The 144,179-nt window shown below is 41.1% G+C and overlaps 2 protein-coding genes across 5 annotated transcripts in view; one reads left to right on the top strand and one right to left on the bottom strand.

Moving 5' to 3' along the window:
* Positions 1-16,608, bottom strand: part of nubpl (nucleotide binding protein like) — an 18,101-nt gene extending 1,493 nt beyond the window's left edge. Inside the window, exons 1-12 of one of the 3 annotated variants that reach the window (XM_023352785.1) lie at positions 16,431-16,608; positions 7,130-7,289; positions 6,660-6,694; positions 6,394-6,484; positions 6,268-6,307; positions 6,033-6,123; positions 5,861-5,954; positions 5,502-5,567; positions 4,937-5,022; positions 4,735-4,855; positions 4,457-4,539; positions 1-3,645 (exon numbers count right to left, since the gene is read on the bottom strand). The exon at positions 1-3,645 is cut by the window's left edge and continues 1,493 nt beyond it. In XM_023352785.1, the coding sequence (XP_023208553.1) occupies positions 3,583-3,645; positions 4,457-4,539; positions 4,735-4,855; positions 4,937-5,022; positions 5,502-5,567; positions 5,861-5,954; positions 6,033-6,123; positions 6,268-6,307; positions 6,394-6,484; positions 6,660-6,694; positions 7,130-7,286 (927 nt within the window). In that variant the 5' untranslated portion in view covers positions 7,287-7,289; positions 16,431-16,608 and the 3' untranslated portion in view covers positions 1-3,582. The remainder of the gene's footprint in view (positions 3,646-4,456; positions 4,540-4,734; positions 4,856-4,936; positions 5,023-5,501; positions 5,568-5,860; positions 5,955-6,032; positions 6,124-6,267; positions 6,308-6,393; positions 6,485-6,659; positions 6,695-7,129; positions 7,290-16,430) is intronic. The other 2 variants (XM_023352784.1, XM_005815087.3) reach the window with 2 other exon arrangements.
* Positions 16,609-32,695: 16,087 nt separating this feature from the next.
* On the top strand, positions 32,696-134,286 carry arhgap5 (Rho GTPase activating protein 5). 2 transcript variants are annotated; one of them, XM_023353254.1, is made up of 7 exons: positions 32,696-32,980; positions 53,205-57,125; positions 61,431-61,584; positions 89,903-89,980; positions 123,647-123,778; positions 128,447-128,552; positions 131,352-134,286. In XM_023353254.1, the coding sequence occupies exons 2-7, from the start codon at positions 53,415-53,417 to the stop codon at positions 131,668-131,670; spliced, it is 4,500 nt and encodes a 1,499-aa protein (XP_023209022.1). In that variant the 5' UTR covers positions 32,696-32,980; positions 53,205-53,414; the 3' UTR covers positions 131,671-134,286. The 2 variants fall into 2 exon arrangements, 1 of the variants encoding a protein (XP_023209022.1); XR_002754524.1 differs by lacking the exons at positions 89,903-89,980; positions 123,647-123,778; positions 128,447-128,552; positions 131,352-134,286 and adding an exon at positions 60,949-61,048 and having other exon boundaries at positions 61,431-61,522.
* The last annotated feature ends 9,893 nt before the right edge of the window (positions 134,287-144,179 follow it).

Here is a 144,179-nt window from a genome sequence, read left to right as displayed (position 1 = left end):
CTCATCCAAATCTCGGGAAATAATTACTCCTAGGTATTTTAGCTTTTTGGCATCCCACTTAAGTCCATAGGTTTTTCTTATAGATTTACTAGGGGAATAGTTAATTGTCAGAACTTGTGTTCTTGTGATGTTTAGACTATACCCTGACAGTTGACCGAACTCAGTTAGTGCTGACATAACTTTGGGGAGCGTTGTACTTGGTTTTTGGAGGTATGTGATTATATCATCTGCAAAAAGGCCAATTTTGTGTTCTATATTTGCAAAACTGACACCTTTTATCCCATCATCCTCTCTAATGGCCTGTGCCAAGGGTTCAATGAATATTGCAAAAAATATTGCAATATCCCTGGCGGGTTCCTCTGTGTAATTGGAAGCTATTTGTAAGGTGCCCATTGATTTTTACCCTGGCCCGTGGTTCATCATAAAGTGACTTCAAACAACTAATAAACTGATTATTAAAGCCCAGACGCTCTAGTACCTTATATAAAAAAGTCCAGTTGACCCGATCAATGGCTTTTTCTGCATCAAGGCTAACTAATGCGACGCTGAGGCCCTGCTTTTTGGCTTGATCTAATATATGTAATGTTCGTCTTATGCTGTCCTGAGTTTGTCGGCCTTTGATGAATCCCATCTGGTCTTCGTGTATTAGGTCTAACAAGTAATACTCCAATCTCCGAGAAATTATTGATGTAAAGATTTTATAATCGACATTCAGAATTGAGATTGGGCGATATGATTCGCAGTATTGAACATTTTTTCCTTCTTTAGGGAGGACAGATATTATAGCCTCTCTCCAAGATGGTGGGATCTCAGCTCTGTTCAATGTCTAGTTCAAAGACTCAAGCAGGATAGGGGATAGCTCCTCCCTGAACATCTTGTACAATTCATTTGGAAACCCATCACTACCTGGGCACTTATTACTTTTCAAATGTCCAATAACCGTATCTAATTCTTTCTGGGTAATGGGAGCAGATAGAGCTTCGTTTTGGATTAATCCAAGCGAAGGTAGGTCCAAAGCTGCCAAATAATTGTCAATAGCAGTTATGTTAATTGGTTCTGGGGTAGAGTATAATGTTTTAAAATAATTTTCAAAGGTCTTATGTATTTTATCCATGTCATAGGTTAAGTTACCAGTTGAGGATTCTCTAATTTTGGTAATCGAATGCTTCAATTGGTGTTTACGAAGTTGCCTAGCTAAGATTCATAAAATGTTTGTTTGGAGAATCGTATTTTTTCCTTAAGTTCTTTGAGTATCATATCATTTATATTGTTTTTAGTTTCTGTTATTTGTTCTGAAAATTCTCCATTGTTAGTCATTTGCTGTTTTAATTCTAATTCCCTCAATGTTTTTTCCAAATCACCGTATTTTAATCTTTTTATTTTTTTAAGATAAGCAGTTCTAGAAATTAGTCTCCCTCTCATTACTAACCTTGACCGTGTCCCAGACTAAGGTGGGATTTACCTGCCCATTATTATTGTCTTTTACACATTTCGTTATTTCTTTTCTAATCTCCTTTGTTTCATTATTAAGGATACCTATATTTAAGCACCATAATGTTGTTTTAGCCCTATTAGACAAACTGATGGACAAATAGATAATGTTGTGGTCTGAAATATCAGATGTTCCAATTAAGCATTCCTTCACTTTGGATCTATCAATGGTGTTCATCAGAAACAGATTGATCCTGGAGTGGACCCTGTGTGTAGGAGAGTAGTGAGTAAATTCTCTTTCTTTATTATGAAGATCCCTCCAGACACCAAACAAGCCCATCTCCCTGATCAGGATATTTAAATCTTTTGACCTACCAGTTTTTTGTTTCTTATAGCTTGTTGTATCTAGAGCATAATTAAGGATTGTGTTCCAATCTCCAGCGCAAACAAGAACTCCTTCACTAAATGAGATAATGGTGTCAAAGAACGTTTTTAAGAAAGTCCTGTCGCTCTCTGGCGGTACATATATATTAACAATCGTGACCACAACATTATCAATTCTCCCCTTTATAATAACAAATCTGCCCTCTTTGTCGCCCTTCTCAGATATCAATTCAAAGTTCAGTGAGTTAGAAATTAGGGTGACTACCCCCCTCTTTCTACTATTTCTACAAGAGCTATAAAACATGTTTGAGTAACCAAATGACTTCAACTTATCAAGTTCTTATTTAGACATATGTGTCTCTTGCAAAAGAGCGATTTGTATCCCATCTTTTTTCAATTTAGCTAAGACCCTTTGTCTTTTTACTGGACTACTCAATCCATTTACATTTAAGGAAGCGATTTTTAAATTATATGACATTAATATACAAAGAAAATTACCTTGACTGATTTGGCCCCTGAATCCTGAACACAAACAGTAATAAAACAAAACAATATCAAACTGACTTCCAAGATGAGAAGAAGCTCCCTCTTCTCACTCTTGACCCCGTTGGCAAGTCGAGGGCTAAACCTCTCAAACTGAGAGGGCCCGAAAAGGACAGTAGAAGCGCCTTTAGGAAAAAACACGTCCATCCAATTAGTCCAACGTAGAAAAAAAAACAGTGTCCTCTCCCACGAAATAGTAAATCAGAGCCCAGTCAAAATAATGTTGTGTTATGTCATGTTGTTCAGCCTATTTTCACTCGGAAATGCTCTGCTGGAAGTTCTGCAGCTTACTCTTCGCTCTCAGTGCCGCCGCAGCACCGCTGTTATTTGCCGGCTGCCAGCCCAGTAGCTCCTGAAGACTCGACTCCGCTCTGGAACCACTGTCAGCTGCCGCCGGTTCCTCCACCTGGATCCCGCGTTTCTTCAGCTCATTGTAGGCTTCCCGAGCGCTGGAATATCTGCGGGTTTTTGATTCCCAGCGGATCCTTATGTTGGTAAACGGTGTTTGAAAGCTGATGGGTAGAAAGAAGATATTAAGAATTCTAGCACCATTGTGAAATCGGTCCCTGCAGTGTGTGACCTCAGCAGTGTGTCTGTGTGACCTGAGGGCGGCAGCTCAAACACCCGCTGTCCCTCAGAATGCTGTGAGCCCTCTAGAAACAAGAGCAGCTAATAATCTTCTGGGTGGTGCTGTGACCTTCCCTAGTGGCGTCCTGTGTGCGATAGTGCAGATAGTGTATCATCCAGATATGCCGGAAGGCAGCAGATGGTCAGCAGCTCTCACCACAGGTCAGAAAGTGGAGACATTACTGTGCCTTCTTCACTCTCACCGTGCTGATAGAGCTCCTTTTGGGGTCTGCATCCTTGTGGACACCTGGAAATTTAAAGTTTCCCTCTTAAAGATTCCCCCCAATCCACACATCTTGTGATGATGGTAATGTGTTGTAGGTCAGACTTTCCCCTTGTGAAGGTAGCAATAATCTCGTTTTCTTCAATGATGTTGTTAATGATCAAATTATCAGCACACCACACCACCAGCCTGGTGAAAGCATATTCACCTAAATAAAGTTTTAAGATTTTATTAAATTATTTATTGACAGTTTTACAGGTTCAGATTTTTCAACATGACAGAGGTCTATGAAAGCACAAAAATGGTGAAAGGAACAAACAAAAAGACAGAGTGAAAGAAAAATCAAAGAAACAAAGAGAGAAAGAAGTTTTTAGTCATCTGGTATGTTCCTCTAGGCTCTGGATCACAGCAGATGCCAACTTCCTGTAAGCCTCAGCCTGGATGTACAAAAACAAAACAGAAGAAAACTTTAACACAGATAACAGAAGTTCCTCAAACTAAAATGAAAAACTATTAGCAGATAATATTTGAACAACTGTCTGTTCATAAACAATATGTTTATGAACAGACCTACACCTTCATTTTTCTAATATTTGACAATGTGGATTTTTATATAAAAGCAACATGAAAAAAGGTAGTAAAATAAGTATAGTATATAAGTAAGTAATAAGTAAAAACTATGTCCTGCTGTGTTTTAGAACCTGTACAGTGATATGAAATCTCTTTATGCTGCCATCACGTTTTGAAAGTTACACAGAAGCTGGCAGCCTCATTCAGAAGCTGTCTTGGTGCATGTAGTTTTATTATTTTACTCGAACAAAACTCAGCTTGTCGCTAAACATATTTCTGAAGAGCTTTCTAGTTCTGCCCAGTAGTAGAAGGCAAAGTGAGAGTTTGATAAACAGAAAAATCTTCTGACTTTGATAGGAAAGACTAGTATAACTTTAGTACAGTAATATTAGTAAACTGGTCACTAAGTGGTAGAGTAGTACACACACTTTGAATCAGTGTGAAATTTCTACAAATATTCAACACTTAGAAGACCATGATGGGCATTAATGTATACAATAATGGTTGGTTTAAATTATTGAGAAAGACCCACAGTGTGCCATTAAAGGTCAGCAAAAAACTATGCAGTTTCTATAGATGAAGGATTTTACCAGACTGCTACATTATTTTGGAGGAAATTTCATGGTATTATTGAAACTAACTGAAGCAATCATATAAAAAATAGAATAATGTAGAAACCTCTGGGCTGTCAGGAGAAGATATGACTATGGGTTGTCCTTTGTCCGACGTCTCTCTGATGTTTAGGTGAAGAGGGACGTCACCTGATAGAAAAAAACGGAGTTCTGGTTCTAAGACTTGGTGAGAACCATAAAATTGCTTTATGGCAGAAAACAGAGAAATTTTACAACAAATCCACAAGCTTTACATGAAATCAAAAATATTTTCCAGAGAAAACCAAAAGTCACACCATCATGATCTGGCTATCAGGTTTTAAATGATGCTCTTGACTGTCTCACCCAAAAACTTGACACTGATCGTCTCAGCAAGTTGCTTTGCCCCGTTGGATCCAAAGATGTGGGTATGATGATGACAGTTGGGACACTGGAAGACGCTCATGTTCTGAACCAGACCCAGAACCTGTAGGCAGAAAACCTGCTGTCATCCAGAGCTCAGACATTACCAACAGATTCTCTGTTTCTGCCCTGATAGAAAGATTACCGGCACATTAAGTTTTCTAAACATCTCAGCTCCTCTGCGAGCGTCCAGCAGAGCAACATCTTGTGGTGTTGAAACGATGACTGCCCCTTCACAATGCACACAAACACACTGACAGGTTAAAAAAATGACCATACAGAGAGTCTTTTTAGGGTGTGTTTTCACATCTGATAGTCAGGTAGACTCGGTTTGATTGGGGACCAAAATTTAAACATTTGTTACATTTTCAACTGCAGAGGTTCGCATTCACATTGCACTGTCAAACGATCCAAACTAAGTGAAAAACCTGTTCCCCCCATCGCCTGTGGCGTATATATATATATATATATATATATATATATATATATATATATATATATATATATATATATATATATATATATATATATATATATATATATGAGACAAATGAAATATGTCATCCTATTTGATAATTGCATATTCAGACAAACGAGGCAATTTAGTTTTTGTCATTTATTAAAGATTTAAAAATTGTAGCAGCTACAATGTGCCACAGCAAAGGGGAAATAAACTGATAAACAAGTGTAAACAACTTTAAGCCATTTACATTCAGCTTTTTTCGCTCTCTGTGACGGCACGCAGATCCATTGCCATAACAACCTACGCTGTGAACCTGCAAGGCAGAGAGTAATATATTGACCAGAATTCCCTGCACTGTAATTAGCTTCCTGCGTTTGGAGCGGTCTCCAGTCCAGTTGCATTCACACTGCCTTCTAACCACAACAGAGTTCACTTCAGCCAAACTGAGACCGAACATTTTAGGCGGATCAGAGTTAGCTTTTTTAGTCTGTTTTGGTATTTAAATTTGCATTCACTCTCCCCAAACGAAGTTTCTACAAACAAATTAGTCTGATTAAAGCGAACAAAACAGGGCTAGTGTGAATACAACCTTAAAGGAGAACTGACCTGCAATGGGAATGTTCTGAGTGATGGACAGCTGGACGTCTCCCGTCCCGGGAGGCATGTCTACCACCAAGTAGTCCAGAGAGCCCCATTCTACCTAAAAATGCAAATAGGCAATATCAACATTAATGGGCGACAGAATGGGGAAATAATAAATATTCTATCTAACTTTTACCTGTCTGAGCAAGCGCTCTATTGCAGACATTACCATCAGCCCCCTCCAAACTACCGGGGATGCGTCCTGCACCAGGAAGCCCATTGACATACTGACAGAACAGAGAAGTTACGTTAGAGAACATGTGAACACACCCACACATGGTTCATGTATATGTTCACCCACACAGGTGACCCATAATTCTGCTTTTTTTTAATTTAACCATGACTATTTTTAAAAGAAAAAAACAACTCACCATGGGACACCATAGTTGATAAGAGGAATCATTCGATTATCTAAAAAGAAGGTGAAAAAAGCTCAGCTTCATGTACAGAACAGAACATCTAAGTCATTATCAACAAGGCTTAGCTAAACAACAGACCATCGTTGAGCTCTGGGTTTCCTTTCAAGTTCATCAGTTTGGGAACGGAGGGCCCATAGATGTCAGCATCCAACAGACCAACTGACTTAGACTGAGAGAGAAAGATCAGCTCCATTAACCTGACCGTAGGCATAGCGTGATCCAGAGTCAGAAATTTTATTTGATTAATTTTTTTTATCAAATCCACATTTCTGATTCTGTTATACCCTTGTCTGTAACACAGTTTCATTTTAAATAAATAAAAAAAGACATGATTGATAACTTACCTTGTCAATGGCCATTAATCCAAGAGCCAAGTTCACTGCAAATACACAAACACACTAGAACTGAGTTTTATCATATTCTTCAAAAGGTTATATCTTAAAACCTTTTGTTTTAAGAAAAGGTAAAATATTTACAATAATAAGATGAAATATATTGTTTAAAACTATGTTTCCATAGTTCAAAATATGAATCTGTGGTTGAATGAATTCAGTTTGTTTAATCTGAAACAGATTAAACAAATTTAATCTGTTTCAGATCAAATTTCTTTAATTTAATCTGAAACATTAACAAAAACAAATTCAATGTTTCATCTACACTAAAAAGTGTTTCTACAATTTTTAGATGTAGAAACACCCCCCCGCCCCACACACACACACACTCCTGCTTTTACTGGGAATAATCAACAAGGTGCCAGTTAATCATTGACAAAAAAGTAAGTGTTACATTTTTCTGCACAGCAAGTCAGCAGTACCTGCTGTTGTGGACTTGCCCACGCCGCCTTTCCCCGAAGCAACAACAATCACCTGTTTGACGTCTCTGATGGGCTTCTGCTTAGGAAGACCTCTGGCCATTTGCTGCTTCTGCCTATCCTGCAGACCTTTTTTGTTCATCGACCCATTTGACTGCATCCCCTGAACCAGAACCAAACATAGAGAAACAGCATTTAGTTTCTATGCACCTCAAAGTAATTTCCAGAAAACCGCAAAACACCTGAAACACTGAGTTTCTTTAAATCAAAGCTAAGAACCCACATGTTCAGAGTCGCATTTGATTAGTGGAACATTTATCAACATACTTGATGTGAACTTGCTTGATGATGGCATTTGAGAAAATGTAATATTTATTGATGTTACATAATTGGTTGCTATATTGCTATATATGATGTAAAGCACTTTGAACTGCTTTGGTGCTGAATTGTGATATACATATAAACTTGATGTGACCAGCAGGGGGAGATCTTTTTAAGATATGTACAAGATGCACCAGAACACAGACTGAATAGTAAACAATATTTTATTAACAATTTCCTTAAAACATTTCTCTTTTTAAAAACATGGCTTGAGGCCTACTACTCGGTCCCTGGAAAGAAAAGGTGTAGGATGAGGACAACTCTTAATTATTCCAAAAAACAAAAACATGCAATGCAAAAGAAAGCAAAGTAGTAAATCAAACCAAAAAAAAAGCAAAAAAATTAGTAATTTTAATAATGCACAAAGATGAAATGTAAAAGAAAAACACTTCAAGCAATGGAACAAATTGCTGTTGTCCGGTTTTAGAGTCCTTTCAACGGGGCTAGAGGAATCATGCCCCGTCCACGAGCCTGCCCAAGCAGCAACAGGTTTAGTCGAGAGCGGCCCAAACAAACACTAGCAAGACAAGACAGCAGAGCATCCAAAGCGTTGCAGCTCCAAAACAATCATGCGCCCAGGAGTGGAAACACAGCCCACCCAGGGAAGGAACAGATCAGCAAGCAAGGACTATATGGAAGCCACACGCCACAACAACCTCCAGCCGCAGCCGCCAATGCCAGCAGAGCAACGGATCTCAGATGAGCCACTCAGGCAGCCAGCATGTACCAGGGGAAACAAAGACACACACACCTTGCAGAGCCCTGCTCGACTATAAAGCCATCTGCCCCGCCCACCGATCACAAATCTGCTTCTGGCTGCGCCTTGTGCGCAGAGTGGGGAGGGTAGAACACCATAACACCACATTGACATAATGTCCATAACATGTAAGGTAGAAAGCAAAATTGATGGACATTTTTTTTGCTTGTATAATATTTCTACCTAAACCTGGAAAATTACAATTCCAAGATCTCATATGTGACAGAAAGATTCTGGACTGGATTAAGTAACAATACAAGACCCAACATACAACATACCTTTCCAAAAAATATGAATATCATAGATAAAATTATTTAATTCCCATAATTCCATTCAAAAGGTTAAACTTTCATAGGTTCCACATTCAGGGCCCACAGGTGAAACAATTTCAAATGTTTATTTTTACATAATTTGGGCATAAAGCCCACAAAAAGGACTTTTTTAAATAAGTTTTTTGTATTTAAGTAAATATTTGTATTTAGAGTTTAATATTTTTGATTTTCATTTTTGGGTGTTTAGTTTTAGCCAAATTAGTTGTACTGTTATTTGTTAGTAATGGTATTCTGTTTAGTTACACCTATTGTGTCTGAATTTGTCTGATCAGCCAGTTTATATACCTGTTTGTCATTCCTTTGTTAGGTCAGTTATGTTTGTTTGCATTTTTTGTTCATAAAACAGTTCAGTTTTGTTTCTTTGACCTCTTTTATGAGCTCAGATGATCTTTTTATCATTTATAAATCTTTGGGTTAAAATAAAAAAAAACGATCCATCCATCCATCCATCCATCCATTTTCTTCCGCTTTATCCGGGGTCGGGTCACAGGGGTAGCAGCCTTTCCCCAGCCACTTGTTCCAGCTCCTCCGGGGGAATCCCAAGGCGTTCCCAGGCCAGCCGAGAGACATAGTCCCTCCATCGTGTCCTGGTTCTTCCCCAAGGCCTCCTCCCGGTGGGACGTGCCCAGAACTCCTCACCAGGGAGGCATCCTGACCAGATGCCCGAGTCACCTCAGCTGGCTCCACTCAACGTGAAGGAGCGCAGCTCTACTCTGAGTTCCTCCCAGATGACTGAGCTTCTCACCCTATCTCTAAGGGAGAGCCCAGACACCCTACGGAAAAAACCCATTTCGGCCGCTTGTATCCGCAACCTCGTTCTTTCGGTCATGACCCAAAGTTCATGACCATAGATGAGGGTGGGAACATAGATCGACCGGTAAATCGAGAGCTTCGCTTTGTGACTCCACTGAGTCACAAAGCGGGCAAAAAACGCTCTGTGCCAATCAGCCGATTGGCGCAGCATCTGCAGTGAAGCGGGCGCTGTACCCGCTTCACTGCGGTCTGTCGTGGTAAAGAGAGTGCTGAGTCACAAAGCGAAGCTCTCGATTTACCGGTCGATCTATGTTCCCACCCTCATCTATGGTCATGAACTTTGGGTCATGACCGAAAGAACGAGGTTGCGAATGAGGGAAAAAGGTTGCGAATGAGGGAAAAAGGGAGTGGGAGATTGACAGGCTTGTCAATCTCCCACTCCCTTTTTCCCTCATTCGTGACCAAGGTCCCGAGATATTTAAACTCCTCCACTTGAGGCAGGACACCCCCCCAGACCTGGAGAAGGCACTCTACCTTTTTCCGGATCCAGACCTTGGCCTCGGATTTGGAGGCACTGATTCTCATCTCGGCTGCTTCACACTTGGCTGCGAACCGCTTTGAGAGCTGCAGATCACGACCTGATGAAGCCAATTGGACCACATCATCCGCAAAAAGCAGAGATGCGATCCTAAGGCCACCAAAACGAATCCCCTCAACACCTTGTCTGCGCCTAGAAATTCGAAAGTAATGAACAGAATCGGTGACAAAGGGCAGCCCTGGCGGAATCCAACTCTCACCAGAAACAGGCCCGACTTACTGCCAGCAATGCGGACCAGAACACTGGTCATACAGGGACCTGACCGCCCGTAACAAAGGGCCCAGTACCCCACACGCAGAGAAACCCCACAGGACTCCCCGAGGGACACGGTCGAACGTCTTCTCCAAGTCCACAAAACACATGTAGACCGGTTGGACCGAACTCCCACGCACCCTCCAGGATCCATCATACTTCAGATACACTTAAGTAATGGCTCACCCAGGGACGCCTGCAGAATATTATTGGAGGGTACGCACAACACTATCACTGCACCTGATGCACAAGAGCACAAAAACATCTGCATCGCGCATCATGTGCGTGTTGCAAAAAACCACCACAAACCTAAACCACACAGATATAGCCCACATATGTGTAATGCGCATGCCCACATATGCGTAATGCGCATGCCCACATATGCGTAATGCGCATGGCTAGGCCTGTCATGATAACAAATTTTGCGGAGTGATTAATTGTCTCAAAATTATTGCGATAAATGATAATATTGTTTGAAGACCTTTTTACACTGATTTAATGGAATAATAATGCATGCGATTTCCTGCCAAAGATAGACTTTATTTTCAAAAGAACACTTAACACTGGTAAACAAAATAAACAAAACAACCAAAAACAAAAAGGATTCTCAGTCTCCATTAATAAAAAATGTACTTGAATAAAAACTAAACAACATAAAGCCAAAGTGGAAATAAATACTGCATTCAACCAAAAGACTGCAGATTATGAAGTCTGTATATTATGTTGCCCTTCAGTAATAATTAGATTTAAATAGAGAAAATGGGCACATCCGACTACCTGATGCAATAGTTCACACTATACGGTTTTTTGCCCCTATTTTTCCCCTTACGACAATCTTAGAACATTGGGCGTTCTCTAAGATTGTCGCTTACGATTTTATAACAGATCAACCTGCAGTTCGTGGTGTGTTATCGTCGCGGCCGATCCGATCTAAATCAGGGATTTTCCCCGACTGGGAGCGTTAAAGCAGCCTGTTGAATGTGACAGGTAGCCAATGTGGATTCCCATCCATGCTTTCTGAGGAGAAATTACAGAGGGGAATCCCAAATTGCTGACACAGCGCAACCCGAAGTCCAGCGGACATTGGAGATGATATGTGGAAACAACATTAATGTTTATTCAACATTTCAACATCAAGAATATAGAAATGACAAGGGGAGGAGTTGGAGCGAAATTGCTACCCTGTAACTTTTCAGCTGTTCTTCGTTAACATGACATAAATAGGTTATAATGATTTTCATTCAGTCAGGACTGACACTGGCCACATGCATTGCAGGTAGATTCTAATAAAGTACTGATTAATACCTGGTTTTAAAATTAGTTAACTGGAATTGTAGTCATTATTTTGTGCCCATTGTTGGACACCAGGATCGAACCGTTATATCTAGGATTTCTGTCGGCTAATGTGTTGTCTCTCAGGTTTTGAAAAAGGGCCGACAATCAGCTCTAAGATCGTGTAGTGTGCGCTGGGCTTTACACTAATGAAATGAGGAAGGGAGGGTCAGTGGAGAGCACCGGAGTTGAGTCTTTTTTCATTAAGTGTCAACAGAAAGAGAAAAAGGCCGGAAGAGAGATAAAGCCGATAATTAAAATGAGGTTGATAGTTTTAATTTATCGTACATTAATTGATTTATCTTTTATCGCGACAGGCCTATGTATGGCCCACTAAAATAGTGGACCGTTTCTTTTAAATTATGCTACATAATAAAGGCATGAAAGCAAAGCCTACCCGTCTGATTGGAGGATGGAGAGTCCCATGTTCAGGTGGTATGTCTGAGACATCCAGATGAGGAGAAAGTGAATGCTGGAATAATTTCTACTCTTTTGGCAAACGTTTCAACTAGATTTAACTGTTTAACCCACAGTTTTATGGTGTGTTCATACCAAATGCGTTTTGAGCGTCAGGCACGTTTTGAGCCGTTTGGAGCGCTTTAAGTTCTTTTTATTTTATTTGATATTTTTTAAGTTTTTTTTTTTTACCCCTCCAGGGGCTCTATTGTGGGCTCTAGTGTCCCTTATATGAAAAGGGGAAAGAGAGGGGGGGAAGACATGCAGCAAATATCGCTGGGTCCGGGAGTCGAACCCGCGACGGCCGCGTTGAGGACTCAAGGTCTCCAAACATGGGTCGCGCTAACCCCTACACCACCACGGCACGCCCCAACACCCCAAGTTCTATACTTTCTGAAGGATAGTCAACACCTGTCATGTTCCGTGTTTTTCTGTGTGTTTATTTTGAGTTTCCTGTGTCTCTGAGTCTCTGTGTTGTCCTGTCTCCCTTTGATTAGTTCCCAGGTGTGTCTCGTTTCTGTGATTACCCTCTGTGTATTTAATGCCACCTGTGTGTCTGCATCTTTGTTAGGAGAGGAGCTGGAACTGGTGGCAGCGACGGCCCCGGAGACTCAGGAGCGGGGCTGGAACGCTTTCTCTGGACGTACTTGTCATACAGTGCAAAAACTAACTCCAGCACTACAGAGTCTCTCTTAAACCGTTCTACAGAAGCACCATAGAGAGCATTCTGACCAGCTGCCTCTCTGAGTGGTGTGGAGGCTGTAGCGCCTCCGACTGGAAGAACGTGAGGAGAGTGGTGCGGACAGCAGAGAGGATCATCGGGGCCCCCCTTCCCTCCATTCAGGACATTTCATCCCAGCGCTGCGTGTCCCGAGCCCGAAATATCGTCAGTGACCCCTCACACCCCCACCATGGACTGTTCTCCCTGCTGCCCTCTGGAAAGAGGTTCCGCAGCATCCGGTGCAGGTCCACCAGGTTCCGAAACAGCTTTTTCCCACTTGCCATCAGACTGCTGAACTCTTAACTGGACTGCACTCAAAAACTGGTCTCCACTTCATACCTTGCACATATACAGAGCTAAGTAACTTCTATTTTACTGTCAGTCCTGCACTTTATATTTTATATTTGTATTCATATTTTATACTGTATTTTATTTTATTCTGGAGTAACCTCACAACATTGGAACCTCAAAACATTGTCCTGAGCCGTATGCAACAAAATTTCGTTCTGTATACACCTTGTGCATGCAAAATGACAATAAAGTCAGTCTAAGTCTAAGTCTTGTCGGGTCCTCATCTCATTTGGTGTCTTGTCTGATGTTGTGTCAGTCCATTAGTTTCTCCTTGTCGTTACCTGTGAAGAGCCCTGGTTTCCGCTCTGCAGTGCTGCCTTGGTTGTTGGACTACATTTCTGGATCAGTTCTGTCATTAAATATTCTTTATTTCACTTACCTGGATCTCCTGGCGTCTACCTCACCACCTCACACCACTGCATTTCATGACAACATCACCTTGATGCAGTCTCTCTTAAACTCTAAAAGTGAGATCTCCTATCTTTTTCTGTCTTTGGAGTTCCTGACAGGAATTAAGAGCAACTAGAAAGAGGTCTGAACTTATATAGCGCTTTATCATGTTAACGGACTCCAAAGCACTTTACACTACAGTAATTCACTCATTCACACACATCGTCACACACTGATGGTGGAAAGCTACAGGGCACACTGAGAGAGGTGAGGCTGCCATGAACCGGAGCCACCGGACCAAGAGTGACCCATAAAACAACAAGTACATCTATTTTCTGGATCCTGGTAAAAATTGTAACAATTACTTCATAAACTACTTTCAAAGTTTATTCTGCACCCAAGCCAATGCTTACTTCTTCAGGGAGGACTCAGTTATTTTTGTCACCAACATCCAAACTGGCTAACTGCAGTGGACTGATGTCCTGAAAGATTTCCCTATGAAACGAATCAAAATACACTGTGAGCAGAAAAGCTAAAAATTCAACTCACACAACTGCAACATTACCTGTAAATTATGTCAAAACTGCAACATGACATAGCTGTCATATCATGAATGTATGTATAAAATCAGAAATGAAACAATGCTCATTAGTAGGAGATAATTACCATCATCAATTCTGCCAAATTGTTCACAAGGAATGGCATCATTGGCACATCAGTCTGGTATATGTTCAGGAAGGTGCTGAAGGTTCTGATGACAGACATGTAGAAGTGAAGTTTTGCCATAATTTTAGGCATTAGTGCCTAAAATCAATGATGCCTAGAACTAGTATAGGAACAAGAGTGCCTTGAAGTGACTGTGCCACTTCAAGGGTGTCAAAAGACAAGGTTTCTGGATATGGTAGCCTATTGGTCCTGACTGCATCCAAGTACATGGTCACTGAAGGGCATATCTCTAAGGCCCTTTCCACAGCTGGTAGGTTCTTAAGCTACCAGTGGCCACAGAATGGCAGTGGAAATTGTGTGATTTTGGTAAGAACTGTGAAATCTTCCCTTCTTGCAGGTGTATTATGGAAGAGTGTGTGCATGGCTCTCAGAACCTTGTCCAGTTGCCACATAACAAAGACGCCTTTGCAAGGATTATGCAAGGTGTGAAGGCCACAGCTTCCTACCACAACCAGATGTTGAGCGCACCCCCATACTGCTCTGCTTGTTCTTGCTGCAGTAGGTCCAGGAGTTTCTGATTAATGTTTGGGCCGTCCATGGAAACAGGCAACAGCTTACACCTATCCAGATCCTTGATATTGCTACAACCTCTTGAGAATAAACAATGAAACACATGAAATATCTAAAAATATTCAATTATGCTGGATTAATCCAGTAAACGCATAGCAAACTGCCATAAAACATCTGCATAATAGATGAAAGGCTGACACAGAAAATGTGTCAATAGCAATATCAATTGACGAGCCAAAATATAATAATAATAATAATGAATTTGTAACATTTTCATTTACAAAAAGTACAGTCATTTACAAACCGTTGACAAAAGTATCCTATCTATGTTGCTAAATTATAATATAGCTACAATGTGTAGCTACGAGGCATTGCAGCCACCTACAATTTAGAAACATCTGCAGTGCGCATAGGTTTCAACCGGTTAATCTAGCCACCAGTTAATCCATCACACTGGGCCTCAGCTCCAAGTCTCTGAGGATTTTTTCATCATCATGCTAATCTTCAGCTCCCTCTACAGATTCAAGTCTTTCCTCAAGCTAGGAGACTCAAAAACTTTCCAATTACTTCCAGTCAAAAGAAACAAATTGGTCAAATTAAAACATGACTTTAAATTTAAATCTGCCTCAAGTTATGAATAATTAGCATGACGTATGCGTTATACTCATACCAAATAGAGTATGGTTTAAAAAAAAACACACACACACACACAATAAGAAGGTGGAAACTGATTACCTAAAATCACAAAGTGACTTCAGCATTTAGTTTTAGTCTTTTATAATCACCACTACCACTGTGGCGTAAGTGATAATCCAACATTTAAACAAATAAAAGCGAGACATACATACAGACATTAACCAAATAAAAGTCTGTGTTGGAGTTCATTCATTTTTGTCTCTATGCTCCCCCAGGTCCGTTAGCCAGTTTCAGGACCAGAACCCCTGAGTATAAATTACCTTGAGAAGTAATGAGATAATGCTGGGCCACACTTGGCTCACCTTGTGGATGGAACCAAGTGAGGCAAGAATTGTAGCACAAGTTCAGCTTTTTATTCTTCTCTGCAATCTGTACTCTCCCTTAAGGTGAAGAGTTGTCTAATCACTTTCAGTCTGTTTACATATGACTGGCGATGTTATGGATTAACTGGTGGCTAAATTAACTGGTTGAAACCTATGCGCACCGCAGATGTTTCGAAATTGTCGGTCGGTGACTGTGTCGACGCCTGTTGAAAAATGTTACTTCTGTGACAAAACCATTTGCAAAACTTTACGATAAATCCCATTTGACGCATATATGTTTAATGTTGCATTTTAAAATTATGTTTCAAAACAAGTTTCTAGAGAGCAGCATTCAGTGGGCTTCGAAAACACCGCATTGGAGCAAAACCATATCAATGAGTAACACGACAATATCATTCACATTCAGGTTGACCACAATAAATTAATTTCAACTCATGAATAGCCGCAATGTAAACCTAAACCACACATAAACATGGTTATGAACGCTGCAGCGTATGTAGTGTAAGCAGTTAAAAGAGGCTAAAAGACATAGAGGAAAAGAAAGAATCTACAACAGCCTGTAAATGTTCCAGTCATATTAAAGAGGTGGTGGATTTTATGTCCAATTATTCTCCGAGTTTTCCATGTTATTTTTTTTTTTTTTTTGCCCTCTCCACATCTATTCAGCCAACGATGCTAATATAAGAAACCGTAAGCTAACCTTCCAGCAGAACCACAGACACAAACCTGACCTGGAATCTTCTCAGCTGCACACAGCAACCTGCTCCGTGTTTTATCTCGGTCCCGTTTCGAAATACTGAAGCTTTACTGCCTGATATCCTCAGTAAATGGGACAGTCTGGAGAATGTGAACACAATCATGTTTAGCTCCGAAAGCTTTCTGCGCATCAGGTTTGCGCATAGTTCCCATGTTCAGCATTTCTTTTTCTTTTTTTTAAAAAAAATCTTTATCAGTAATCGTCAAAACATCGACAACATCGACAGAAAGAAAAGAAAGAACTGTGCCGGGGAAGAGAGAGGGGGTTTATAACCAACACATTTTTTTTACAAGATATTAAATTTGTGTAATAAACTTACAATTTTCATGGCTTTTGGATTATTAGATGAGATGATGGTACCAAATTAAATCTTTTGAATAAAGGTCTGTTTTTGCTGAACTTGCATTTGTGTATAAAGAACCTAGCAACAAAAAGTAATATAAGTAAATAATGACGCAGATGACAAAAAAGGAGTCACAGTTCTTTTTGTCAAAAGCAGTAAAGCCAAGAATAACAATTTCATTACAGAGAAGAGTTTGTGGGGAAATAGAAAGTATAAAGCTCATGATATCATCCCAGACTTTTTTGGTATAGTCACAGCTCCAAAAACAAATGAGTCATGTCTTCAGTTTGTGGCATAGAAAGAGCATAACATATCAAAGGTTTTTCTTAAATCTACACACACACTGTTTATTAGGGTAGCATCTGTGGACACATTTATAAGTCACTTCTTTAACTATATTAGTGGGGGGGATTATAAGGTTGAGACCAAACCTTCTTTCAGTAGGGTAATAGGAACTGGCTTTTGATTGATAATGCCTTTCATAATCATAACAAGGCTAGAGAGAATGGCATCAAGGGCAACTGCAAATTCCTTAGCAGTAGTTGGAAACTTAAAATGAGATTCACTGTAACTGAACAATGAACATTGATTATTAAATAGCTGTCTGACATACATTACATTTTTTTCTAGGTGTCAATGTAAAGCGACTTATTCTTGTATAGAATATCTTTATTATGCCAGATCATGTATTTGTGAGGAGAATAGTTGTGCTTATAGATGAGTAAAAAGATAGCAAACATTGTTTGTGGAATGTGGGCAATTTGACTGGGATTTTTTCAGGATTAAAGTTACAGAGTAAAAGAAAATCAAGTTCACCACATTGAGATAATATAAAAAGAGGATATAAAATTAGGAATGAAATTCCCACATGCGGTGGGACATGACATGACAGGTATTGTTTAATCCATCTGACTTTTAGAGCATTATTTAAGGTAGAAAAGTCCAGGAAATCATTTGGATTCATGATAACAGACTTTTTAATGTAATGGATTTTGTGCTTCAAAAGAAAATTGAATAATAACTTGTCAACCCTTTTACATGTGCTGCTGAATACAAACAAAGGAGAGGCCAAATAAACCAAACTACAGAGGCCTTCTGCCTTAGACATCAGTGTCCTTCCCCTCAGAGTTAAATCTCTGTGCAGCCAGAGGTTTAATTATTTTTCTGGTTTTGTTAACAGCAAGAGATAAGTTTTCAACACATCTACTTTTATGATTTTTGATGAAGGTAATTCCTAAATATACGACACTTTGCTTACCTTCTGCCAACCATCTTTTTCTAGACCTAATGAAGGTCCTCTCTGCTCTAACTTTAACTCTAACATTGACTCTTGGTTATTAAATAGCTGTCTTACATACATTTTATATATTTTTTCCAGGTGTCAATGTAGAGTGACTTATTCTTGTCACTCTATATGACAAGAATATAGTCATTCTTGTCTACAATCTTAGATGCTCTTACATCTAAGATGTTCATTATCTTAGATCAGTGGTTCCCAAAGATTTTCTGGGCCCCCTATGGATTACAATAAAATCCCCCCCCCCAAAAATACAATTAAATTAACTGGGCACATACATCGTTCATCCAGACATAAACCTACACTACAAACCATCTTTACAGTGGAAACACTTTTGTGTAACTGTTTTAAAAAAGAAAAAAATTTCATTCATCCATACCGCTTCCCGCCCTCCTTTCCCCCTGCAATGGCACGCCCCCCCCCCCCCCCTCTCCAGGCCCCCTAGGGCGCCCCACACTTTGGGAAACATTGTCTTAGATGAACATTTCATCAAAGATGTTCAGTAATTCTGAAAAATATTTTCTCTCTTCATTTGACATTTGATCCACTGATTTCAGGGAAAGAGTGGTTAAGTTATAAATTATGGAATCTTCAGTTAGTCTTTTTTTCTCTAGATATATTCTTACCACATTTTCCCATTTCAAACTTCAGAAGTTCTCAGTTCAACCCCAAAACATTCTCACTATCAGCTTTGGAGCAGTATCTAGTTATCAAAGATTCAAAGGTGTGGATAATATAATTCTATTTTAAAAGTGAGTTGTTCAGTTTCCAAAATGTGAATCTCTATTAACTGCTTGATTGAAAGTTTAACTTGATGTTTCTGGCACAGTGATCTCGAAGAGAAGTTTATATTTATGATAAATGGTCAGACACCAGCCAGTAATCAATGTGAGCTTGGTATGATCGTTGCTTATTATGCCAGGTGTATATTCTTTTTGAGGGGAGTCCTTTCCCCATATATCTACTAGACTAAAGCATTCTATAAAAGCATTTAAAATCTATTAGTATTATTAGAGTAGCGTGGTGGCCATCTATCAAATGCAATGCCAGGAGTAACATTGAAGTGCCCTCCTATTAGCATCCAGATATGTACTTAACCAGGGTATTAGACGATTTTCTAAATGGCAAAAAATATATATATTTTTTTATTTTTGGTCTTTCTAAATTCTCCCAAGGTGTGAGTGTGTGTGTGCATGGTTGTTTGTCGCTGTGTCGCCCTGCGACAGACTGGCAACCTGTCCAGGGTGAACCCCGCCTCTCGCCCGAAACGTTAGCTGGAGATAGGCACCAGCACCCTTCCCAAGCCCACTCGAGACAAGGGTGTAAGAAAATGGATGGATGGTTTACTGGATTGGACATCAGGTGACTTATCGCCACACATGCGCTATTGCTATGCATTGAGTCAGAATATTGGTGCCCAGAAAAATGACCTCACCATGCAAAAAGTCTGAAAAAGGCAACCAACTCACCAACACTCTGACAGATCAGTAGAGCAGGTGTTTAAATGGGCTAATCAACAATGGATGTGTTCAGAGAATCATTAATGATCACAATATATACATCAAGCCTGAAAACATAACAATGTAACGGGCTGAATGTTCTGCTTTGTGGTTTTTACTTTTTTATGTGGGAAATATTTTTGTGGCTGTCTCATCTGTCTTGTTTAGCTCATCTGCCATGATGACATTTTTTCAGAGCTTTATATCTCTGGATACACAGCTATTTTCTTATTTTCTTGACTTATGGGGGTGTTCATCTTAGTTATCAACTAAATAAGCCTACAGTGTTAATTTGTTTATAAATAAGACTGTAGTTATCAACTGTTGAGGAATTATTTTCCTCTGCCTAAATGTGAGTAGGCATAATACCCAGCACACAGTGTTGAACAACTCTACTTTGGAGGATTTAAGGCACAACCTAAAACAATCAGAAAATCATTTTTTGTACTACTTTTCCAAACAAACGGAATTACTGTAATGATTATATATTTGATAATTGTTAAATATTTAGAAATAACTTACAGTGTCTTCTAGTGATCCAGAATGCAGCAGCTCGGCTTCTTACAGGCACCCAGAAGAGTGACCATATAAGGTCAATATTGGCCTCCTTCATATCGAATAGATTTTAAGATTATTTTAACAACTTATAAAGTTTTAAATGGGTTAGCCCCTCCTTATCTTCAGGATTTTTTGAAACTTCATTCTGTGTCCAGGGGCCTCATGTACAGTATAAAGCGTGCGTACGCACATAAAATGTCCGCGCCATATTTTACGCACAATTCAGCATGTATAAAAATGAACTTTGCGTCAAAGTTTGCATAAATATACACACTTTTTCCCTGGCGTGAAAATGTGTGGCAGCTATGCAAACTTTTTTTGTGAATAATATCAAACTACAAAGCGTCAAAACTCACCTAACCCTCTATAGTATGACTTTATTTTTTGGGGGAAAAAATATTTTCCTGCATTCTTTGGAAGCTTGCTGGGTTAGGTAATTAGGTAATTATGTCCCTAATTACATATCAATTATCAACCTGACACCTCCCGGAACCAGATTTGGATTTGTTGCCTCAGGGCAACATTGTGCTACCAGGGGTCTAGAACACCAAGGTTTTCTACAGTGATTATGAGAAGTGAAATACAAATCGAACAAAAACTAAATTCATAAAAGAAAACTTGTTTTTGACAAAAATATGTTTGGTTTTAGCAGATGTTGCTTCAGTCTTTTCCTGCCTTGGAATAGGGCCATTTGTTCATTGATGACCAGTTTATCACCCTTTGGGACTTAAGTTAGTTTTGAGGATAAACAAACAATGAAATAATGGTTGTACCGTAGATCCTCATGGTTTCATCGGAAAAGACCGCAACTTATGAACCATGCACCTTTTGTCCATGAAATAATCTTGCATCCATCTCCTATTGCTGTTAGTTATTAATAAAGTTAAAAAATTGGCTTTGTAATTATTTTGTAATCAACTGCATATCAACGCACTACAATAATATTGTCTGAACAAAAGGGCCCCAACTGCGCAATGTTGCCCTGAGGCAACAAACAAAAAAACACAGTTTTAGCACATAAATTAAATATTAAAAAAAATGTCTTGAAATGATCTACAATGCTTCTTTACATTCTCACAGACATGAAAATATTTTTAGTTAGAGTTACCCAAAATTTAAACATGAAAAAAAGTGATCTAGAACTTACAAGTAGGAGGCAAGGTGTAGCATGCAACTCTCCTTCATAAAAAGGACGTTGCTCCTCTTCCAAGTTAAAGGTCACATGAACATCAATACCACTTTTATTTGGAGAAAAATATGTCTGGTGGTACTTTAAATCACCCTCCCCCCCCCCCTAAAAAAAATAAATAAATAAATAAATAAAGGAGCAACGTGAGGTACAGATATGTGGTTTGTTGAAGAACATTAATAGATGAACTATGACTGTGACTCAGTGGGTAGCATAGTCACCTGGAAACGGCAGATTGCAGGTTCAATTCCAGTTTCCTCCTGTCACATGTCCACATGCCCCTGGGCAAGGCTCTTAACCCCAAGTTGCCTACCAATCTGTGTGTTGGTGTGTGAGTGAATGTGTATGGAAGTAAATATGTGCCATCAGAATTTGAATAAAAAATGCCTCTGAAATTTGAATGTTGTATATTAGTGCTTACTTTTTCAGTGTTAAAATAAATTCAGAATATATTTTTAACATGAAAAAATTTCAGTGTCATTATTTGCACATGAAAAAAATTTCAGTGTCATTATTTGTACATGGTTGCAATTTTCATGTTTTAAAAAAATTCACATTCCTATTTCAAAGTGATCAAATTTTCAATACACATATTTTTCACAGTTTAAATTTTCAGTGTTAAAAAATTCAGCATATAAAAAAATTCAACTTTTCAAAATTCAAATGCAATATTTTCAGTGTCCTCCAATTCAACTTGCTCAAATTCGCTGTCTCAAATTCAACGTCTAAAAATTCGCTGTAAAAGTGGCGAGGTTACTTCAGGTCACAGACATTAGCAATGGATGTCAGATTCCAGGACCCAGCTAATCACGTGACACAACCGTCATATTGAAGAAATACCAGCATCACCCAGGCTGGCGACCATGGAGGTGAACGCAAACCCAACGGTGAGTTTAATGCTTTCATATTTCTGTAGTATATTTTATTTTGCGCATGAAGTTTGATACATTATCTTAAAGCTTGATTTAAAACACGGCTTTTTTTTTCATGTGCAAATAATGACACTGAAATTTTTTCATGTTAAAAATATATTCTGAATTTATTTTAACACTGAAAAAGTAAGCACTAATATACAACATTCAAATTTCAGAGGCATTTTTTATTCAAATTCTGATGGCACATATTTACTTCCATAATGTGGCTATAGTGTAAATGCTTGGTCAGAAAAACTGGGAAAGTCCAGTCATTTACCATTAACAGATAGAAGAAGACAACTTGCCCAGGCTGCTATAACATCACAGGACCAGCACAGAGACACAGAAAACAAACCTCCATGCTGAACAACAGCATGTTAAAATGATAATCATTTGAAGGATTTGTCAATAACAATCTAAATCTTATTACAGCTATAGCTTTTTCCAAAAGCAGTAACATTCTGTATCTAGCAAACACACATAAAATATATGATGTGTGTATTTGCTACAATCAACAAATACTGTACAGTTTTAACATTCATTTCCCTTTTAGTCTCCTAAAATGAAATATTGAAGCAAACTAAAAAGATACATTCTCTTTCAAACCACGTGCAATTGATGCTGTTTATTTGGGTGCAAATTAAGAAAAGACAGATGTGTATGGAACAAAATCAGAACGAACAAATATTATTTGTCACTGTAAGAAAAAACAACTTAAACTATGCAGTGCCTTGCAAACGTATTCGGCCCCCTTGAACTTTTCAACCTTTTGCTGCTTTTCAGGCTTCACTCATCCATCCATTTTCTGTACGCCCTTGTCCCTAGTGGGGTCGGGAGGTGCTGGTGCCTATCTCCAGCTAACGTTCCAGGCGAGAGGTGGGGTCATCCTGGACAGATCGCCAGTCTGTCAAAGGGCAACACAGAAACAGGACAAACAACCATGCACACTCACACTCACACCTAGGGAGAATTTAGAAAGACCAAAAATAAAAAAATTTTTACTTGACAGTCATGCTTTTGGACCGTGGGAGGAAGCCGGAGAACCCAGAGAAAACCCACACATGCACAGGGATCTAAAAAATGTTATTATTTTGTGAAGAATCAACAAGAAGTGGGACACAATTTTGAGGTGGAATGAAATTTATTGGATATTTTAAACTTTTTTTAACAAATAAAAACCTGTGAAGTGGGGTGTGCAATATTATTCAGCTCCTTTACTTTCAGTGCAGCAAACTCACTCCAGAAGTTCAGTGAGGATCTCTGAATGATCCAGTGTTGTCCTAAATGACTGAGGAGGATAATTAGAACCCACCTGTGTATAATCAAGTCCTGTATAAATGCAGCTGCTCTGTGATCGTCTCAGGTTGTGTTTAAAGCGCAGAGAGCATCATGAAGACCAAGGAGGTGATTAGGATCCAAGAACCAGGCTCTTGAGCTGGCGGGTTGGGCCAGACTCCCGTGAAGGACGGAGCGTGGTTCGGTCACGAGAAGCTAAGAAGTGGAAGAGCGGTTTAGAGGCATAATCTGGACTGTGAGTGAACTAAGATGGCTAGTAGTAGTGGAGGGTGCTCAGAGGATGAAGGAATGGAAACAAGTTGGTCGGTGGTAGAAAATAAGAAAGGTGGAGGAGGAAAAGATAAGGGCAAGAAAGGGATAAATACAGGAAAAAGATCTCTTGAAGATGAGGAGGAAAACGTCGAGACACGAAAGAAAGTAATGATGGAGGAGTTCAAGGTAATTTTGAAGTTCAGAGCTGGGCAGGATTTGACAGGAGTGAGTCCAATCACTCTATCTATTGGTTTAAAGAAAGTAATTGGAGATGTGGAATTAGCTAAAGTGTTAAGAGATGGAAGCCTGTTGATTATCTGTAAAAATGCTGAAGAAAAGAACAAAGCGTTAAAAATACAGTCGATTTGTAAAAGAGAAATAACGGAGAGGAAAATAATGGGAGAAGAGAGAGGAATAAAAGGGGTAATATCAGGAATTCCATTAGGAGAAAACTTGGATGAGTTAAAAAAAATCATAAAAGGAGGAGAAGATAAAAATATCAGACGACTGCAGGCTTTTAGAAATGGAGAAAGAGTGGATAGCACTTCTGTGCTATTAGAGTTTAAAGGAAAAGAAAAACCAGATAAAATAATGATTGGTTACTTGAGTTTCAGTGTTAGGAATTATATTCCTCCACCGATGAGATGCTACAAGTGTCAGAGATATGGACATACAGCAAAAATATGTAATGGGAAGCAAAGATGTGGTAGGTGTGGAGGAGAACATTCTTATGGGGAATGTGGAGAGAAGCCGATAAGATGTTGCAACTGTGGAGGAGATCATACTGCAGCATATGCAGGGTGTATGGTGAGAAAAGAAGCAGCAGAAATTCAAAAACTAAAAACAGAGAAGAGAATGTCATATGCAGAAGCAGTAAAGGAGGTGAAAAGTGCAGGGGTAAGTCAAAGAGCTAAATTAGAAAAGAAGACGATAGGTAAAGATCAAAATACTGTCACGCTAGAAAAACTGATCCCGTTCTTAGCCTACATTATAAATTGTTCAGAACAAACGAGGACTAAAACTGAAAAAATTAAAATCATAGTGAAAGCAGCAGTAAGATTCTTTAATGTTACAGACTTATCATGGGAAAGAATTCAGGATGAACTCAGACAAGGAGAGGGATCAGGTGAAAATGAAGCAAATCAAATAGTCATATAATTTTAATATTACAATGGAATGCTAGAAGTCTAATTGCTAATGGTCAAGAGTTTAAAGGTTTTATTAATAGATTAAAGGAGAAACCAGATGTAATTTGTATTCAAGAAACTTGGTTAAAACAAACATTACAGTTTAGTATTAGTGGGTATTCAACTATAAGAAGAGACAGAGGAAATGGAAATGGAGGAGGATGTGCTATATGTATAAAAGAAAAGATAAAATTTATTAAGATTCAATTGGACACGGAATTAGAGATTAATGGAATTAAAGTGTGGACAAAAAATGGAAGTATAGAAATTATAAATTATTATAATCCTTGTAAGAAAATGGATAAAGCAAAGTTAGAAAATATAATTAAACACAGGGGAGAGAAACTAATATGGTGTGGGGATTTTAATGCACACAGCACTTTATGGGGTGAGAAAGATGATTATAATGGGGGAATTTTAGAAGGAATAATTGAGGAAAAAGAATTGGTAGTATTAAATAATGGGGAAGGAACTCGGTTGGATGTGATTAGTGGTAAGGAATCTGCCATTGATCTCACTCTAGTATCACAAGGTATGGCAGATAGTTGTAAATGGAAAATAAATAAAAATAGTACAATAGGCAGTGATCATTATCCAATATTTATTGAAGTTGAGTTAGATATGGAAAAAGAACAGGTAAATACTCAAGGAAGATGGAGGTTTAAAGACGCTGATTGGAGGAAATATAAAGATATGAGTAAGAATAGATTGATAAATATAGATATAAATAAATCAATAAACGAATTAAATTTAGAAGTTAGTAAGAGTATTATTGAAGTAGCAAAAGAAGCAATCCCAAAAGGTAAAGGGATTAAAAAGAAAAGAATAGTCCCCTGGTGGAATATAGAATGTACAATGGCAATTAAAGCAAGGAATAAGGCTTTTAAAACACTTTAAAAAGATGTTAGTTTCCAAAACCTAATTAGTTATAAGAGGAAACAAGCAGAAGTCAGGAGGAAGATAAGAAATGCGAAAAAGTTTTATTGGAGTAAATATTGTGAATCATTAGGAAAAACTACAGCATTAGATAGAGTATGGAATACAATTAAGAAAATGTCAGGAATGTCAAAGGAATATAATTTGTCAATACTGAAAAATAATGGAAATATGATTATAGAAGATAAAGATAAGGTAGAATTATTAGTAAAAGTTTTAGCTAAAGTGCATAGTAATGAAAATCTTAGTAAAGAAGAGAAAGAAGGAAGAGAATTAACGATGAGAAAATATAATGAAAGGATAAATGAGGAAATGGTTGATAATGATACTATAAATATGAAGTTTTCAATGACAGAATTAAAAAAAGCATTAAAGAATACAAAAAATTCAACACCAGGGGAGGACCAAATAAATTATGTTATGCTTAAAAACTTGAATGAAAGGAGTAAATTAGTTTTACTAAAACTATATAATAAAATATGGGAAGAAGGAACTTTTCCAGATAAGTGGAAAGAATCAATTATTATTCCTATATGTAAACCAGGTAAGGATCCTCAGTTAACTGAAAGTTACAGGCCAATAGCGTTAACATCTTGTGTCGGAAAAGTAATGGAGAAAATGGTGAATAATAGATTAATTTACTTCTTAGAATCGAGAGAAAAAATAAAATATCAATATGGCTTCAGGAAAGGAAGAAGTACAACAGATCCTATGGTACAGCTTGAACATGAAATCAGAAAAGCACAGGTGAATAAAGAGGTTTTAATGGCAGTGTTCTTGGATATTGAGAAGGCATATGACATGTTATGGAAGGAAGGTTTACTGATTAAAATTAGACAAATAGGGCTAAGAGGTAAAATTTATAATTGGATTAAAGATTTTTTAACTGATAGAAATATAAGAGTTAAAATAGGAAATGAAGTAAGTTCAAAATATTTAACTGAAAATGGCACTCCTCAAGGTAGTATTATAAGTCCAATGTTATTTATAATAATGATTAATGATATTTTTAGTAAAATCGAAGGTAAGTTTGGAATGACTTTATTTGCGGATGATGGTCTTATTTGGAAACGGGGAAGAAATATAAAATTTATAAATGATAAAATGCAAGAAGCGTTAGGTAATGTCAAGAAAACTGGCATAGGGTGTGAGATCTTTCCGGGTGCATGCAGAAAAGGTGCATAGAGGCCTGAGAGAAAATAAGTAATCTTGTAGTTTGATTAAAAGCTAATTAAATTGAATATGAAGGAATAGTAAAATGAATACAAGTAATCACATAATAACCTTCTGAAATGTATTATCTGAAATGTGATCTGTAATGATTTCTGTAATGAATTAACTGTGGAAAGATTATGGTTGATGAATTATAATAAGTAAGAGATGTGATTGATTGTTAACTAAGGATCAAACTTGTGATAATGTGAAGTTGTAATCATTTGAAATTAATTCAAACAGGTTTAACAACAGATTTAATGTGTTTAATGAGCTATGATACATAATAGTGGGTTATAGAAAAGGAGAGGAATACAGCACAGTCCTGAAACAGGAAATGTCGCAAGCAGTTCTGAACAGATGGTCAGAGCGCACAGGATGGTTGGAGTGTTGAGTTTGGCTGAAGCAACGGAGAAAGGGGAAGTACGGGACTTTCCACTATGGTCAGCAGAAATAGGTTGGGCAATGTGGGGGCTTTTTCATGATACATAGCAGATGTGAAGCAAGTCACGTAGACCAAATTTCCCCATACACACACATGGGGGAGAGATGCATAAAAAGGGGCTGAAAAGAGGAACCAGCCGTTCCCAGTCCGACGGCGCAGAAGGAGAGACAACTTGCTGAAGCAGATTGAGCCACGGACCGCACTTCAGAACCACGGGAGAGCTCGGACTTCACACCGCCAAGAAAGGACTGGGTTCCATCGCCCCATCCCTGGTTCTTCATTCGATCGTCGGTCTCGTCTCAGCCCAGCAATTACAAACTCTGCAACAAGACTTGGAGGAAGGACAAAGCTCCCTCAGGGATGAGGAACGGGGTTTTGCCAAAGGATTCGGACCCGTTCTGCTTTGTTTCTTTTCTAAAGAGGGTTTTTTCCACACAAGGCAAAGACCTCAACCAAGGATGCTAGAAATTCCTGTTGCCAAAGATCCACCATCGTCTGGGTATGAGTTGAATCTGCTCATTGAAATTCCATTTCAGAACTTGCGACTTTAGTCAGGGAAAAGAGGACAGGGTAGTATGATTGTACATGTAAATTTTATTACACTGTTTTTGAATTATTTACGATTGATTATTGATTTGTATGTCGCATATCCCTGCTTAAGCTTGCTTAATAAATTTATACTATAAAATTCTAAAGAGGTTGTGGACATTGGAATTAATAGAGTCATTTAATCTTCGTTCAGTTCTTTTAATTAAGGTAAAACTAATGTACATGATTCCAGTAAATAGGAGGCTTCATAATTTCCTTTGGTGAGAATAAATAATGACCCTGGGACTTACATCTAAGTCACTAAACATAATCTAGCCGGTTCCAAGTGCAAGTTATGATTTAGAAAGTGGGCTACCGTTAACAGAAGTGGTTATTGGAATTATGCAGCTGTGAGGGCTACTCAGCTGATTGTTTCTTAACTGTAAAGGGTCATAACTTCTGGATTGGAGGTAGTTAGAGCTAGACGAATCACTTTCGCCACCAGTTTAAATAGATTATCTCTTATAGAGTACTTTTAGGGTAATACCCAGGTCTCAGAGATTTTCCGGACCTGTTAGACAGAGAACTGGTCAGTAGGCAGCCCTGGGTAGCAGTGAGGAGTGGGCGGGGCTGACTATTGCAGGATAACCTTCAGTAAAGTAGAAGATTGGGCGCTAGAATGGGGATTTCGAATTTCAAGTTCAAAATCTAAATTTGTTAACTTTACTAATAGGAAGGTAGGCACTAATATAAAATTAAAAATGTATGATAAAGAAGTAGAAAGGGTAGATAAATTCAAATATTTAGGTTTATGGTTTGATAAAAAGCTTACATGGAAAATACATATTAGTAAAATAATAATATAGAGAAGTAAAAAAATATTAAATATCATGAGGTGTTTAAGAGGTAAAGAATGGGGAGCAGGTAGGAAAACTTTGAAGATATTATATATTGGACTTATTAGATCGGTAAAAGATTATGGATGTGTGGTATATAATTCTGCCTCAAGTAACTTATTAAAAGAAATAGATAAAATACAATATCAAGCGTTAAGAATTTGCTGTGGGGCAATGAAGACAACACCAGTGTCAGCACTACAGGTAGAAATGGGGGAAATGCCATTGGAGTTAAGAAGGAAACAATTAGGAGTAGGGTTTTGGGCAAACGTAAAAGGGCATAAAAAAAGTTATCCTATAAATAATATATTACAACCATGCCAAGAAAGTGTTAAGAATGTAAATGTAAATAGTTTTGGATGGATAATAAATAAAGAAATAAAGGAAATAGGATTAAATCAATGTTTAATTAGCCCGGTAGTGGATTTTTCATGTAATCCGCCTTGGATACAAAAAGAGATGAAAGTTGATTTAACATTGTTGGAGGAAGGAAGACAAACAGTAGAAGGAGAGGTGGAAAGATACATAAGAAGGGTATATGGAGAATACCTACAAATATACACAGATGCATCAAAAATGGTAAATGATAGAGTAGGGATAGCATTTATAATTCCAGATTTAAACATCATGGAAAATAAAAGATTAACGGATAGTTTGAATGTATACACAGGAGAGTTACTGGCTATTTCAATGGCGTTAAAATGGAGTGAAGAATTAAGTGAAAAGAAAGTGTTAATTTGTTCTGATTCGAGTAGTGCATTAAAAAGTATTATGGAACAAGAGTCGGAAGCAAGACAAGACATTCTGATAGATATAAATAAATAAATCAATACATAAAATGGGAATAAATGGATCTACTGTTAAATTTATTTGGATTCCAGCTCATACCGGAATAGTTGGAAATGAATTAGCAGATACATTTGCAAAGAGTGCGAGTAAGAGAAATGAAATTGAATTGGAAGTTAAGTATAGTAAAAATGAGATAAGGAGTATAAGTAAAATATATTACAAGAAGAAGTGGCAGGAACAATGGGAGGGTGAAAAGAAGGCAAGGTTTTATTATAGTATTCAAAAAAAAGTGGGGGAGTGTAGAAAGGAAAATAGGAATAAACAAGAGGAAGATATTATATCTAGGTTAAGATTTGGACATGTAGGGTTAAATAGTACTTTGAAAATAATAAATAAACATAGTACGGGGTTATGTAATTTTTGTGGAAAGTTGGAAACAGTTATACATATTTTTATGGAATGTAATAAATATAATCTAGAAAGAGAGGAATTAGTAGAAGAGTTAAATAGGAATAAAGTTAAATTAAATATTAGAGATCTGCTACAAAAATCATCTGGAGATGTGGTTTTTAATTCCGTGTTTAGGTTTCTTAGAAAAACAGGTCTAATAGGGAGATTATAGGGATTAGACATCTGGTTCATACTCCAGTCCAGAAGGTGGCGGTAATGCACCTGAAAGTTGTTTGCCAACCGCCATAAAACAAAAAGAAGAAGAAGAAGACCAAGGAACACACCATGCAGCTCTGATACTGTTGTGGAGAAGCTTAAAGTCAGATTGGATTACAAAAAGATTTCCCAAGATTTAAACATCACAAGGAGCACTGAGCAAGCGATCATATTGAAATGGAAGGAGTATCAGACCACTGCAAATCCACCAAGACCTGGCCGTCCCTCTAAACTTTCATCTGGAACAAGGAGAAGAAAGATCAGAAATGCAGCCCATGATCACTCTGGATCTACAGAGATCTACAGCTGTGGTACACTGCACAAATCTAGCCTTTATGGAAGAGCTGCAAGAAGAAAGACATTTCTCAAAGATATCCATAAAAAGTCTCATTTAAAGTTTGCCACAAGCCACCTGGGAGACGCACCAAACATGGAAGAAGGAGCTCTGGTCAGATGAAACCAAAATCAAACATTTTGGCCACAATGCAAAACGATATGTTTGGCGTAAAAGCAACACAGCTCACCACCCTGAACACACCATCCCCACTGTCAAACATGGTGGTGGCAGCATCATGGTTTGGGCCTGCTTTTCTTCAGCAGGGACAGGGAAGCTGGTTAAAATTGATGGGAAGATAAATGGAGCCGAATACAGAACCATTCTGGAAGAAAACCTGTTGGAGTCTGCAAAAGACCTGAGACTGGGATGGAGATTTATCTTCCAACATAAAACAAAATCTACAATGAAATGGTTCACAAATAAATGTATTCAGGTGTTAGAATGGCCAAGTCAAAGTCCAGACCAGAATCCAATAGAGAATCTGTGGAAAGAGCTGAAAACTGCTGTTCACAAGCGCTCTTCATCCAACCTCACTGAGCTCCAGCTGGTTTGCAATGAAGAATGGGTCCCACTTGTTGTTGTTTTCTTCATAAAATAATACAAATTTTAGATCTTTATGTTTGAAGCCTGAAAAGCAGAAACAGGTTTAAAAGTTCAAGGGGGCCAAATATTTTCGCAAGGCACTGTATGGTAGAAATCATAATCATATCTAAATGTGCTCAATATTGAGCTGCATGGCAAATGTTGTGAAGACTTATGTAAATATGATTCCTCGATTTCCTATTTTTAATAAAAAAAAATGTTTTCACACATTTCCATCATGTGGTATTCATGTGTCAATTTTTAAGGAGAAAGATTAATTTAAAAAAAATTTCAATTTGGCTGAAACATAAAATATGGGAAAATAAAATTATGTGTTGTGCATACTTTCCTGATGCACTGTCCATCCACAGTAGTGTCTCCAATTAACTCAAGTCAGAAGTTTCCAAAGCCATGACATGATCATTTTGGCTCTCCTCATTGCTTAAAGAAATGGTTAACATTCTGTATGTGAACTTCTGATTGTGAAGTTCACATACAGAATGATATACATTCATTAATAGATGAATATCTGATATATTCTTTCTATCAATATTGGAGCATTTAGCAAATGGAAATCATTTTGGTGGTTGACCAACTGACCTAAAACAGGAGATGGTCTGATTTCATTTCAAACGAGGGATGAACTGATTGCAGTTTTCTGGCTGACCACTATCTTTAAAAAGACCTGCCAATTTGGGTTTTGGCCAACATTTTTTTTGTCTTAATATTTGCTTAAATATAGGGACAAAGATGTTATGTTTGCAACAGTGAATGGATTACTTTTAAGTGTACATGTGCAGGCATGACCTGGTGGGCAGATCTATCAGTCAGTCCTCTCACAATAGAGGAATAGGAAATAGTGGATGATTTCCAGACCTTCATTGAGGAAGATAAGATCAGTGGTTAAGATCAGTTTCTCATGTAAGTATCCACCGATTGTTGCTTTCCCCAAATTAAGGAAATCAGGCCTGATTTAGCTGTACACTCCTACTCCTATTTTTTTTGTCGTACAAGTTTCATTAAATCATAAATAACCCACTCTATAATGAGGAGTTTTACGCTATGAAGTTCCAATTGGGTCCAGTAAAACTAAGTTATGCGGTCTACTTTTATCACTGATAATTTGACTCACGAACACAGTTTGTTGTATTTGCATGCAGGTGAAAAAGCCTTTACATAAATTACGTACAATCTGAATATGAGGAGGGAGAGGGACAGGTGTGGGTGAACCGGGATGGAAAGGGATGGGCTGATATACGTAGACATACAGGGCGGGGGAGCAGGGAGCAGGGAGCGAGTGTGTGTCGCCATTGCCGCTTGGCAGTGCTGTTGGGAGAGAAGGAGGAAGTCCGCAAAGCCAGCTTTCAGTTTTCAGTGGATACCAGCCTAACATGGACAAGAGTAAAATGTGGACTTGTCGGTTGTAATGACCTAACAGTATTACGCCTCCAATCAAACCTGACTTTGGAGTTTTTTCCGGAGAACCCGACTGCCGACAGAAGAAGGGATATATATTTTTTTTTACCTTCGAATGTGGATATGCTTCCTTCTGTTTTCCGTGGTATATGGATCTAGGAGCCACCATGTTATTAGGTGGGTAGGGGAATGTATCTGAGCCGACTTTATGAGCTCACCCAGCACTCTCATTTAAGGACGAAAGGTACCCGCACGACTGTAACTTAGAGTGTTCAAGTAAACCAGTGCCAGAACCCGACCTGGTCCGGTAAACTAGCCTAGTTGTGTATTTTACTCGAGCAGTCTCCGTCCGGGTTGGTGCTAACGCTAGCTGTTAGCTAACTCACTCTGCTTAGGCTAACAGTGTTTAGCTAACGTTTTCAAAGGGGATTAGAGGTGTGTATCTTTCCTCTCTCCTAATTTTTTTTAGGGCGAGATCGATATTTTACGACTGTGGCGCAAAGCTGCGGGTGTGACTATTGAAGGGAGCCCTGTCGCATTATTCTAATTCAGTCTTTTAGTTCCACTTTAATTCCAAAGGAATCCTCTCTAACCTGTTTATTCCTGCTCTGACACTTCTTTCCTCCGGTAAAATTATTGTCATTAAACCCACACATTTATCGTCTTTGTTGCTGTTTAGAAATGTTTCAGATTGTCTATCAAGACAATCTGAAACATTTCTAAAGAAAGCTTATACACTAATAAAATGATGAGTTTAACAGACAAATTATACAATTCTAAATTAGTTATTGACTTTGTGTACAAGTTGCAGGGATGGTCTTTAGATGGTCCACATCTATCAAAAGATTTAAAGTAAACATCTTTTTCCTTATTTTGTCATGAGTGGAGTATATTCACACACGACCTATCTCTCACTAATGAGAAGTTATGATCAAAAAACTGAACTGAAAACAAAACACAGGGTTTTGTTGCGGTAGTGAAAGGTAGTCAATCTAATGAGCTCAAATTAAGGCCAGTAAAAGGTAGTAAGAATGCAGGCCAGTAACTAAAGGTAGTAAAAGGTAGTAAATTTTTCATCATCCCTTCAAAATATATTTAATTTTCCATTGATGCTCACTTATTGTTTTAAGTTCGTTTTACTAAAATCTGTATAAAAAATTCTAACTACTGTACTGGCAGCTGTCACTGACTCCAAGCTGCTGTGCGCATGCCTAACGTGTTGAGACTAACTAGTCATTTTGCGCTTCGCCGTGGGAAAATAAGTTTTCACAACTTTAGCTTGATGATCCGAGATTCAAAGACTAGGAATGACCGAAAGTATACAGGAAAAAATCTAAATTTCACCTGGAACGACATGACGTCTTGTTGACATCACTTCCGCCAGCAGATGTCGCTGGCCTTACTATCATAGCTGGCTATCACTATCAGCGTTCTAAAAAATCTCATTCTTATTTTCCAGCTAAACTCTCTCCAGTTTAGACTACTCAGGCATGTATGCCATTTACCCCAAGTCTCTTCCCACTCTGTATCCTCTACCACCACGTTTAGTTCCAGTTCCCATTTATTCTTGACGTCTAGAGTTGTTTCGTTTTGGTCGATTCGTAATCTCTGGTATAGAGCTGAGATAATCCTTTGAAGATCTTTTTGGTTCTCCACCACATCAATCCAGTATTGTTCAAAATGTGTCAGTTTCTCTTTTAATTTGTCTATTTCTTTGTGTTTTTGAAGGTAGTGTCTAATCTGAAAGAATCTGAAAAGATCCGTGTTAGCGATGTTATATTCATTTTGTAGTTGCGAGAAGGCTTTTAATGTTGTTCCTGTAAATAGTTGGTTTATTGTTATTAAACCTTTGTCTGCCCATTCACCAAATCCCCCATCAAGTTTGTTAGGTTTAAAGTCGACTATGCCATTTATTCTAGCTGCTCGTGATAGGGAGAGTGGTAGCTTTAATTTCCTCCGAACTTTATCCCACACTTTCAAAGTAAACACCACCCACTCATTTTGGATCTTAAGTTTTCACCATCAGTTTCTACTTAAAAAAGGTAAGTCTGTTATTGAGATGCTCCCTACTACCGAACCCTGTTCCAGCTGTACCCATTTTGTATTGTTAAAAAAAGGTAATTTAATGCAAGCTTTGGACAAAACGTTTGGCTCTTTCCTCTTTAATCTTCCGAGTCCTCGGCGAGTGGTGGCGTGCTGCTAAAACGAAACAACAACAAAGCGTGTTGACGTCACAGATCACAGAGTTTAATCCCACACAAAGCAATCGACAACAAAGCTGCAGAGGAACAGAGATATGCATTTTTCTCATAAAAATAAAGACAGACAAGGGGAAGACAAACAAACACGAAACAAAGACAAAAAAGGCAAAAAATAACGGCCGCTGTCTCTCTCTCTCTCGGCGTGCTAAAGTGTACGCAATCTTATACCAAATAGGTGTTTCCCTATTTAATTTATGCAGCCAAGGCGTTCCGTTCTTTGACCTATTGGAAACTCCCTCAGCACTCAGAGAAACTTGGAAACTCCCCTCATTTATGGCAAAGGTGTCTGGTTTTTGTCTAAGCAAAAGGGCGGACCACTTCGTGCTCATCTCTGTCTGATACGGGCAGATCCCGCCAAACGTCTCTTCCCCCATCGGAATGTAAATTTTATTGCTCTGTGTGTGGGGGACGCAAAGGGCCCTGCTTGTCTGATGCCTGCTTATTCAGCTCCTTACCGCATCTCAGACGAAACCTGTTCCAAATAAGAGTATTGAATATAACTGTTACACATGTCGTAAGATTAACTGTATTAAGCACTAAAATTAATCATTTTTCCTTAACAGTATCCAAATCCAACCTAATCCATGTAACAAAAGTGCCTTTAGCTGTGCCGCCCAATAATAACTTTCAAGATGTGGAAGAGCCAGGCCTCCCACATTCTTTGAAGAACACATGATCTTAAGTCTCACTCTTGGTCGTTTGTTTTGCCAAATTAATCTTGATATAAGTCTGTCCAACAACTTGAAGGTGGCGTTGGGAACCATGACCGGAAGGGAATTAAAGAGGAAAAGAAGCCGTGGTAGCACATTCATCCTAATCGTTTCCACCTTGCCAACTAAAGATAATGGGAGAATCTGCCATCTTTCCAAATCTTTTTTGATTTGAGATATAAGTGTGTTGTAATTAGCGTTGTATAACTGGGAAAAATTATTGGTCAGAATGACTCCTAAGTATTTAAGGCCCGCTATTGGCCATTTAAATTTCTTTCTCCAGGTGTTCTGGCCATTGTCCTGACATCATCATTGCTTCCGATTTAATTTCATTGACTTTATAGCCTGAGATGTGACCAAATGTGTGTAAGCATTTCATAAGGGGGGGTATTGTACTTGACGGGTTTTTTATGTATAGGAGGATGTCATCTGCAAATAAAGAAATATTATGTTCTATACCTCCCTTATCTATTATTCCTTCTATGTTTTTGTTCGTTCTAATCAGTTCTGCTAACGGCTCAATACATATGGCGAAAAGAATAGGTGAGACCGGGCTTCTCTGCCTCACCCCCCTTTTTATGTTGAAGAATTCAGAGCAGTGGCTGTTTACCCAGACCTTCGAGATTGGATTTTGGTTAAGGATCGCAATCCATCTTATGAAAGTGTTGTTAAATCCCATCTTCTTCAATGTGTAATTTAGATAATCCCAGTCCACCCTATCAAATGCTTTCTCCGCATCTAATGCAAGGAGCATTGAAGGTTGGTTGTCTTTCTTAGCAATTGACTGTATATTTAGCACTCTTCTAATGTTGTTCGATCCTTGTCGTGTAGTTATAAATCCAGTTTGATCAGGTTTTATTATTTTCTTTAAGTCCCTTTCATCCTATTTGCTAAAATTGAGCCAAGAATTTTTAGATCGTTCCCTAAAAGACTTATGGGACGGTAGGAGGCACATTCTTTAGGGTTTTTCCCCTCTTTATGCATTACCATTATTATCGCTTCTGACCAGCTTTTTGGAGGATCATTTTCTTTTAAAGCGTAGCTGTATACAGGTCCTTCTCAAAATATTAGCATATTGTGATAAAGTTCATTATTTTCCATAATGTAATGATAAAAATTGAACATTCATATATTTTAGATTCATTGCACACTACCTGAAATATTTCAGGTCTTTTATTGTCTTAATACAGATGAATTTGGCATACAGCTCATGAAAACCCAAAATTCCTATCTCACAAACTTAGCATATCATGAAAAGGGTCTCTAAACGAGCTATGAACCTAATCATCTGAAACAACGAATTAACTCTAAACACCTGCAAAAGATTCCTGAGGCCTTTAAAACTCCCAGCCTGGTTCATCACTCAAAACCCCAATCATGGGTAAGACTGCCAACCTGACTGCTGTCCAGAAGGCCATCATTGACACCCTCAAGCAAGAGGGTAATGACACAGAAAGATATTTCTGAACAAATAGGCTGTTCCCAGAGTGCTGTATCAAGGCACCTCAGTGGCACCTCAGTGGGAAGTCTGTGGGAAGGAAAAAGTGTGGCAGAAAACACTGCACAATGAGAAGAGGTGACCGGACACTGAGGAAGATTGTGGAGAAGGGCCGATTCCAGACCTTGGAGGACCTGCGGAAGCAGTGGGCTGAGTCTGGAGTAGAAACATCCAGAGCCACCGTGCACAGGCGTGTGCAGGAACTGGGCTACAGGTGCCGCATTCCCCAGGTCAAGCCACTTTTGAACCAGAAACAGCGGCAGAGACGCCTGACCTGGGCTACAGAGAAGCAGCACTGAACTGTTGCTCAGTGGTCCAAAGTACTTTTTCGGATGAAAGCAAATTTTGCATGTCATTCGGAAATCAAGGTGCCAGAGTCTGGAGGAAGACTGGGGAGAAGGAAATGCCAAAATGCCAGAAGTCCAGTGTCAAGTACCCACAGTCAGTGATGGTCTGGGGTGCCATGTCAGCTGCTGGTGTTGGTCCACTGTGTTTTATCAAGGGCAGGGTCAATGCAGCTAGCTATCAGGAGATTTTGGAGCACTTCATGCTTTAGCTTTATGGAGATGAAGATTTCATTTTTCAGCACGACCTGGCACCTGCCCACAGTGCCAAAACCACTGGTTTACTGACCATGGTATCACTGTACTGAATTGGCCTGCCAACTCTCCTGACCTGAATCCCATAGAGAATCTGTGGGATATTGTGAAGAGAAAGTTGAGAGGCGCAAGACCCAACACTCTGGCTGAGCTAAAGGCCGCTATCGAAGCATCCTGGGCCTCCATAACGCCTCAGCAGTGCCACAGGCTGATTGCCTCCATACCACGCCGCATTCAAGCAGTCATTTCTGCAAAAGGATTCCCAACCAAGTATTGGGTGCATAACTGTACATAATTATTTGAAGGTTGACTTTTTTTGTATTAAAAACACTTTTCTTTTATTGGATGAAATATGCTAATTTTGTGAGATAGGAATTTTGGGTTTTCATGAACTGTATGCCAAAATCATCCGTATTAAGACAATAAAAGACCTGAAATATTTCAGTTAGTGTGCAATGAATCTAAAATATATGAATGTTCAATTTTTATCATTACATTATGGAAAATAATGAACTTTATCACAATATGCTAATATTTTGAGAAGGACCTGTACTACACATAATTTAGGGGTAAGTTCTTTTATGAATACTTTATAGCAGTGGTCCCCAACCTTTTTAGTCGCGCGGACCGGTCAGCCCTTCGCTATTTTGCTGCGGACCGGGCAGGGGTGTGGGAGGGGGGGTAATGGTGCGCGCAGCACTCCGATGTTGACGCAATTTTGATGTGCAAGACGTAGCCGGTTTCGGATTTTCAAAATAAAAGATCCGGAAGTAGTTCTTTATTTCTTGCGCGGCCCGGTACCAATTAGTGATGTGTCGGTCGCGAACGATCCGGCTCTAAGAGCCGGCTCTTTGAAGTGAACGATTGGAACCGGCTCCACAATGGGAGCCGTTTTAGGATCCTATTTGGGAGCCGGGTTTTTTTCTACAGTATATCGCTGTCTCTCCGCTTCCCTGTCGTTGTGCTTGTGCTCTGCAAGTGCCAGAGCCAATAGTTTTTCCCCACATCGTTTTTTTTTTGTCCTGCGGTGCCTCGCTGTCTCTCCGCCCCCTTCTCCCTCTCCTTGCGCGTTTTGCTCTTCTGCCAGTGCTAGAGCGGAGAGTTTTTTTTCCCTTGGTCGGTCCACTGCCCTCATGTCAAGCGTGTGCTCCACACATCTGACCAATCACACATAGTTTCAATAATAATGTGGCGGGAAAACACTGAAAAAAAAGTTTATCTCCACTTTTTTTGTGGAAACGACAGACAATTGGCCAAGCTGTATAGCGTTCGTCAGCAGGTGTTTATGTACAGACACTCACTCAGCGGTCAAGAAGCACGACAGAAAGAAGGGGAGTCAGTGTGAGAACTGAATAGGTGAAAATAAATGAGTGACAGAAAACGGAGCACGATTTGGACTCATTTTAATGCTACATCAAGCTCCAGGGCAGAGTGCAGACTCTGCAAAGTCAGCATTTCCTATTGTGCAGGCTCGACAAACAACCTGCACAGGCACAAGCGGACATCACACGCATCGGTATTGCTATAGCATTGTTATGCGGCATTTTTACTCATCATAAGTGCTTAACAATGTCAATAATGAAACAAAATATTATAAAATTAGGTTTAAGCTATTAATTAATTAATAATGTCAAAAATATATATGGGGAGCCGTTTGGGAGCCGAAAGAGCCGGCTCTCCACAGTAAGAAGAGCCATTAGAGCCGCATCTCGAAAAGGAGCCGAAAATCCCATCACTAGTACCAATTGGTCCAGGTGGTTGGGGACCACTGCTTTATAGAACTCTCCACTTAGACCATCTGTCCCTGGAGTTTTGTTTTTTGTATCATTTAATTACTTCCTCAACCTCAGTATCCGTAATTGGCTTATTCAGATCACCCTGTTCTTGTGTTAATTTCGGTAAATTAAGCGTTTTAAAGAGGTCCTCCATTTCCTCCCTTTTCTGGGGAAGACTTTGGGAATCATATAGTTCTTTATAAAATTCTCGAAACGCCTCTGCAATTTTTTTGGGTTGGGATAGTTCTATTCTGGGTGGCATATGTTTGGAACCACTTGACTGGCCTGTATTTTTCTCAATTGGAAGGCCAATAAGCGGCTGGCACGGTTCCCCACTTCATAGTATTTTTGACCAGTATACCTCATAGCACCTTCTGCCTTATAAGTAAGTAGTTTGTCCAGTGCGTCCCTGCTTCTTTTAAGTTTTTTCAGTGTCTTCTCTTTTCTATCCCTTTTAGAAGTTTGTTCTAATCTTCTCACTTCGTTTTCTAGGTCATTTACTTTCTGTATCCGTTGTTTCTTTAATTTACTTGCCATTTCTATACATTTACCCCTAATTACTGCTTTAGCTCCATCCCACAATATCGCCTGGGACACTGCCCCATTATCATTCAAGCGTCCCCAAACTTTCTCCTGTGAGGGCCACATAACTTGTCCCTTCTCTGATGGGGGGCCGGGGTCAGTTTGTAACAGAAAAAGTGTGACGATTGTAAGAGTGCTAAACATAAAAATGTATTGTTTTTCAGAAAGCACAATCAAATAACCTTTTCTGGATTCTTCAGAGAACAAAAGTCAGGAAATAACACTATTTATGAAATAAATAATAACCAAATAACACTGGGTTCTCCACATAAAAAAAAGGGTTAGGGTCAATTATATGCATGTATAAAACAGTTACTAACTAGTAGTTAATAATAAATAAAGTTCATTACTAAGGAACATTTATTTTATTGCAAAAGTCCAACTTATCAAATAAAAATGCACATATATGAAAATACTCTGGTATTGTTCAGGGGGCCGGACCAAATGTGGAGGCGGGCCACATCTGGCCCGCGGGCCGTAGTTTGGGGACCACTGCTCTAGCATGTCCATCCGCTCTTTCAGATCTCGTACTGATGTTTCCAGTCTTGTTAGAGTAGCTTTTGTCTCAGCAAACAAACTCTGATTTTCTTTCCTCAACTCCTTTAGTTCACGCAGGACTTCGGCTACCATGTCGTTAGCTTCGTTAGCTTTTCTTCTCTTGCTGGCTGTGCTGTTAGCCTGCTGTGGGTCTTTCTTCTCTTTGGACTCTTTGGTCAGTTTGTTGTTTACCAACGGTGTTTCTTGTCGGCATCATTTTTTTATTTGCGGTTTCTCTTAAGGGGGTATCCAAAAAATTATATATTTTGCCAACTAATCATCAATCTCACGGGAGCCTCTACCCACTGCGACCGTCTCAAAGCTTGCCACCACCGGAAGTCCAAGTCCATACCTTTTAAGTTCCTTTCTGCCTTCTTTTACATAAAAAGGTCCAAAACAGTCAACACCACAGTAAAAGAATGGAGGTGCTGTTTCCATTCTGTCCTCCGGTAGATCTGACATCTGTTGATCTTGGGTATGTCTCCTGTACTTTCTGCAAGTTGTGCACTTGTAGATGTGTGAAGCAACTGCACTGCTGCATCCTGTGATCCACAGTCCATTGGAACGCAGCTCGTTGACAGTAATTCCTCTTCCTTGATGCTGCACCTTTTCATGGAAGTGTTTAATCAGTAAAGACAACACATGACTTGATTTAGGGATAATGGCAGGATGTATGGGTGCCGACTTGCTCTTGTTAAACGTCCTCCCACCCTGAGTACTCCTTTTTCATCAACAAGTGGGTTTAAGCTATGCAGCCTGTGTGTCTTATCCTTGAGTTGGATGTCCTTTCCTTGGGTTAAGTCCTTGATTTCCTTGCTGAAGGTGTTAACTTGTGCAAGTTTTATTATGAACAGTTCTGCTTCTTGTCTGTCTTCAATACCTGTTTTTCCACCTTTGGTTTGTGTGTCTCCTTTAAAATCTCTCACAAATTTCCTTAGCAGAGCAATAGCTTTAACAGCTCTTCTCTAGTTTGAAAATTTATTGAGACGATCAAGTATTGTTCTCCTTTCTTGTACTTCCGTTTTGAGCACATGTACTGTTTTTAGCTCTGAGTCATTAGGAATAACTTCAATAGCCTTGTCAGTTTCAATGGGTAGCTCACTCTGCAAAAGTCCAACAAACCAGTTAGATTTGAGTAGCTGTTGAACACTTAGTCCTCTTGATGCGTGGTCTACAGGATTATTCTCAGATGGTACATGATGTCACTGATGTGGGTCTGTGAGTGACTTAACTCAAGTCTAGGGACAGTAGTGACTTTGGTTGGGGCAAAGCGTGCCTTCCCCATGACTAGTGCGCAATGAACATCCCCTTTGGATGTGACTGTTCTTAAATAGCTACATTGTCCATACCCTGTCACACTAGCATCTGAAAAATGATGTAAATCACACTGTATGATGTCTGTGTTTTCAGGTAGCATGCATCTTTGGATTCTCACCTTTGACAAGTTTTGAAGATCTAGGAGCCAGGATTCCCACTCTCTGTAGAGCTGATCCGAAAGAGGCTCGTCCCATCTGACTTTCTCTTGACATAACTGTTGCAGGATTTGATTTCCTTTTAGAATGAAGAGTGCCACAAATCCCAGTGGATCATACTCTGATGCTACTGTGCACAGGATCCCTCTTCTCGTCTTTGGGCGCTCTTTGACTGTTATTCTGAATTGAAACTCATCGGAGGAAATGCACCACTGAACACCAAGTGCTCTTTCCATCAGTGGCTCACCAAGTGCTAGATCCAAATCTTTAATACTGTCAGCACACTCTTCTCTGGGCAGCAACTTTAACACATTGTCACTGTTTGATACAAACTTGTGTAATCTTAGTTGACCTGTGCTACACAGCTCTCTTGCTTCTTTGACTAGTTTTATTGCTTCTGCTTCAGATGTAACACTTACAAGTCCATCATCTACATAAAAGTTTCTTTGAATGAACTTCACTGCGTTTTGAGAGAACCTTCCCTCACCTTGTGTAGCTATATGTTTTAGACCAAAATTGGCACAACCAGGTGAAGAAGCTGCACCAAACAGGTGAACCTTCATGCAAAAGACTGAGAGGGGAACACTTAGATCACCATGCTCCCACCATAGGAAGCGTAAATAATCCTGGTCTTGGGGTGTTACATGGAACTGGTGAAACATACGCTCCACGTCGCACATTACAGCCACCGAGCCCTTCCTGAACCTACAGCGTACTCCCACCAAAGTGTTTGTGAGGTCAGGCCCTGTAAGCAGGTGTTCATTTAGTGAAGTATCTTGATATTGTGCAGAGCAGTCAAAAACTACACTGATCTTGCCAGGGTGATATACCCCATGGTGGGGCCAGGCAGGGGAATTACAGAGTTCCTTCTCCGTTACTTTCTCTGCATCACCGCGTGCAATAATGTCCTCCATGAACTTTGCATAATCAGAGTAGTACTTTTGATCTCTTATGAATCTGCATTTGAGACTGTTTAAGCGTTGCATTGCACTTGACATGTTGTTGGGAAGATTTGGTCTGTCATTTTTGAATGGCAGGGGCATTTCATAGTGTCCACCCTGCTTTTGTTTGATTCCTTCTTGCAGCTTTCTTATGAAGCAGACATCTTCTTGTGAAATGCTTGTTTCTTCCACTGCTCTCTCTGTAAAATCTGATTCAAGTGCTTTGATTACATCTGGACCAGTTACTTCTTTTATTTGTGTCTTGCAGATGTAATGAACTTTATTCTTCAGCTTTGTGGTTGGTTCAGTCTCTGGTATTACTTGCTTTACAGTGATGCGATGACTTACTCCAATTACATCACTGCTTGCATCACACGAATCACAGTAACTTATGATGCTCCAGCCCAAATCTGTTTTCTGGGCATAAGGCTGGTTTTCTTCACCACATATGACTTCTCTGGGCATTAAGGCTTGTGTGCAGTTGTAGCCTAACAGAAGTCCTATATCACAGTCTAATGGTGGAGCAATATGTTCAGTGAGATGCTCCAAATGTGGCCATGACCTTGCCGTATCTGGAGTAGAAATATGGCTGCGATTGGCAGGTATAAAATCACGTGTGTAAGCAACTGGCACAGTGAGTTTCTTTTTGGAAAACAATCCTCTTATTTGCAGAGCTTCAAGTTTTGTACATGGTACAGTTATTTTCTTGGATGACATCGTCGATAATTTGAGTTTAACTTGGGTTTTAGCTGTGTTCAGATTGTTTGCTACTTCATTGAGAATAAAGGACGAATCACTCTGTGTGTCCAGCAGAGCGTAGGTAAGTATTTCTTTGCTTGGCTCATTTTGTGTGGACACATATACAGGTACTATTGCAGATTTCTGTGTGTTTCTGTTTTCATGAGTCACTCTATTAGATGTACTTTCGTTAACTGTGTCTTGTGACTGTGTTACCTGTTGCTGGGTTTCCTTCTGTTCAGCTACTTCTTGTTTTTTAGGTGGTTGTTTCTTTATCTCATGTCTTTGTCTTTCTTCATGCAGACATGTGGGATGTTGTTTTGAGCATGCGTTGCATGTCATCCTATTGCTGCAGTTCTTGGAGAAATGACCACTATTTAAACAGCCAAAACATAGGTTTTCACCTTGAATGAACTTGACTCTCTCAGTAACTGATTTCTCAGTGAACTTAGGACATTTGTGTAAGCTGTGTCCTGTTCTTTTACAAAACACACAAGAGATCATGCTTCTTTCTGTAGAGTTAGTTGTGAAGATTTTCGCTGTATCTTGCTTCTTATGAATGGGTGTAATTTGAGGTTTTGTCTTTGGTTTGTCGAAGTCACTTTGTCTCATAGCTTGATATGGTGTAATGGGATTACATGCAATACTTGCCTCCAATGACAGGAATGTTACAAAGTAACTGAAACGTGGGAACTGTCTGTGCTCCAGCTGGTACTCTGTAGCCTTTCGGTTCCATCTGTTGCTTAACCAGTCTGGCAGTTTAGCAGCAAGTCTTTCATTCTCTATTCCATCATTGAGGACGTTCAGATTCTCATTGGTAGTCATTGCAGATTGACAGCTTTGTAAGAAATCCACAAACTTTCTTAACTCTGCAGTGTCTTTACCTTGGAGCTTTGGCCATGTGTGCAACTTGTCCCTAAAGGCCTTAGCAATGACAAAAGGCTCTCCATAACGTTCATTGAGAATATTCCATGCTACCATATAGGAATCTTCAGAGTCAATCAGAAAATAGCCATCTAAGGCTTCTTTAACACACCCACCTACATACTTCTGTAAGAAAAATATTTTTTCTGCAATGGGAATGTTCTTTCTCTCTATTAGAGTATGAAAAAATGCTGTCCAATGTTTAAACTTAAGTGAATCCCCACTAAATACTGAGGGCTCTGGAATCGGTAGCCTATTAGCTGACATAGCTTCTGGCAAAACCCTTACAAGCTCACCTGTGCTCTCGTGAATGATATTTAACTGTTGTGGTGGTTGTGTGGGTTGATTAGCAGTGTTCTTGAACTCAGTTACCTATATGTTTGCAGGGTTCGGTGTGATGCTTTCTTGCTTTACTGAAAAGTAGGCTTCTTCATAAACTTGTAATTTTGCCTTTGCTGCTCTGAGTCCTTTCAGATTTTCCAATCTTTCAATTTCCCTTTTTAAGTCCTCAACTGACTTTCTCCTTGCAGTACTTTCCTCTTGTTGTCTCTTTATCACAGCTGCCTTCTCCTTTTCTCTTTTTAACTTGAGTTCTGTTTCCTCTCTTTCCTCTTGATGGCGTTGTGACATCACAGCAGCTTCTTGTTCTGGGTTATGCATTTGTCGTCTTCTTCTATGGTTTGCATTTTTTCTCTAAATTTCTCTTGTTCATCCATTATCTTAAGCACAGCCTTTGTGGCTTCATACTCTGCTGCAGCTTCTTGTCTTTTGGCGGAGTAGCCATTAGAGATAACTGTACTGGCTTTAAAATGACTATGAACTGAGACACTAGCTGAGCTAGAAGATGTAAATATAGAACTAGCATCAGGCCAAACAATCTCCTCCTTATTTGTTCCCTCAACATGGCACTGGATGTTTTGCAAAACTACCTTAGTCACTGATATACATTTGTCTAACTGTATTTATCATAAATATCATTAAGAGCGGCTAGTTCTCTTTGTACAATATCCATGTGATCTTCAAGAATGTCAACTGGATCTCCTATAATAACAGATTATTTAGCAACTTTAATGCTTTCCATCTGTCATAAGTACTTTCAAAGTGACGTTGCAGCCCTTTTAGTTTTTCTTTATGAAATTCTTTTCCTTTTTCTGTTAGCATGTGAGGTCTTTCACTTCTACGCAGCTCTTTTTGCCCAGGCTGCACTAAAGAGGTTTCATCTACTTGCTCTGCTTTGGCAGCTTGTTCTGCATTGGCAACTTCTATTTCTGTGTCATTTGTTTCTGACATTTTTACTTGAAATGTTATGGACTTCTTAATTGGTGAAAATCTCCTTTTAACTTGACTTAAATTAACTCTGAGCTTTGTTGCATTACTTCCCTTCTCGTTACCTTGTTGCGCTGTTGTTGTCAGGCTTCACACAGTTCCTTGTTGTTACTCCTTCCTTCTGTCACTTTCCAAACATGAAATTAAATGACTGGTTTCTGGACGTCTTTATGAAGAAGTAACCGTTGAAACGTGTGTCCGTTAACATTTGCAACCGTCCGGTCTTAGGTGCAACGATGCGAGAATCATGCAGCTCCGAGTTCGACTATCACTTCCACCTCTTCTTCTTAATGGCAATAAAGAGTTCGTTGTACTGCTGGTGTGAAGTCAGCTTTAATGTCAAGCTTTAAAGTTGCTCTTGTTACAATTAAACTTAAATTACCCTTTTACAGCCACTTCCTAAAGCTATGCTTTCATATCGCATTCATCTTCTTTCTCTGGTTTTCTAGCAACATGCTGGATTCCACTTCCTATCGTAACCTTTCAAAATAAGAGTCGTAAAAACAAAAAATATAAATAATACAAAATAAAACATGTCAACTAAAATTATGGCAGTAAAAGGTATTGATTAAAACAGTTTGTTAGGTATAGTTGTACCCAATGAACTGACATTCACTCAGAGGGCTTTAAAGTTTAAAGTCGGGCTGTTGTAAAATAATATTTTAGTAATGGAGTACTCTATAGACTATTTTTACGATTATCCGAGGAATCGGATCTCTCGCTCTGTTCTCTCATTCCCTCCAAAACCATGACGACGCGATTCCGATGCCGCAAGTGCTGTCGTAGTCAATCCATCACACGGCAACGTTCAACAATTCTTATTTCTCCCCCAAACCCTCACAAAACGTCGCACAATTCAACAACTAATGATTGGGCCGGAACACGGTGCGCTACATAATAAAACATAATTTAACGAGGCAGATAAATTTTCCTTGAAGAATTTTAATAATTGAGGTACTCAAATCATTCGAGGAATCGTTTCAGTCCTAGTTTAAACAGAGGTCCTTAGGGGCCACTGTCCTGCTTTAAGGATTTCCCTGCATGCCTGTCTTAACATGTTACATTCCTGTAACATGTTAAGGAATGTAACATGTAACAGGAACATGTTACATTCCTGTAACATGTTAAGGAGGTAGTAATCACTTGAATCAGGTGTGCTGTAACAGAGGCACATCTAAAACATGCAGGACTATTGGCCTTGTAGATATTTGGGTGCTTACTTTCAAAGCAAGTGGAAATGTATAACAGTTGGTGATTATGTAATGTTGACCCAGTTAAATCCAATAAGTGAAACTTATACAAGGTTCCCCTCAGAAATCTTGATAAGGTTGGTGGTGGGACCGTCCACCATGTTTTTATACAAAAACCAGGGGGTGCACCGATTTATCGGTGCTGATTTTCCTAATTTTGGGAGATCGGTGATAAACTGATTTTTACATATGAAGCCAATCTTATCTAGCTTGGCAATTGTCTAAGAATCAATCACGGTCCTCTTCTGCTCTCCTGAGAGACAGGTTTGACCGACAGACCGGCCAACCAAGTTATGTCTGCACATTTACAATTAACAATAGTGGCCCAACTGCTGCCAACTCAACAACTTTCTTGCTATATTGAGCAACATTTCAGACAAAAATAATTGGTATCGGATAAAATTGGAATCGGCAAGTTAAGCTTTTTAAAAGATCGGCAATCCGCCAGAAAACTGCAATGGTGACCCCTAATAAAAACATGGTGGACTTTAGAACTGGGGTCATGTGCTCTATCTTTCTGGTTTTAGTGAGAACATGAGCAGCAGAATTCTAGTTTTCCACTAGCCCACCTCTAACTGGTACGGTCTTGGTCCACCTTGGCTAGATTCGTTTTCCATTAGCAAATCTAACGCGCCTCAGCCCGGGTGTTCTCAGATTTCAGTACCTGCTTCAGGGGTAGTACTAGCAGGACCGATCTAGGTATGGCAACCAAACAATTTAATTGACAGCTTCCTTTCCACATCACTTAGGATTTGCTGCTTCTCGCTGTTTGCAGTGTGAAGGAAAGAGATCAGCTGTTCAGGCAGGGTTAGGGTAGGCTGCGAAGTCAGATAAATGTGATCGGTTTTGGTGATCGGCAACAAGAAACATTGATTGGCGATCACCGATCATACACTTTTTCACTGAAATCGTCCCATTATGATCGGTGGCTGATCGATTGGCACACCTCTAGTTCAGAGAATTGATGTGTTCACAGTCTCCTGATGGCATTGTAATGTAGAGCTGTGTATCATCTGTGTAGTTATAATAGCTAATCTTATTTCCTGTTATAACCTGAGCTGGTGGAGCATATAGATATGAAATAAGACTGGTCCTAGGATTGAGCATTGGGGTACCCCGCATGTGACTTCTGTCCGCTTCAATGAGAAGTTACCTATTGAAACAAAGGAGTCCCTGGTTTTTTATGCAAGATTAAAAAAAATTTAGTACTGGACCGGAGAGTCCTACCCAACTCTCTAGTCATTTTAATATGTCATGATCAACAGTGTCAAAAGCTGCACTGAGGTCCAACAAAACCAGCCCTGTTTTTTTTTCTTTTTTGCAGTCTCCGTTTATGTGGAAATCTTTGAACACTTTGACGAGGGCAGTCTCAGTACTGTTTTGAGCAGAAAACCAGAAACTTTACGAAAAAGAGTAGACATTAAGCAAGCATTGTTACTTCACCTCCTCCTCTGAGCTGCGGTGTGTCTGATCCACAGGAGGTTCTCCTCCTGTGGATCATATGGGTAGGCTTTGCTTACATGTCTTTATTATTTAGTGTAATTTGTAAAAAAAATATATATATAAAGTGGATTAGATCCACTGTTTTAGTGGGCCATGTGCTTTACATGCATGTGGCCTTTGTGTGGTTTAGGTTTGTGCTGGTTTTGTGGAACACACATGATGCATGTAACGTGTTGGAGACGTTGATGTACTCTTGTGGGTCAGGTGCAGCGATAGTATTGTGCGTACTCTTCAATAATACCCTGCAGGTACCTCTGCTGGTGGAAGCCCTGCTATTTATAGTTCAATTACACATATTCACATATTTCAGGCGACCGCCAGGCGACACACACCGACGCCTTAGGCAGTGTTCCCTGATGACGCACAAGTGCAGTCGAACTGAATTGCAAATTCAAGCTATTGGGCTCTTTAGAGACTAACAAAGGTCAATCCTAGCAAGCATGTATGATTTACACCAGTCTTGCTCAAGCTATGGTCCCTGAACCATTTGTGGTGTGAGGGCACCCCCTAGTGGACAGAAAAGAACTCCAGGACTACTTGTATGATCAGAGGAAGATAAGTTATAGCGACTAGAACGGTTAGTTGTAGGAATCGTTCCAGTTAGTCAGAACTGCTCTTTGCTTGGTAATGAATGATGCTCTGGTTTCAGGTAAACAGCTATTGTTATTTTCATTTACTTTTGTAAGTAACTCAAAATGCCAAAGTAGACCTCTTAAGTCTGTTGTGGCCATTCAAATTTACCAAACAGCACCACACTTCTCATTAGGATGAACAAAGAAAAATACATGAGAGACTAATATTTTGATTTCAGGTTGCATCATATATTAAGATGTGTTGTGGCGGGCACAATTTTGGATTACGTGGTCTTTGACAGCTTGTTAAATGGGTTAACTGGTCCTCAGCCTGAAAAAGTTTGAGAAACACTGATTTAGAGACGTATCCAAACTGTGAGGGATTAGAATTTGATATTCAGCCATACCCACATGCTCCCACCAGCAGCCAGCGTTGAAAGAAGGATTTATCATCATGTTATTCTAATTCATTAAGCACAGTTTGATATCTGCATAGAGATTAAGAGGAAGAAAAATAGTAGGAAAACAGGTGACTTCCTGTTGGAAGGGGGCAAGGCTAAAGTGATGTCACCAATTGACCATTTGAATGTGATGAGCTCTGGTCTGTAATGATACAAATGAATTTTCAAGTTCGGCCTGAGAGGATTTTATTGATTCATGATGTCTGGGTATTTGTCGTTTTTCGGGGGACCAATAAACATCCTTAAAATGACGGGAGCGATGCTTGGAGCACGGCAGCTTTTCTCCTCCCGGGGCTGCTGGTTCAGAGCGAACGACGTGGTTCAGAGCATGGCGGGATTATTTATACAGGTGAGCAGATGGGCTGAACACAGCAGACGGCTGTGCTTTAGATGCGTAGCTTTACTGACTGACTGGAACATAAATTTCATATCATCCCGGTCGCCACTAATGGGTGGCGATGCACATCGTGATGTTACATAGCTGGTAGATGTGTTTCTGTGTGTGACAAATGCAGGTGTCAAATCCCGTCTCTATTATTGCTGAACATGAGAGCTATAAATGTCTGGGCAAGGTGAGAGTTCATCTATTAAACTGACTTAAGATGAATACATAAACCAAAAGCTGGAGTATAGACATTTTTTATAAGCTTATTTGTAAGCCTGCCTCTTTATTATTAAATTGAATATAATTTCAGATTTTTGTATAACTTTTCTTCAGGTTAATTTAGAAAGTGAGCTATTTTTGTTACAAGTTAATTTTTTTAACTACAGGAAAGTTGTTGATGGGGAAGCTCAAATGTAAAATTTAACTGAATTTGATATGTGATATTAATAGTGCTGTTTTATTTGATCTTTTTTTTATCCGATTACTTGATTAATCGTAAGAATAATCGATAGATTACTCGATTACTAAAATATTTGTTTACAACAGCCCTAGAAGCCGATCTTATCCCCTGATCTTATCTACCTCAGCAAAGGTCTAAAAATTACCCACAGTTCTCTTCTGCTCTCCCGTGAGAGAAGATTGACTGACAGATCATATCTGCATGTTCAAAGTTAACAATAGTCACTCCACTCTTAACTTTTTTGCTGTATTTAGTAGGGATGCTCAGATCAGGTTTTTTGCTGCTGATACCCATCACCCATGAGGTCAATCTTTGCCGATCACCTGAATTGACTGTTTATTTTTCGCGTTAGTTATAAATGATACTATGTGATTTTTCAAAATTAAAAAATTATATGGTAATAAATTCACCTAATTAACGTAAACATGCAACACATTTGCAGGCACAATACAGCAGCTAGTCAGTCGAAAGAACAACTGACCTGCAACTGTCATGATGCGTACCAGTTTTCTAACCCACATGCAGAACACAAGACAGGAGAAGTTGCATATGAAATAAGTGAGTTTATTGTGAACACAATAAATGATGAACGTGGAGTGACGGGTCTGGTCCAAGGAAGGAATGGGCTCACGGAGCGATCAGCACACTATGAGAGGCAGAGCAGGATGAGATGAGTTCAAAAGCCGTCGGAAACGGGAGTACTAACAGGTAAATGGAACGAGCTTACTTGTGGAGATGAGGTTTGTTGTTTTGGGCGGATTCACTGAAATGTCCAGGGTCTTTGTCTCTTTGTGAGTCTAGGACAGGGGTGGGCAATCCTGGTCCTCGAGGGCCGATGTCCTTCAACTCTTCGATGTCTCCCTGATCAAACACACTTGAATCCAACAGCTGAATCACCTCCGAAGTGCAGTCAAGTTCTCCAGAGTCCTGCTAATGACCTCATTATTTGAATCGGGTGTGTTGAAGTAGAGATACATCTAAAAGTTGCAGGAGACCGGCCCTCGAGGCCTGGAGTTGCCCACCCCTAGTCTAGGAGGTCCGGTGCTTAACGGCATGAACCCAGAGGGCAAAGATGGGGTGCGTCAGAGGGCGGACAGGTAGGCTCAGGTACAGCGGAAAACAATGGCAAGATCTGATGCGTCCGACACTCCCTTAATGCGCCTCCACATAGACTTTGAATATAAACGCTAGATGTAGAGCAAAATATGAAGCTTCTGCATTCAAAGTGCACATGCATCAAACTTGAAGCTTTTATTGACGCTCAAATCGACGCACCACTACTTTTACAGTCACCAGAACCTTGTTATTCACGTAAGCAGTTTGTATGTACTTTAATAAATCCGTTTAAATATGGGTTGTATGCATCTGGATTTCAGCATCCCAGGGTGTACTTCTCTTCGTGCTCGTAGTATGAGACTGGAGGCAGCTTGTAAACATCGTCTGACATATTTTCCTTCTCTGTCTCACATGGGTCGATCCAAACAGCAGTAATTTTGTTCATGTATCTTTCTCTTGTACATTGATCAAGAGTATCCACATATTTTCTTTTTATTGGTCTCAAAGCCATGGGTCTGCTATTCATTACGCTGTGCTTGCCTGCTAAGATGGCACGGATCACTTCTGGCTCAGACTTGTGGGAACTATGTATAAGATTTTAGGCGTGGCATTGCCCCCCCACCCCCATTAACCATCCACTGTCCTGAATCACCACTAGGGTTTTTAATATACCAAATTGTGCAGGGAGACTTTTAGGTAGATTGCAACCATTCTGTAAGATAATCTGTTTAGTTACTAGTGTCAGAATTTGTTGGTTGTCTCAATGAGTAGACTGTGGTAGTTCTCCATTCTACTGATCAGGCATTTAGAGTTCCAATATTGAGTGACAATGAAGAAGAAACAGATTGTTTTCACAAGTATATGCCAAGGCTACTTATAACATTTACTGGTTATTTTATAATAACAGATCAGAATGGATTTATCTTTCATTCTCACTGCAAAGCCAATCGTTTCTAGGTCAGTAGCAGTCAAAAGGCCAGACTGCATTCCATTTTTATCTTGTCTCAGCACAAATTAGTTGAAAGCACTCCCTTTTCTCTTTAAAGAAGAACTGACACTGATATTCAGTGTTCTTGAAATGATTGCTGTTGCCACTCATTCTCAGGAGGTCTTTTTACAAATTAATTTTGTTTTAAAAACCCAAAATTCTCCTTCAAAACTTAGAATTTAGAAGACTTTTGGATCCAAGTAAATATGTCTGACAACGTTTTTAATGTTTAAGTTCAAATGTTCATGTTTCCAACAGATGTAATCAGATCCAAGTATGGAAAAAAATGTCTGTTTTGTTAGTATGTCTTATATATTTTTTGCCTGTTTTTAACTGATTGTTTTCACATTTCATATCTTTCAGGAAGGTGATAAAAGAAGGCGTTGGCTGCTTTAACCCGGCTTACAGAAAAGTCTCTGCAAGGAGTGAAAGTAATTTGAAGAAAAAGATTGACTTAAACCCAGGGAAAATGAAAACATCCAGAGCCCTGACCCACTGAGCAACTGAACTGGAATGAAATCTTGATCTATTTTTCCTAATAGCAACCAAGTTAGCAATGAGTGGGCGTATATAATGGCCAAGAATAAGGATGCACGCTCCCTGACATTTTCCATTAGTGTGGTTGGCCTGTCTGGGACTGAAAAAGAAAAGGGCAACTGTGGAGTGGGCAAATCCTGCCTGTGCAATCGATATGTGCGCCCAGATGCAGACAATTACTACTCTGAGCACACCTCAGTGCTCAGTACAATAGATTTTGGCGGACGTGTTGTCAACAATGACCACTTCCTATATTGGGGGGAGGTGAACATTCGGGGGGAGGAGGGTTTGGACTGTAAAATCCAAGTCATTGAACAAACTGAGTTCATTGATGACCAAACATTTCTTCCACATCGAAGTACAAATCTACAGCCATATACCAAACGAGCTGCAGCAACTAAACTCCAGTCAGCAGAGAAACTTATGTACATCTGCACTGACCAGCTGGGGTTGGAGCAGGACTTTGACCAGAGGCAGATGCCTGATGGGAAACTGAACATTGATGGCTTTGTGCTTTGTGTTGATGTTAGTAAGGGTTGTAATAGGAAATTTGATGACCAAATGAAATTCATTAACAGCCTCTACTCACAAATTGTTAAGTCAAAGAAACCTATTGTTGTTGCTGCCTCAAAGTGTGATGAGTATATGGACCAGCATTTGAGGGATTTGCAGACCTTTGTGGCCAGCAAAAAGAATCTGATGTTAATTGAGACATCAGCACGTTTCAATGTCAACGTAGAGCACTGCTTCAATACCCTTATCCAGCAGATTGATAAAACAAGAGGAAAGCCTAAAACTATACCATACCAGGATGCCTATAAAGTCCATCGACAGCTTGCTGCCTCAGTAACAGAAAGATTTGAGAAGCTCATGGTGCAAACAGTGAGGGACTATCATATTACATGGAAAACGGTCATAAATAACTTGAAGGGTCAGCCAGACTATGATGAGTTTATCACCCTAGAGGGATCTCGAAAAGCTCGCTCCATGTTCACAAAGTACATTGCACAACTGAAACAGGAGCACATCAAACGCCGGCGGGAAGAGTACTTAGTAACACTTCCAAAAACCCTTAACAATATTTTCTGTAGTCTGGAGGAAGTTGAACACCTGTCATGGCCTGAGGCACAGACTATAATCCGAAACCGGCAAGATTTCCAGTGTTGGTTTGTGGTACTGGATCATACACCGTGGGATGAGTCAGATCACATTGATAATAGTGATCGCAGAATACCCTTCGACCTCCTTAATACCCCTGATGGGGAGAGAATTTACTATTCCCATGTCCAGCACTTGCTATCTGAGAAAAGAAGGGTGGAGATGAAAGATAGGTTCAAGAGGACTCTGGAAAGAGTTCATTTTATCAGTCCAGGACAACCCTGGGAGGAGGTCATGTGCTTTGTCATGGAAGATGAGGCCTACAAGTACATCACTGAATCTGACAGAAAGGATGTTTACTGTAGGCATCAGCAGGAAATAGTTGAAAAGGCCAAAGAGGATTTTCAGGAAATGCTATTTGAGCATGCTGAGCTGTTTTATGACTTGGATCTTAATGCAACTCCCAGTTGTGACAAGATGACAGAAATTCACAGTGTACTAAATGAGGAGCCCAGGTACAGAGCACTGCAGAAACTTGCCCCAGATAGAGAGTCGCTACTCCTTAAACACATCGGGTTTGTCTACCATCCCACTAAAGAGACATGCTTAAGTGGACAGAACTGTGTAGATCTGAAAGTAGAGCAGGTTTTGGCCAACAGGCTGGTACAGCTTGACCATGGACGCTCAAATCTCTACTATAGCAGTGCCAACATTGATAAGATCAACCTCTGCCTTCTTGGAAAAGATGGTCTCTCACAGGAACTAGCAAATGAGATCCGAGCTCAATCCACAGATGATGAGTACACGCTTGATGGTAAAATTTATGAACTAGAGCTTCTTCCTGTGGATGTTAACTCCACTCTGCTGTTCAGTCACACATGGGTTGCCACTTTCAAGCCTCATGGCTGCTTTTGTGTGTTTAACTCTATTGAGTCTCTCAACTGTATTGGTGACTGCATAGGTAGGATCAGAGCAGAGATAGCACAGAATAGACGAGATCAGTTTGCTCAGCCACTCCCTTTTATTCTCATTCTTTCAAGTCAGAGAGACAGTGTTTGCAAAAACATACCTATTCTAAGGCACCAAGGCCAGCAGCTTGCAAACAAGTTGCAGTGTACCTTTGTTGACATTCCCTCAGGAGCTTTTCCAAGGAAATTCACAGAATTCCAAATTAAGCAGGGGCTCAGGGCAGTGCTGGAAGGCCTTAAGCATAACTTGGATGTCTTAGCACCCCTACCGTGTATTAAAGACATGGCTGAGACAGATCTTAGAATAGTCATGTGTGCTATGTGTTGGGACCCTTTTAGTGTTGACCTCATCCTCTCACCTTTCTTAGATTCACATTGCTGTAGTGCTGGACAGCAAGGCCAGAGCAATACACTCATTCTCGATAAGATTATTGGGGACAACCGGAAAAGGATCCAAGTCACTATACTCTCTTACCACTCTGCTATTGGTGTCCGGAAGGATGAACTTGTGCATGGCTATATTCTGGTCTACTCTGCCAAGCGCAAGGCATCAATGGCAACCCTACGGGCATTCTTGGCCGAAGTCCAAGATGTGATCCCCGTCCAGATGGTGGCGATAACAGACAGTCAGGCGGACTTCTTCGAGAGTGATGCCATAAAGGAGCTGATGACTGAAGGGGAGCACATTGCCACAGAGATTGCTGCTAAGTTCACAGCACTCTATTCCCTGTCACAATATCACCGGCAGACGGAGGTTTTTACACCCTTCTTCAACGAAGTGCTAGAAAAAAAGCCAAACATTGAGAAGGCCTTCTTGCTCGACAGCTCCACTCGCGACTGCACCACCAGTGAAGATGTTTTCCCCACATCACCTCATAGTCATTTGCCAGCTTACACCACCTATTATCCTGAATCTGATGATGATAATGAGGCCCCCCCACCTTACAGTCCAATTGGTGATGATGTCCAACTTCTGCCTACACCCAGTGAGCGGGCAAAGTACAGGATTGACCTAGAGGGAAATGAGTACCCCGTTCACAGCACACCTGTCGGAGACCACGACCGCAACCACAAAGTGCCCCCACCAGTCCGACCTAAACCTGTGCTCCCTAAGCCTAATGTGAAGAAGCTCGACCCCAACCTGCTTAAAACCATTGAAGCAGGCATGCGAAGCAATCGCAGGATGCCTCGTGGCCCAGTCACACACACTGAAGATGTGGAAGCTTCAGACAACTATGCAGAGCCTGTTGACACCCTGGTTAGGTCCAGAGGTTTCCACAGCGACGACATCTATGTTGTACCTGAAGACGCGCACAGCCGTCTGGTGAAAATTACACCTCCATTCCTCCATTCAGGAGGAGATGAGGAGAACGGATTTGATCGGAAGTCTCAAACCATGAGGCGACCATCTAAGTACAAGCATCGTTCTAAGATCCTCTTCAGTAAAACAAAGGCCTATCAAAGACGATTTCATTCTGATAGTGATGGTGAAGAGTTTTGCCCTGCCACACAGAAAAAGAAAAAAGGAAGAGCCCATAGAGGCAGTGAGGAGGACCCTCTTCTCTCCCCAGCTGACCCATGGAAGATTGGTATAGATAATCCTGCAATCACCTCTGACCCTGAAGATGATAAGAAGATGAAGAAGAAGAAGGCATCAAAGACACTGAAGGACCAGAAAAAGGTGAGTCTTTCCTATTATTCAGCACTGGCACACAATCTTTTTTTCATCTAAGTTTTTATTGGCTTTATAACAAATGAACAAACTTAAAACAGGCAGGTCAGTGCTTATCGTATCAAAATAATAATACAAAAATCCCGAGGGGGAACAAAACTACTCCCAACAAACAAAAAGTCAGTCACCTTAATGAGCTAGATTCATACTAGATGTCCAGAAGCAAATTTACTCAAAATCTTAACATATTTATCCTAAGCACTTAATACATCTGTGTTATGAGGTTATGAGAGTACACAAAGGTACTGAAGCAAACCGTCAGTTCATGTCTCATTGCATAAGTTGCGGTATTCTTAAGGTATCAGTGCAAGTCACAACTGTCAATGCTAACTTTGTAAAACGTTTTAGTATTTTCATTTAATAGCTACTGCAAGTCACAAGGTATACAAACCTGGGCTTGTACAACTTGTTGATGGCCTACACTGCAGTAAACATGTTAAAAGATACCTCCAGCACCATTAAGACTCTGGATGAAAAACTGAGGTACCTGCTCTACCAGGAAGAGAAGGTCTCCCATGTGTTCATCAAACTGTTGAAACTAAGTGCGACAGAGACACCGGGATCTGGGTCAGAGTATATCTAGTTTCTTCTGGACCTGGACAGCGCCACTGGAGGGTCAGGAAATGGTACCACGGGGCCAATAGTGGATCAATACTATTGGGAGAACAGTTCCCTCAAGATGAGAGAATGGACAGCCTGAGCACTTTGAGTGACTCTGCTGTTTGTGCCTCCTCACTCTGTGACCTGCTCTGGAACTAGAGGTTGATTTAAGATCACCTCTGTTCCTCCTGAAGTGACCAACAGAAGGGATGTGAAGCAGATGTGCAGGACCAGCGCTACCTCCCTTGCACACTCAGGTGGATACAATTTGGACCCGGTTCCACCTCAAGCTTTGGTTACCTCCACCACCATCGGACTTTTCTCTTTGGTGAGCACAGAAGATGATTCTGAGACAGAGGACTCAGATATAAAGAGGGAACCGCAGAGACTTGGGGAGAAACATCTGAAGGAAATCTCAGAGTTGCAAGCACATCAATGTAGAGAGGTGTAATCGCTGACTTGGTAAGGTTCCTCCTCCTGGCCTTGGCCTCTTACATGTTGCACCGCATAGAAGCCGCAGTACTCTTCCTGGGGAGAAGACTACATCTAGTTTCCTCTGGACCTGGAAACTAGATGTAGTCTTCCTGGGGAGTAGAGTCCTGGGGAGAAATTCCCCAGACTGAAGCCCAGGGAACTTCTCAGCCACCTAGATCAACAATTTGGGCACGTCAAAACCAAAAGCAGTAACTCCACTAAATCAGGTGCTGCTCCAGGGCCAAGTGAGCCAGCAGCGAGTTTAAATGGTTCTACATCCAGAACGCAACCCACAGCAGGTCATTGGTCATGTACCAGCCACCTTTCCAGCTCTGCTTCAGAGCCAGTGCAGACTCAACAACCCTGCTCCCTGAAAGGCTCTCTGTCCTCTGATAACATCTGTGCTGGGCTACAAGGAGATGTCACTTGCACACAAGCTCAACCTGAACAAGGGTCAACACTCAAAAGGTTGTGTCTTGATAAAGAGCGAGGTTGCAGGTCTTGGGCTTCAGCATCAGTCAGTCACAGCAAATGCTTGTGCCTCTGGACCGGTCCAAAGGCTTGCGCTTTATCGTGGCCTGAAAGCACTGGGCCTACAGTTATGACCAGCCCCTTGACTGGACCATTTCACATGTATCAGCTACACTATCCTGCTGCTTTCACAGCTTTACCTTCCCCTCTTTCCTTCAGTCAGTGTCCTGGGTTTTTCTCTCCAGTTTCTGCCAGGGACTTTGCCTTTCCTGCTGTTTCCACCAACCTCTCCAGCAATACTTCATCTTCATCTCATCAGCTAACTGTGACCTCAAGGCAAAGACTCTCTTATCTGGGTAGCATTGTCTCTTCCAACTCTGTTACCAAAACCTTAACTTATATTACAGCCATTTATCAATATAATGTGCATAAAGTCTATATATTTAACCAGCATGTGTTAAGTATTGGTATTAATTTATTATTGTTCTGTAAGGAAATTTTTTCTAGCAGCAATGAGAAAAAGACAAAACGGGAAAAACACAGATTCAATTATACATTGGCAAAACAAGTAAAAAAGTCTGCGAAAGGTCTCTACAGATATCAATATAAAATGGTCAGACTAACCGACAATTAGGGCTGCACTGTGGCGCAGTTGGTAGTAGCATGCCACTACACTCCTGGGTTCGAATCCCAGCCCGGGGTTTTTCTGCATGGAGATTGAATGTTCGGTAACACTTTATTTGAAAAAGACTGACATGACACTGTCATAAACATGAAGGAGTCTTTATGAATGTCTATGACTTGTCATGAAGTGTCATTCGGTAAATAATGACACTTTTAATGCGAAGTTGCTCTAAAAGTTGCACTGAAAATCATTATTTTGAAAATGACATTTGTAATGCAAAGTTGGCACTTTCAATGCAAGTTTTAGAGTGACTGCATTAAGTGTCATTATTTACTGAATGACATTTCAACAGTCATAGACATTCATAAAGACTCCTTCATGTTCATGACAGGTGTTATGTCATGTTTATGACAGTGTCATGTCAGTTTTATTCACATCCTGTCAAATAAAGTGTTACCGAATGTTTTGGCTAAGCATGTATGGGTTCTCTCCAGGTACTCTAACCTCTCCTGACGCGTTTGGGTGTGTGTGTGCATAATTGTTTGTCCTGTCTGTCCCTGTATTGCCGTGTGATGGACTGGTGACCAGTTCATGGTGACCCTGCCTCTCGCCTGTTGAAAGCTGGAGATAGGCACCAGAACCCCTCATGATCCATCCATCCACCCACACATCCATTTTCTTACACCCTTGTCCCTACTCCCTAGTGGAGTCGGGAGAGGTGCTGGTGCCTATCTCCAGCTGTCAACAGGCGAGAGGTTCACCCTGGACAGATCGCTAGACCATCGCAGGGCAACACAGAGACAGACAGGGCACACAACCATGCATACACACTCACACCTAAGAAGAATTTAGAGAGACCAATTAACCTGACAGTCATGTTTTTGGACTGTGGGAGGAAGCCTGAGCAGCCTGAAAGAACCCACAACTCCATGCAGAAAGACCCCGGGCCGGGAATCGAACCCAGGACCTTCTTGCTGCACCACTGTACAGCCCCCTCATGACCCGACTAGGGATAAATTTGTAAGATAATGGATGTATGGATAAATGACATTTAATGTTTTATTGCTAAATGCATGGTTTAAAATTAGAAAACATACTCCCCAATTTAGGTAAACTTTACAGTGGTGTATCAGTGCTAAAGCTTGTTCATACACCTGATGTTTTATTTTCCTGATGGACAAATCCACGATGAAGATTTATGGGCTAAGTCAGTGTGCAAATCAGCAGAGAAATACCTTCTGGTGCCACATGACAGCCATGAATGCTGAGCATTGTTAAAACTATGACGCTATTGGATCAACAGATGAGAGTGAAGAACAACTCTAGTAGACAGTGTTTGTTGACTGTCCTGGCCAATTACAGAAGAGTATGGAGAAATCTAAGTTACCAGCATGATAAAAAGGAATTTAGTCTTGTTCTGTTAGGGTTATCTGGGTCATCTGAAAGTGATTCAAATTAAATCCCAAATGTACAAAACCTGGCAGCACTGCGCCATTATTTATGAAAGTAATGCAAAGCAAAAGTGGAAGATTTCCTGAAAAATTAAGTATGCTTTCAAATTGTGCTAATCTGAAAAATTCCAGTGTGCGTTCTTTTTTCCAGCTCAGCACCTTGTGACTCTCCTGACTGATCTCCTCCCCGTTTTCATCACATCAACATGAATTCTCCTGTCTTCCTCCATCACTCCTCCCACCTCATATAAGTTAATACTGCTAAACAACACATATTATTGTACACAATGTCTTGTACAAATACTCTCTCAAAATATTCAGAATTTATGTAGCTTTAATAATATATCTTTTTGCTGTCATGCTGCTACCTGATCTTTTTAAGATTCTTCTGCTTCTGTTATCAAACTTTCAACATTATCTCTGCATTTGTTAAACGATTTATTTTTTCACCCTCCTTTAATTTGACCTTCTTCCTTCTAAATGTATTTGTTCTGTCACTCATTCTCATCTCAATGTTCCTTATTGACCTGTTTTGTTGTTACTACTTGCTTTATTGTTTAGTATTTCTTGATTCCTGTTCACCCAATTACCTTCCAGAAGCTTCTGAAATTCTCATCTCCCTTTTACTTGTAGCCCAAATCGACCAAGCCCCCGAAGCCACTTTACCCACCCACTCGGAGAACCTGGGACAGCAACTACTTTGGCGTTCGCTTGCAGAATCTTGTGACTTCAGAGCGTCCCATCCCACTCTTCATTGAGAAATGTGTTGAATACATTGAACGCACAGGTCAGCCACTCATTTTCTCATCTTCGGTCAGTTTTATTTTTTTTTTCATTTCTTCAGTTCTTTCAAAAATACTTTTGCATCTTTTTAAATGTTGACTTCTTTCTACATATAGAAACACATTCCTATGGGTTTAGTTAAACAATGTTGGCTTCTTTCACATGATTGATTATTTGGCATTTTATTGAATAAATCCCAACAGGAAAATTCCTTAGATAAGCACTTTTGAATCAATTTTGCTCAGTATGACTTGGATTAAAGAAACTGATAAATACATGGCATCACAGACTTTTACAGAGAAGAGGTGTTTTCCTGAAGGAATGAAAAAAATAATGAATGTGGGGATATGGTTTCCTCTTTCATACTGGAGTGGTTGGATAGTAGCCACGGCTGCCTTGCGGCCATTGTCAACACCATCACCTCTATTATTGTTAGAAGAGGAAACTAGACATGTAAGCAAGTTTATTGTCTCTGGGATATTGATTGTGTTGACGTTTGTTGTTTTTTTTTGTTTTTTTTGTCGTAAATAGACCAAATCATGTCTGAAATACTCATCTCTAAACTGGTCTGGTGTTACTTTTCCTTCTGACCAGAGAAATAAATATTTAAATCATTCATTCATGTTTTAGCAGTTGGATGTATTATGCATATTAATGTGGCTCCATAGTCTTTCACATTTAATGCTTTTATGAACACTAGGATGTAAAAGTGCTCCTTGCTAAATCTTTTCAAAGTTACTTTTTTGCCTGTCACAGTGGTCTGGACTGGCCATATCCTGACTCTTTAACTTCTTACTAAATTTAACATTAGCAAGAAGTTTTTATAAATTGGCAAAACAAGCTTTGTCAGCACTATTACAGAATATTAAGTCGGTGTTCTAAATACACCAAATATGTTGTTTTAAGAATTTACCAAAATGCTCACAAGTCTTTTCAAGTGTGTTGACTGGGTTTGTAATTATATTTAGAATGGGTAAGGTTCAGTAGGATTTGCATCATTTTCACATTTCAAGGGGTGTTTCTACTACTGGATTCTAGAAACTCTAAGTATCTTTTAATGTTCCTCTGAATGCAGAAGAACATAAAACCTGCTTTTCTTTACCGGTGTTTTATCTGGCGTGCTTTGTTTTTTAATCAGAATTTGAATTTGGTGTAGTTTTTGGATAACACAAATAACATTAGCAAGCTGGAATCAGTACTGTGTGATTTTGAATGATTCACCAACTCCATTGTCAATGTCAATGTCAAATTTATTTATATAGCACTTTAAAACAGGCATAAAACTGCACCAAAGTGCTGTACAAGAATGACAATAACACACATGAATAAAAACAGAGTATCAAAACACTAGTTTAATTAAATGCTAAGGAATAAAAATGAGTTTTAAGAAGCGATTTAAAATGATCCAGGCTGTGGGCAGATCTAATTTGGAAAGGAAGATTGTTCCATAGAAGAGGACCAACAACAGAAGAAAAAGCTCGATCTCCTTTCCTCCTAAGTCGGGTCCGAGGAACTGTCAGTAAAAGCTGATTATTTGAACGTAAGGTTCTGGACACAGACTGAAATTTTAAAAGGTCCCAAAGATAAGGGGGAGCTAATCCATTTAAAACTTTATAAGTTAATAAAAGAATCTTAAAATCTATTCGATAAAAAACAGGCAACCAGTGTAAAGAGGCCAGTATGGGCCTTATATGGTCACGCTTCCTGGTTCCTGTAAGAAGTTGTGCAGCTGCGTTCTGGATGATTTGAAGTCGCTGCATCTGTGATTTATCCATGCCTCTATATAATGAATTGCAATAATCCAAACGAGATGTAATGAAGGCATGGATAAGTCCTTCAAAGTCCTTAAAACCAAAATAAGATTTACCTTTTGCTAAAATCCGCAGGTGATAAAAACTTGATTTAACGACAGAGCTAACTTGTTTATCTAGCTTTAAACAACTATCAAAAGTAAAACCAAGATTCCTAGCAGAGGTCTGACAAAACCGAGCTAAAGAACCAAGAATCAGATCTGGATTTGTGGTGTGAAGACTCTGACCAAATAATATAACTTGCGTTTTACTTTGATTGAGGTGAAGAAAGTTTTGCTCTATCCAAGATTTGACTTCTGTTAAACAATCGATCAATAGCTGAAGAGATTTATTTGTACCATTTTGTAGTTTAAGGGGCATATAAATCTGGACATCATCTGCAAAGCAATGAAATGAAACGTTAAACTTATGGAAAATCTGACCAAGAGCCAGACCTTCACCTTTGCCAGTCAACCGGGGAGAATTTATAAAAGCACAGTTCAGAGGTAGAAGTTCAGAAAACGGGAACAACTGACCTTCTTGTAGCCAAGTTTCTGTGATGACTAAAAAATCCAAATCCCAAGAAGTAAACAGGTCGTGTAGCACGAAGGTCGTATTAGCTAAAGACCTAGCATTAAGCAAAGCCAGGCAGATGGTTGATGGTGCAGAAAAAGAAGTTGAAGACATAACATAGTTCAACCGCCTGAGGTTTCCATAATCCACATTCCTCTTTTGATCCCGAAACCGTCGATGATAGAAAAACTCCACCGCGTCCTTCCGAGAGCAGCACAGCCCCGGAACAATGGGGCGAATCCAGCGGCGTCCTACATTCAGGAAACAAGGACACCATCCCAGTCGAGGAGAGCCGCATGGACGGCGAAGAAATGCCAAATAGGCTTTAATCCTCACCGCCAGTCCTCCACATTTACCATGTCTTCGACGGAAACACCTTTCCGGAATCAAATGTGGACAACTCAGCAGCTCATTAGGGATGTCAGTGAGGAACTGGAAGCCTCGGTTTCTCGGACCCAGACCATATCCAAATTGTAGATCTACCGAAGTTTTAATGTCCAGAAGTGCTTGACGGTCGTAAACAATTAAGCCATCAGAACCATAACAGCATAAATGTGCAAAAAGAGTAAAAATAACAAAGTAGTGAGAGCGAGTCGGACGGCGTGCCGAATACACTGGCGCCATCTTGGCCCATCATTTTCAAGGTCAGGATACAGTTCAGTTCACTTTAATTTTTTATATCGACATTGTGACACCATTAAATCCGCCTGCCATTTTATATATTAAATGGGCAGAGATTACTTATTGTATTTATTGTTTGCCTTAAATTCTTGCTGGGAACATAATGGTCATTCACTGCCCAATCATAGTTATGAGTGTGAGCTTTTGAATACCAATTTGGTGCCATCTCTAAGATCTTCTGGCTACTCAGCATAAAAAGATTCAGCTTTTTGAATCTCGGGTGAGAAAAAATGTTGGACAGTTCTTCCTTGTGTCTCTGAATAAATTTTAGGACGTAGTATGTAACCTTTATTAAAAATATGTATTTTTTATATACATATTTGTTAAAACTATCACTATGTTGTAACAGTATAATTTGAGACAGAGAATATGCAACAAAATATCAATCTCCTTTTCCCTATGAACCTGGTGTTATCTGCACAAATACACCGCTTGGTTGGAAACAACCAATCAGAGCCAGAAGAGGGGTCTTGGTGCTGTCACTCATCCTCATGTATGCTCCACTCACTCTCTCTCCCTTTCTCTCTGCTCCGTTACTTCTTCCCAATAGCAAAGCCTGCCATGACTGCTCCATGAACGGTTTTCCTGGTGCATTAAGTTGTTTCTCTGCCCCATTAGCACAATGGAGCAATGTGTACACTACAGGCTAAGAACCTCCTCCTGGCTCTGATTGGTTGTTTTTGATCTGGAGTGGTGCATTTCTTCAGAGAGCAATAGTAGCAATGTAAGGAGGTGAAGGAGCTTGATTTTTCTTTTTTTTTTTAAACTGATTATCTGTCTCATGCTATACTATCATGACATGGTGATAGTTTTAGCAAATATTTAAGACATTTTTTGTAAATGTCACGTACTGCAGCTTTAAGATGTGACTGATGTTGAAGTACTCCATCTCTTATAAAGTGCTACATTTGGATATCTTAATCCATGAAACAGCGTTTTTGTTTTGGTTATGGCATTAGTTATTTCTCCTAATATGCGTAGTTGTTATTTGATGTCTTTTGTGGTTTTCAGTTTTTTGCATTTCTGATGTTTGCTACAAACTAATTTCCCTTTGGGATATGAATAAAAACTGAACTGAACTGATTATCCTATCTTTTTACTGAGAGGCTGTGTAAAAGACATGGGAAGTAGATTTTCCTTCCACCTGACTTCCTCTTCCTTTGTGGCTCTGTGAAGAGGAGAAGGGCCCATGGGATGCTGGCGCTTCCCTAGATGAGCCAACATACTGGGGCAACATAGGTTACATAATCCAGAATTCTGCTGGAAACACGCAACCACGAACCCCCATTACCTGTGCGTTAACATTGTAATCCATGGAGATCACAGACCCTGTGTGCTTTCACTTCCTATTCCTGAGATTACAGAATTAAATGGCCGTAGTTTTACTTGCAGGAGACTCTCATGGATAAATCCAAGGATGAACTACATGTCTTGAATATCTTGCATGCTGTCTGATTGCATTCAGTGTTCCCGCTTCAGGGGCCTCATGCATAAAAGAGTGCACAGTTTTCACACTAAAACTCGGCATACGGACAAATATTGAAAAGTGCGGTGCACACAGAAATCCGGATGTATAAAGCCGTGCGCACGCACATGGTTGCGCATCTTTATAAATCCTAATTTGTGGGAAATGGAGCGCAGCTGCTGGTCCGCCCTGTTGCCACCCATAAATACATCATGTGAAGCAATAACCATGACAGCGTCCTTGTTTGTAGCAGTATGAGTATTTATAATAATAATAATTATACATTTTATTTAAAAGGTGTTTTCAGGGCACATACGGTCACCTCACAAAAGTAAAAATACATTTTAAAGACAAAAAAAATCCAAATTTAAAAAAGAAAATAAAGAGGTCCTGCAAATGCCTGTTTGAAGAGTAGTGCGTTCAGCTGGAGTTTAAAGATAGACAGCGTGTCAGAGAGTCCTTTGAGTGGGGAATGTGGACGTTTGTTTTACATAGTAGAATCAATCGCATGAGTTATACATTTACAGAATAAAGATCATTTCTGTCCATAAGGCGCATTCACAAAGCGGGCATGGCTCAACTGAAGCATGACTCCGGCTACAATGGTACCGGTACTGCACGGCTCCTTCTTTAAATTTTTCTTAGAACTCCGGGATGATCAGTCTGGATTAATCTAAACAATAATAAACCATCATCAACATTTTCCAGCAGATCAATATGGTCTCTGAACAATTGCTCCCTCTGAATCCTTCCATTGACAATGTCCTCCATCAGATCCAAAACGCTCCACAATTACTCACCTTTGAATTTTGCGCAGCTACGTGATCAAGATGTGTGATTGTCTACACATCTTGATCACCTTAAAAATAACCAAACCTGTTGATTATTTTTAATCAGCAGGTTTGAGTTAATCTGCTGATCCAACCCTGTTTTCTTGTTTAGTGAGAATGAAATTACCCCATAGATGCATTTCACGCTCTTCAGTGTTCAAACCAACGCATTACATCTTTATGAGACAAAAACTTAGGAAAAGTACTATTTGCATTCAAGTGAGGTTTTCACATCCTTCTTTTTTTTCCTTATTTTTTGTGCGTGTTTAGTTTATTGTCTGAGGACAAATGCGGTTCAGTTTTATCGTTTACGTTTAAACAATAAAATATTAAAACCATGAAAAAAACATTGGGTTTGATGCTTCATGGTCTAAATAACTGAATGTATTCAGATTTCAGTGTATTTAGGTGAGTTTTGATGCTTTGTAGTTTGATATTGTTCACAGAAAAAGTTTGCGTGACTGCCACACATTTTCAAGCCACAGAAAAAGTGTGCGTATATTTAGGCAAACTTTGATGCAAAGTTCACTTTTACACATGCTGATTTGTGAGTAAAGTATGGCACTGCACATTTTTTGTGCCTATTCACGCTTTATATGTGAGGCCTCTGGACATTATCTGCATCAGATTTCTTTGATCAAACATACAGTGCAGACCAAAAGTTTGGACACACCTTTCTAATTCAATGGGTTTTTTTTATTTTCATGACTATTTATAAGGCAAGAAATCCCACTTATTAACCTGACAGGGCAGGTTGACCTATGAAGTGAAAACCATTTCAGGTGACGACCTCTTGAAGCTCATCAAGAAAATGCAGAGTGTGTGCAAACCAGTAATCACAGCAAAAGGTTGCTACTTTGAAGAAACTAGAATATAAGGGGTATTTTCAGTTGTTTTACACTTTTTTGTTTAGAGCATATTTTCACATGTGTTATTCATAGTTTTGATGCCTTCAGTGTGAATCTACAATGTCAATAGTCATGAAAATAAAGGAAACTCATTGAATTAGAAGGTGTGTCCAAACTTTTGGTCTGTACTGTATATCTCATATATCTTCTGGAGGCTATAGGCTCTGAACAGCTGCCTCAAGACTGCGTGTGTGAAACCACGCAGTCTTTTTTTAACTCTTAATGTTCATTGTATTTACAGGTTTATTACTACTGAATCTGCTGAGGTGGCCCAAGGATATATCAGTGGGTCAATTTTAACCAAGACCCTTATTCTGAAAGAATTCTAACACTAATACTAGCTCCTAGTGATGTGATCTTAGGAAATATTTTAGAATTCCAGAATTCAAAGAATTTTCTTAGAATTTAAGCAGGAAAGATGGATGACAGACCGATAGAAAAGAGAGACATTCTCCATAAATGGATAGAGCTCTGCCAACATCAGGCTCTGCTACTTTGTCCTGCTCGGTTTTTGTGTCCTTCCTGATTTTATGTTGGTCATTTTTGCCAGATCAATCAAATTTCTACAAGCAGGTGAGTTGCTGACATTAGAGTGCCCGCATTAATATAAAATACAGTAGATGATGTAGTAAAATAACTACAGTACAGCATTTATGTGGTGATTTATCATGGCTTCAGCATGGTAAGAAGCCATGATAAATCACCACACTGGGAGCCAGAGCACATCACCCCACCAAATTGATATTAGTCAAACCTTACAATAAAGCATAAGGCAACAGGGTTTCCCCCAGAAAACTTGCTAAGCCCTGTGGTTGGGGCACTGAGGCGGTCCATCGGGGCTTTGTATTTTGTATGTTAAGTTGACAGGAAATGTAAAATATTACTGGGTAATTATGTTACTGCGAGACATTGCCAACAGTTCTTAAACCCACAACTATAGAATCTTAAAAACAACAAATCAAAAAAGTACAAATAAAATAAATATCAATTATTTGCACTTCAGTTAAATCCACATTAGTGTTAGTGGCTCTAAAAACACAATGTAATGTTGATCACATTAGAACCGATCTATGGCATACACAAACTAAGAGAATATCAATGCAGTTAAATTTCATTTAATGTTTGCAGCATAGATAAACATGCTACCAACATGTTTATCTATGTTTGCAGCATGTTGTTACATGTCTAGGTTAAATGTAAACAATTTAACATTGTTTAAATGTTAAACAATGTTAAATTGTTTAACATTTAAATTTAAGATTTTAAGGAGCTGACAAGTTTACTTTGTAAAAGTTCAAAGAACAATATTCATAATTGGACTGTTTTGTTACCATAGTTACAGTCTGATGCTGTGAGTTTAATCTTGCTGTTCATAATTTATCTTAGTAAACTACAATTGCATCTGACTGCTCAGCCAATTAAACTTGGCCCCTTCTCCCAGATTTCACTAAATCCAGGGTGGAATGCTGTTAGTGGTGCTGATGTTCTTAGCAGGAAGAGGGGCCAATAAATTAAATTCCGCTCAAGGCCTCATTCAACATTGGACCGGCCTTGCATGATGATCCAGACCCGCATAACTATGCATCTCTACTGCTGAATGTAGAGGAACAAACAGAAAGATTTAATCTATGTGGCTTTAGCAGCTCTTCCATTTTGTGTCTGAGTTTTTAATAAGTGCACAGAGGCTGTTTTGGTTGCCCGAGCTTTATGGGACGAGTTTTTCACATCTCCGCCTGGCTTGCGCAGCAACTCTACCTGACTTTAAGGAGACGAAGCATTTGATATGCATTGTGTTGCTTCAAGAAATAAAATAAAACAAGAACAAGCCAGTGTACTGTGCTAGTCACGAGATGGAAAGCTCCTCCACGGGCTGAACCACCGGTCCATAACGCACTGGCTAACTGGGAATTCAAACTTTATCCCTGCATACAAAGAAACAGCATCTTGAGATGTCAACGGACATTCCAGTATCATTCTCACTGCATGCTCAACGCGCACCTCTAAATGTTCACCTATGAACATGGAACGTAACTCAATGTGAACATTTGTGGTTGACATTGAGCTGCACAAGCAGAGCAAACATGGTGGATTCAAACCTGACTCCTACCTTGATGAATTCTACAAAGAAACATGGATCCTCATCCTCTCAGGGAGTTGATATCAATGTCCATATAGGTTAGCCTAGATGAGCTATCCACGCAGAAGTAAACTTCAGAGATCAAGCCACGGCACCGCGCACAAAAAGGCCAATGTGCAAAGGCGCTAGCGGTCTGATTGTTGCGCGCTCCCTGTTCAGTGCATCAACTATAAAACCTGAAAACTATTAATCCATCATTCTTTCAGCAATAATTCTGCCCTGCCTGTCAAATGCTCACTGTGGAAGAGACGCTTGTAGTCTGGCTATAAAAAAAAAGAAGAAAAAAAACAATTATTTACTTTTCTTTAAAAATAAAAAGAACAACATGCAATGTAAAAACAAAAACACACAATGCTTAGCCTGGTGTGGAGGAGGGCACCTAAAGCTTGGTGACCCACCAGGGTTTCTCTGGGAAAACCCTGAGGCAAGAATTCTCTTTGCCTCCATCTTATGTTTGAAATTATACATGAAAGTTTCTCTCTTTTCTCTTATCTGTGCTGTTTAAGCAATAAACCTTCAAAATATTAGCTGCTTTTGTAAGGCTCTTGTTGTGAACCACACAGAACTGTTCTTTGATGCGACTGACATATAGCAGGGAGACGAGGGTAATGTGACCTGGGAGGTTTCATTAAATGTTTGGTTCTCTCCAGAGATAGTGAGTGGTATTTGACACATAAATGGCAAGGTGAGAGGGAGAGGTAGGGGAAGGAATTAGTAATGATTAAATGGCTTTCTGACGCTTCCACAATTGAAAGTCCATTGGTTGTTATCTTCCTCTTTATTTACTGAAAAGAGAGCTGGCATGGGCATAGGTGTTTCTGAGGAGGAAGGGTCTGACGGTGAAGGGTTGAATCTGGACGTTGTTCCAAATCACTGAATGGTTATATTAGGCCTCAAAAAACGTTTAAAAAGAGACAACACTTCTTTGCCTTTTCTGTTTTTTCTATTTACATCTTTTGTTGAAAATTGCTTTCTTTTAATGTTTTTATCCCGTAATATATTTGTTAAATGTCAACAAACTAACTGGAGAGAGTAAAGCTCAACCAAAGCAAGTTAAGGTTTCATACTGATTGGATATTGGCTGGAGTCTCATTCTCTGCACATTCTTTTCCAAGTATATGTGTGTTATAATGTGTGTTGTTGTGTGCTGGCAGCTGGATTGACGTCATATCCAATGGAAACAGAGCAGAATCAGGCTCTTTATCACTAGTCATTGCGACCATTGATTCCAGTCTGATCCCCGATGAGACTGGTCTATTATTAAACCTTTACCATCTTTATCTGTACAGCAAATAGCTAATTTTCTGTGAAGTTGAGCAAAAGTAGAAGTCCATGGTAGCTTGAGTTTTCCTCATAAACCTCTGAGTAGCACTGTAGTTATTTACTTTAAATGTCTTCTCTTGCCTGGTTAAAACCAGATAAACAGGATAATTAATTTTGCTGAGTTTAGACAAAGCCTCTATAGTGAAAAGTGATGCATGGAGGGGTTCCACTCTTTTTGTTAATGGCATCCACTAAAATGTTTGCTTGCTTATTTATGTTTCGAGTATTTGTGTCCAATTGCTTCATTCTCTCTTATTTAGCTAGAGGAAGCTAACCACTAGGGAAGCTCATTTCCATGAATGAAAATAGTAACGAAGTCAATTCAAGATTTTTTCTATAGCACATTTCAGGAACAAGGCAGTTCAAAGTGTTGATAAGTGATTTATAAACTAACAGAAGTGGTTTGGTCCATTCTCTGAACTACAGGGAGCCAGTGTGAGAACTTTAGTACTAGGGTGATGTGCTCCATCTTTATGGCTTTAGTGAGAACATGAGCAGCAGCTTTCTGGATCAGCTGGAACAGTTTGATTTTTATTTATTTAAATTTAGTCAAAGCTGTAAAAAGACACTTGTAGAAATTAATGCAACTAAAGATAAACACATGGATGAGTTCATCTAGATCCTTAATCCTGGAAAGGTTGTCTATGTAATAGAAGGCCGACCTTGTAACTGTCTTAATGTGTCTCTGAAGGTTCGGGTCAGAGTCCATCACCACACCCAGCTCTCAGGCCTGATCAATAGTTTCTAGTTGTAATAACTGAAGCTGTGTGCTGAAGGTAATTACTTCAGTTTTGTTTCTGGAGAAATCAGGAGAAGGTTATGGCACTTTTACACAATGATTTGTTCTAAGCATTTGTTATGTAGAGCTGTTTTATGGTTACTTGTTACTTGTTGTAACTCGAGCTAGTGCAGGGGTTGCGAACCTGCAGCTCTCGAGCTGCATGCGGCTCTTCAACGGATCCTGTGCCGCTCTTTGATGCCGAAATTTCCCACACTCATTGAAGGAGGCACTGACAAAAGCAGGATGTGAAATTTTGTTAAGCTAGCGCTACAAGTCTTTAGTAGTTGTCAGTATAAGACAGGGGTGTCAAACTCAAATACACAGTGGGCCAAAATTTTAAATTGAACAAAGCCGCGGGCCAAGGTTGAACAAATGAATCTTTTAATACGGACCCAAACAAGTTTTGATTTAACAACAAATATTGAACAAGCAAGGCTTATATAACTTAAAAGTGCAGGCGTGCAAAATTGAATAGCTAAAAATAATAATAAAACATATAAATGGCATATAAAATAAAATTTAAATAAAAATTGAATGCCTCCTTTCTGAGGTAAATGTCAAAATTAACTTCGTACACAGACTAATAAATTTGAAAATAAAATAACATAACAACTATGAATAAATCATTAAATAGACTATGAATAAACCATTCAGGCCTTGGAGTAACAAGAAAAGGTGCATAGAAAACTTATTTATTGCTCATTTTGCGACACACTGATCTACTCTGATGCAGCCAAGCCAGATACCTGGCATCTTTTCTTGGATGCCAGTTCATCAATGTCGGCGCTCAGAGTTTGAGCTGAGGAAACCGTCATTATCGAACAAAGATGTTCGTCAGTCAGACGTCTCCTGTGAGACGTTTTCGCCATCTTCATTGAGGAGAAAAGTTGCTCACATACATATGTAAACAGATATTCTGTCTCCCACCTGTCCAGAAAAGTTCTATTTTCTGTCTTTCTTTTTGCCATTTTTTGGTAGGGTAACACAGTAACAGCTGTAGTTTGAGGTCGCAGTGTGGTTTGGGGGAGAGGCCCGGGGATGCGGGGTGCACCGGGGCTTTCAACCGAAGGAGTGCGCAAGAAGACGGATCACCACCTTCCTAATACATCCATGTCCGCTACCATAAGTGCTACTGACAGAGGAGGATGCGTGTCTGCCTCTGTCCTGATTGACGCGCCAAAAAACAGCAGAGCATTATGGGATTTGTAGTATAAGCGGTGAATGGAGCATCACAGCGTTGCCACTGTATAATACCGGCGGGCCGGCTCTAATATTAAAACCTTTTGAGGTCGACGCCCGCCCTGTGGCGGGCATGACGTCATGTTTCTGTGTGTGTTTTTTGCTCCAATGTGATAATAAATTTTGTCAAAATGAAACAAACACTGTAAAATCACAAAGTTTAGGATGTTCTGAAAATAATGATACCAAACAAGGTAAGGTAAATAGTTTTTATGGTGAAAATATAAGGGTAAATTCAAAATTAGACCAAAACGGCCATTTAGACCCAAGACTCCAAAGGGTTAATTTGAAATTGCCTCGCAGGCCAAATATAATTACACGCGGGCCAGAGTTTGACACCTATGGTCTAAGACAGGGGTGTCAAAGTCAAATGGACGGAGGGCCAAATAAAAAATTTAGCTACAAGCCGAGGGCCGGACTGATCGAATGTTCATTGAAATTTTTTTAAATGACGCATATAGTCTAGTGAACCTAATTGAACCTACTGAAAACCTAACAAATATATTCCAATATGATCAGATAAATAAAGCAATATTTTCTTATGGCTCTGTCAGTAATCTTTAATTTTCAACAGACACAACTGAAATATTTTTAAAATATAATTGGATTGAAATACAATAAAATAAAGTGCAAAAATCTATTAATCAAAAACAGCACTTTCATCAAGGAGAAGTAACATGCAGTGAAAACAAATATTAAACTTTAACTTTTAAACTTGAACTGAGTAAAAACTCTAAATATGTGATTGCACAGTAATGTTCACTTGTTTGAGGTTGAGGGTGATACTTGGTGGTGTCCCATCTTTTCCACAAGTTCATCAATGTTCGGGGTAAGGCTCTGAGCTGAGGAAATCCTCAGAATTGAGTGAAGGTGTTCAGCAGTAAGTCGACTTCTGTGTGATGTTTTGTTCAGGTTCATCAAAGAAAACAGTTGTTCACACAGGTATGTGCTGCCAAACATAGACAACGTTTGAGCAGCCTGGATGCGCAGCTACACGTGTCGCCGGCGACACATCTAAATTTGCAGTACCATAATTCCGCCACACGTAGCGCTAAGTGGAAAAATTCCAACGGTTTCTGAAAGGGGAGACGTTGCACTTTCCAGCAAGTATCGGGTTAATACTGTAACTTCGCAGCTGCAGCTGCAGAGAGTGTAATTAATCCGGGGGGCACTCCTTTAATAGATGGTATATTTCGGCAATAACTTGGTGGATATTGAAAGTTCCGGTTGTTATGGATACATGGGTAAGTACATCATCTCACAGAACATTTAAAGAACTACTTACAGTTCAAATAAGGAAGGTATTTTTTTTTCAGACGGGGTGCCGGCTTACTGTGGTCTGCGGGCCGGTTCTAATAATAAATCAAGATCATTCCAGGGGCCGTAAAAAACCTTCTCGCGGGCCGGATGTGGCCCGCGGGCCTTGACTCTGACATATGTGGTCTAAGAGGAGAGACTTTATTTGATAGATGGAAGCTGAATCATTTAAGAATAAAATCTGTTTCCATGGTAGCAGCTTACCTTGACAGGTCTCTGTATTTCTGTCGGCTACATAATTTCACATGGGTGCACTTTGCGCCACATCCAAGCTTGGTTGTTGGATTGAGGATTGTGGAGCAGAGATGGGAGCGAAGCAGAGCAAGCTGCTACTGCTGCTACATAAATAATAAGATAGAAGCAAGTCAGAGTTTGCACAGCAGGTTGAGGAAAAGCATCTCCAATTGAAATCTCAAAAGGGCTCATTCACATGCTGTTGATTGGATTGTAGCTACGGCTGCCCTATCGCTTAGTTGATAGAAGCAAGGCTGCATATTTTGCTCTATTGGCCCTTCTGGCCAACGCCAGCATGTGAGGTGGATGAAGTCTTGCCCAGGGACACAAATGATGAGGGCAGGCAGACCAGGACTCAAACCGGAAATCCACTGATTAGCCTGTAATTCTGTAGTAGTGACTTGCCAGATTGTTATTTTTTTATCAGTGGTTTGATAACTGCTGTTTTTAAAGTCAGGGGAAAAACAAATGAGAGGATTGAGTTTATGATTTGGATCAGAGCAGATGCAATTTCAGGCAGAACTTTCTTAAGTAAAATTGTGAATTGGATATTAAGACAACAGAAGAAGGAGCTAAGGGCGCATGACTGTGATCTGACTAGAATATGTAGCATAATTTGCAGAAGTAGATTTGTCGGAAACATATTTAGGATTTTTTTTGAGTATAAACTGATCAGATTGTGGTTTTTTGTTTTAATGACAGTAATTCAAGTTTTACTGGTGCTATTATTTAAGAAATGCCAGTAACTCCTACCCCAATGAGATGCACAGTTTCATTGGGTCATGTTTAACTAATGCATGTTCTAATGCTTTAGTCCTAATATCTTCTCTGTTGATTTTATTTTTAAAGGATTCCAAGAAGCAGAAAGATATATGAAATTGTGTGTGTGCCCGTAACAAGGTGGCTTTTTGTGGCTGGATTTTACAGTGAGGATGAAAAGTTGAGGCAGAGTCAGGTGGAACAGCAGTGGTATATTTTTCTCACAGCATCAATAAATAATTTCACAGGTGAAACTGCAGCCTTAAATAGTCCCAGCTGTGACAGACCAAACTACCTTTAATTCACAGGGGAATCTAAATTCACCAATCTCCACCTATTTAAATAAAATACCTTTTAGTAAATAGAAATATTTCCACTTACTTTTTATAAATATTTTATGTTTTATCATTACACCATAATGAAACACCACAAAACCCATAAACAATCCCCCCGCCCCCACTACTCAATGGCCTCTCCTGGAACATTGAAAAGTGGGAGAGGCCATTTTGCCAGGATGCCAGCCCTCCAGGTCCGACTTTGGTCCTGACTTTGGTCTGGACTCCTGGGACAGTATTTGTCCAAACGCCCTGGAGAGGACACAGAAAAGACAGTGAGTCACTTCATATTAGCACTTCACACTTAACAGGTTATGCACAACCATTTGCTCAGTTTTACCCACCAGTAGCTCTTTGCACCGAGTAACAATTATCCTCCCTTCACAGGCAACCACCTCACTTCTCAATGAGGAGCAGCTGTGCAGAGCCCAGAACAAAAGGCTACATGCTAATCACTAAAAATACTCAATAAATACAGTTAAAACTTCTTGTGTGCAAATTGTTATTTATGTGCAAATCTATGCTTAAAGTGCAGTGCTAAATAAAGTGCCTGTTAATAAAGTACAAAAAGTGATTTAAAAGTGCTATACAGTGATTCAAGTAAAAATAGTAAAAATAGCAATACCCAATAATGGGTATTGCTGTACATTATATTGAAGGGTGTGCATAAGACTGACATGATGCTGTCATAAACATGACATAACACCTGCTGTCATTAAGTGTCATTCGATATATCTAATAGCACTTCTAGAACGAAGTCAACATAGTTAAAAATGTCTTTGTTATGACAACTTAAGGATTTAAGGATTTTTTATTGTCATACCATCTTATTTGTTTGTGGGACAAAATTTGGACTTGGGTCCCAGATGAAGAAATTTAGTAAGACAAATAAAACATAAATACCGTATTTTCCGCACTATATGGTGCACCACATTATAAGGTTCACCTTCAATGAATGGCCTATTTTAAAACTTTTTTCATATATTAGGCGCACCGCATTATAAGGCGCATAGAATAGACGCTACAGTAGAGGCTGGGGTTACGTTATGCATCCATTAGATGGAGCTGCGCTAAAGGGAATGTCAACAAAATAGTCAGATAGGTCAGTCAAACTTTATTAATAGATTACAAACCAGCGTTCTGAAAACTCTGTTCATTCAATGAACAGCTGTTGCTTCCTCCACTTCTGCACCATTGATTGTTCATGTTAAATTCTCTCGCTGCTGCTCTATTCCCGTGTTCTACTGCGTGACTGATCGCCTTGAGCTTAAACTCTGCGTCGTAAGCGTGTCTCTTAATAGGAGCCATTTTGGGGTCTTTACACAAAACCCAGCGTGCACCGCGCGCTTCTTCTTCTACGGGGAAAATGAAGTCGGCGGCTGCTTACCGTATTTGCGAGACCTGTTGTGGCTCAATATTGGTCCATATATAAGGCATACCGGATTATAAGGCACACTGTCGGCTTTTGAGAAAATTGAAGGTTTGTAGGTGCGCCTTATAGTGCGGAAAATACGGTAAGTAAATAATGAAGTAATTTGTGATATTTAGATATGTGTGTGTAAAAATGATTTATGAAATGAAGCTGTATTCGGTGAAGTTTGAGTTCAGCAGTCTGTCGGCTGAAGGGAAGAAACTGTTCCTCAGCCTGGTGGTCTTGCTCTGGATGCTCATCAGCCTCCTGCATGAGGGGAGCAGTTGGAACAGTCTGTGTGCAGGATGGGTGGAGTCCTTCATGATGAGGAGCGCCCTCCATCTGCATCATGCTTTGTAGATGTCCGAGGTGGAAAAAGGCTGCTCCCCACAGTACTCTGTGCAGCCTCTGCAGAGCCGTCCTCTCAGCAGCTGTGCAGCTGCTGCGCCACACGGTGATGAAGGTGCAGAGAATGCTCTCCACCACACAGCGATTAAAGCTCCTCAGGACTGAGTTCCCACGTCCAGCTCTCCGCAGCTTCCTGAGGAAGTTGAGATGCTGGTGGGCCTTCCTGACCAGACAGGAGGTGTTGGTACTCCAGGTGAGGTCACTGGATATATGCACACCCAGGTACCTGTAGCTGGAGACCACCTCTACAGTTGCTCCTCCGATATACAGGGGCTGAAGAGGATCCTTGTCCCTTCTAATATCCACCACCATCTCCTTGGTCTTCTTCACTTTGATGCAGGAGTTATTTTTCTGCACCACTGCACCAGGTGTTCCACCTCCTCTCTGTATATCACATATGTCAGAGTCAAGGCCCGCGGGCCACATCCGGCCCGCGAGAAGGTTTTTTACGGCCCCTGGAATGATCTTGATTTATTATTAGAACCGGCCCGCAGACCGCAGTAAGCCGGCACCCCGTCTGAAAAAAAAATACCTTCCTTATTTGAACTGTAAGTAGTTCTTTAAATGTTCTGTGAGATGATGTACTTACCCATGTATCCATAACAACCGGAACTTTCAATATCCACCAAGTTATTGCCGAAATATACCATCTATTAAAGGAGTGCCCCCCGGATTAATTACACTCTCTGCAGTTGCAGCTGCGAAGTTACAGTATTAACCCGATACTTGCTGGAAAGTGCAACGTCTCCCCTTTCAGAAACCGTTGGAATTTTTCTACTTAGCGCTACGTGTGGCGGAATTATGGTACTGCAAATTTAGATGTGTCGCCGGCGACACGTGTAGCTGCGCATCCAGGCTGCTCAAACGTTGTCTATGTTTGGCAGCACATACCTGTGTGAACAACTGTTTTCTTTGATGAACCTGAACAAAACATCACACAGAAGTCGACTTACTGCTGAACACCTTCACTCAATTCTGAGGATTTCCTCAGCTCAGAGCCTTACCCCGAACATTGATGAACTTGTGGAAAAGATGGGACACCACCAAGTATCACCCTCAACCTCAAACAAGTGAACATTACTGTGCAATCACATATTTAGAGTTTTTACTCAGTTCAAGTTTAAAAGTTAAAGTTTAATATTTGTTTTCACTGCATGTTACTTCTCCTTGATGAAAGTGCTGTTTTTGATTAATAGATTTTTGCACTTTATTTTATTGTATTTCAATCCAATTATATTTTAAAAATATTTCAGTTGTGTCTGTTGAAAATTAAAGATTACTGACAGAGCCATAAGAAAATATTGCTTTATTTATCTGATCATATTGGAATATATTTGTTAGGTTTTCAGTAGGTTCAATTAGGTTCACTAGACTATATGCGTCATTTAAAAAAATTTCAATGAACATTCGATCAGTCCGGCCCTCGGCTTGTAGCTAAATTTTTTATTTGGCCCTCCGTCCATTTGACTTTGACACCCCTGCTGTATATTGACTCATCACTGTTCATGATGCATCCCTCTACTGCTGTGTCATCGGCAAACTTCACTATATGACAGCTCAGGTGTCTTGCCGAGCAGTCATGCGTCAGCAGAGTGAAAAGGAGGAAACTCGGCACGCAGCCTGAGCCAGTGCTGAAGGTGATGGAGGAGGAGACGGTGTTGTTGATCCTGACAGTCTGAGGTCTGTTGGTCAGGGTGTCCACAATCAGTGTGGAACTCAGTCCAAGAGATGCACTGTGGCACACTTGCTGTATATATATTTACATATACATTCTGTTCTGCATTTTGAATCCTTGCAAGGTCTGCTCTAAGCTGCTTTTTATATTGACAGCATGTCATATTTTATTCTTATTTTATCTTGTCTACATTGCTACTCAGTGGTGGATGTTGTGTGTCTTGTCTCTATGCTGCTGTAACTGCAAAATAATTTCCCTGCTGGGATGAATAAAGTAATTCTATTCTATTCTATTCTATAAGAGAGAAGAGCTTCTGCACCAGGGTCTGTGGGATGATGATGTTTAAGGCTGAGGAGAAATCTGGGATCTCATTAACCTAGACCAGTGGTGCCCAAAGTTGGTCCTGGAGGACCGGCATCCTGCATGTTGTAGTTCTCTCCCTGGTAGTAGTAACAACCTTTTCAGCAGGTCAATGTTCTTCTTAGGCCTCTAATGAGCCATTATTGGATCCAGGTGTGTTAAATCAGGGAGAGAACTAAAACATGCAGGATGTCGGCCCTCCAGGAAGTAAAGGGCCTCTGGCCGACAGGGGGCCTAGCCCCAAATGGGTGTGTTACGGTTCACAGACAGCTTGACTTCAACAAAAAGGAGGCCTGGCTACATTGGCAAAACAACTTGGGTAATTATGCAGCATCACTCCAACTACCATGCTTAATTACATTTATGCATAGGAATATTGTACTTGTTCTTAAACAGCCCATTATAATGAGTGGTACCAACCATTTCAGCATTTACTTCTACGTGAGTTAAAAACAAAATTCACTCACTAGCCACTTTATTAGGTACACCTTGCTAGTACCGGGTTGGACACCCTTTTGGTCTCAGACTTTTTTTATTGTCATTGTACAAAGACATGTACGCAAGTGTGCCTGTAATTACATGATATACAAACAATAATATATTGCTAAATATATATAATGTAACTTTTGTCTTCAGAACTGCCTTAATCCTTCGTGACATAGATTCATCAAGGTACTGGAAACATTCCTTAGAGTCTGGTCCATATGAATTGCAGCCAGTGCAGTTAGCAAGTGGTTGTGCAATCTCAGGTGAGGCTCAGCTCACTGCTGACCAGCTGCGCTTCTGAGCATATGAATGGAAATTGCAAAATTTAGCGATTTTGAAGAAAAAATAATCAAAATTGGTAAAGCTAAATGAAAAATAAATACTTCGTAGTACAAAACACAGGGTGAAAATAGCTATATAAATTATCCTATCATTATATTATTCTTCCATGATGACAGGTAAGGGTCTGCCTCCCCTGACCGCACATCACTGATTATTTTTATATCTACATATATAGCTATATATACAGTATATATAGCTATATACAGTATATACAGTATATATAAATTATGTAGTGACTTTGGTTGGGTGAACAAAAGCCTGCCTAAGATCAGTAGCTGTTAGCGATCAGTAGCATAGAAAGAATAGACGCCTCATGGGCCGCTCTTGAATACTGTCGCTGACGAGATTTATAGTGGCCATCTTGGAGCGATCGACCGCTCCACAAAGCATTATAAGTTTGACAGGCACAATGACGGATCAGTGCATTTAATCAATCACACCTCAGTAAATGCTAAATAGATTTTCACAAATTTTTTTCAGGAAACCTTACTCAAACAGCTATCATAGCTACATTTACAAGGAAATGTTTTTTTTTAAGTATTTTTGATTTGAAATGATACATGGTTCAGCATATTTAAATATTTTTTGGGAAAACGGAATAGATTCCGAATAGAATATTTTGATATTGATGTATGATGAACATTTTACAAAGCTCACAACCAGTCATATTTTTTTATATATATTGTTTAGTAATATCAGTACATATTTATATAAATATATAAACACAAAACGATACAATCATAGAGAAACAAAAATTATTAAATAATTAATACTGAATAATATAATATATGCACCCATATTTACATGTGTCAATGTTTTCCAGCCGAGGAGTTGTAGCTTAAGAGATTCAGCAGCTGAGATTCATCAATGTAGTGTATCCGTCTCTCCTTAAAGACATTTCCCCACTTCTTCCTCACATCATTGTCTTTATGAAACCTGGGAGCTATCTTACTTTTGACAGAGTGAAAGAATTACATATAAATAACAGTCTTTGCCACCTTGTGTCGCATAATTTAAATCAATGTTAGGTTAAGTCTCCGTTAGTATTCATAGCGGGGGCTGAATCCTGGTATTACACCAAGCTCTATAGCTAATATTAGCTGGCATTTTGTCAGTGGACATAAATACATTCTAGTAATATTTTATTCCCAAAAAATAAACGGTAATATATCCGTCTTACTTATGAAACGTTATCCCCGATATCTCACGTCAATAGTCCGTCGATCTGAGCAAAAATATCCGGCAGTGCTGAGGCTTCTTCTGCTGTTTTGGTTTAACCAAGTAGGAGGGACGACCGCTCCAAGATGGCCACCTCAATTCCTGCACCAGAGCAGCCAATGCACTGTCTACGCATTATATTATGTCTGGCACCGGTTGCTACATTCCATAGTAGGTACACAGACAAACCCGCGAGAAGGAAACAACACTTTCATTCTATTGGCTGAGAGGTTACTAAGCGACTGTGCCAAAAGACGGTTCCACGTTTCGTAAGCGAGCAAAGAGTCCGAGCAGAGACTAAGTGTGAGCGCAAGAAGAAGCTTTGAGGACAAGCATTACAAGTTTTGAGAAGAAATACATGAAGTCCTACTTTCAAAGTGAAAATGTAAGCAAAAGTATTAAAAGTTTTGAGAACAAAAGACATGAGATCCTGTTTTCAGACTGAAAATGTGTGCTCTTGGATTATGGCAGGAAAATTCCCCCATACCTTACGAGTACATTGAACTCATTCTCATGTTCAAGAAACCAGTCTGAGATTATTCATGCTTTATGACATGGTGCGTTATCCTGCTGGAAATAGCCATTAAAAGTTGGATACACTGTGGTTATAATATGATGGACATGGTCAGCAACAATACTCAGGTAGACTGTGACGTTGACACAATGCTCAGTTGGTACTTAAGGGCCCAAAGTATGCCAGAAAAATATTGCCCACACCACTGCACCACCACCCCCCTGAACTGCTGATACAAGGCAGGATGGATCCATGCTTTCATGTTTCATGGTTTCTCCCTGGTTTAACGTTAAACTCTCCCTGGTTTAACGCCAAATTCCAACCCGACTATCCGAATGTCGCAGCAGAAATAGACTCAAGCAACGTTTTTCCAATCTACTATTGTCGAATTTTGATGAGCCTGTGTGAATTGTAGCCTCAGTTTCCTGTTCCTGACAGGAGTGGCATGTGGTGTGGTCTTCTGCTGTAGACTAAATACATTGAGTTTCTGCCATGTAATTGGCTGATTCGACATTTGCTTAAATGAGCAGTTGGACAGGTGTACTTAAAAAAGTGGCCAGTGACTGTATAATAACAATGTATTTAGTCAAAATTTACTACAGTTGACTCTTGCTTACTAAACTGGCTTCCTGGTTCCTGCTCCAGCAGATCTATGCTATAAGTTGGTGCTGACATACGAACAGAAAAGCAGGTAGAGCAAGGTTCCAACTTTGACAGATAAGGGAGAAATGGTAGGGTAAAGTAGTGATAAGATGTGTGCTGATGTGTGCATCAGATTAAGGGATCATATCACAGCAGGAAGAGTCTATCAGATCCCAGTATGCAAACATGAAGTTCATTTGTGACTTTATTCCCTTTCCAGCTGTTCTGGTTGTGTGAAGACAGACATGTATCTGTTCCTTGTGTTCCATCCTGTTTGGGAATCAAATGTCCTCATAAAGACAGTAAGCTCTAGATCATTGGTGCCCAAAGTTGGTCCTGTAGGGCCTGGAGTTCTCTGGGTCCAATGATGGCTCAATAGAAGGCCTAAGAAGAACATTGACATGCTGAAAAGGTTGTTACTACCACCAAGGAGAGAACTAAAGCATGCAAGATGCCGGCCCTCCAGGACCAACTTTGGGCACCACTGCTCTAGACTGTTGACATGTTGGAGAAACTGTGATAGAGATCATTCAAGAATCAGAGAAACTCATTTATCAAACATTCACAGACCTCAAAAATACAAACAAGTCTACTCTAAGGTATTTTGAGTTATTTACAGATTCTGAAAGAGTGGATTCTAAGCATTCCAGTCAAACACATGGAAAAACATAATTCCCTCCGATCTTATAAGTAGTCCTGATGCTGTTGTTTTTTCATTGGTTTCTTTAGCATTTCTTTTGAGTGGTCTTAAGTTCACGTCATGGCACATAAATGGTCGCTTATATAAAGTACCTTGCAGTCCACTTGGGGGTGCCAGTGGATAACAGTTTGAGAAACTTCAATAGAGGAATATAAATGAAAATATAATGAGTCAATATTTTATTTATAAAGTCAGACATAGTATTTTGCAAAAAAGTTGCCAAAAATGCTTTTAAAAAAACCCCAATGTGTGCATTTTCTTTACTTAATAAAAAAATCTATTAATTTTATTATGTAGCATATACTAAACATACCATGAAACAAAATTGTGTTTGTATTGCCTGAAGATTTTTGATGAAGTGCCTTTCTTCAGCATGTAGAGATGAGTAATGTGGTCAGATATTGAATATCTGACCACATTACTGATTTATAGTTCAGATTAGATGGAACTGCGGGTGGTAGAGTGGGAGAATAAGGGGGACGATGAGTAACATTAAGTTTATGTTCTTCTATTCTGTTGTTTATTGAACAGTCCAGACTGACAACAGAAACACCAGGGGCCTCATGCATAAAAGAGTCTGCAGTTTTCACACTAAAACTTGGCATACGGACAAATTTAGAAAAATACGGTGCACAAAAAAATTTGGATGTATGAAGTCATGCGCATGCACGCGGCTGTGCACCTTAGATTTATAAATCCTAATTTGTGGGAAATAGAGCGCAGCTGCTGGTCCGCCCTGTCGCTACCCATAAATACATATGCGAATTAGTATAAATACCTGGAAGTCTGCCAACACATGAAGCAATAACCATGGCAACTTCCTTGTTTGTAGCAGTATGAGTACTTCAGTTTCATCGTTTAAACAATAAAATATTAAAACCATTAAAAAAACATCGGGTTTGATACTTCGTGAATAACTGAATGGAGTCAGATTTCAGTGTATTTAGGTGAGTTTTGACGCTTTTCAGTTTGATATTGTACACAGAAAATGTTTGCATGTTGCTGCACTTTTTCCCGCCACGGAAAAAGCGTGCACACATTTACATAAACTTTGATGCAAAGTTCATCTTTATACATGCTGACTTGTGCGGAAAATATGGCGTCGCATATTTTTTGTGCATATGCCGCTTTATACATGAGGCCCCTGGTGGCCAAAAACAAGATTAAATTAGATGTTATTTGTGTGAAATGTAGTGTGTAAACCTGATGTAATACAACATTCAAAGTTTCTGTATTGATCTTCCACTGAATAAATTAGAGGTGGACAAAGTAATCTGCAACACTGTACATTAATATAACAAAAAAAAAGACAATGTTAGTGCCATAATATTGTGTATCCCTAGACATGACTGTTCATTCTTAGCTAGTTGACTGAACTGGGTGTGCAAACTAAACTGTTGCTCTTCCATTTAAAAAAAGTTCCAGCTAAAAACCTTAACCTCCTTGGAATATTGAAAAAATAATTAATTAATCATTCTAGTACTTTCATTTATTGTTGTCAGACTTTAAACAACCTGAAAAAGGAATAACTGAGTTTCATAGATAAGAGAGCTGATGATGTTTCTAAATATTTCTGAAAGTCTGCTTAAGACACTATGCTGTTCCTGCCACCAGAAAACTGTCCTGGCGTTTCCACCATACAGACTTGGTGAAATGCTCCTTTATTTTTCTCAGTCATTTTATGGGAAACAGCTTTAATCTGGTCAATACATATGGAGGTTAGAAACTTCCAGCTGAAAATGGAAGTTTTAGCTGGAACCCAAGCAAAATTGGTTTCATTTCTAATTAATTTTTCCTGAATTATCATTGCTGGTAAGATTTCAAGAATATTTAGTGTTTATGATGACATCCTGATGATGACCAAGATGGCGGCGCGTGAACAACGCGAGGCTCAGCGTCTCTCCAGAATCTGCTCTTTAGTGGTTTTTTATTTATTCATGACTGGACTTTTTTTTCAGAATTGCACAGCGTTGCTGCACTACAGCAGACACGAACTTCTGAACCTTTGGAGCTACAATTTTGACTCCGATCTCCGACTCATCCCAGAGATCTCCAGAACACCAGAGGCTGCTCACTTCTCCCGGCCGGGTGGAAGTGTACGCAGGCCGCGACAAGAACGTAAACAAAGGCGGGGTAAGCGTGGAGGGGTGCGAGCGAGGCTAAAGCTAACACCACACCGGCTCCCTTTACCCAGCATTTTCCTCGCCAATGTCCGTTCTCTGGCTAATAAAATGGATGAGTTACGACTATCCATCACGAATGACAGACGGATTATGGACTCAAATGTCATGTTTTTCACTGAAACATGGCTAAACAACAGCTGCCCGGACAATGCTATCCAGCTAAGTGGACTAACCCTAGCCGACAGGACAGCAGAAGACTCCGGCAAGACCATAGGCTGAGGTTTGTGCATTTATATTAACAAAGTTTGGTGCACAGACTCTGCTACTACCGAGAGTCACTGCTCACAGAATGTGGAGTTTTTAATGGTCAAATGCAGACCTTATTACCTCCCAAGGGAATTCACCTCGATCATCCTCACTGCCGTGTACACCCCCCCGGATGCTAATGTCAAGCTAGCCATGAAAGAACTCTATGCGGCTATTAGCAAACACCAAACCAAATACCTCGAGGCTGCTTTTATTGTTGCGGGTGATTTCAATTACTCCAACTTGAAGACAGTTCTTTCCAGATTCCACCAACATGTCTCCTGCCACACCAGAGGAGACAAGACCCTGGACCATGTCTACTCCAATCTGGCTGGAGCCTACAATGTGACACCCCTCCCCAACATCAGACAATCAGACCATCTCTCCCTGTTCCTCACACCTTGGTACTTACCACTCATCCAACGTGTGAAACCTACCGTGAGGACAGTAAAGGTGTGGCCAGAGGGCTCAGACGCTGTGCTCCAGGACCGGTTCAGGAATACAGATTGGACTATTTTCCACCATACAGACTTGGATCAGTACGCCTCATCTGTACTGAACCATATTTCCACCACCATAGAACGTGTCACCACCTGCAAACGCATTACCATGTACCCCAACCAGAAACCCTGGATGAACCGAGACGTTCGTCTCCTGCTGAAGGCCCGCAACATCGCCTTCAGGTCAGGGGATGCACAGACTTACAGTGCAGCCAGGGCTGAACTGAAGAAGGGAATCAAGAAGGCCAAACATTACTACGTACAAAAGGAAGGTGGAGGATCATTTTTCTAACGCCAACCCTCGACGTATGTGGCAAGGCCTTCAGATTCTCACAGACTACAAGAACCCCAATACTTCTACTGATGTCTCCTTCCTCAACGAACTTAACAACTTCTATGCTTCTTTTGAGAGAGGGAATACCACAACTGCAACCAAAGCAGCTACCACCCCAGGCCAACAGCCACTGACTTTTCTCCCCACTGACGTAAGAGCGGCTCTGAGCAGGATTAAATCCCACAAGGCTGCGGGTCCTGATGGCATACCTGGACGTGTCCTCAGAACGTGCTCTGGGGAGCTGGCAGGAGTGTTGACGGACATCTTCAACCTTTCCCTGGCCCGCGCTGTGGTACCGACCTGCTTCAAGTCTACCTCCATCGTCCCAATTCCTAAGAATCCCAACCCAACCAGACTCAAAGACTACCGCCCGGTAGCCCTTACCCCCATCATTACCAAGTGCTTGGAGCGGCTGGTCCTAGCACATCTCAGATCCTGTCTCCCCCCCACACTAGACCCCCACCAATTTGCATACAGGCAGAACAGGAGCACAGAGGATGCAGTCTCTATAGCGCTACACTCTGTCCTTTCTCACCTGGACAGTAAGAACACTTACGCCAGACTGCTGTTCTTAGATTTTAGTTCAGCATTCAACACTGTCATCCCATCACAACTCATTACCAAACTCACAGACCTCGGCATCAGTTCACTCATGTGTAACTGGTTGCTCGACTTCCTGACCAGTCGACCTCAACATGTCCGGCTGGACAACCACTTCTCATCCACCATCATCATAAACACCGGAGTGCCACAAGGCTGTGTGATGAGTCCCTTCCTCTACTCCCTCTTCACCTACGACTGCAGACCTGTCCATGGCTCTAACGCCATCATCAAGTTCGCAGACGACACCACGGTGATCAGCCTCATCAGAGATAATGACGAGGCCACTTACAGGGAGGAGGTAGACTGTATGGCTGAGTGGTGCGACAAAAACAACCTGCAGCTGAACACCGAGAAGACCAAGGAAATTATCGTGGACTTCAGGAGGAACGCTGACCTACATCCACCCATCCACATTAAGGGGACAGTGGTGGAGCGTGTGGACACCTTTAAGTTCCTGGGAGTCCACATCTCCAAGAACCTGACTTGGACGACCAGCTGCTCCAAACTCATTAAGAAGGCGCATCAGCGCCTCTTCTTCATGAGGACCCTGAGGAAGAACCACCTGTCCTCAGAGATCCTCACGAACTTCTACCGCTGCACCATTGAGAGCATCCTCACCAACTGTATTACAGCTTGGTACGGGAACTGCTCTGTCTCCGACCGGCAGGCGCTGCAGAGGGTGGTGAAAACTGCCCAGTATATCGCCAGGGCACCGCTCCCTGCCATCAAGGACATCTACAGGAAGCGGTGTTTGAAAAGGGCCGGGAAAATCACAAAGGACTCTACTCTCCCAGCACACACACTCTTTTCCCTCCTGCCCTCTGGGAGGCGTTACAGAAGCCTACGGACCAGAACCACCAGGCACCGGAACAGCTTCTTTCCCACAGCTGTCACGCTTTTGAACGCCTCCTGACATAAAACATAAACTATAAGGACTGTACTCCCCTATCCTCTCATACAACAATAAGACATGGACTATCCTCACACACACACATCACGGACTGTTTTCTTCACACACACATATACAACCTGTAAATTTTATCTGCCATTATTTATCTATAATTCATTCCCTAACATTCTTGTATATTCTGTATAATCTGTATAATCTGTGCATATAGCTCCCATATTTATATTTATACACAATATCTATATCTCTTGCTATAACCCCTTATAATCCATACATACATAGTCTTGTACATCTGTAAATAAATATTTATATCTCGTAGAGCACTTCTGGATAGATGCAAACTACATCTCGTTGCTTGTACTTGTGACAGTGCAATGACAATAAAGTTGAATTCTATTCTATTCTATTCTAAACAATGGTCCAGCCTTTTGTCTTTTGCCAAATAAATGCTTTCTGGGACCTAAGTCTGACTGCGACCCCAATAACTTATAACAAAAGAAATTAAACGACTCCACTCAAATTACCAGCGCTTCACCTGTTGGGGTCTGAAAGCACAGTGCCTCACAAGGTCCTCTTGGTCTGCATCCGCAGAGAAATCTGTGATAGTTCATTAGTCAGTTGCGTCTTTCTGATCCAAACCGATCAATTGAACTCTGTGAGCTTTTTACCTTATGCCGGTCTGGGCATGCACTTTTACAAAGATTTTTTGTGTGGTTTCGCTACCCCAAAACAGACAGAGCTTAAGTCTGCTGCTATCCTCCTGAGCGCCGCTCTCCTTCTGGGCGTGGGAAGATAACGTCTTCCAGCTCTATTTGTTAAAAATCATAGCGCACAACTAATCCAGTGCGCTGCATTAGTTGTGCTGCGCATTACAGTCTAATTAACTTCTGAGCCTTTATTTATTTCCTCAAGCTAAACTGCCGGCCGGCTCCTCTGTTTAGACTATGGATGGAAACAGCATTGCATTCTCTTTAATTTTTTATGTTCTTTATCATGTATTGGAGACTGGAGTTAGTGGCGCCATTTCAACCAAAGGTTTTGAATGCACTTCTGAATCAGATGTGCTCGAAAGCTTCCTGTGTATAACTCTTCAACATGCTGTCAGCTCCCGGTCAGGCAGACGCATTTAGTTCAGTGTCCATGAGATGATATTTTTTATTGATTAATTTTAGTTGCCTCTGCGATGAGGCAAAGTTTGCGTAAAAACTTTAATGTCTGCCCATGTGTACCAGTCAAGGGTGTGAATTATAACCTGTCAAAATGAAGAAAAGGTTTCAAATACAAAAAGTATTCTGTTAACGTGAACCCTGGTCATAATATATAACATCCTGCTCACCTTCGTCACATATAACATTGCTTTAACCCAGCAGAACTGAATTTTTGTCTGTTTTTGATGAGGAACATTGTCTGTGTTTTTGCAGGTCTAACGACTGAGGGTGTTTACCGTGTCAGTGGAAACAAGACAGACCAAGATAACCTTCAGAAACAGTTTGATCAAGGTAAGCTTTGATCTGTCTAGATATATGCTCACAGTGAAACCTATTTCAGACTCTTTCAGTGACTGAAAACATTTAACAGACTGAAAGTAATTCTACTTTCTAGTTTACGCTAGTAATTCTAGTTTAAGCTATGCAGTGGCGCAAAAAGAGGGTTTGCACTGTATGCAACGCATAGGGACGCTGCACTAAAGGGGGCGCAAAAACGATGTGGGGATTTTTTTTCTAGTCAGCATTTTAAGTACTTAACAGCTGTTTGTGTTTGAAATGATCAACAACAGAGGAACAGCACTGATTAGGCGCCCCCCTCCCTGCCAGCCGCTCTCCCCTCCCATACAGGTAGCTTGGGCAGAGTCCCTTCGACAACGCGCTGAGGCGCGTTTTTTTTTTTTCTTTTAAATTTGAATTGTAGCAATGCACTCGACAACAGGGAGTTAAAGATGGGCGGCAGATAAACCTCAGGGGCACAAAACAGAAAACAGAAGAGGGGGAGGGATAAAGATGTTGGAGAGACAAAGAAAAGCTTTTCAAAGTGGTTGAAAGACAGTAGGTAAGTAATGTCAGTGTATCAACAAGAGAGTTGTAAATATTCAGGTTAGCATAAGCTAGGCTACAATGACAGGTGGTTGTTGTTGTCTCCACCCCGTATTGAACTAATACGGGACGCGATTTATTCCGTATTGCTATAAATGTCTGATAGACACACATATCACACACAACTCAATAATAAGCGTAATAATAATGACCAAAAAAAAGACACCGGAAATATTAAGGTCAGCTATATTGTCGTTTAAGGACCTAAACAGGACTCCCCCAAACCACACGAACTCACGCTGTTGTCATGGTTGCCTAGAGACGGACTCTACGCAGCCGCAGTGAGCTGCTATCAACTCGCATCTTTTTAAAATATCCACCCGATACTACACCGTTCTTAGAAGCAAAACCTCTGGCAAAAATACAGACGGTAGTGGGAAGACACAGGCTAAACAATCACAGTGAAGTTTAACAGGGGCATTTAAAAAAAATGTGTCGGTGATATTCAGTGGCCCACAGTGGGTTGTTTGATATCAGACAGAATGGATCAGGAGAGGAACCGCAGACCCGTCAGAACCTAAAGAACCAGACATCAGTCTCTTCATCCCTCAATCATTTCCTGAGACCGAACAATAATATAAATGGCAATTTAAAGAACAAATCATACAAATAGATTAATAGTGAATAAATAAATATTGTGAAGAGAACATTAAAAATGTTTGTTAGGATTGTGTAGGAAAAACGTTGATATCTTTTATAAATACAGTGTTTTGTGGTCAATATTATTTCACTATTTTATTAATGTGGGTTGCCAGTTTGGATAACCTGACTTCCTATTGAACTATAAGAATGATAGAAAACATGCTAACAAAATGCCTCAGACCTGCAGCCCATAGGCGGTTCTAGACACAGGCTAACAGAAGTGGCTCTTTGGCTCTCTTATATATTAAATGATGAAATACTGCCCTGTTTTTCGTTTCATTCTTTTCTAATTGCCCTGAGGGAAACAATTTATTCACATATATGTACATTTATTATTGATACTTTAATTAAAAATGAGTACAAGTTTATGTCGGGGAAGGGGGTGAGGGGAGGGGGGCGCCGATGACATGTTCGCATATACCTCACCAATATGCAGTTGCGCCCCTGATGGTATGGCTGAAAAATGTATCGCGATATAAACATTTCAAATCAGTCAACATCAATAATTTTTGATTAGCTTTTATCCACAGTTCCCTCTCCAGCTGTTCTACTAATTTCTCCATTTAAAAAAAAAATTTCTTAAGCAACTATGAAACATGGTGGTAAAACCTGAAATTGCTGCTGTGCAGATAGCTAACCAAAGAGTGAGTGAGTTAGTTGATGGCACCAACCTTGCTCAGCTGGCTGTGAGAAGTTGAATTTCTAAAGCCATTTCCCAGCCTACAACCCCAGAATGTTGTCCGATTCTAGATTGGGGTTCAAATACCACATAGCCAACATCCTGCCCTCCCCCTCCAGAAAGAAATGACAACAAGATGGAAATACATATAAGTTAATATCAACCCAGTTTTGTTTATCAGACTGATACTAAGGTTAGTGCCGTACTATCTTGTATCCTGTTAGAGTTCATTCATTTTTGTCTCTATGCTCCACCAGGTTCGTTAACCACTTTCAGGGCCCAACCAGAACTCCTCAGTGTAAATTGTCTTGAGAAATAATGAGATTTGGTTAGATATAAAAACAGGCTTCAATGCCGAAAAATGATCAAATGTTACAAGCCATTCATGTCATACAAATGGAACAGATACAGAGTTGCATTCACCATCCAGTGCTGGGCCACACTTGGCTCACCTTGTGGATGGAACCAAGTGAGGCAAGGATTGTAGCACAAGTTCAGCTTTTTATTCTTCTCTGCAATCTGTACCCTCCCTTAAGGTAAAGAGTTGTCTAATCACTTTCAGTCTGTTTACATATGACTGGTGGCAGTCACACATAAACATGGTTACGTAAGCTACAGTGTGTAAGCAGATAGAAGAGGATAAAAAAGACAGAGGAAAACACAGAATCCATAACAATCCCTAGACATGACTGTTTATTATTAGCGGGTCAACTGGACAGGGTGGGCAAACTAAACTGTTGCTCTTCCATTTCAAAAATGAGACTCTGAATCTGAATGTTTTTCAGTGATCTATTCTCTGCAAATCTAGTTGGATGGTTGTATTGTGGTGACCTGTAGTGATGGGTGACCTGTAGTGATGGGTCAGGGACAAACGATTCGGCTCTTAGAGCTGGCTCTTTGAAATGAACGATGGGAACCATCTCCTCCCTGAGAGCCGTTGTCCATTATAAGAGAAGGGCCATACCACACTTTTGTATGGTGTGCTGCTGTTGATAGAGAAAGTGGGAGAGAGACATTAAGAGAGGGAGCTGTCTCCCTACCGTTTTCCCCTCTACTCTCACTCTTTCAGTGGCTCCGCTGAGCAGAGTCTGCTGTGCTCACAGCATAACTTTGTTTAATTAGCATTGCAGCCTTGTGGCCAATTTCAGGGCCATGCAGAGACCTTTGGAGGGCTTAGGGTTAGCAACAACCAAGAATATTAATCAAGAATATAACATTTAGTTATTTATTTAAAATATGATATTAGTATAAAATCATGCACAAGAACAAGGAATGCAAAATACAAATTTTTTTGTACCACAGTAATCTTAACATGCTTTAAAAGGAGCAGGAAGAAGTACAAAATGTCTGAACTTCTACCCTCTAAACTCATACAATATTTTCAGATGGGCCCTCATTAATAAATCACATAAAAATATAAAATAAACGGGTTAATTCATTTTCCATTTTATCTGGGTTTGGATATGTCTAAGTATATACATCAATACCCACACAGTCATATGCATTGGCATCAATTTACAACACATATTAGTGCTATCTCTCACCCATATTTCTATATCTTGTGAAAATGACCTCCTTATATTTTCTTTTAAATTGTATTAAATTTTGACTTTATTTTAACTCCTCATTTAACTTGTTCCATAACTTTACCCCATGAATTGAAATACAAAATCTCTTGTTGTTCGTAAACTACGAATCCTTAAGTTGGAGTAACCCTTTATGTTATATCCCCCATCTCTTTCATAAAACATGCTCTGTATGAGCTCAGGTAGCAATTTATTAGATGCCTTAAACATAATTTGAGCAATTTTAAATTACACCAGCTCTTCAAATTTAAGAATTCTAGATTTTAAAAATAATGGGTTTGTCTGCTCATAATAACCAATTTAATCGGATCATACTATAACATTGTCATCAAATTTAATCTATGTTTTCCCTGATAGGTATAATGTTGCTGTTGAGGGCTTTCTGCTGAGAGCTGGAGGGCTGTGTTGATCTGATTCTGTAGTTTTTAAACAGACCAGAGGAGAGAAGGTCGCTGAATATGAAGTATGTTATGAAATAAGCAAATTTGTTGCTATTTTACTAAGTAAACTATAAAAATAAATTGCTTTGAATCTTTGTTGAGCCACAGAGCTGTTTTGTTGCCCAGGTTTTTTGAGTTTTTCACATCGCCGCTCTTTATTGTCAGTCAGGCGGTCCTGTTGCGCTTCTTAATGTGTTTACAGGTCCACTCCACTGCCACTGCTGAAATCTGTCTGACTGGAGCAGTGAAAGCTAGGGAGAGAAGGCATTTGATAAGACTCAGTTAGAGGCATCGCAGTGACTCAAAACAAGAGCGTGCTGCATGTTTTGGCATGGAGTTCCAAGGACGGTCCAGTGGCTGCCAGTCTATTAACGGAGGGGTCCACCTCCCCTGGTAGCCATGTCAGTCCATCCTGCTTTTGGGACATCTTGTTTTATTTCATTATTTAGTTGTAGCATGCTGCGGATCAAATTATTGTTACAGTATTTTCACTGATGTTTATGTGATATTTTGTGAGCTCCAAATGCTACTGGCATATTTGGAGCTCCAATAGTTCCAAATGTCAGTAGCATTTGGAACTTTTACTGCCGTGAAGGTTCTTCTATTCTACAGTAACTTCTATTCACAGCTGCTCACCTCCAGCCCAGATCCCATCAGCAGTGTTGTGAACCGCCTGGTAGTAACATTAGGTTAAGGTGAAGCACAGAGCGAACAGTGAACAGGCGGTACAGGGCTTTGAGGTGCGTCGTGGTGACAGTGGCGGTACCGTTTCTCTATATCAGATTATTCTGATTCTGACCCACTGCGGTGGGACTGACTTAGGCTGCCTGTAGTGAAACAGGCGTTTAGTCCAGCGCTGGGGCAGCCTGATAAAATTAAAGTCAGAAGTTTTCTCTGCAGCCAAACCATGTCTGTGTTTGGGGGTGAGGAGGGTTTTCCCGCTATCGCGAGGATAATTACAAAAAATAAATAGAAACAGTTTTTCTGACTGCAACACTAGACCTATGTTTTTATACAGAGCCCCCTAGGGTACATGAGGAAAAATGTTTCTTCTGCGTTACCTTGCAAAACATTTGCGTTACCTTGCAATAAGTAAGTTTTGCGTTCACTCGCAATATGCTTACTGCAATATTTGCTTGTGTATTTTGTATACAGTGAAGGTTATCCTGCAATAGTCAGCCCCGCCCACTCCTCACTACGTCCCAGGGCTGCCTACTGACCAGTTCTCTGTCTAACAGGTCCGGAAAATCTCTGAGACCTGGGTATTACCCTAAAAGTACTCTATAAGAGATAATCTATTTAAACTGGTGGCGAAAGTGATTCGTCTAGCTCTAACTACCTCCAATCCAGAAGTTATGACCCTTTACAGTTAAGAAACAATCAGCTGAGTAGCCCTCACAGCTGCATAATTCCAATAACCACTTCTGTTAACGGTAGCCCACTTTCTAAATCATAACTTGCACTTGGAACCGGCTAGATTATGTTTAGTGACTTAGATGTAAGTCCCAGGGTCATTATTTATTCTCACCAAAGGAAATTATGAAGCCTCCTATTTACTGGAATCATGTACATTAGTTTTACCTTAATTAAAAGAACTGAACAAAGATTAAATGACTCTATTAATTCCAATGTCCACCAACCTCATTAGAATTTTATGGTATAAATTTATTAAGCAAGCTTAAGCAAGGATATGCGACATACAAATCAATAATCAATCGTATATAATTCAAAAACAGTGTAATAAAATTTACATGTACAATCCTACTACCCTGTCTCCTTTCCCTAACTTTAAGTCGCACGTTCTGAAATGGAATTTCAATGAGCAGATTCAACTCATACCCAGACGATGGTGGATCTTTTGGCAACAGGAATTTCTAGCATCCTTGGTTGAGGTCTTTGCCTTGTGTGGAAAAATCCTCCTTAGAAAGGAAACAAAGCAGAACGGGTCCGAATCCTTTTGCAAAACCCAGTTCCTCATCCCTGAGGGACCTTTGTCCTTCCTCCAAGTCTTGTTGCAGAGTTGAAATTGCTGGGTTGAGACGAGACCGACGGTCGAATGAAGAACTAGAGATGGGGCGATGGGACCCAGTCCTTTCTTGGCGGTGTGAAGTCCGAGCTCCCCCGTAGTTCTGAAGTGCGGTCCGTAGCTCAATCTGCTCCTGCAGGTTGTCTCTTCTTCTGCGCCGCCGGACTGGGAACGGTCGGTTCCTCTTTGCAGCCCGTTTTTATACACTTCTCCACCATGTATGTGTATGGGGAGCTTCTGGTCTACGTGACTTCCTGAACATCTGCTGTTTTTCGTGAAAAAGTCCCCAACGTTTCCCAACCTGTCCGTACTTTCCCAAACCTGTTGCTTCAGCCAAACTCACCGCACCACCCATCCTGTGCGCCCTGGCCATCTGTTCAGAACTGCTTGCGACATTTCCTGTTTTCAGGGCTGTACTGCATTCCCCTCTTTTCTATATCTCACTTTCCTCTATTACAACTCAGTAAACACATTCAACCTGTTGTTAAACCTGTTTGAATTAATTTCAAATGATTTCAACTTCATATTCATTGACAATAAATCATTAAACATAATCATTACATAGTTAAATCATTACAGATCCTTAATCAGAGATTCTTTGCAGAAAGTTATTGAGTGATTACTTATACTCATATTATTCAGACATATTCAACTTAATTAACTTTTAATCAAACCACAAGATTACTTTATTTCTTCCAAGCCATTATGCACCTTTTTCTGCGTGTGCCTGGAAAGATCTCATACCCTTATGCCAGTTTTCTTGACACCCCCTCCATGAGATCGGACGGTGCTTCGCAGAAAACACAGAGTCCAAAGTCAAAAGAGATCCAGTCCATCATCACAAGTGATAGTGAGGATGTCTCGCTCATAGCAGGTAACCGGAGACAATGAAGGTGTCCAGGAATCCACAACCGCATACTCCGACAGATTGGATGGCGGAGAAAGCCAGAGTTCTGCGCCCAAATCGTTGTCAAGTGTAGAGTCACCTGAGACGGAAAGGGTGGAACGTTCCAGCGGAGGCTGCAGAGGCGAAGGCAAGTCCATGCCGAAGTCTGGCAGCGTTGATGGATTGTTGCAGTAGCCGTCCAACTCTGCCAGCAGATCCTGGAAATCCATATCACTTCGTGATGGAGATGAAGGGGAAAGGGTGTCCTCAGTCTGGCATGCTTGGGGAGATGAACTGAGTTTCTCAGTTTGGGTACCTCTCTCGTTAGTCGCACTGCTGGCTTGGCATCCGACGTCGATAAACAAATCCGGAGACACGGGACGTGTAGGCGGAAGATAGTCGCCCACCGCCACAACTCGGCCATCCAACAGATGTAAAGTTGGGAGGCATTGCCGAGTAAGTTGGTGTTCCCATAACTTATGAATCACGGGCAGCCGTAGTCCCGTATACAAAGGAGATGCTGTGAAGTCGTCGTCGGCTAGGCCAAATGCAGAGGTCCACACGATTTTGTGCACCCGTTCCAGGGATCTAGATGTGGAATCCGCTATGTAGGGCAAATCCTCCAGCCCTGTGGCGCAGAGAATTGCCGTTACATCATTAAAATGGCTGCTCACGCATTTGTGACACCAGCGGGCGGACGATGCCACCCAAATGAATCCATAGGATTCTGCGGCGATCCCACATCCCACACAGCAGGTTGGTGCCTGAGGAGAAACAGCAACCCAGGTAACTTCATGATTTTGGTTACGGATTAATAAGATTTACTTACAACGACGAAAATGCAAAAGCGAAAGCTGAGAGAGTAGGCTGGTTTAAGCCCGTGTGCCGGCTTGTTTGGCGAGCCAAGGTGAATTAATCACAGGAGCCGAAATGTCATGAGCTGGAGCTGGTTCCCCTCGATCATAGACATGAGCTGAATCATGGAATATTGCCGCGTAGGTCATCAGCCATACAACAATGGCGAGGTCCGAGGTCTCATGAAGCCAGTAGAGGACCACCAGGATCCCCCAGACCGTCGCCCAAAGAGCCAGAATTATCCACTTTTGCATCCAAATTCGCCGTCCCCGACCCTTGATAGACAAGGCCTGGCGCGCTAAGTAGATGAGGATAGATACTGCGAAAAGCCCTTCTAGAATAGCTGTGAGAATCTTAAATGGGGCGGTTCGTGCAGCTTGTGCGCCCCCCAGGACCAATTCCAGTATCAGGGCTGCGGTATCGGTGATGAGCCACAGGCAGACCACAACGCCCCTGCGCCAATTGATGCGAGTACGGCCCATCAGGTAACAAGCGAAAAGGGATGAAGCCAACCCCCATTTGTGGAGAATGATGGGACGGAGGATAAGCTTGGCATATCCTTGTAGCGCGACGAAGATCCTCATAGGATGTCCCCTAGGCCAAGGACCGGTGTGGCAGAAGACTACCCAGGCCAGGGTAATCCCTAAGTGCTCAAGGGTACTCACTTGAATCGGTGCAAAAAGTGAGTTGGGATTTGATGAGTTGGTCGAAGAGTTGGTTTCCATGATGTGAGATGATGGTCGCTCTTGATCCGGTCTTGTCGGCAGCTGCGGTGAAGGTTGAATGGCTCGCAGGCACACGGCAGCTCTCTCTTATGCAGAAGTAGGCTCCTCCTTAGGGGGGAGGGGCTGGTAGTTCCTCTTTTTGCAGCGACAAAGTGCTTTCAGCCACGCCTCCAAGACGATTTTGCCGATGAGTATTGCTACGGCGACGCCCAGGAGACCTAAGAGATATGGCCATAGCACGCTCAAAGCGTCTAGCAGCCACTGTTCAGCAATGTTGAGGCCTTCTTCCACCACATGAGCAACTTCTTCCACAACCTCGGTGGCGACGGCCACCAAAGTTGCTCCCATAGTCTCATACCAGAAACAGTCATGTTTATTAGAGCCTTCTCCACATTGCTGCCAATGCTCCATAGTGGTGGAGCAGGTGAGATTGGAATACAACAGGTTGGGTCCTACCCAGTCAAACCCTGAGTCTATGTTCCCTTCACACAGACTTTTCCGAAAAGCATGTCCTTCGGCGATGGCTATAAGGGGATTTGGAATGAACGGAACAGGTAGTCCAAGAATGCTCTTGCGCTTCTGGAGATGATATCCTAGGATTGCGTCGGTGCATGTCCGTCCGCTCACTATGGCCCTCCGCCATGTGCCATTGATTTTCCGCCAAGTAACCTCAGAAGAGTGAGTGTCATACTCATCTGCATAATGTTCCTTGCAGTAGCTTTCCCAACCTCGGACGGTCTGGCAGGGTCTTCTGGCCAAACTGATTGTGCATTCGAGGACCCGTCTTGTTGTGTTTCTACAGGTCATGCGCCAAGGTCTCGGGTTGACATAACTGTCAGGTCTCCAAAAAACTCCAGGCCAAATCATGCGGTCTTTTGAATAAATCGTGGCGATGTACTGGTACTTGACCCAGTAGTTTGTTGATTCCGTGAGGCATGGTGTTACCCAAGCTTCAAACTCATCTTGTTGGAGTCCCCACCACTCGTAGTCCCAATTTCGAGTGTAATCCTCGTACCAGGCTCGCAAAGCCCATTTGGCCGTAGGTGCTTTGTCAGGATCAGGGCAGTTGTACCTCCAGGTGGAGTGAAAAGCGTTTCCAGTTTGCCAGAGGTCACAACGTGGCGATGAGCGGGTCTTCACCCAACAAGTATCATTAAGGCTCTCAAAAATTCTTTTGGCGACACATTTGTCAATTTTGGCAAAGTCCGTTTTAGGAGCGCTCAGAAGGTCATCAGGAGTTGGAAGGGGTTGTGTACGCAAATTGGCAATGTGTAGCTCCTCCAAACCAGTATGAGAGCGAACCGTTCCCTCCGGGAAGTCTCCCATAAAGAACGTCTGGTCTTTGGCTATGTATGTCCATGGGAATGAGTTGTTCAGCCAGGTTTCAACTTCTGTACGGACTGTGCGTGTAGAGTGCCACAAATCAGCCCAGTATTCTTCTATGGCTGTAACTATATAATTCTGTCCTGCACATTGCACAAACTTATTCCAGAGGCAAGGATTTAACCAAAGAAAGTGGTGTTTGTAACAGTGCTTTTGCTCATCTTCATACATAAACCGTCTAGGTCCTTGTCTGATCAGGAAAGCCGTCATGTTGGTCAAATTGGCTGGTGTAGGCGGCATCGTTGTATTGACTGGAAGATTACCTCGGGAGGCATTTCGGAAGGTCCAGTTGCCCGTTGGTGCTGTTGGGATGATATCATCCTCTCTGCAGTTCAGGTGATAGTCCCCCCAAAACTCCCCTCGTGGGAGCCAGGCTCGACAGCCTGAGGACCTGGGTGGGGCTGGGTAGACTACTTCGGTGTCCCAGTACCCTTGGTTGGGCAGCAGTAGCAGCGATCGACAAGCCATGTTGCAATGCCATTCTGGCATACCTCGGTCCGGGTGAATCCAGTTGCATCTGACGGTCCGTCGTTCTTTGTTTTGCAGAACCCGTATCCAGCAGAGCACTCCGGTGTCGAGGAAGTCATAGTTGTAGATCTCCCAGGTGCGATTCAGAAGGTCGTCCAAAGTGGAGTCGTTCAATCCGAAAGCTCGGCGTTCCACGTACTTTTTCCCGTTGTCTTTGGCGAACAGCCCGGTTCGGTTCTGGACAGATGTTTCGTTGTTCCATGGTACAAAAATAGCCGTGGTGCTTGTATTCCAACAATTGAAGTTAGCGTACTTGGAATGTCCATAGGTGACTCTTGTATGCGTAAGATACCACGGTCCAACTCCGATGAAGTAGAAGATAGTAGCAAGAACAGCAGCAGCAAACAGCAGGGCAAGAAGCGTTAGCAGCCCTTTCAGGCATAGGGATTTTCCGGTTATCGTAGTCGTTTTCCGTAGCAAAGGTTCGTTAGAGGTTTCCGAGTCGTCGTCAGTGTCAGTAGAGCTGTCTGAATCCGATGTGACATCCAGCAACTCCGGGTCTGTAGGCTTGCGCCTCATGCCGATAACATCCATCCTGGCCAGATTAGTGCTTCTCTGGGATCCGCTGTGTCAGGCGCTGTACAGATTTTTCTCAAAGAGTTGAGGTGGCCCTGGTTGGCAGGGTTCTTTCCAACCCGTCTGGTGGCCCTTCTCTGCTGCAGGGCTGTATATATGGGAGAGGGGTAGGGTAAGTCAGGCTCCAACCCCCTCCACACCCACTTCCAGTGGAACACCCTCCAGTAGTCCGGCCGAGGAAACGGGCCTTGGGCGGTGCCATTTTTCAGCGCCTGGTCATACCAGGACTCGTGTTTGTACCCTATTGGGGCAGGTACTGAGATGTAGGTGTACAATGATTGTCCATGCAGAATTAGTCTGGTGCGGTACCCCCAGGTTGACGGAGTAAAAATCCTCTGGTGTGGTGGATTGGGGTAGACCCTGTCTATTTCCAATTTTAATGGAAGCCTGGTGTTATTAAATATATAACATTCTGGATTTATTTCCCTCTTTACTATAGTTCTCGCCATACTTCGTGAAGTGGTCCAAATGACCATGTCATTGAGTGAAATTTCACAATACAGTCCTTGCAGTGGTTCAAGATAATGGGGACCCCACCTAATCCGTAGCTCGATCCCCCGTACCCTGAAATACACTGTATTAAAAGTCCATGGCAAGGATCTTGGGCACATAGGTGAAGTTGATGCATAATGGACCGTGTTACCGGACCCTCGTCCTTGCCAAGCAGGCGGTGCGGTAGGGATAAATAAATGTGGCTTCGTGGAAGGGGGAGTCGTGTATTCTTCACTTTCCCCCACCTGTTTTACGTTTTGGAAATTGGTGGGTCGGAGATATATGAGATACTTGAGAAAATAGGCCTCGGTGAGCGGATTGGAAACAGTGAAATCTTCTCTTGGCATATCTAGTAGAATGGAGGTGGTAGGGAGTTTTAAAAACGGGCCTCTGTCTGATAGTCCCGATGAGACTCCAACCCCCACTTTGAACAATCTAGTCACAAAACACTGTCTCCCCTTTCGTTTTTTGGTTTTTTGCTGACCTGCAGACTCGACGACTCGTTTTCCTCCTTCCGGTGCGTCCATCAGTCTTGGTTTGTCTTTCTCCATGGAAATGCTGAGGCGAGCTTCTGCCAGGCGTGAGTTTTGGGTTTCTTCTTGGGAGGCTCCGGCTCCGTACTGGACACGGTGGCGTGAGTCTGCTCGTCTGGTACCACTTTGATGGCTGCTCCGACTGAGTAGATCCCTTTATAGGGGACGGTGATCATGCGCACTGACAGCTGGACCTGACAGGAGGTGCTAGGATCAGAGGGCGTGCCCGCCCTGTGAGCCACGCCTCCCGGGTGTTGCAAAACTCCATCCCGAAACTGGGATTCCGCTGTCACCCAGTACAGGCAAGACTTCTCCTTTGGTCTCACCGCATTGCTGCCCCATCCGTCCACCTCAGTGGTGTAGTAATACATATCCGAGCTGCGCACCCCATCTTCCCTTGGTACATCCGGCAGATCCACTATGGGTATCGTGCAGTCATTGATGACCTCCAAAATTAGATGTGCCCAGGTGGTCAGTTCCGAGGGGCCTGTCCATCCACCGTTAACGGCTTGCTCTCGGGCGTCATCTGGGAGTGCACTTAGCTCCTCAGCTGATGGTTGGTATGCATGAGGCCGATGTACCCGGAAGACCACAGGAGAGTGGTTGGCATTCAATGGTGGAAATGACAGGGATGCTCTAGCAGCGTCATATGGCCAGGCGGCTTGAACAGAATCCCACAGGACATCATGGGGCCCTTCTTCCCTCTTCCACACCCATGGGTCCAGTTCCTCTGGAGTGTTCGGAGGGGCGGAAGGTCCTGGTAATATTATCGGTATGGAGCTCCCATAGTTCGGCTGCACTTGCCCATAGGTTCTGTAATATCGCAGCGAGCTGTAAAACCTTGTCACTTGCCACCCTTCAGCTTCGCCTGTCAGTGTTACCTCTCCGCTCCTCAGCTGTTCCTTGCACACAGGGCAGTGGTGTAGCTCATCTCCGTCCCACGTGCAATAACAAGTTCTTGGTTTTTCCTTGAGCCACCCCCATTGGGTTTCCAACTTAAGCCGGGGCAGATAACCCACTCGGCAGTTCCCACAGACTGTATTGTTCAATACCGTGACCGGGGAGACGCGAAGGTGTTGTAGCATCTCTGCGGTAGCCCCCTGGTGTCTTGGCTTCTCACGGCCCGGTCCTTCCCAGATAATGGGGAGATGGTGGTCGGCTAAACAGACCGGACAGCCGCTTTTAGCTTTCCCCCAAACCAGCATCTCTCTCTCCTCCGACAGGACTCCATTTTTAGCCCAATCCAATTTCTTCAGGGCTCGTCCTGCCCAAATCCCTGAAGGTGTTCTTCTAATCACAACCACCCCTTTCACGGTGGCCAGTCCGAGATAGGGTGGAATGGTACATGATTCACTGGCCATTTCACCGGCTTCTGTTTCACTTTAGTCAGGAACTGGCTTGAGCTGCTCAACTCCCTGGATCCCTTTTCTTTCTAGCAATACTGTGTTCCTATCCAGTACTTGCTTGACGATGTCAGTTGTCTCAAACTTGGGTTTTACTGCTGCATGTACAGATTGCTCTCTTGCTTTGACCCACACGCGCTGTCCCTCTCGGAATGGCACTCTGGGCGTCAGCTTCTCCTTTTTGTCGCTGGAGCCCCGCCCCACTTCCTTCGTGGTGAACGGCCGTTGGTTGAGTTCCATCGCAGGGGCGGGTCTTTCGGCTCTGCTTCTGTCGTTCAGGGCCTGCCCTATTTCCACCGCTTGGGTGCTCCAACTGTTGGTGTTAGCATTTTTAGCTATCCAGCTTTTCACTAACCCTATGGCTCGTTCCACCACTCCGTTAGCTTGTGGGGTGTAGGGTGGCGAGTAAACTCGCATTACTCCATACTTCTGACACCACTGGTCAACCTGTGAATTACGGAAATGAGTCCCATTGTCCGTGCGCAGCTCTTTCGGGATTCCCAGGGCACTGCATACTTGTTCCAGCATGCCGACAACGCTATTGCCGTTTGCTTTCCTGGCTGCTTTTGTAGTTACAAACCCCGACATAGAATCCACCAGCACTAAGAGGTACTTTTCACCTCTCCTTCCTGTTATCCCCATGGGACCTGCAACATCCATGCAGACTGAGCCCCAGGGGACCGTGCTTTTGATGGACAACCCATCCATCCGCTGCCCTCGGCGACCTGCGTTGTATTGACCACACACTTCACAGTCCCTTAGCACGCGTTGGACTTGTTTCACTGGGATCCAAAGATCTTGCTCCTCCAGTTCCTTACGGGTAGGTCGCACGCCTGCATGTCCAAGGGCCTCATGCACGCTCCGCACGACCTCGACCACGTATTCTTCTGGGACCTCCCGTCCTTTGGGAGTTCTGTCCCACTTCTCGGTACCGACAAAGACGATCTTCCTTTGTTGGACATAACAGTCCACTTCATCATTCCCACGCCAATGAGCTCCCTCATGCGTGTGTGCTCTTTGGTGCTGCACTTCTATCTCCAACTGCAGCTTCAGCTCAGCAATCTTTTTCCACAAATCTTTGTGTGCCACTGGCTTGCCCTTTGCTGTCTCGAAACCATTTTCTTCCCAAATGGCCAAGTCCTCTCTAAGGGCCTGAGCACAGTAGTAACTGTCGGTTACTAACCTGGCACTTTTGATTTTCCTTTTCACCAGCTCCAGCAATCCTTCCAGTACTGCCGTCACTTCTCCGGCTTGAGCACTACCGGGGGCCTTTCCTTTCTGGCGGCTTTTCTCTTTGCCATCCTGCTTCAGAATAAATCCCCAGTATGCCGACTGGTCGGACCCCTTTCTGGATCCATCGGTGTAGATTGTCCATTCCGGTTGTCCTGGCTTTTCAGGTGTCTCTTGTGTTCGTTTCTTGCTGGTGGGTTGTGCTGGCCCAATTTCAAGCTCCGGGTCCAGCAAGATGTCCTCCCATCTTCCCCACCGAGTATTGGTTGCTTTAGTACTTTCCACAGTCCCTTTTCTTAGGTACTTGTGAACTTGGCTTTGTGTGATGACTTTAACTGGTTGTCCTTGTGCTAAATCTTTCAGCACACCCCAATAGCGGGCTAACACCGCTAGCTCTTTCTCTTCCTGCGGGTATTTCTTTTCAACAGAAGTTAGGGTGTAACTCCACAGGGTAACCAAGCCTCCATTTTCGTTACTCACTTTGATCATGGCATCGTCATTCTCGCAGCTGATCTCTGCCACTAGTCTTTCTGACAAACTCCTTGGCTCCAATCTCACAGCTGCTTGAATGGCCCTTCTCAGTTCCTCTAGGTTCTGTTGATTGGTTGCTGTCCAAACCCAGGGCCTTTTTCCGTCTTTCTCATCGTCCTCACTTTTCCTCAGGCAGTGGTACAAAGGTTTGGCATATTTCTGATAGTTGGGTACATGGTCTCTGACATAGTTGCACAGTCCCAATATTTTCTGCAAGTCATTTTCTGACTGTGGTGGTTGAATGTTCGTCAGCTTTTCTCTGTACCCCTCCGAGAGTCCCAAGTCCGACGTGACTTGGAAACCCAGATAGTTCACTTGGAACTGTCCAAATTGACATTTCTTGAGGTTTAGCTTCAAACCTGCCTTGGTGAGATTTTCAACCACTTTTCGTAGCCTCTCTAGGTGTTCTTCTTCTGTGTCATCAGCAATAAAAACATCATCAATGTACACAGTTGCACCCACGTCCCCCAATACTTCCATCACTGCTGACTGGAACACGTTTGGGGAGTTCTTGTATCCCTGGGGTAACCTTTGCCACACATAGCTCTTGCCTTTGTGGGTGAATGCAGTTTTACCTTGCGACTGTCTGGCGAGGCGTAGAGAGAAAAATCCATTGGCTAGGTCGATGCATGACTTGAACTTCTTGACTCGAAGAGTTTTCAACGCTCCTTGTGGATTGATCAAACTGGCTCGGTTTGCTATTGTTCTCCGATTCAGGGCCTTGAAGTTGATAACTGGCCTCCAACCCCCTCCAGCCGATTCAGGTTTCTTCACCGCCTGGATGGGGCTGTTGGTGATCGGGTTGAGCTCCTCTCTGATGATCTCTAGGGCGCCCAGTTCCTTCACGATCTTGTCCATCTCCTCGACTGCTCCTGGGTTCAACGGGTACTGCCGAACAGGTGGATGAACCCCACCTTCGATGTGATGAACAAACTTTGGGCCCAAATCTCCACAATCGTTCTTGAACCGTGCCACCTGCGCCGTAGCGATGATCTCACGCAGCTTCTCTTTCCCAGCTGGGGAGAAGTCACTCTCTTCAAGTTTCTGTTCTGTCACCGTTGGTATGTCGACCGGTTTGTACCAGTCTTGCTTCTCTGATCCTGTTTGGGTCGGGCCGACTTTCACCAATCTTGCTTTCAGGCTTGTCAGTCTTCGCTCCAGTCTGCGATGTGTGCTTTTCTTTTTACTGAGTTCGTCTAAGTCTTTTACTGTGAGGAGATTGTAGGGACCTTTCACCCATACTACTCCTTTCCAGGTCCCATATGGCATTTCTTCTATTTTCCCATTGGCAAACTGAACCTTCAGGTGTCCTGCTGTTTTTAGGTCTTTGCGGGTCATCGACACCTCCGCTCCGGTGTCCACTAGGTAGGGCACTCCTTCCACTTTAGCATAGATTTCGTCCCCTTCCCAGTAGGCATTTTCTAAAATGACCCGCGACCTGGATGCCATTACTTTGGTGACCCTCCGGCCCCGGCTTTACGGGACTCACGGAGGGCCGTCCTCTCTTCTGGGCTCAATTTCCTATACTCCTCATCTGTCAGGAACTGACCTTTTCCTGGCTGGTTTGATGAAGCCGGAGGGTTGGTCGGTTTCCCTTGTGGTCCTGGTGGTTTCTGCTGGAACGGTCGGTTCCGGAAGTTGGGTGGCGGTGCTCCTTGTTGAAACGGTCTGCTCTGGAAGTTGGATGGTGGTGCTCCTTGCTGGAACGGTCTACCCTGGAAGTTGGATGGTTGTCTGATGTTAACCCTTCCAGGTGGCTTTGCCGGTTGGCTAGCCTCCTTCTTCCTTTTGTCCTCGTAGTACTGTTGTTCCAGGTCGAATCCCTGCACCGCTACATCCATCTGAGCGACCGTCGTGCTTCTCACTGGCAACTTCACGAACACGATCTCTCCTCTGCGTCCTTTTGTCACCTCACGCAGTACTTTCACATATCTCGCAGGGGAAACGGTCTGCTTAAGTGTGTGCCACAGCGGTTCCAACCGGCTTCCCTTGTCCAGCCGTCCTCTGGCTCTCTTCACCTGGGACTCTTCATCATCCATGTCCTCCAACACCAGCCTTTCATAGTTGCTCTGTGCTGAATCTGTTCCAACCATCGGGTCCGCAGTCACGCTGGTCAGCCACAACTTTTTGGCTCCTTCATGGTTGGTGGTAGACAGCACGGTTGGCCAAACATCTTTTAGATATTCTTCATTGTTTTCGTCTGCGTTTTTACTCCTAATTACCAGCCTTAGATTCTTCAATTCGGCGTAAGCATCCTGTCCCGTATTAGTGGCAGGTAGCTGAGTCAACGCCCCTGGTGATCTCACCGGGATCTGTGGTCCTGGCTCCGAAGACGTCGCCTGAGGTTCCTCTTCATCAGCCGACACTTCGTCCAGCTTCTGTCGAGCCTCCCTGGAGTATTTGAAGGCGGCTTTCTTCAGTCGTCGCAGCATCACATCATACATAATTCCAATGTATGCATTCCTGAAGTTGGTAGTCAGGGAATAGTGTGCTATCAGTGTAGAGCAGGATGGTGTCATCAGGATGTTAGCCCATTCTCCGACTGTCGCTTCCACCTCGAGCAGCACACGGTCTCCCAATCTGCTGGCCCATCCTGCCGGGATCTGGTACTCGGTTTGGCCGACCTCTGGTACATACGTACGCCGTCCATCCTTAGCCTGCACGGGACCCCAGGTCACGTCTCTTGCCAGTCTCTCAGAAGATCCTTCGATGTCAAAGGTTTCTATTTCTTTCTTCTTACCCCGGTGCTGTCCTGTTCGGAGTGTCTTATGTTCGGCCGGTAGTTGCTTTGGGTCGGAGAAGACGCTGCCGTGATCGCTCTCCTCTTCCTCTTCTCCAGGATGTTCGATCTCCGGTTGCTCCTCTTCGTCCTCCGAGTCGCTGATGTCCTCATACCGCTGTTGTCGAAGAGGTTCTCTCCTGGGGGAGTTCAGCGGTCGAATCTTAGCTGGTTTCATCGGTCCTTCTTCTTTCGGGACCGTCGGCTGCTTATTCTTAACTTTTCCCGCATTGGGTTTTTTCAGTTCACTGCGGCTCTCTTCAAACGAGAACTCCTTAACGTACCTTGCTGCGGAGAACCCTGGTTCAACAGGTGCCTCCTTTATCTTTATCCTGGGTGGCTGCACGGCCTTGGTTTTACCTATCTGGGTGGTGTTTGAAACCTCACTCTGGGGAATTTTTAAGGGATATTTCTTGATTCCTTGCGATGGATGGCTAATGCGGCATTGTTCCTCCATCTCAGCTGCCAATTTCACCCCTTGCTCAGTGCGGAGTCGATGCAGACGGGGGTCAATCACCACCACCACCTCTTTGAACACAAAGAAATGACTGTTGGTCTTGGCTATATTCACCACTCCGTTCTCCGCAATTGATCTGGCGGTGTCCCTTGGCAGATCCGGCGATCTCAGTCCTTGTACACTCACTATCACTCTTCTCATGCATTCGTTGCTGGCTGCCGTCAGGCCCCGCTCGAGTCCGTGCCACATCTTCTTCCGATATTCCTCCAGACTCTCTCCTTCTTGGTAAACGTCAATCGGGACTAGGATTACAGCACCATAAGGGAGGTTATGGCCTTTCATTATTATTACGTCTCCTCGAGTTGCTGCACTACAGGAGGCTTCCAGCAATTTTGAATCTGTTTTGTAACACTTTCCTGCTTGGTTCTTAAGGTTGCGTCGGAAGTTTTTATTGTGGATCTTGTATCTGTCGTTGGTGAACACAATTAGTCCATCACCCTCAAGATCCCATATCCCTCCAATAAACTGATAAATCATGAGCCCGGATTGCAGTCTTATGCTGACGGTCCCTGGTGGTATTTCGGCCAATTCTCGGGCCATCCTCCAGGTGTCCGATTTCTGAGTCTTCTTCTTGGGGCGGCCGGGGCCCCACTGCTCCTCGTCCGATTCCTCCTCGTCCTCGTCGGAACTGCTGGCCGCTGGGGTCCTTGAAGGTGGTAGTAGATGCCTCCTCTCCGTGCTGTGGACTCGGGGATGAAACCCGGGCCCCTGTCCTTGTCGAGGGGACCAGTCCTTGGCCGCCTCCTCCATCACTGCCCACTGCTCCTTAGTGAGACTGTCGACGAGCTGTCCCTCGGGGTCTTCCTCGTTGGCTGGTGCAGGTTGGGTGTCCTCGTTCCGCGATGGACCCGGTTGAGCAGGGATGCCTCCGTCGTTGTCGTCGTTGCCGTCACCGCCATCGCGGCTGTCACCGCCGTCGTTGCTGTCACCGCCGTCGTTGTCGTCACTGCCGCCCGTCAGGTCTATCAGATCCCTCGGAGGTTGCTTCTGCTGGCGAGTCGGTGTCGTGGTTCTGCTGGGGAGTCGGGACGGGGGCTCAGCCACCTCCGACCCTGCCTCTTCGAGGGCTTGCTCCTTTTCCTTGCCTTCTTTGTAGGTTGAAAGTCTCTGCATGGCCTCAGTGTAGTCTTTGTACTGGCTCACCCCCTTGGCGTTTGGGTCCACCAGGATTCCGTCGATGCCCGCCGCCAAGGTAGCTGTTTTTACTACGCGGTCATACTTCTCGGAGGGGCTGTAGATAACTCGCAGTTTGCCAAATTCCCATTTTTCAAGGAGATCAGCGAACCATTCCAGCCATTCTTTAACCTCTGTTTTCTTAGCCACCCGCACCGGGCATCGGACGACCCCCAGTCGGTGGCCACTCTCAAGCTGGGTACAAAAATATATCTGAGTTCGCACTAAGTGCTTCATCATTCTCTGAGCCACCTCCTTGTCGAGGGTGTAGTGAGATTCAAAGAAAGCCTTCTTGTTTATCTCAGTCCAGGAATCCAATCCATCACCGAGTAATATCAGCTTCACAGGAAATTGTAATAACGTGGATTTGGAAAGACTGGATTGATTATTCCTCCAGTCCCGGCTGATGTCGCTTGCCCCTTGTCCCATTGCTGGCTTTTGCAGGGGATCCAGTTCCCCTCCTTCTTCTTCTTCGCTCATAGTTGTCTTTCTCTTCGAGTCGCCTATCCCCCAAAGCCTCTCTTTGCGCTTTCGAGTAGGGATGGGTCCAGGCTGTGTTGGCTACTGGCTTCACTGTCTGGATTTGGTCATTCTATCCTCAGTAGAAGCTTTCCCTCACCTGTATGCTATACAGTTACTGCAAGGGTTGTGACTGATGGCCTTATCAGTCACCACTAACTCTCTTCCCTAAGAGTTAGTAACCCAAGTGAGCTATTCAGAGTCTCACATCTGTTTTTACTGACTTGGTATCTTTGGGGCCCGCCTACTCAGTTGTGCGCCGCCCCACGTTGGGCGCCATGAAGGTTATCCTGCAATAGTCAGCCCCGCCCACTCCTCACTACGTCCCAGGGCTGCCTACTGACCAGTTCTCTGTCTAACAGGTCCGGAAAATCTCTGAGACCTGGGTATTACCCTAAAAGTACTCTATAAGAGATAATCTATTTAAACTGGTGGCGAAAGTGATTCGTCTAGCTCTAACTACCTCCAATCCAGAAGTTATGACCCTTTACAGTTAAGAAACAATCAGCTGAGTAGCCCTCACAGCTGCATAATTCCAATAACCACTTCTGTTAACGGTAGCCCACTTTCTAAATCATAACTTGCACTTGGAACCGGCTAGATTATGTTTAGTGACTTAGATGTAAGTCCCAGGGTCATTATTTATTCTCACCAAAGGAAATTATGAAGCCTCCTATTTACTGGAATCATGTACATTAGTTTTACCTTAATTAAAGGAACTGAACAAAGATTAAATGACTCTATTAATTCCAATGTCCACCAACCTCATTAGAATTTTATGGTATAAATTTATTAAGCAAGCTTAAGCAAGGATATGCGACATACAAATCAATAATCAATCGTATATAATTCAAAAACAGTGTAATAAAATTTACATGTACAATCCTACTACCCTGTCTCCTTTCCCTAACTTTAAGTCGCACGTTCTGAAATGGAATTTCAATGAGCAGATTCAACTCATACCCAGACGATGGTGGATCTTTTGGCAACAGGAATTTCTAGCATCCTTGGTTGAGGTCTTTGCCTTGTGTGGAAAAATCCTCCTTAGAAAGGAAACAAAGCAGAACGGGTCCGAATCCTTTTGCAAAACCCAGTTCCTCATCCCTGAGGGACCTTTGTCCTTCCTCCAAGTCTTGTTGCAGAGTTGAAATTGCTGGGTTGAGACGAGACCGACGGTCGAATGAAGAACTAGAGATGGGGCGATGGGACCCAGTCCTTTCTTGGCGGTGTGAAGTCCGAGCTCCCCCGTAGTTCTGAAGTGCGGTCCGTAGCTCAATCTGCTCCTGCAGGTTGTCTCTTCTTCTGCGCCGCCGGACTGGGAACGGTCGGTTCCTCTTTGCAGCCCGTTTTTATACACTTCTCCACCATGTATGTGTATGGGGAGCTTCTGGTCTACGTGACTTCCTGAACATCTGCTGTTTTTCGTGAAAAAGTCCCCAACGTTTCCCAACCTGTCCGTACTTTCCCAAACCTGTTGCTTCAGCCAAACTCACCGCACCACCCATCCTGTGCGCCCTGGCCATCTGTTCAGAACTGCTTGCGACATTTCCTGTTTTCAGGGCTGTACTGCATTCCCCTCTTTTCTATATCTCACTTTCCTCTATTACAACTCAGTAAACACATTCAACCTGTTAAACCTGTTTGAATTAATTTCAAATGATTTCAACTTCATATTCATTGACAATAAATCATTAAACATAATCATTACATAGTTAAATCATTACAGATCCTTAATCAGAGATTCTTTGCAGAAAGTTATTGAGTGATTACTTATACTCATATTATTCAGACATATTCAACTTAATTAACTTTTAATCAAACCACAAGATTACTTTATTTCTTCCAAGCCATTATGCACCTTTTTCTGCGTGTGCCTGGAAAGATCTCATACCCTTATGCCAGTTTTCTTGACAACAGTCATAAATGTCAGTTTCAAATTTATACCCGTTTAAAGAGAATCAGTGTTTATTCTGAACTCTTTGATGCAAAAAACAGATTGAAAATCGATTTATTCACTGCATATTTTTGTCTGTTTGTGTAAGGTTGCGATGGAACTGCACATGAAAACGGCCCTTTAAACCATTCAGGCTACCAACATAAAAGAGACACAATAAAAACTGTCAGATAATTTTGTTACCCTGTGATAATAACTCAGAAATAGTCCAAATACTTTGGCTGTATTTTTATTTCTCTCTTTCTTACAGAAAGTTTCTGTTTATATCATAGGTTTGTGGTGCATTTCTATCCTAAAGAAAAATATATAAAATGTCAGATATTTCACAACGAGATATTAACATACATGAAACCTTACGAAAACCTTATGTTATCGCAGAAAGTACAATGGCCCCGTAAGAAATTCTTACAGTATTTAATTATGACACATGAACTAATCAATACATTATTGCGAGAGAACGCAAAATCTTTTGCGAGGTAATGCAAAATAAAAAAATAGGCCCCATATCCCCTAGAGGGCTCCATATTTTTATTCACAAACCAAGTGAAGTGGTGTAGATTAATCTGACAATTCATCAACAAAAAGTCTGGAAAATGATATTTCAAAAGGGGTATTTACTCTAATTACAGGAAAATACGGCAAAAACCTAAGTTAGACGGTAACGAAATGTTAGCTTCGTTACCGTCTAGCTGATTTAGCTAAAGAAGCAACAGAGGGCCTATTGTTGAACCTAAAGAGGTCCGTCTGCCTTTAACATGGCATATTTGGAAACGATTCTTCGAGAGTTGCGAGACTTCCGTCAAGAAAACTCTGATACTCTAAAAGAAATTAAAGAGAAAATTAAAGTTGCCAACAGCCGGTGTTGCGTCGATCTGCGTTTCCCCATCAGATACGGTTCATCCTGCATCTCCTCGTCGCTCCACACCGCCCAAAATACGCGCGTGCTTTTCAGCCCTCTTATCTAGAGAACTACAGATGTAGGACACCGTAAAAGCTCAAACAACATGGTTCGGATAGGTTGTCAGACGTTTTTCACCTTTTTGCAACTGTGCACTCATCAGACACACACACATATGTGTGTATATACACACACACATATATATATATATATCAGTGATGTGCAGTCAGGGGAGGAAAGTGAGGCAGAGCCTCACTTGTCAAAATGGAAAAATATGATAAAATAATTTATATTGCTATCTTCACCCTGTGATTTGTACTGTAAAGCATTTATTTTTTATTTAGCTTAACCAATTTTGATTATTTTTTCTTCAAAATCACTGAATTTTTGCATTTTCCCATTCAAATGCTTGGAAGTGCAGCTGTTGAGGCAGCAGTGAGCTGAGCCTCACCTGGGATTGATCAAATCTCTCTCTAACCTCACTGGATGCCATTCTATGGGAGCATGCTCCTCCTGTCTGTTTGTTGCCAATAAAATGGTTAAAAACATTTAATATATGAACTGGTTTTCCATAATTTAGCTTATGTATATAATGTACAGCGTTTTTTGTCACTAACTGTGTGTGTAACGTGTTTCCTGTGCTGAGAAGAGATCAGAAATGGCAGAGAACAGATTCGAGGTGAGGCAAGCAGTTCTCCTGCCTCATGGTAGGGGGCGCTCATGATCCCAGACATTGTGACTCCACAACTGCAGAGTAAGATACAGTAACAACTAGCTAGCCATACAGTAAAGTGCAGCGATTTGTTTAGAGTTTTCTCCTCGTACCACAGCAATCACTTATTAATAATAACAAAATAAACATTAAGCCTAAAACCATGACTGTGACATGTTCAGCAGCAGACAGCAGAAAACAAGAACGACTGTGGCTGTTACTATGATGCTAAGAAAAATAATAAAGTTAGGTTTTCAAAAAATAGAGAGACAGAGAGAGAAAACGGTAAATGTGTCAATTTGTAACCCAGTTCCCCCCCCCCTCCCCCCCCCCACCCCCAAGAGGTCTGTAGACCTCTGTGTGAGATTATCAACCATTCAGCATAGTTAGCTTAGCTACAGAATACTGCTTGCCTCCATTTCACTAACATTTAATGAATTAAGGAAAGAAATTACCAACATATTCATATATTTAACTTGTACCTGTATCTTTTTCCACTTAACAACAGATGAGTCGGTCACTCATCAGCAGCTCTAACCCACGTCCCTCCTGACCCGTCCCCTCCTAAGTGAAATTAAAGCTGCAGTCTGTAACTTTTATAAAAAACATTTTTTTTACATATTTGTTAAAACTGTCATTATGTTTTAACATGAGTATAGCATGAGAGATAATCTGTTAAACACTTATTTCCTCTGCCTTCTCCCAGTGCTATCTATAAACAACCAATCAGAGACAGGAGAGTTTTAGTTCTGTCAATCACAATCTCATGTGGCTGCTCATCCTCCATCCCCTTCTACTGTGCTATACTGTAGCTAGTGTCGATTGTTGTGAATGCTCAGTCTAGTTAGCATAGCTACCAATGACAGCAGATAAACATTTTTCCTGTAGTGATAAGTTGTTTTTCCACCATTAGCACATTTAGCAGTGAGTGAATGAGGTTGATTGACAGCGCTAAGACTGTCCTACTGGTTCTGATTGGTTGTTTTGGTTGGAATGTTGCATTACGTTAGCCAGTAATAGTAGTTCAGGGAGCAGGTGTTTTCACAGATTATCTGTCTCATAACAAACTGTGATGACATGGTGACAGCTTTAACAAATATGGAGAAAATATATTTTATTAAAGTTATATACTGCAGCTTGAATAAAATGCAAATACATAGCATTTTTTGAGAAGTCTGGATTGCTTCATGTATATTTTGCACGTTGTCTATGACTGTTGCTGGTGGGGAGAGACATTTCATTATTCTAAAACTAATAGAATAAATTTAAGCAACCTATTTGTAAACTGTATGTGGACTGTTGCATGTAAAATTCATGAGCAGTAAATATTGTGCTAGTTATCAGTATTGGACCAAAGAAAGCAAGGCAGTTGCAAGACTTTAAAATTGTGACGCTTTTGATGGGTCAGATAGACTCAAAAATTGTAACAGCAACTGCGTGTGGGGCCCAATTTAATTTTTTGTCATGGGGCCCAAGATTCCTGGCAGCGCCCCTGCATACAAGCGCGCGCATATTTTGCCGCCAGCAAGGAGACACAGCGGGAACCGTTCTTGTGTGAAATGCTGGCAAATTAATTTGTTCCCATGTCATAGAGGGGGAATGGATTATTTCAGGCAGCTAAAATATATGGTTCCCCCTCATAACTTTGGCAAATAAAGAGCAAATGTTACCACAATTACAGGATTTGTTGTTGATGATGAGAGGAATAAGCAGAGTTGCAGAGTTTGTGAAAAAATAACTAGAAATTTCCTTTATCCAGTAATCTGTCATATTTTACATTAGAAGGGGATTTTCTCGTCTTTTCAGGAAGTCTAATCTTCATGCCCTGCTATTAGCCAGATTCCCTCCTCTTATATTAGCTATGAAAAATGATAAATTCACAAAATGTGTTGGAAAACTGTTTAGTGACTTACTCTTTTTGTCAAGCGGGAGTGACAAAAGTAGGAAAAAAAACGATTCTCTTGACCATTAAAAAAACAACACAAAACAGTGTAAGGAGACCTCCACACAAGACCTCGTGTATTTATTTAGTTTAGAATTTTGTTAGCAGCCGACTAAACTGAATGTTACAACCTTGACATGATGATTACATGAGTTGTTTTACCGAGAAATGGATCAGAAGTGCCATGAACATGAACGGATCCTCTCTGGCTGCAGTGGGAACAGATTTTCACAGGGGAACAGGATTTTGCACAAGACCGTGTCTGATGGGAAAACGCTGATCGACATAACACCAGATTGATAATGCATAGAAGAAGAGGAGGAGCGTTTGTAACACATTGAGGATGCTACAATTGAGCTCCTGGAGCTACAGAAACAGTTTGAAACACAGCTTGTGGATCAGGAGGGACGTTCAAGGAGGGAGAATGTTTGGATTCATGGATTCAAGGAGGGTGCAGAGGACGGAGTCGGATCGATGACGGAATTTATAGAGAACATTTTGAGAAAGAAACTCGGTCAGAAGCCGTCTTTGACCTTCCAGATTTAGAACTCATTAGGCTCTAGATCTGCATCCCTACTCGGATTCACCATCGAGATCTATAGTGACAAAATTTATGAGCTTCAGAGCCTGCTATAAACGTATTGCATCTCAGGCAGTGCTGTTTACATTATATACATGTATAAAATATAGGGATGCTCCGATCAGGATTTTGCTGCCGATTCCGATACGATCACTGATCTTAGCCGATCACCTGATTTGACTGTTTATTTTTCGCGTTAGTTATAAATGATACTATGTGATCTGGCAAAATTAAAAAATGATCTGGTAATAAATTCACCTAATTAACATAAACATGCAACATACTTGCAGGCACAATACAGAAGCTACTCAGTCAAAAGAACAACTGGAAAACCTGCAACCAGTTAAACAACATTTAACAGTAAGGTTCTCTGTACCCTAAATTATACACGAGTCAAATAAATCACACACTGCCTATATCAAATAATGTAAAAGAGAGAAACATTCATTCAAAGTCCAATGCAGGTTGCATCAAAATAAACAATCATGGTTTACTGAATCAAAACTTCCTGAGAGCATGGCTAGCTGATTAATGCTGGCTCTGATTGGTTGTTTCTGACTGAGCGAAGTAATTCTGCAGAACAGAGGAGGAAGGAGAGGAGATTGATTATTATTTATTTATTTATTTATTTATACATAAATTATCTCTCATGTTTGGACATAGCGAAAGTTTTAATATGTGAAATCCTTGTTGTTGTTATTGTTGTTTACGTTACATGCTGCAATTTCAGCAGACGTTCCGGGAGGAGCAGAAAATGCGCTCCGTATGTGAAATATTACTAGCAGTAGAGCGTAGTGGCGGTTCAACAGCAAGAGCGGATCCAGCGTCTTTCACCGTCAGCTCAAAGACTTGAATTATTTTTCGGGTTATTTGTTTAGCTTTCTGATCATCATGCTAATATGGGTGAGTGTTTGTAGTTGTGCGCTGCTTTACCTGCTATCTGGCCACTCCGGATGTCATGTTTTTCCTTGCGTTGAGCCTCGATGTAGCCAAACTCCGTCAAGTGCTTGTTTTTTAAATGTCATATTAGATTCGTTGTGTTGATGCATTTTGACGTGCTTAACCCCCGAGGTAATTTTCCTCCACAACGTGCAAACTTCCCCATTCACTCTCAGAGCGTTAAAGTTCCACACGACAAGATTTGTTTCTGCGCGGTTGCGCAATGTGAAGGAAAGATGAGATAAGCTGCACACGCAGGCTGCGAAGTGAGATAAACGTGATTGTTTTGGTGATCGGCAACAAGAGACAGTACCCTACACATACACTTTTTCATGGAAATCGGCCGATTATGATCGGTGGCCGATCTATTGGCACACCTCTAGTAATATAGGATACATTTATTTGCCAACTGATTTATCAACCAGTTGATTTCTGGGCGCCGATTTCTTTAATTTTGGGGATCGTGATTGGCCGATACTTACACGCGAAGCCCATCTTATCCCCTGATCTTATCTTCATCAGCAAAGGTTTAAAAATCAATCGGGTCAGGTTTGCACGTTTGCAGTTAACAATATTCACCCCACTGTTGCCAACTAAGTGACTTTCTAGCTATTTTTAGCGACATTTCAGACAAAAAATATTCATATCAACCAAAATCAAAATCAGCAGGTCAGGCTCTTTAAAGATCCAGGGATTGGCCAGAAAACTGCAATCGGTGCAGCCCTACACACATTTTCATGAGATTCTTTGATTAAATAAATTTCTCTTAAGCATAACTCCAATAGCTAAAAATGTAATTTATACCTGGTGAGTCTTTCTCCCCTGAGAATGTGGACCAGTACTGGTACTGGACTGATTCTGAGCCTTCAAATGATTTTAACAGAAGTGTCACATAACACAGAAGTTGATGTCAAAATAATGTTTGTTTTAGCCACAAAATGATTATGCTCAGCAGCAAACAACAAATCCACAACTACAGCGTAGAGCAGCTCATCGATGTAGCAGCTATGTAGCCTGACGTTAAAACATTTTGCTAGACAATGTCAAACATTGAGAAGTTTTAATTATTCTTATCAAACCCTATCAAACACGGTTTGAAGCCAAAAATACCTCAGAAATATACAGAGCCACCATGAGAATCAACTCATTTAAAGTTTAAACTCAGTTTCACACATACACAAAGACCCTAGAATAAATGTTTAGCTGTTGAACTGGACCGTTCCAGGTAATTTTCTATTAGCAGCTTTAAAAATCTTTGACTTGACATTACATTACTAAGACACATTAAAACAAACCTTTATCTTGGCTTTTTTTCCCATTCGTCCTCTTTTCTCCCTCCGTGAAGGATAACTCCTTTTTTGAGACATAGTTTTGCTAACTTAACTTCTGACCGGAGCTTTGGATGTTTGGATGCTCTGCACGGCAGCTCATGTTACTGACAAAGTGTGAGGTACCTTCCACGGCCACCAGGGACCCCAAGAGCAATTTCTTTTTTTCTTTTATCCATAAAATAATGATTCCTAAATACATTATAAAAAATATATATTATTGGAAAACAAATCACCTCATGGTGAAATTGTGTGTTTTTGATATTATAATGACATAGAAATTATTACAACAAAAAAAATCAGATCCACTCAGGGGGCCTGTTGGTGGGCCTTGGGCCCTAAACTTAGTTGTGCTTAGTTTGCTTATGCCTTGGGCCGGCCCTGGGTGGGGGTGACCAGACCAGCGGAGAACAGCTTGGAGAAGATCTGACGCCTAACTTGGAAGACCATCGGAAAGGACGGACACCCAGAGATACAGTTAAAGGATACAAACAACGACTGCAATGTTTTGAGAGAAGTCAAGATAAGATTTAAGGACCACTGTCTTTTAAAAGAGGTATTTAAGATCTTTTAGTTTTTTTGAATGGGTCTATTCAAGTTTGAGAGGAGAAACAGGGGGTTTAGTGAATGATAATTCCAGTCAAATTAACAGAATTTTTTCCTGAGGGAATTTTTTCACTGGGGTCGGGGCATTCTCCCCTTTGTTGTGAACATTAGAGCTGTGGAGTAATTATGAACAACGCTAACTGCAACAGAAAGGGCCCAGTCCCTCTGGCAGGGAGAGGAAATCTTTTTGGGCAGGTATCATCATGGCTCAAAAAGGGTCAAAATGCAGACCCTACTCTTGGAAGTTCTTTTGCTAGTCACGAGTTCTTCAGTGAACGTTCTAAAATTGTTCAGTTGTGTGTTCATTATTACTTTGTTTATCTGTAGTCTAAAGGTCCTTCAAGGTATAAAGGTGGAAAATAAGGAGCTACATAGAGTTACAACACAGAAAAAGGTATTAAAGTTGGCCTCTTTTAATGTGAATGAGATGCTTAACTCAGTTAACAGATCTAAAGTATTAGGAAAATTGAGAAGGGAGGGGGTGAGAGTGGCACTGCTGCAGGCAGAGGTCACGCTAGACCTTTTTGTTCTTCGTCATTTTGACAACAGCATTAAAAAAATCGGTCATGTACTATTTTATTTTACAAATTATAATCATCATAGGCTATTTAGTAGCATTTTTATGCAGTTTAGTTAATATTCAGCTAAATCCAATCAAACATAAACACATCTAACTTTTTCTCGGTAGTGACACAAACCACTGACTGTGGCCCCAATAGCATAATAAATTAAATTAAACGACTTAAATTACAAGCACTTCACCTGCTGCGGTCTGAACGCTCAGCCTCACAAATTCCTCCTGGTCGCATCAGCATAGAAATCTGCGCTAGTTCATCAGTCAGTTGGATCTGTCTGATCCAAATCGATCAATTGAACTTTCTTTTACACTGTGCCAGGTCCAGACATGCGCTTTTATGAGGATTTTTTTGCGTGGCTTTGCTTCTCTGAAACGGACAGATGTCATGTCGCTCTCGTCCTGAGCGCGGTAGGGTATCGTCTTCCAGCTCCATTTGTTAAAACCGCAGGATGAGTTAAGTTTAATTCTTTGGAGCAGCGGAGCCGCGTCCGCATTAGTTGTGCATGTTACGCTCTAATTAACTAATGCATCTTTATTTATTTCCTCAAGATAAACTGCCGGCTCCTCTGTTTAGACTATAAATGGATTAATACAACATTGCATTTTCTTTAGTTTTCTCTGGTCTGTACTGGAGACTGGAATTAAATGCGCCATTTCAACCAAAGGTTTTGAATGCTCTTCTGAACCAGATGCTCCAAAGTGTCCAGTCCATAACTCTTCAACATGCTGCCAGCTCCCAGTCAGCAAGACGCATTTTGTTCAGTGTCCATATTCAGAAAGGATTTTTTTATTGATTGATTTTAGTTGCCTCTGCGATGAACTCTTTGCGTAAAGTCTATAATATCTGCCCATGTGCACCAGTCAAGGGTGTGAATTATAACTTGTCAAATTGTTGTTAAACCGTTGTTTAAAAAGTAACCAATCAAATATGGAAATGGATCTGCCCTCCCTCTGGAAAAGATTACATACGTATTAAAGGGCAAACAGGATTTGTTTGAGTTCATCTGAATCCCTTCATTAAGTATGCCAAGGATTTGAACATCTCGGATGAAGGTACAAGTGACTGAAGAACATGTTAACTGCAGTTCCCAAAGGCAATTCTATTAGAGGACATACACTGTTGAATTTAATATCTCAATAAAAAGATACGTGGAATATGTGATGGGCTGCAATAGAATCAGGATTGTGACAGGCATTTTGTTGATTTCTGTTTGTGTTTTATTTTGGCCTGAACAGTACTACTTCTTCTGCTGTCATACTTTGCAGAATGTTCAAGCTGTTTGTTTGATATTTTGGGGGGGAAAAAGAAGATTAATTTACCATATTTTCTGGACTATAGAGTGCACCTCACTATAAGCCGCACCCACAAAGTTTTTTTAAAAAAGGTCCATAACAAACGTACATATAGGATATTTATTAAGGACGCAGCAGAGGGCTGCATCCTTAATAAATCTCCTATTAAGGACGCAGCCCTCTGTCTCCAACAAACCATAGACTCGTTCACACCTAGCTTATGTGCAACAGCTATCGATCTGTACTGCCAGATCGATATCCCTCAAGTTAAAAGCTGCATCATATGAACTTCTTCGTGTGGTTTCCATGATGAGGGGGAATGAGTTTGAAGAAATTTCTCCGCCGTGCCTGCTGCTAGCATGTGCTTGTTTTAAATGAAAATTAACACTTTCTTCTTTGATTTCCAATTTTGACTTCCAATGATTCACTTTCTGCTAAAGAGCCCCCTAGTGGTTGAAGAAAAATCCACATAAAAGCTGCACCAAACTGCACCAGGAAAAAAATAGTGGCTTATAGTCCAAAACAAATGGTATTTGAGTTGGAATCGGGGATTTTAAGATGTTTATTTCAGCAAATGAATCGAAGGTGGGGAAGAAAATAATTTCTAAATTGTACACAGGATTGGAAAATCTTAAGAAAAGCAATACAACATGCATAAAAGTAAGATGGAAAAAAGAGGCTAACTGTGGACTGTCAAAGGAGAGCTGGGAGGAGATATGTGGGTAGCAATGGAAAACATCTTGTTCCCTTTCATGGAGAGAGTTTGTATGGGAGAATATTGTAAGATATTTCTTTACACCAGCACAAAGAAAATACCAAGATACAAGATGTTGGAGGCAATGTGGAAAAGACAGAGCGGGTCACTTCCATGTGTTTTGGGATTGTGCCTACATGGTACCCTATTGGCAGGATTTAAAGAATTGTATGGATCAGGTGCAGAGGGTGAGTATTTGACGTTCTGTACATGGAAAGAGTACATCTACATCTGTACATGTAGATGGAAAGATTAACAAGAGCAGCTGATAAATATATGTATAGGCTTATGTTGGTAGTAAGCAAAAAAGCCATTACTAAGAAATGGCTGAAGGCAGAAGCTCCTAAAAGGGAAGACGTAATCCACAATATTTATATTATGGAAAGGCTGACTTTTTCCATCCAATTAGAATCTGGAAAATTTAAGAATTATTTGGAAAATTGGTGGGGTTTTATTTCACCCTGGAGATCAGACTTTGTTGAATAATACTGTTGGTTTGGGGTAACCTTATAGTGCTACAGACTGTAAATAGTTTGCTTAAAGTTCATTTTCAGTGAGAAGAGATTTAAAATTGGGATGAAGAACAGATAAGAAAACTGGATTTTGAATTTTTCTTTTTAATTAGTAAGTGTATGGGTAGATTGGGTAATATACAGAGTAGCAAAGTTGTTTTGTCCAATGCAGGTATAGAATGTATGTGCAGCTTCTCTTGGATGGTATGTATAGAACATTTAGAAAAAAGTTTGTTTGGATGAACACTTGTATGGAAAATAATTTTCAATACAATTTGCAAATTACAAAATACAAAAAAAACATGGAGGCAGAGGCACTGAGAATATGTTCAGTCATTATTAGACCAAGGGCAGCCAGACTAATTTAAATCTAAATTGTTATATTTAGCTAAATATATTGTTGAGTGGGACAAGCAGGCTTCCTGACAAACAGATAAAGAAAAATAGGCTCAATACTCCTCCTCTCCTTCTCTGCACGTGCCTGTGGCCAATCACGTGTGAGGATATGGCATCATACTGTTATGAAAACAGAGAGGTGGACAGACATGGCAGACAGGTGAGTCCATCCTCCCAGTCAATAGACAGAGGGGATGCCCTCCAGCATCTGGCTGAAGATTAAAGATATTATGCAACAATATATCATTTATTCTTGTCAATTAAAAGTTTGATTTAAATATTATTCAAAAGTAAGAATGTCTGCTTTTATTAGGTACACCTTGCTAGTACCAGGTTGAATCCCGTATTTCCTTCAGAACTGCCTTAATCTTCATGGCATAGATTCATCAAGGTACTGGAAACATTCCTTAGAGTCTGGTCCATATTGACATGATAGCATCACGCAGATGCTGCAGATTTGTCGGCTGCACATCCATGATGTGAATTTCCCATTCCCTATTGGATTGAGATCTGGTGACTGTGGAGGCCATTCGAGTACAGTAAACTTATTGTCATGTTCAAGAAACCAGTCTGAGATGATTCGTGCTCCATGACATGGCTTGTTATCCTTCTGGAAGTAGCCATCAGAGGATGGGTACACTGTGGTCATAAAGGGATGGTTAAGGTCAGCAACAATAGTCAGGTAGACTGTGGCGTTGACACAATGCTCAATTGGTACTTATGGGCCCAAAGTGTTCCAGGAAAATATCGCCCACACCACTGCACCACCACCCCCTGAACCTTTGATACAAGGCAGAATGGATCCATGCTTTCATGTTGTTAACGCCAAATTTTGACCCGACCATCCGAATGTCACAGCAGAAATAGACTCATCAGACCAGGCAACTTTTTTACAATTTTCTATTGTCCAATTTTGGTGAGCCCTAACCCTTTCCTCATTTATTATGATCGCCTTGAATGTCTGCTTTACACCTCCTTAAGTCGATAGATACAGTGAAGCCTTTTCTGGACACGGCATTTCTCCATGTTGTGTTGCAAAAAATAAACCCTCTCTGCTGCTGTGTCATGTTTTTCTGTGTAGATCACAGCATTGATTTTGGAGAGATGGACCTGGCAGTGAATGCTGTTGCTGGAGCGCTGAAGGCTTTCTTTGCTGACCTGCCTGACCCTCTGATCCCCTACAGCCTGCACCCAGAGCTGGTGGAAGCTGCAAGTAAGAACCACCAATAATCCATTAACAACTGACATTTCTGACAGCAGTAGGCTGTCAGAAATGTCTGCCTACTACATTTCTGACTTCTATCTTAAGGTTTAGAAGATAGAAATCTGAAGGTGAAGATTTTTATTGGATGTTTAAAGTTCAACAAACACTCAGAAATCCAGAGTATGAAGAAAAAAATCACACTACTTACTTGTTTGTAAAGTTGTGAAATGCAGTAGCTCTTGGACTAAACCAAACTCTATTCCTGTTAATGTCAGGCAAAGTGAAAAGCTTGCTCTGCATCAGTTTTCCAACATATGTAATCCTAAGATGGATAATTCAAATATAAGTATTATACTTGTCATGTTTTAATGTATGGAGGAGGATTAGGGTCACTGAAAAAAACAAACAAAATAAACATTTCTGAGCTAAATCTCAGAATTTTTTCTTCCAAAATCTGAGATTAAAGTGAATATATCATGCTTTTAAATCCTTCCTTTTCGCATGTAAATGATTCACTTATGGTCTATAAAAGTGGATCCATACCAACTACTTACAATATGGACCATAGTTTAAGTATGGCGTCAATGCATGTCAGATACCTTTTAAAATATTAAAGTTGCCACAGTATGAATGACAACAAAGTCTAAACATAATTAAGGAGTTAGCTAACGAAGCGTCAAAAACGTCACTGAATGCACTTGCATGTGTTCCCCAATTGCAAAAACAAAACGCAATAATTAATTTCAAAACATGCAGTACAGTTATATCCTCGAGAAAGCAGCTAAAAGCTAGCACACACTGCTAACAGAAGCAGAAGTCTCAATGCTACTTGTAGAGACAGGAGCTTCAAAAATGATCATGTGGATGCTGGTCTTTGTTTCTGTCCGTTTAATAAGTAAAGCAAAGAAACAAAATGTAGCAGCTGAACAGACAGTGCAGTGATCAGAGAGGAGATTGAGGAAATAAAAAAAAGCAAAACCTGCTGAGACAACTACTGCATATTTCAATTTCCGGTTTCAAATAAAACTCTTTCTGTTAGTTAAAAAATGTATTTCTAAATATAATTAGCTGATATTTCCAAGTCAGTCTTGTAATCTGTATTAACTAATTATTCATTTATTTCCTATAAAATCTGTTGCTGGTTTTAAGTCAAAATATTTTACAACAGCTAGGACCTCATAATCAACAGAAAATGTATGTCTAAAGTAAGCTTTGTTGTCATTTTAGTGTCATTTGGAGCTAATTGCTTTGCTGTGTTCATCGTTTCCATAGAGAGAGGGAACTGACGCCTCAATCTAACAGTATTTTGAGAAATCCCTCCTGATATTGGAAGAGGTTGCTGAATCAGTGGTCAGTAAGTGCTCAACAAACAGACTTTCTTGACTTATGTGGGTACATTCCCAAGAAAAATAAAATTTAACCAGACATTTTGAAGAGGCTGTGATGCTGCGGGAGGATGTAAGAAACACTAGAACTGAACATTTTGACTTGTTTACTTGCAACTTTGGCAAAACTGAACTTGGACTGAACTTGGACTACAATTTTTTTTTTTTTTCCAAGATTTCAAATGTAAGCAGCAGTTGCAGCAATGAGCCGCTGCAACTGCGTGCGCAACTGTATTGACACTGTAGCTGTGGATAAACGCATCCGGGTCTTCCCAAACCAGAAGCCCTGGATGACTCAGGAGGTCCAGTGACTGCTAAAGACCAGGAATGCCGCCTTCAGGTCTGGGGACAGGACCGTCTACAGTACAGCCTGAGCTAACTTGAAGAGCGGCATCAGAATGGCTAAGTCTGACTACAGGAGGAGGATAGAGGGCTACCTTGACAGCAACAACAGCAGGCAGGTGTGGCAGGGAATCCAGCATCTCACCAACTACAGGACCAACCTCGCAGCTGCGGAAGGCGACGCCACGCTGGCAGAGGAGCTGAACCTCTTCTTTGCTCGCTTTGAGGTGAAGCCAACAGAGGCAGCCACACTACACCAAGCAACCCACAACACCACACTCCTCGTTGTAGAGGAGCACGAGGTGAGGCGCACACTGCGGGCTGTCAACCCAAGGAAGGCTGCTGGACCTGATGGCGTCCCTGGACATGTCCTGAAGACTGCGCCGATCGGCTGGCTGGAGTCTTCACCAGGATCTTCAACCAGTCCCTAGCCCTGTCTACAGTCCCATCCTGCCTAAAATCTTAAACCATAGTCCCCATACCCAAGAAACCTCACATCTCCTGCCTCAACAACTACTGGCCAGTGGCACTAACCCCTGTGGTGACGAAGTGTTTTGAAAAACTGGTCCGGGGTCACATCACAGCACTTCTCCCTCCTGGCTTTGACCACCACCAGTTCACCTACAGAGCCAACAGATCCACAGAGGACGCTGTGATCACAGCCCTCCATGCTGCTCTGTCACATCTGGAGCAGCAGGGGAGCTATGTGCGGATGCTCTTTGTAGACTACAGCTCTGCTTTTAATACCATCCTCCCTCACAGACTGGTGGACAAATTGGGGGACCTGGGCCTCCCTCACTCCATCTGCATGTGGATTCTGAGCTTACTGACCAACCGACAGCAGAGAGTTAGGGTGGGAAAACATACATCCACTGCCCTCAGCCTTAGTACTGGCTCTCCACAGGGCTGTGTGCTGAGCCCCCTGCTCTATTGTCTGTACACATACGACTGCACCTCTGCCCACCACAGCAACACCATCATCAAGTTTGCTGATGACACCACAGTGGTGGGGCTCATCTCAGGAGACGACGAGTCCACCTACAGGGGAGAGGTGGAGCGGCTGTTGCAGTGGTGCAGGGAGAACAATCTGCTCCTCAACAACTCAATGTGTGGAGAGGGTAGCTGATTTCCGTTTCCTGGGGGTCCACATTGAGCAGGGCCTCACATGGAACATGAACACCTTGGAGCTGATAAAAAAGGCCCAGCAAAGACTGAACTTCCTGAGGGTTCTCAGGAGGAACAACATCAAGGAGAAGCTGCTAGTGTCCTTCTACAAGTGCTCCATAGAGAGCATACTGACTTACTGTATCTGCGTATGGTATAACAGCAGCACTACGGCTCAAAGGAAAGCTCTCCAAAGGGTTGTGAATACAGCCCAAAAAATCATTGGCTGCCCTCTCCCCTCACTGGAGGACCTGCACAGCGACCGCTGTCTAAGAAAAGCACAACACATCACAAAGGACACTTCTCACCCCGGACATTCTCTGTTCACACTGCTGCCTTCAGGCAGAAGATACAGAGCAACCAGAACAAGAACCAACCGTCTCAGAGACAGTTTCTACCCGACAGCAATAACAAAACTAAATGCAATCAAAAACAACCATTAATCATCATAAATGATGTATGTGAGAATGTGGCTGTTCTTATTTTTTTTATTTTTTTTGCCAGTTTGTTGATTCTTGCGTTGTGTGTGAATTGTGAGACAGTTATTTTTTGTTTTTGGGCATGTGCACCGACTGATGGCACCTTTTGAATTTCGTTGTCCTTGTGACAATGACAATAATCATTTATCTTATCTTATCTTAAAATTGCTGCAAGGAAAAAAGTGTTGGATTAACAAAACTGAATAGCCATGACCTTGTTTAGCAGATCCACAGCAAATGCGGTGACGTCATAGACAAGAAAAATATTAAAGTGAAAAATTAACAAACTGAAAAATATAACCCAAAATGAGTACAAAGATATCTACACAGAACTGGGAGAAAATTATTAAAAAAAATGTTGCACTCCTAGACAAAGTACACAAAAAATGTGTAAAAAAGGATTCATGATTAGTTGTAACAATAGACTTAATCTGTGTCCGGTCCGGTAACGGCTGTTTAGGGTCCAGTCTTCCTCCAGTGTCTGTTGTGGTTTTCAATACCAGTGTTCTAGCTCTGTTAGCATTTAAAAGAGCTCCCAGCACTGCTTCTCTGATGTATTCTCCAGCGTCTGTAGTTCTGTGTCCGGTCCGGTAACAGTTGGTTAGGGTCCGGTCTTGGTCTGGACATAAACTGGGCAGCAGTAGTGTCGCTGGTTCTACTGCCGCAGAACTCCTTTAGCTTTCCAAAGACCTTCCAGTGCTGTCTGTTTCTCGAGGCATGTTTCACTATCAAGGTGTTCTGTCATAGGCGCTTTGTGGATAAAAACTGACCACATGGCATTTGTTTTTAGCTTGTGAAGGCAACACTCACCTGTTAAAGACTTCTGGAGGAAAATGTTGGGAACACAAATGTAGAAATTGTGTTCGGTGTGGGAAGCGATCCAGATTCTCCTCACTTTTTTATTAGAGCCAACAGTGTTGTAGTGTGGCATTTAGGCCAACATTTTCAACTAATCCTGGATCTCGTTAAGAACTGAAAAAGTGGATTTTGCATGCATGATATGTTCCCTTTAAAGTTAGAAAAATAGTCATAAAAAATAAATATATCAAAATATTTACATTAAAATATGCTTTAAAATATGTAGCATTAAATTTTTCTGGGACAATTAATTTTTTTGTTAGATCCAGTCATCAAAATGTTAATTAAATAAAGACCATAAGTATTTCACTCTTTAATGAATAAAAAATTTGATATTCATATCGTCACACACACAAACAAGCTGTTTGTAAAATGTCAGTTTCCCTGTGTGTGTGTGTGTGTGTGTGTGTGTGTGTGTGTGCGTGCGCGTGTACATGTGTGTGTGTTAGAACTCATGGACTACATTGAGCGGCTAGAGGTGTTGCGAGAGATTGTGAAGAAGTTTCCTTCCATCAACTACCAGATCTTCAAATACATAATCACACATCTGAACAGGTAAGAAAAGTTTCACACAGTGAGAAACACACAAGAAATCAAGATAAACACCCTGTGAACCTGTCCCAGAGGTGTCCTGGTTGTAGCTGAACATCAATGCTTGATTTTTAGCAGAAAGCCAGTAAGCTGCTTCTCCTTCTGCTTTGCTGCCCCCTGGTGTCGATCTTGGGGAAGTTTTCAGCTGCTTCCATTTTCCATTTTCTCAAATATTTTATGTATCCTTTACACTTTCTTTGTGTGTGTATATATATATATATATCAGTGGCTTTTATATATATATAAAAGCCACTGATATATATATATATATATATACAGTATATAAAATAAATATATATATAAAATTTAAAAAATCATGATTTATGTCAGTAATTCCATTCAAAAAGTAAAACTTGTGTTTATTACACACAGGCTGATATATTTTGAGTGTTTATTTATTTTAATGTCGATGATTAGAACTAGCAACTGATGAAAACCCCAAATTCAGTATCTCAGAAAATTTGGATATTTTGAGAAGGTTCTATATTGAAGATATCAGTGCCACACTCTAATCAGCTAATTAACTTGAAATACCTGCAAAGGTTTTTAAACTGTCTCTCAGTTTAGTTCTGTAGACTACACAGTCATGGGGATGACTGCTGACTTGACAGGTAATGTTGATGCCTTGCAGCAAAAAGGTCTTGGGTTCTTTCTGCATGTGTGGGTTCTCTCCAGGTACTCCATCTTCTTCCCACAGTCCAAAAGCATGACTGTTAGGTTGATTGGCCTCTAAATTCTCCTTAGGTGTGAGTGTGTGTGCATGGTTGTTTGTTCTGTCTGTCTCTGTGTTGCTCTGCAATGGACTGAGATTTTATGACTTGCCCTTTTGTGTAAGGTGTCAATGGTCGTCTTTCAAACAACTAACTGTGCCACTGTGCAGCCCAAGAAAAAGCAAATACAAATAATTCAGTTCCTGTATTTTGAATAGAAAAATAAACATTTTATTTCCCAATGTATAACAACAGCATCCATTTAGTAAAACCTTGATCATTTCCACCAAAGTGAAGCTAAAAATCATTTTAATATTATGTAAAAAGCTCATGCTCTTTCTGCTGCATCAATCAATACAGTGTAGGGCTGATCTGGGGAACAGCAATTGAACAGCAAAACATGATAGATTTTTTACTGAATTTGAACCAGGTTGTTCTAAAACTTTACAAGTCTGTTAATTAATCGATTTTGATTTCTAAATTAGTAGATTATTTCAACAATGAATTAATACGATTAATCGTTTCAGCCTGAGTGTGAGCTAGTTATCTTCATATTGTGAATGTTACCAAATAAGTCCTTATTGCAGGACATCAATATTAATGATGAATGTTTTGGTAATAAACAGACATGTTTACCTTAGCAACACAAACCTGCTGTTTTATTGCCACTAAGAAGCAGTTGGTATCAATTGTCTCTCTGATCAAAAAGTTGCATGTAAATAAAGGTCAGTGCCTTTTCTGTTTTAAATACAGTCAGACTGTATAATTTCCATGCATTATCTGTTTGATAAACATTATATAATAATCAGTGATCCCAATGAGAACTTACAAAACTTACAAACTCTCTCACATGTACTCACATGCAATGGAAGTTAACTTAAAATCTCAGTTTCTGATTGGACCCCAGGAAGGAAAAAGAGGGTTTTCACGGACAAAAAATAGCTGCAAGCGACTCAGTGAGTGAGGCAATGAATATTTTAAATAACATTGTTAATGCTCTTACAGTAGTGTTAGCATTATCTGCCATTATTTATCTTGTATTATATTATATACAAGATATACAGTCAAGTATATCTTGTATATACATGATATAATCCATTCCCTAACATTCTTGTATATTCTGTATATTCTGTATAATCTGTGCATACAGCTCCCATATTTATATTTATATTTATACACAATATCTATATCTCTTTGCTATAACCCCTTATAGTCCATACATACATAGTCTTGTACATCTGTAAATAAATATTTATATCTCGTAGAGCACTTCTGGATAGATGCAAACTACATCTCGTTGCTTGTACTTGTGACAGTGCAATGACAATAAAGTTGAATTCTATTCTATTCTATTTTATTATCAGAAGTGTTTCATAGAAGCCGACAGCCAGCATCAGAACCCCCATCTGTCACTGCAGTAAAGTTAGCCGCCTCTTTGGAAATGACAGTAAAGCTAGCCTTCTCTCGAGTTTGACGTGAGCGACAGCACAAGTTGCAGCGCCCTCCTTTCAAAATAAAAGCACACCTCTGGTTTATATTTGATTCACACTTTAAGATTTTTTCCAGCGGCTGTAGAAGTTTAAAGCTTTGTGTTAATTCATTTGCAAAAAGAAATTATGTATCTGAAAATAAATTAAAGTATATTGTGTGGAAAAGAAATTCTGTAAGCCACACATGTGGCTCAATCAAAATTGGTGACGTATGACAGGCAAAAAATCTTTCTGACTCCATAAACAATGAGCTACCAGTGACTTATCTCACTTCAGGGTGACACAGGGACGCCTCTAGAATCTCCTAGATCCCGGATATGTATCTTATTATTTAATTACTATAGACATGAACATTATACTGCTTGACTTCTGCTGTTAGGTTTAGTGTAGTTTTCTTCTTATTGGATCATTTTTACTAAGTTTTGAATTCTTCTTGGACCGTTTCCTGTGTCCCACAGCCACACAAACATTTGGTGCTAGCAGCAATTATTTGTGTATAAAATCTGATGGCTCGTACATGTTTATTCTAAAGGTTGTGTTGTGTGGATTTGTTCCCTGGTCAGGGTGAGCCAGCATAGCAAGACCACCCTGATGACAGCCGACAACCTGTCCATCTGTTTCTGGCCCACCCTCATGCGTCCTGACTTTGAGAACAGGGACACGCTGTCCACCACGAAGCTCAATCAGGCCGTCATCGAGACGTTCATCGTGCAGTGCAACTATTTCTTCCATGGGGGTGACGTGGCCGAGACCTCCAGCAACGAGGGAACACCCCCGCCACATTGCCACAACATGGTGGAGGCTCTTCTACCCCTGCAGCTGCCCCCCCCTCTGCAGCCCCAGCAGATACAACACACGCTGACCCCTGACCCCCTCATTTAACACACCAATAAGTATTCTGGGGCATCGGGAGTTCAGTATGTGCTTCCAGCTGTAAACATAGAGAGATGCTGGAGGTCCTTCTTCTGCTTCACATCAGTGGCTGATCCTTTTTTTAAATATTCTTTCAGCTTTGGGTTCAGAGAGTGCTTGGTGGGATGTTGGACCAGTCTGGATCTGGGAGATGGGCTCATTTTGGAAGCTCAGTCTGGGATTATGGAATTGCACATCACATTATGGATTGCATAATTTAGATCAAACTGAATACAGTGAGGAATGAGCTGATCTAGGCACATAATGCTAGTTCTTTAAAGGAATCAAACCTAGTTCAAGAATTTTTCAACATATTTGAGGCAAAGACTCCATCTCTACCCTCATGGAAAAGCACACCAAGTTGTTTTTTGTCCTGTTACAGGCCCGGCCTCCTGATGCCATCTGGGCACCACTAAAGGGAAGGTAAACATTACAACTTATACTCTCATTTGAAAACCTGAGAGTATAATGATAATGACATACACACACCAAGGGGATTCTAGTCTTCCTGCAGATTCTGGCACAGGAAAACAGTTTCTGACTTCGAGTCAGTTTGGGACATGTTTGAGTCTCAACCTGTGAAACTAAAACAGCATTCTGAACTTTAAGCCCTGCACCTTTAATGTTTTCAGGAGGTAATGGGTTTTCAATACTAAACCATTCCTTTTCCACTACACAAGCCTAAATGAGCCCTTAAAGGACAGCCCATGCACGACTAGTGTCTATGGTCCATGTTGCAATTCATATTGTTTGCTTGCTTTATCCTGTCATATTTTTTTATATTTTGGTAACATCTGATTTCTATCCATGTTGTATGTGTGTGGGTGTGTGTTTGCTGTTGTGTAACAATGCTGAAGTGTTGGATGATTTATCTGTAGAAACTTACATGTGGTTGGTGTTCGGGTTCTGAAGACTGGTGTCACTCTGTCCAGGAGAACCAGGCTTAACTTCTCATGCTCAACTCTTCAGTTTCTTAAAGAGACAGCTCCCCGTGTCTTCTTGGTGTTGTCACCCTATTTCCTTAATTTCTTTATTTCTCTTTGTCTGAAATTTGCATGTTTTTACCACTTTATGAAAAAAAGTCAACTATACAAAATGAAATGAAAAACTTGAACACTAAGAGCCCTTGATAGGATCCCCACCACTTTATTTGACTTTTTAAGGGCAATATTTCAACAGAAAAAAATCTCATTTGCATTAGCTTTTTTGTTGTTCCTGGAGGAAATCACATCTTTAATATCATATTTCTTTTGTTAAATAGTTTCCCTAAATAGAGGAAAGAAGTATATAAGTCTATATATAAATATATAAATCACAAGTTTCTTAAGTAACAAACTACCACAGGGTACTGGATCCTAATCTGTCACAAGCTATGATCATATATGTTTATTATGGTGAATGTTTTTTGTTTATTTGTGATGTGAATGTGGGTATGTGCACATTTGGGGTGAGTAAGGAAGGTGGGGTTAGGATGGGTGATCATACTGGATCAGTACAACTCAGAAAAAGAAAGGAAGAAAGTCTCAATCTTCATCTGTGATACTTAAACAACAAATCTCCTTTCCTAGTTTCCAGGTCTCTCAATTCATCCTGTGAGTAAAATATTTCAGAAATCTACATCCTTGCCTGCCTTTTGCTACAGGATGATAAACATTTATTATAGCTTATTTTCTCAATCTTCTGTCCATCTGGATAACACTTGTTTTTGCTGCTTGCTATAGATATTATATTACTCTTTATTTTACAACTCAAAAAATTCTAAAATTGTATTATAAATCTTAGTTTTTTTATTATTATTTCTTTAACATTTTCTGTAAACAGTGCAATTTTGTGGTACTTTACCCTAACTCTACTCTACATTTCAAAGGGAAGCTTCTAATAAAAAAACAACCACTAATGATTATGTCTGCAAGGATTTCCAACACTGATATTGCCATAGTTCTGTTTTTATGTTGCTCATCTGAGGTACAAAATGTCTTTGCAAGAAAGCAGTTTAACATTTATTGTTATTGGCCTATATTCATTATATAAAAAATTAAGCATTTTTTTTTGTTCCCCAACAAAACATCATATTCTCCCAAACAAAGTAGTTTCAGAGGTCTGGCTGTCACTCCAGATGGCTAATGCTGATAGGTGTTCATTTTTTATCTCATCCAGTGATTGAGGGGGACTATCAAGCATGTATTAAATCTGTGAAATATCTTTCTGTCCTTAGATACTTTTTGATTAGGAAAAATTCATTTATAGCCAATGTTTTTTATTTTTACCATTTTAAAATGTACAACTCATGTTCTTTAACTAGTTGATTTTGTTTTCCCACAGGATCATGATTCACGAGTCTCAATTTGGATAATTGGTAGCCTGGTAAAAACCAGCCCCTTGTTCTGGGCCTTGCTTCATCCAGAGGGTCTAGACTCTTGACTATCGAGAAACTATTGCTACTTTGTTGAAGTTGTAAATTTTACCCAATCGCTAACGTTTGGCCATGACGTGTGTGTAGCTTAATGAAATTTGCATACGCTGTAAAAACACTAAGGGGAGTAGGGCCACGATATCTTTGCCAGCAATAAAATCTATTAAACATTCCTCTTGTTCCGACTTTATTTGCTCAATATTTGGACGCGTGGCCAACACAAACTGCATGGTTTCGTTCACTCCCTCCACTGCCATTGCTAAACTACAACCCCAAGTTACTAACCTGAACACACCATTCATTACTCTGAATTATAAAGAAGTGCCACATTAAATTGGCCCAGATTTTCGTAATGTTGGGTGATGGGCAATTTGGCGATACTTGCATGAGAAACTGATGTTATCCACCGATCTTATCTACTACTTTCACAAAAGTCTGAAAATCTGCCACTGTGCTTCTGCTGAGAAAGAGGACTGGCTGACCCGCCCACTAGGGCATATCTGCATGGTTATTGTGGTTAACAATAATAACCTCACTGTTAACTTTGTGACTGTTATGGCTTTTCAGACAAAAAGCAGGTGTCGACCAAAATTGGAAGATCGTTGATTGGCCAGAAATCTACAATCAGCGTACCTTTATGAAAGGCATAATTGTATTAAACTCAGAGGCTTTTTAAAGTAAAATATAGTAAAAGTATTTCTGAACAACCACAGTTTTAAAAGCTGTAGCAGCTTCTGCTTTTAAAACCAGCTGATGTTTTCCTAAAGTAAATTAAAAACATATGGCATATGTAAGTATATTTTATTGCATTTTTAAAAAATATTTTTAAAAAATATATTTTTCATCTGTCAAACTACATTTTTTTTGTTGTTGCAATTAGTGCTTTGTCATTTTCCCTTCTGTATCAAATTGATTACCCCAGAAGTGGTAAAAGATTCAGGCAGATGTGTTCACAACTGAAATTTCTCCATGCCTTGTACTTTAAGGCTGTTCTTTTAAAATATGCACCTTTGATGGTCCTAGTGTGCTATTCAGTATAACTATCTAAATCAGTGGTGCCCAAAGTGGGTCCTGGAGGACCGGCATCATGCATGTTTTAGTTCTCTCCTTGGTGGTAGTAACAACCTTTTCAGCAGGTCAATGTTCTTCTTAGGCCTCTAATGAGCCATCATTTAATCCAGGTGCGTTAAACCAGGGAGAGACTAAAACATGTGGGATGCCGGCCCTCCAAGACCTTCTTTGGGCAAAACTGATATAAATGAAGATCCTGAAATGTGCTGAATATTAATTCAGACAAGGAATTTTTGATGCCTTCAGACAACAAGTGCCAAAAATTTGTATTTACAAGTTAAAATATAAGAGGAGACAAACTGTGAAGATTGAAGAAAGTGTGAAATATCTCAAATATTTGGGCTTTAATTTGGGATCGGATCTCTCATTAAAGGGAAAGAAGCTAGGCCAGAACCTGGATCATTTATAGGACACTTTGGATTGTGTGTCTGAGGGGCTGAAGAAAAGTTCAAAATCCATTTAGCTAAAATGTGCTGGTATTCATCAACATGTAATAAATATGGCATATTGCTGGACTAGAGGGGATTTTTGGAGTAAACAGAATCACTCCTATTTACTTAAGGGTTTTTTTCTGGGGCTGGGTGTCATCAACTGCTAGGTATTAAAATGCTACGTAATGATATGTTTATCTGTAGTTTTCAACAAATCAGTTCCTTTGATTTACCGTTTTGTTACAATCCCCCTTTCAGTCATACCAGTGTACAAACTATTACTACAGTCAATAAAATGATTTTCAGAAATAAAGAACATCTTCAACAGTGTTTTCCCCAGCTGTGTTGTCTCTAAATTGTTTTTCACTAAACCAGCTACAAAGTATGATGTACAACTGTGATGTTCAGATTGACGGTCAGACTTTATTGCCAGACCTGCTATCAAAGAGAAGATCTGATTACTGCTGACTGGAAGCTTGGATGATCAGAAACCCCTGATGGAATTTTGTGTTGCGTTTTCTGATCTGTCCCAATATTTCACTAAAAGATATTCACTTGGGATTGCATAGAAATAAAATATTTTTGTTACTCTTCACATAAAATGATGTTTTTCAAGCCTGTTGTGATGGCCAAATCCATGGCCACACTCTGTCGGTAACTCTTTTTATGCACAGTTTATTTTTCATACAAACACAACACTTTAGTTTCAATAAAAACATTTATTAGTTGATTTGAATGCATTTGTTCTATTTGTTAGCGCGCACATTTAGTTAACATATGTATTTATATCAACTTAAAATTAATTTTGTTTGCTTAAGATTAATTCTGTTTGTTTTTCCCTCCGGTACTTACCTGCCTTGGAGTTACCAGACAGAGGATGGGGGCCAGGGCTCAGCAGGCTTACATGCTGATTGGACTGAACCACTAGTTCCTGCTGGCAGGGGGATTTGTAGTTTCTTTCTTTAGATAAGTTTTGTATTTAAGTAAATAGTAGTATTTAAAGTTTAATATTTTTGATTTTCAGTTTTGGGTCTTTAGTTTAGCCAAACTTAGCTGTACTGTTATTTGTTTTGTGTTATTTGTAGTTGTATTCTGTTTAGTTACCCCTATTGTGTCTTAATTGGTCTGATCAGCCAGTATATAAACCCCTGTGTGTCATTTCTTTGTTAGGTCAGTTATGTTTGTGCAGCCAGTTTGTTTACATTTTTTGCCTGAGTTCAGTTTTGTTTCTTTGACCTCTTTTATGAGCTCAGTTTATCTTTTGTTATTTATAATCTTTGGGTTAAAATAAAAAACCCTATTTTTCTAATATGTCCTGTGACTCCTCCTGTTTTTAACTCGGTCCATCACGTGGTGTCAGAAGTGAGGATTTTGAGTTGAGGAGGCAGGACTTTTTTTTTTCTATTTTTTGCTTTTTGTGAGTAATTTTTTTACTAACCCCCTCCAACAAATTTTTGAGCCATGCAGAATGGTGTGCGCCCAAGAAAAGGAAACAAGGTTGAGACCAAAGAGGTCTCCCAGCAGTCAGAGAGGGAGGAAATGGAAGGAGGAGCTTCAGCAGCAGCTGGAGACACTGAGCATGATGAGACCAGAGAACCAACTCTGCATGATATTGCTGGAATTCTTCAGGCCTTCATGGGACAACAGGAAGTTTGGGAGAAAAAGCAGAGAGAGGTTTCTGCACAGCAAGAACAGCGCTTCAAGTGTTTGCAACACCAGTTTCGGCTTTTGCAAATGGAAATGCATGCCAGGTGTCAAGAAAATCCGAGCTCATCCCACTTCCCCATGCTGGAGATTTTAGTTTAACAGTAATAATAAATAAAGTTATCTTTAAAATGAATCACTCAAGTGATATCTAGGCCCAACAGTAGACTTAAGTGTCAATAAAATAAATCTGGTTGTGTGTGTTGTTTTTGTCTCATGCAAACTTTGCTTTAATTTTACTTTTTTCTATCTAATCATAAGAAATCATAGTCAGTCAGAGAGAGTCATTAAACAGGAAAAGCAGGTTTCCTGGAAAAAGAGGAAGTAAGTTTCCAGCCTGCAGATTTATAAAAAATAGCTGAGACTATTCCTTATTTTAAAGCATGAAAGTTTTAAAGAATGAAATCTAAACATTTTGGTAATTTGATAAGATTCAAAGTAAAATACTTATATTAATATTGGTTTACTTGTAATAATATTTACACGAACATTTGTGGGAACACTTACAAGAAAAACAAGTAACTGTAACTTTGGCATCAAATAATTAGAATCATGGATTATTCTTGGTTTCTTTTCAGAAAAACATCTGTAATAACTCACATTAAGATTATAATAAGTATAATTAATAAGTTATGGTTATAAAATCATAAATGAATGATAAATCAGAGAAGCTGAAGAAAATAAATGTGATATAAGTTATGGTTATAAAATTATAAATGAATGCTAAATCAGAGAAGCTAAAGAAAATAAATGTGATATAAATGTGATTTTGACATTGAACTTGAAATGGTGTAAAAGGTGTAACTGCAATTAAACATCACTGATATGTTGGAGGTAGAGAGTAGGTGAAAGGTGAAAGGCAAGGAACTAACAGGAGAGCAGAGATGATCAACGCCTTATTTAGAGAGTAGGTGAAAGGTTGTGCAGGCAAGGGACATAGGAGGTTGAGCAACCCTGAGACATCAGCACAGACATCAGGACATAATGTCTGTAAGACAGTGATGGATATGAGATCATCTGTCTAAGCAGACAGCCAATGAAAACGCACCGAAAGGGTGGATAAACCCTATAAGAGGTGAGTGCAAAAGAGGAACCTTTTGTTGGATCCTCCGGGCAGCTTCGAGCCAAGATCGAGATGGACAAAGAACTCTGCAGCTGAAGAAGAGCCGGGGCCACGGAGCCGAAGACTGTCCGGCCATGGGGACCAACCCGTCAGCCCTACAACCTGTGGCTTCAAATCGCACTTCTCTCATCGGCTGGGTTCAGACCCCAATGACAAAGATGAAGATAAAGACAAAGGCAAAGACAAAGAAGAAGAACTGGTACCTTCCTTCCTGCCAGCACCAAGTCCTGTGTGACCTCACCATCCATGCGGAGAAGAAGCTCATCAGACCTACAGAGATTCCTGCCTTCGCCGATCAACATCTTCCTCCTGCTGCAGCACCTTCTTCATCATCAAGCCAGGTCTGGGGTTCGAAACGTCAAACTCCGTCCGTCTCTCTCAAAGGTTCCCTTTTTTTTTAGTTCTCAGTGTCAGCAGTAGGGAAAGATAGACTAGATGATTGATTTTACTTATTTGATTATTTCTGCTACTGAATTAAGCTGTACTGACCCTTGCAAAACTGCCTTACTAATAAAATATTTAGCATAAAGAAAATCTAAAAGATGTTGTGGACATTCAGTTAATGAGTCACCTTAAAGTTCTTTGATGGTTGTAAAATAGCTCTGATGTTTGATTCTGGAGAGGAAAAAGTTTAAAATGTTTTTAGGTTGCTGGTAGCCCAAATTTAAAACGTCATCCTTGGGACTCGCCCGAGTCACTAAAACCTACCTGGTTCAATAACAAATGCAAGTTGTAAAATAGAGAACGAGCGACCGTTAACAGGTGTGCTCTGTGAAACTAGTTGGCTGTAGGCTGCTCAGTCTGGCTAATTCACAGGGGGAAGAAGGGTGGGACACCTGGATGTTGGCCGTCAGAAACCAGGCGAATCGTTTCTCGAAACCAGCTTAAACAGAGTTTACTTCAGTTCTGGACAGGGTAAATCCCAGCAGATTTAGGAAACTCAATTAACCCGTTAGAAGGAGAGCTGGTAGCACATCTCCCCTCTCAGAAGAGGAAGTAGAGAGAGAGAGAGTAGAGACAGAAAGGAGGGGGGGGGTGTTGCGCAACAACAAGTGGCGCCCAACGTGGGGCTCGACTAACGAAGTAGGAGGGCCCTACCTGCCAAGTCAGTGAAAACAGATGTGAGGATCTGAATAGCTCACTTGGTTTGTTAACTCTTAGGGAATAGAGTTAATGGTGACTGATAAGGCCGTCAGTCACAACCCTTGCAGTAACTGTATGGCATACAGGTGAGGGAAAGCTTCTACTGAGGATAAATGACCGGATCCAGACAGTGAAGCTAGTAGCCAACATAGTCTAGACCCATCCCTGCTCGAAGGCTAAAGAGAGGCTTTGGGGGATAGACAACTCGAACCGACAGAGAGACGGAGTGATGGATGATCACTTCGAGGAGGAAAATCTGGGGAAGAAACCGGAGGAAGCCGGCCGTCCAGATCGTTTGGAAAAGGAGGAGACCTCAACAGAACTGCATCAACTTTCTGCACAGCTACCCAGGGCACCCAGGACAGCGGATGGAAGGTTTGTTCATCAAGAGCACAGTCCCATGGGGTTCAGTCTGCATGGATGTAGCAGAGCCAATGGGGACAACAGGAAAGAGAGGTGAGAAGTACCTCTTGTGCTGATGGACACAGTGACAACTGCTAGAAGAGCAGGTCTTCCCCTGCAGAGGAACTCCGTTCACGTCACAGAAAGCAGGGAGGCGAAGACACTTCTCCTTTTTGCTCAGAGAAGAAAAAGGGAAGTTGCAGCTCAAAGTGTCACTGAAAACAGGGCAGAGAGTTTGGATTAAAGCTCAAGATCGGCCTGCAACTACGGGGATCAAGCTGAGATTCAACGCCCAAGATTTTGTAAAGTAAGTACTGAACTTCAACAGTACTACTGATGAAGAAAGGGGTCCATGAGGAAGCAGTGCTCAAGTCAGTTCTTAGCTACAGCGAACCAGAACATTACGAGAAGATGGCCAGAGAATCAAGCACCATGCCATCCTACAGTAGACTGGCCACTATTACGGGAAGGTTGCCGTTCAAAGAACAACTTCAAGGCTTTGGACTGGGAGGGCCGTGAAGAAATTGGACTATGCTAAAGAAGAACTCCTGTCACAACCTGATGGATTAAAATGGAAAAGGATCATGATTACGGATAAAGCGTCATGATGCTTATGCTTTTTGCTTTGCTCTGCTGAACAGCCAGAATTTTTTTTTTTGTTTGAGGCCTTCTGTCTCAGCCCATCTTCCCTAAAGAATCATCCCACATCCTGAAGAACTGACAGTTCATCCAGCGAAGGTTCCTGTAGAAGAATCAAAGCGATCCAAGTTTTCTTCGACATTCATCACCTCATGGGGGAAATCAAAACTCCAAGGAGGGGGTGTCAAGAGAAGTGGAGTTTTGATGACTACACTGAGCCCTCTGTGACAACTGAGGATGAAGAATCTGCATCTTCACATCCCAGACGAACATCTTCTCTTTCCAGGGGATGAGGACGGCGAACTGCAGGAGGGTGATGGACTCCCAGCATGTGAAAGGTCTGACCTCGTGGAGGGGGTGTCAAGAAAATCCGAGCTCATCCCACTTCCCCATGCTGGAGATTTTAGTTTAACAGTAATAATAAATAAAGTTATCTTTAAAATGAATCACTCAAGTGACATCAAGGCCCAACAGTAGACTTAAGTGTCAATAAAGTTAGTTTAACAGTAATAATAAATAAAGTTATCTTTAAAATGAATCACTCAAGTGATATCTAGGCCCAACAGTAGACTTAAGTGTCAATAAAATAAATCTGGTTGTGTGTGTTGTTTTTGTCTCATGCAAACTTTGCTTTAATTTTACTTTTTTCTATCTAATCATAAGAAATCATAGTCAGTCAGAGAGAGTCATTAAACAGGAAAAGCAGGTTTCCTGGAAAAAGAGGAAGTAAGTTTCCAGCCTGCAGATTTATAAAAAATAGCTGAGACTATTCCTTATTTTAAAGCATGAAAGTTTTAAAGAATGAAATCTAAACATTTTGGTAATTTGATAAGATTCAAAGTAAAATACTTATATTAATATTGGTTTACTTGTAATAATATTTACACAAACATTTGTGGGAACACTTACAAGAAAAACAAGTAACTGTAACTTTGGCATCAAATAATTAGAATCATATATTATTCTTGGTTTCTTTTCAGAAAAACATCTGTAATAACTCACATTAAGATTATAATAAGTATAATTAATAAGTTATGGTTATAAAATCATAAATGAATGATAAATCAGAGAAGCTGAAGAAAATAAATGTGATATAAGTTATGGTTATAAAATTATAAATGAATGCTAAATCAGAGAAGCTAAAGAAAATAAATGTGATATAAATGTGATTTTGACATTGAACTTGAAATGGTGTAAAAGGTGTAACTGCAATTAAACATCACTGATATGTTGGAGGTAGAGAGTAGGTGAAAGGTGAAAGGCAAGGAACTAACAGGAGAGCAGAGATGATCAACGCCTTATTTAGAGAGTAGGTGAAAGGTTGTGCAGGCAATGGACAGGAGGTTGAGCAACCCTGAGACATCAGCACAGACATCAGGACATAATGTCTGTAAGACAGTGATGGATATGAGATCATCTGTCTAAGCAGACAGCCAATGAAAACGCACCGAAAGGGTGGATAAACCCTATAAGAGGTGAGTGCAAAAGAGGAACCTTTTGTTGGATCCTCCGGGCAGCTTCGAGCCAAGATCGAGATGGACAAAGAACTCTGCAGCTGAAGAAGAGCCGGGGCCACGGAGCCGAAGACTGTCCGGCCATGGGGACCAACCCGTCAGCCCTACAACCTGTGGCTTCAAATCGCACTTCTCTCATCGGCTGGGTTCAGACCCCAATGACAAAGATGAAGATAAAGACAAAGGCAAAGACAAAGAAGAAGAACTGGTGCCTTCCTTCCTGCCAGCACCAAGTCCTGTGTGACCTCACCATCCATGCGGAGAAGAAGCTCATCAGACCTACAGAGATTCCTGCCTTCGCCGATCAACATCTTCCTCCTGCTGCAGCACCTTCTTCATCATCAAGCCAGGTCTGGGGTTCGAAACGTCAAACTCCGTCCGTCTCTCTCAAAGGTTCCCTTTTTTTTTAGTTCTCAGTGTCAGCAGTAGGGAAAGATAGACTAGATGATTGATTTTACTTATTTGATTATTTCTGCTACTGAATTAAGCTGTACTGACCCTTGCAAAACTGCCTTACTAATAAAATATTTAGCATAAAGAAAATCTAAAAGATGTTGTGGACATTCAGTTAATGAGTCACCTTAAAGTTCTTTGATGGTTGTAAAATAGCTCTGATGTTTGATTTTGGAGAGGAAAAAGTTTAAAATGTTTTTAGGTTGCTGGTAGCCCAAATTTAAAACGTCATCCTTGGGACTCGCCCGAGTCACTAAAACCTACCTGGTTCAATAACAAATGCAAGTTGTAAAATAGAGAACGAGCGACCGTTAACAGGTGTGCTCTGTGAAACTAGTTGGCTGTAGGCTGCTCAGTCTGGCTAATTCACAGGGGGAAGAAGGGTGGGACACCTGGATGTTGGCCGTCAGAAACCAGGCGAATCGTTTCTCGAAACCAGCTTAAACAGAGTTTACTTCAGTTCTGGACAGGGTAAATCCCAGCAGATTTAGGAAACTCAATTAACCCGTTAGAAGGAGAGCTGGTAGCACATCTCCCCTCTCAGAAGAGGAAGTAGAGAGAGAGAGAGTAGAGACAGAAAGGAGGGGGGGGGGTGTTGCGCAACAACAAGTGGCGCCCAACGTGGGGCTCGACTAACGAAGTAGGAGGGCCCTACCTGCCAAGTCAGTGAAAACAGATGTGAGGATCTGAATAGCTCACTTGGTTTGTTAACTCTTAGGGAATAGAGTTAATGGTGACTGATAAGGCCGTCAGTCACAACCCTTGCAGTAACTGTATGGCATACAGGTGAGGGAAAGCTTCTACTGAGGATAAATGACCGGATCCAGACAGTGAAGCTAGTAGCCAACATAGTCTAGACCCATCCCTGCTCGAAGGCTAAAGAGAGGCTTTGGGGGATAGACAACTCGAACCGACAGAGAGACGGAGTGATGGATGATCACTTCGAGGAGGAAAATCTGGGGAAGAAACCGGAGGAAGCCGGCCGTCCAGATCGTTTGGAAAAGGAGGAGACCTCAACAGAACTGCATCAACTTTCTGCACAGCTACCCAGGGCACCCAGGACAGCGGATGGAAGGTTTGTTCATCAAGAGCACAGTCCCATGGGGTTCAGTCTGCATGGATGTAGCAGAGCCAATGGGGACAACAGGAAAGAGAGGTGAGAAGTACCTCTTGTGCTGATGGACACAGTGACAACTGCTAGAAGAGCAGGTCTTCCCCTGCAGAGGAACTCCGTTCACGTCACAGAAAGCAGGGAGGCGAAGACACTTCTCCTTTTTGCTCAGAGAAGAAAAAGGGAAGTTGCAGCTCAAAGTGTCACTGAAAACAGGGCAGAGAGTTTGGATTAAAGCTCAAGATCGGCCTGCAACTACGGGGATCAAGCTGAGATTCAACGCCCAAGATTTTGTAAAGTAAGTACTGAACTTCAACAGTACTACTGATGAAGAAAGGGGTCCATGAGGAAGCAGTGCTCAAGCCAGTTCTTAGCTACAGCGAACCAGAACATTACGAGAAGATGGCCAGAGAATCAAGCACCATGCCATCCTACAGTAGACTGGCCACTATTACGGGAAGGTTGCCGTTCAAAG

Source organism: Xiphophorus maculatus, chromosome 19, assembly GCF_002775205.1.
Source record: "Xiphophorus maculatus strain JP 163 A chromosome 19, X_maculatus-5.0-male, whole genome shotgun sequence".
In the NCBI taxonomy this organism is placed as follows: domain Eukaryota; kingdom Metazoa; phylum Chordata; class Actinopteri; order Cyprinodontiformes; family Poeciliidae; genus Xiphophorus; species Xiphophorus maculatus.
This window is presented reverse-complemented; position numbering and strand designations above follow the sequence as displayed.

Excerpts from the sequence above, each read along its gene's own strand:
- arhgap5 (XM_023353254.1), top strand. The coding sequence starts at position 53,415 with ATGGCCAAGAATAAGGATGCACGCTCCCTGACATTTTCCATTAGTGTG. Across the intron at positions 123,779-128,446 it reads AGAGCTGGTGGAAGCTGCAA|AACTCATGGACTACATTGAG; the intron begins GTAAGAACCACC and ends TGTGTGTGTTAG. Across the intron at positions 128,553-131,351 it reads ATAATCACACATCTGAACAG|GGTGAGCCAGCATAGCAAGA; the intron begins GTAAGAAAAGTT and ends TTCCCTGGTCAG.